Below are 122,664 nucleotides of genomic sequence, written 5' to 3'. Positions count from 1 at the left end.
AAACCACCTTGATCCTCCATTCCTGGAGATTTATGGTAGAGGAGAATCATTCTCATTAGCTGTCATCCTATATACATTTCTAATAAGCTTGTAACAACCTATTTGGTCTGTTACTCCTAACCATCATAACTGAGACCAACTCCCTCCCAAACACAGGCTCAGATTCACTGAAACTCTGGGACCAATTCTATTCTCAGATAGGGAAACATAAATAATCCCATATCTGCCCTGTCCTGGCACATTAAATGGAGATGGCCTTTCCAAACATCATCACACACAAAAAAAATATTAAAATTTTAGCTATGGGTAATAACCTCATATTTGGTATTTGCCTAGGTTGCTCTTCAATTAAACCACTAAACACACAATGTTCCAAATTCTTTTCTCCTTTGTATTTTATTCCTCTTACCTTTGGGCTGTAGTTCTTATAGGCCCCTGGTCTGATGACCTGTTTCAAGTCACTTCTCTAGCTGCCACCCTTGACTGCCCTGCTTCATTCACTTCATATCACATGATCCCTTTTAGTCTTAGTGCCACTACAAATCTGATTAAGATATGCCCAATTCTAGCCCTGAGAGACCTCCTTGCTTCCTCCCAGTCTCCTCCTGCAGGCCAGGTGTTTTGACAGTAAGTCAGCTCACTTGCTTCTGGTGCTACCCTAATCTTAATCAATGGGTTCCAGCACTGGGATTTTATTTGTTCTTTAATTCTCACCTTCTGCTCCAATCTCCAAAACTGAATGTGTCATGTTTCCTTGAACCCTATATCTTCATTTCTTTGGTCTTCTTGACCATATCATGCTCCTGAAATCAAAGTCTTCTTGATTGGATTTTGAGCTCCAGACCCCCTGGGTCCTTTCTGTCCAGATCACTATTATATGATCCTTGGTTTCCCCTAGTCACTTACCCAATTCCAGGAGAATCCACGGCCATCTTCCTTTTAGTCCTCCCCCAATTCAACTCCAGCGAGAGACAACCAAGAATTCATGAATACATATATATTTATTTAATTCATAATATAGCATTTTGGATGGGCTGGAACATTGTAGAGAGGGATGAGGCTGTGTAATCCACAGATGCTCATATTTCTGTCACTAGGAGAGACACTATTGGTCCAGAGCTCCCAATACAAACAGGCGTGGGGTAAAGCATTTGATAAAAAATAGTCCAACAATAGTCTAATAAATAGTCTAGCCAATAACAACAATACAGCATATGTCTGAAGCTGGCAGACTACACCATAAAAGGCAGTTTTATCTGACCTGATGGCAATCAGTTTGGCCAACCTGTAACACACAGCCAAATACAGCCATTGGCTCCAAGGCTGCAGTTGGCTTCAGGAGCTAGAAATAAGTGTAGGAGTGGTTCTTACCTACCTGCCTGACATTCTCCATTCCTTGGAGGAAGCAGTATCAAATATTTGAGTTTATTCAAAAGTCCATCCGTGGATTGCTCCATCTTGGTAGTCATATATAAATATGTAAACCATGGAAGTTTAGAAAATTCACCTAGAGTGTTTTAGCCAAAAAGAACAGATAAGTGATTTTGCTGCAATCTGAATTTCACTGCATCCAAAGATACACATAGAATTGTATAATAAAAACACATCCAGATGCAGTTACTCTTACTTACAAGTAGCCAGAACCTCAATGTGGCATTAAAATTTCTTTCATCCTCTCAAAACAGGTTTTACTTTATTTTGGATTATTTTTGTGCTTTCTTCAATAAGACAATATAAAAAGTGGAAACAAGCATAAATTGCAGACATAAAATAATCTTCTGGTAGAAGCAGTTGTGGAGAACAGGTTGAGTAGAGCAACAACAACAAAAGCTTATGGAGTCACCTTCTTTGAAAATGTTAAATACGGGTCCTATTCTCTTTGTCCAGCTGGGTTTAGCTGGAGGTAGCCAATTACTTCTCTTAAGGTCCATGGCATTGCCAGGATTCTATAAAAGCCAAGTTAACTGAAGTAAATATCTGGGGCCCATAGCACCCCCACTGAGTACTTTGTCACCATGTTGTATGTTAGAAGTCATTTTTCACTGTTTGGCTCAGAATTTGGGACTTCAGAGTCAAACTTCATTGCTTACTCCAAACCCAGTTCAATTCTCCACTTTACTAAGTAGGCTGAGCTCTGAGTGATTTTTGGCTATAACCAAAATGTAAATCCACCTTCAAACAACAAAGTTTGACAAGACTGAAATGTTGCTGAAAAGAATGGTGCCATATGCTCCAAAGACATTTCCCCAAGATAACTGCCAAAGAGTTTTTGAGGAGGACAACGATCATTTATTATGTAGGAGCCTTGATACCTCTGCAATATAGAATTAATACAGCTCAAATGGAGTAGTAACCAAGCTTTTCTGCCCAGGAAGTAACAAACATCACTATGAACATAAGAGTACAAGAGGGAAACTTTCATAAATCATTTTTTCATTCGTACATTCATTCAATAAACATTAGCCAAGCTAATGTTCCAGGCACTGTGCCAGGTATTAAAAATATAACAACAATAAAAGACACAGTCCTTCCTCTCAAGGTGTTCAGTCTAGTAGGGAAGATGATTATACATGAAAATTTTCTGTGCATCAGAATCATGAGGAGCTTGTCAAAAATGTAAATTCCTGCCTATGTTCTCAGATATTCTGGTTAGGTCAGGAGTGGGAACCCAAAATCAATTGTTTTAACAAACACTAAAGGTGATTCTAACATAGGCGGTGTGAGGACCACGCTTTGAAAAACACTGCTATACAATGTGATTATTGCTGAGAGGGGGATGCTTGGGGTGTCTTTGGATCTCCAAAGAGGGATGCATCATCAAGTCTAAGGAATAAAGAGTTAGTCTGGTTGAGAGAGATAGAGGTGAGGAAAGGTAGTCAAGGATAGAGTCAAAAGTAGGGTGGGGAACTTAGATCTTTGTCCCAGGGCACTAAAATCTAAAAGACACCACAATAAATGAAGAGTTTTGGAGAGCCAAGGACAAGGCAAAGGAAATTGTTCTACTGGGATGGAGGTTGCATTTTCTGTACTTACAGCATTTTCACACTATTCCTTTAATTTAAGAAAAATTTATGTTGTTTACTCTGGGCATTAAAATTGTTAATCATGTTTCTGCTGCAGGCCCAGAGAATAACTTGTGTAAATAGTTGTGTAAATAGTTAAACTTGGCTGGCTTAATCAGTGTGAGGGGGAAAGTGGCAAAACATGAAGCTGTGTAAGCAAACAGGGACATGAAAAGCCAGACTCTGTAAGGAGCTGGGACCTTCTGCTGGGTGCTAAGGGAGCCAGTGAAAAGTTTGATGAAGGGGGAAAAAATCATTTTTTTTTTGTTTAAGAATTTGGGGATACGCCCTAGGGAAGAGACAAAGGTGACTGAGAAATGAAAGACATACATTTTAAAGCACTGCTACGCTGTATTGGAGCTGGGGGTAGGGAAAGAGATTAATATTTATGGCACACTTAGGAAATGTCAAGCGCTGAGCTAGACAGTTTACATATGCTATCTTTTTTAACCTTTGAAACAGCCTTGTGAAGTAGACATTATTTTACAGAGGAGGAAACAGGCTCAGAGAAGTGAGGTACTTGTCCTAGGTCACAATGCTAATAAATGGTACAGAAACTGGGATCATTTGAATCCAAAGGTTATGAGATTTCCACTACAGCAAATTATTTACCAACACTGATGAATTTTACTGAGGTTGTTCATTTCCTTATTAGCGGTAAGTACATATGGTCTTTAAAATCAAAAAAGATGACGTTGCTGCTGGATTTATATTTTTGAGCCTTCCTTGTGTGTCTGCATCAGTCTTGCTTTCCACATTAAGTGAACAAACAATACATAACTGTTATTGGGGAGGATTATATACTTTGTTTCTTCCACAGAATAGTAAGCCATTTGGCAGCAGGTAGAGCATTTTGTTAATATGTGCACTCCCATGGCAGTAGTTTGGTACCTGGCATCTAATAGTTTATCGAATGAATTAATAAATGGGCATCCACCAAACTAGGGGAAAGGAAGAGGTGAGTTTTGACATTTCAAGTCTCCAATCTGAGGGCGTTGTTACAGCTACCACTTCGTAATTTTACAACAGTAATGTTTTCACAAATCCCAGAAGAATTCCGAAGCCAACTTAGCTCCTGGAAAGGGGAAAGCTCTGGTTCTCTGACATCCCCAATCCCTTCAATGGAAATTAAAAAAAAAATCATAGATGACAAGGCTCCATTCCCTTCAACTATACTGGTTAGGACTGGGATGAAGTTTATGTCTCCATTTGCATGGGGGGATTGGCTAAGCGAATGAATACTGTAAACAAGATTGCAAAAGGAATGATTATTTATCCTATTTAAGAAAACAAACTGTTTTCAGACATTCTTGAGCACTTCAGAAGTGTTTTATCTGAAAATGCAAGTACATTTATATGGGAATAGTTGGTGCATCAATAATACTCGATTTTTACTGATTAAGTAGGTTCCTAAAGAGCCTTCACTGTGCAACTTTTTAAAAGCCTAATTCTCATAACTGTATGTACTTGGGAATAGTAAAATTTTTTTTAATAGTCTATGACAGAATTTTTAACAATTCAGATGGCCATCCTCAAGTAGGTAGCATCACTTCTACCTGATCAATTTTCTATCCAGCAACAGCATCTCTTGCGCAATCTTGTCTGTAAATCTCTGCTAATCCAATAAAGCTCTTCCCATTATCTATGTCATGGTTGCATGTGTATGTGTGCATGACAGGAGGGAGGAGGGCAATGATGGATAGAGGGAGGAAAGAAATGTTGACTGATTTTGATGTTTCCTTTAGGGGACAAAAATGGATGGTGTAACTTATTTTCCCCTCCAGTATATTTCTCACTCAAATTAGCAAATTAAAAAGTTTTTTGTTCTAGTTTGAGTTGGTGTTTGGAAAAAAAAGTTTTTTGTGTATATGTAATATATAAAGTGAATATACATATGCATACGTCACAAGTGAATATATATAAAGTACGTATATGTTCACTTTATGTATTACATATACACATTCATGGTTTCCTAACAAACCCTTGATGATAGGTTTTCATCAAAAGTGAAATATAATATGTGATAATTTGACACTGTTCAAAATTCTATGTGGCCAAACTGGCCAGTACTAGAAAGGCTGACCACTCCCCCTTCTGGCTGGCTAGCTCCTTATTCAGGGCATCTTTCCACATTATTTAACTAGAATTACCCTAATTGCTTCCAATATAATTTATATTCTTAAATCATTGGGAATTTTTAATTCTCCAATGACAACAGAGGCATTTTCTAAATTTTTCTCCAATGGCTGGAACACAGACTACTCAGATAATTTGTTCTGAAAAACTCAATATATTAATTCAAATACAAGCTTTAATGCACAAAAATTAAATCTGCAATATCTAGTTATTTTGGATGCTTCAAACAAACTTTATTTTGTATCTCATATATTGAACGCTAACTTAGGTGTAGGAGGGGAAGAACTGCTGAACTAGAGAGCTGGTGAATTATATGCTCTCCTGAAACTTAATGACAGGTTTTCATCCCAGAAACATAAGGGGATTCTTGAGGCCTGCAGTTGCATTCCTGCCGCTCAGGGTAATCAATAAAATCTGGGGCAGGCAAGCCAGACAGGATCATTAGGGATTTGTTCCAGATTGTAAATGTTGGACAAACTGGAAGAATGAAGGTCACATCAAAAGTATGAAGATGGAGAGAGTTAGCTGGGTCATAGAAAGACAGCATATTGTTGTCATAATCCAGGAGGACACCCAGACGCTTCAGGTGTGGGGGCACATCCACCAGCATTTCCTTGTTGTTATGTCTCACCACGAAGTTACTATTGCAGCGAGAGAAGACCCATGAGGAGGCATTCTTGCCAATCCATTCATTCTTTGGAGCTGATTTGTAGGCAATGCCAATTGCATACCTGTGAGACAGTGGAGAGGAGAGAGAAATAAACATTTATGAATGATCTGAGTTGTGTAAGACACCATATATGATATATAACAAATAGGATACATGTTTATTCCTTAGTTTACACTTAGAGGCATAATGCTGATATCACTAGAGCTTTAAAAAGTTAGCAATTAGAGCGATGTGGCAGTTTCCATCTCCTAGCCCAGTATATTTTCCATTATTTTATTAAAAAGCTGGCAAATTTTTCTAGGAGTGGTTTTCATCACATACCTTTTAACCTTGATTTATTGGTATTATGGTTGTGCTATAGAATTGAATCTCCTAGGAACCTAATGACAGAGGACAGAAGAGAAAAGGAAAATGGGATCCACTCACCATGTTGAGGAACCCATGACCACCTCCCAATAGTGGCAGCCACTGTCAATGAATATATTTCCTGCTGCCCCATAGCACCCTGTGCCACTAAACCTCTCCGGGGTATGGCTCTTCTTTAGAGAGCTTTCGTCCTTCTCCATCTGCAATCCATCATTGGAGATCTTCAACTTCTTGTGAGTCATTTTGGGATCCAATTTAAAGGGTTGGCCTGAAAAATAAGTAGAAAAAAAAGAAAAAGCACTATGAAGTATCTTAAAATTCTACCTTTTCCACCAGCATCATCACTGGCAGGGTATGCTCGATATCATGATCACTCTTGGTCCAGTGCAAGTTGGCTGCTGTTTAAATTTTATTAAGAAGAAGACAGAGTTTTCAATAAAATAAGAATAAAGGTCAATCTCCCATAAAACGACCTTCATAAAGGCATTTATTTTCCCACTGTGGGAAAAAATGTGGATCTCTCCTAAAAGCAACTTGTGGGAAGTCATATTCCAAGCAAAGAGGAGCTAATAAGCTGTCCCCCGCATCATATATTATCAAAGTAAAAGGGAGTGCTCAAAGTTTCATGTTCTCAAATATGTTTTGTGCTTTGCTTAATTTCAGTGAGTTGTTTGGGATTTGGGTAGATTTTAAGGGAAAGAGTGTTATGATGTCTGAGGTGAGGGGAATTGATGAGGTAATTGCTGCTTGATGGCAGAACCAGAAAACCCTGAGAACTCAGCAACTGAACAATTATTTTTGCCCTCTTACAATTAGGATGTAAATAACATATAATTAGGCAATTTTGTTAGAGTGACTGTTGCATCATCAATGATCAGAGAAAACATTTATTGTGTAGGATCATTCACAACAGATAATTCTTCATAACCATATGACAAAAGCATTGTTACTGAGGGACCAGTTGCTGGGTATGGCAAGAGATTTATTATACAGAATGCTTCTGTGACAGACACTGTTGGCTAACACATTATCCTTTCTCAACTTTTTCGCTCTTACTCACTTTCACTATAGAGGCCGGAAAAGCTAAATACTCAATCTCCCAGCCTCCCTTACTGCTAGGGGCGGCTAAGAACATGGAAGCAGATGGAAGCAGAAGTCAGACAGAGCAGGGGAAACTTCTAGGAAAGTTTTGGTTTTCCAGATAAAAGGGATAACGATTATGTGTACCAACTCTTTCCTCTTTCCTATCTTGAGAGGAAATATGACATCTGAAAGTTGCAGTGGCCATCTTGCAGCCATGTGGCAAGAAGCCAATGCACACAGGGAGAGGGAGCCTGCATCTTTTATGACATCGCAGAGCAGTTGCATTAGCCCTGAACTGCCTACCTTCTTCCTATGTGTATGTGTGAGAGATAAAATATATACTATTCATTTAAACAATTAACAAACGCTATTTGTTAAGCTAAGTTAGTTGCACTTTTTGTTATTTGCTGTCAAAAGCATTCCTAACAGATATGACTTCTCTGTAGTAGGATTTTACTAGATTATCACAAATAATGCTCTTTTATGCAATTGTCCCCCAAATATAAGGGGTGGAGTGCAGAGAAAACTCTTCACTAACATCCTCCCAAGCTAACAGTCTTTTTGTGCATATCTCTGGGTCCACAAATATTCCATGGGCACCAACAAACTCCTTGCGCAAAGTACAAACTACAACAGTATAGCTCCTCTACCCAGTGCTACTGCTCCCCCGTGCACTGCTGTGGGTGCCTGCTCAGGCTGTGTACTCCCCTGGCATGGAGAAGAAAATTGATCTTTCCTTTTGAAATCACCACAACGTACTGTTTGTTTTTAGTCGGGTAGGTTCACTATTCCGGCTGCCGGCTTGGTTTATGGCTTTAACGATGAAGATGTAGCGAGTCCCGCTCTGGAGTCCGTGCACTGTGTAATGGTTCTGTTTAATGTTGGGCACAATCATCCAGCTGTCTACTGAATTATACAGGCCTGTAAAATGGGGAAAGACAAGGACATTAACCAGCAGGTAAGAGAGACAGAATGAAAAACACACTGAAAATTCATCATAAGCCACCCCTCAAAAGTGAATTCATTATGTTTTCTTTTGAGTCTTAGAAGATGTAATGAGATGAACCAGGGCTTATGATTCCACTATTTCATTACTCCCATAGAACTAGACTTAGGCCAGTCTCCTTGCTTGTGGCAATTGAATGGAACCACTAGCAAAAGTTAGGTTATTTCAATTTTTTTCCCAGATAACACAGGAATGGCTACTATACAGAGTCACAGAATCGTCACTTTTATGGAGTCCCTGGATATTTACTCCAAACGTCCACTCCTCTGAGAGCTGAGTCTGGTCTTGTATGGATGGAGCAATCCTGTGCATAGCAGGGAAACATAGAAACTCAGCTAAAGGGACGCATAGATACTGTATTTCCCTTATTTTACAAATGGGAAACTAGGATTGAGAGAAGAAAAGCGACTTGCCCAAGGCCACAGATAGTCAGTGATGGTGCTGAGAGTAGAACCCTGGTATTTTAAAAATAGTAGCCCAGTGTTCTCTTTACTACCTCACAGTTTATGGGGGCGAACAACAATGCTCTTTTGTCTCTGCAAGGTAGTGAGGCTCTCAGGGCGTACGATTCCACTCTCCTACTCCATCCTCACCCTTACTTCCCAAACTAGCTGGTCTCCACAGTACCATAGGGAAGCCAAAGAGATGACATGATAACCAAAGCAAGATATCATCTCCCCACTCTTACACAACACATTCTGTTATGTGATTCCCATGTTCATTTTGGGTTGAGTGGTCCAGGAGCACATTGTTATCTGGAATCTTCCTCCCTTCCAAGTAGATAAAGGGATCAGAGAACTAGGCTTCTGCTTTTGATATATTTTAGACTGCAAATATTAACTTAAACAGGGGAAGTGTAAATAATTAAAACATATATTTGGCAAGCTTTCGGTAAAAGAAAAATCAACATTCTAGTCTGCAGATTATTTAGACTTCTCTCTACTGTTATCTGCTTTTCAGTTAGTTCACCACTTTTTAGCCACAGTTCTACTAGAGGGTAGAAAGGGAAAGGGAAGGAAAATAAGCAGTGAATTCAGTCATTTCTATGCAACTCTAGTACAAAATTTAGTGAGGTTGAAAATTGAAAATAATAAGTCATGAGTGTTTTGCAAGAGATCTGATCAATGGGTTTATGATTAATCTGAGAGGAAGTTGAAGAGCCTAAATTAAAACTAGTAAAAGAAACAATGGAGGGAAAACAGATATGCTGGAGAAAGATGAGGAAGAATTGGTGGAGGTGCCCAGTGATTCTAATGAAAAGACAATATGGATTAAAAGGGTAGGGGCAATGTTTGAGGCCTTGCCTATGTTACCAATACACAGTATGAATCACAAGCTGCACATAAGATTTTAATACAAAGAGGAAAACATATAATCTCCAGATACACACCCAACAATACAAAGACAAACTTCACAATGAAGTACTATGCAGCTGTGAAAAAAAATGAGGAAAAGATCTCTATGAACTGATATAGAGTGATTTCAGGGAAATATTGTCAATTGAAAAAAGCAAATTCCAAAAGTATATATGTATTTGTAGTAATATATGCAGTACACCACTTTTTTGAGAGAAAGAAAAATAAGAAAACATGCATATATTTGCTTGGATTTACAAAGCAACAACAATAAAAACAGGAAAGATAAATAAAAAATTCATGAAGTTGGTTATCCACAAGGGGTAGGGGGTGGAGGAACAGGATTAAAAGGATGTGGGAGGAAATTACATTTCTCTGAATGTACCTTTTTGTATAGCATCCTCTTTGGGAAACACAATGTTTTACAAATTCAAAAAAATAAATCAATACAGATGGGAAAAGTGGGGACTAAAACTGAAGGCAAACTGAAACAAACCCGACTGCATTTCAGATGAACAGCATAATTACACCAATGTGGTGGGGGTGGGAGGAAAACCTCAAACAAATCCTGAAGTATTGTTAGCCAGTTTGTTTTTGTAGTGGCATGGACAAAGCAATTCAGAAACTATTTTAGATGTATTATGGGATTGAGCAAATGAGTACATGTGTTGATGTTGGGAGCCAGGGTTCATACTGTGGAAGAAGGAACATACAAATACAGAATGCAGAAAGGCAGGAAAGAACCTGCGGGATGGACTGGAATTTAAGGTATTGATGTAAACTCATGATTCCTAAAATATATATATGTTTGTGTATGTGCACATAAATATGCACATATATAAAGTATGTATGCATGTGTTATTTATATATGTGTGCATATGCTTACATATATGGATGTTTGTGTTTATATCTAGCATATCTAGCACTCAGGTCTTGGTCTCTAATATTGTTCCACTAAAAGAAACCAGGGTTCCTTGGAAAATAATGACTGATTTCAAGGCTGGCACAGAATAAGGTCAAAATGAGCCTAGAACATTTTGTTATGCCAGAAAGTAAGGAAGTGCTCAAGAAAATGATGGGGGAATATTATAAGGACCCAGAAATCACCTTGAAAGGCTCCCAATGGCTAAATCTTGACACTTTGAACACCAACACAAGTAAGGGCAGTAAATAATTATTAACAATTGAAAAAAGATAATTCATCAGCCCATACTGATATATAAACAAATGGGAGGAAATGGGGAGTGGGACTCTGGCTTATAGTAGAATGCCAAGTGCCAACTTGAAAATGTGGGAGGGAATACTCAACTGGAAAATCATCATTTTGCAATCATCATATTAATGATTGATTCAGGCAAGTATCATCAACTGATAATAAAACAAGGGTGGGGGTGAGGATGAGATGGTTTGATGAAGAAGCAGCGTATTTTTATGGTTTTAAAATATACCACACAGATTGCTTATTAGTGGCAAAAGGAAAAGTAGTAACTACAGTGAATAAATCAGACAACATCTTGAGTAGGTGATCAAAATTAGCATCATCAGTGAAGGGCAAGTGGACATCATGTGTCTCCAGATATTATACCCTAAGAAAGAACTGTACTGCTAAATATAATCATGAGAAAACTTCAGAAAAAATCAAAATAAGGGACAGTATAATGAAGTATAATAAAGACATAAAAGAACACTTTTTTAAAAATGTCAATGTTGTTCAAGACAAAGAAAGGCTGAAGAAATGTTCCGGATTAAAAGAGATATGGCAAAAGAGATATGACAATTAAATGTAATACCTGACCCTAAACTATAAAGGACAGTATTGGGTTCTTTATATATCATAAAGAATATTATTTGGTCAAATGTCAAAAATTGGAATATAAATGGTGGTTTAGATAAAAGTATTGCATCAACGTTAAATTTCTTCAAGTTGGTAACTATACTGTGGTTATGTAAGAGAATTTCCTTATTCTTAGGAAATATACGCTGAAGAATTCAGAGGTGAAAGACCATGATGTATGCAATTTGCTCTAAAATGGTTCCAAAAAAACAGGGAATGTTAGCAAATGCTAGAGGAAATGGGACAAATATTAACAGTAGGTGAATTTGGGTAAAGAATATATGGGTGTTCGTTGTGCTAGTCTTGCAAGTTTTCTGTGATTTTGAAATCATTTCTAAATTTAAAAAGGTAAATATATGATCCTTTAGGTATTACTGAGATTTAGCAAGATGGGACTTATGATTGAATTATGTCAGTGGAAGTATACCTCTTGTTCAAAAGGGAAAAATTACAATATGGAAATCCCTGAACCTGAGTGTAAATATGTGGCAGACAGTATTTGCATGAGAATGAAAAGGAAGGGAAACAGAAGTTATGTCTTTCTGGTAGTATGTTATGGTCTGCCTGGCTAAGCAGAGTTTATGGCTAATGCTTTTGTAATGCAAAACACAAAACTCAAACAGAGGAAAGATAATACAGTAATCAGAAGACAAACACACTCAAATATCTGTTGGAATTCTCATTCACCTCATAGCATAATCTGAAACATTACTGGTTGTGATCATTTCAAATCTTAGAAGAGGTGGGAAGAAAGTTAAAAATCAGGAAATAAAGTTGAAAGAAAAGGTGAAGGGGGAATAATCCTCACCAAGAAGAATGAAGTTTCTGGATAAAGAAAATGTGAAAAAACATCAAAGGAAAGTAGCTCTCAGAACGGAGGTTCAGTCAACTGTGGCAGGCCAGACTGGCAGGTAGGATTGGGATCCTGAATCTTCAAAAATACTTATTCCTAGTAAAATAGTTTCTCATTGCCATCCAAAATTTTGCTTCAGGCCTCTGCCCTTGTACTTGTTCTAACAAAATTTTCTATCAATAACCAGAGGAAGAAATAGAAGGCAGGCTGTGAGGGTGAGCAAGTATATTTGAAGGTAGAATCTGTATCCCAAAGGATTTTAGCATGCTGAAATGAAGTGGCAGAACTAACCAGATAAAATGTACTGGGGGGGGTGGAGCCAAGATAGCCAAATAGGAACAGCTCCAGTCTACAGCTCCCAGCATGAGTGATGAAGAAGACGGGTGATTTCTGCATTTCCATCTGAGGTACTGGTTTCATCTCACTAGGGAGTGCCAGACAGTGGGCGCAGGACAGTGGGTGCAGCACACCGCATGTGAGCCGAAGCAGGGTGAGGCATTGCCTCACTCAGGAAGCCTAAGGGGTCAGGGAGTTCCCTTTCCTAGTCAAAGAAAGGGGTGACAGATGGCACGTGGAAAATCGAGTCACTCCCACCCTAATACTGCGCTTTTCCGACAGGCTTAAAAAACGGCACAGCAGGAGATTATATCCCACATCTGGCTCAGAGGGTCCTACGCCCAAGGAGTCTCCCTGATTGCTAGCAGAGTAGTCTGAGATTAAACTGCAAGGCGGCAGCGAGGCTGGGGGAGGGGCACCCGCCATCGCCCAGGATTGATTAGGTAAACAAAGCAGCCAGGAAGCTGGAACTGGGTGGAGCCCACCACAGTTCAAGGAGGCCTGCCTGCCTCTGTAGGCTCCACCTATGGGGGCAGGGCACAGACAAACAAAAAGACAGCAGGAACCTCTGCAGACTTAAATGTCCCTGTCTGACAGCTATGAAGAGAGTAGTGTTTCTCCCAGCACACAGCTGGAGATCTGAGAACAGGCAGACTGCCTCCTCAAGTGGGTCCCTGACCCCCAAGCAGCCTAACTGGGAGGCACCCCCCAGTAGGGGCAGACTGACACCTCACACGGCCAGGTACTCCTCTGAGACAAAACTTCCAGAGGAACGATCAGGCAGCAGCATTCGCAGTCCACGAAAATCTGCTGTTCTGCAGCCACTGCTGCAGACATCCAGGCAAACAGGGTCTGGAGTGGACCTCTGGCAAACTCCAACAGACCTGCAGCTGAGGGTCCTGTCTGTTAGAAGGAAAACTAATGAACAGAAAGGACATCCACACCAAAAACCCATCTGTACATCACCATCATCAAAGACCAAAAGTAGATAAAACCACAAAGATGGGGAAAAAACAGAGCAGAAAAACTGGAAACTCTAAAAAGCAGAGCGCCTCTCCTCCTCCAAAGGAACGCAGTTCCTCACCAGCAATGGGACAAAGCTGGACAGAGAATGACATTGACGAGTTGAGAGAAGAAGGCTTCAGACGGTCAAACTACTCCAAGCTACAGGAGGAAATTCAAGCCAAAGGCAGAGAAGTTAAAAACTTTGAAAAAGAATTAGACGAATGTATAACTAGAATAACCAATACAGAGAAGTGCTTAAAGGAGCTGAAGGAGCTGAAAGCCAAGCCTTGAGAACTACATGAAGAATGCAGAAGCCTCAGGAGCCGATGCAATCAAATGGAAGAAAGGGTATCAGTGATGGAAGATGAAATAAATGAAATGAAGTGAGAAGGGAAGCCTAGAGAAAAAAGAATAAAAAGAAATGAACAAAGCCTCCAAGAAATATGGGTCTATGTGAAAAGACCAAATCTACGTCTGATTGGTGTACCTGAAAGTGACGGGGAGAATGGAACCAAGTTGGAAAACACTCTGCAGGATATTATCCAGGAGAACTTCCCCAATCTAGCAAGAAAGGCCAACATTCAAATTCACGAAATACAGAGAACGCCAAAAAGATACTCCTCGAGAAGAGCAACTCCAAGACACATAATTGTCAGATTCACCAAAGTTGAAATGAAGGAAAAAATGTTAAGGGCAGGCAGAGAGAAAGGTTGGGTTACCCACAAAGGGAAGCCCATCAGACTAACAGCGGATCTCTCGGCAGAAACTCTACAAGCCAGAAGAGAGTGGGGGCCAATATTCAACATTCTTAAAGAAAAGAATTTTCAACCCAGAATTTCATATCCAGCCAAACTAAGCTTCATAAGTGAAGGAGAAATAAAATCCTTTACAGACAAGCAAACACTGAGAGATTTTCTCACCACTAGGCCTGCCCTAAAAGAGCTCCTGAAGGAAGCACTAAACATGGAAAGGAACAACTCGTACCAGCCACTGCAAAATCATGCCAAATTGTAAAGACCATCGAGGCTAGGAAGAAACTGCATCAACTAACGAGCAAAATAACCAGCTAACATCATAATGAAAGGAGCAAATTCACACATAACAATATTAACTTTAAATGTAAATGGACTAAATGCTCCAATTAAAAGACACAGAATGGCAAATTGGATAAAGAGTCAAGACCCATCAGTGTGCTGTATTCAGGAAACCCATCTCACATGCGCAGACACACATAGGCTCAAAATAAAAGGATGGAGGAAGATCTTCCAAGCAAATGGAAAACAAAAAAAGGCAGGGGTTGCAATCCTAGTCTCTGATAAAACAGACTTTAAACCAACAAAGATCAAAAGAGACAAAGAAGGCCATTACATAATGGTAAAGGGATCAATTCAACAAGAAGAGCTAACTATCCTAAATATATATGCACCCAATACAGGAGCACCCAGATTCATAAAGCAAGTCCTTAGAGACGTACAAAGGGACTTAGACTCCCACACAATAGTAGTGGGAGACTTTAACACCCCACTGTCAACATAAGACAGATCAACGAGACAGAAAGTTAAAAAGGATATCCAGGAATCGAACTCAGCTCCGCACCAAGCGGACCTAATAGACATCTACAGAACCCTCCAACCCAAATCAACAGAATATACAGTTTTTTCAGCACCACACCACACCTATTCCAAAATTGACCACATAGTTGGAAGTAAAGCTCTCCTCAGCAAATGTAAAAGAACAGAAATTATAACAAACTGTCTCTCAGACAACAGTGCAATCAAACTAGAACTCAGGATTAAGAAACTCACTCAAAACTGCTCAACTACATGGAAACTGAACAACCTGCCCCTGAATGACTACTGGGTACATAACGAAATGAAGGTGGAAATAAAGATATTCTCTGAAACCAACGAGAACAAGGATACAACATACCAGAATCTCTGGGACACATTCAAAGCAGTGTGTAGAGGGAAATTTATAGCACTAAATGCCCTCAAGAGAAAACAGGAAAGATCCAAAATTGACACCCTAACATCACAATTAAAAGAATTGGAAAAGCAAGAGCAAACACATTCAAAAGCTAGCAGAAGGCTAGAAATAACTAAAATCAGAGCAGAACTGAAGGAAATAGAGACAAAAAACCCTTCAAAAAATTAATGAATCCAGGAGCTGGTTTTTTGAAAAGATCAACAAAATTGATAGACCGCTAGCAAGACTAATAAAGAAGAAAAGAGAGAAGAATCAAATAGATGCAATAAAAAATGATAAAGGGGATATCACCACCGATCCCACAGAAATACAAACTACCATCAGAGAATACTACAAACACCTCTATGCAAATAAACTAGAAAATCTAGAAGAAATTGATAAATTCCTCAACATACACCCTCCCAAGACTAAACCAGGGAGAAGTTGAATCTCTGAATAGACCAATAACAGGCTCTGAAATTGTGGCAATAATCAACAGCTTACCAACCAAAAAGAGTCCAGGACCAGATGGATTCACAGCCGAATTCTACCAGAGGTACAAGGAGGAACTGGTACCATTCCTTCTGAAACTATTCCAATCAATAGAAAAAGAGGGAATCCTCCCTAACTCATTTTATGAGGCCAGCATCATCCTGATACCAAAGCCGGGCAGAGACACAACCAAAAAAGAGAATTTTAGACCAATATCTTTGATGAACATTGATGCAAAAATCCTCAATAAAATACTGGCAAACCAAATCCAGCAGCACATCAAAAAGCTTATCCACCATGATCAAGTGGGCTTCATCCCTGGGATGCAAGGCTGGTTCAACATACTCAAATCAACAAATGTAATCCAGCAGATAAACAGAACCAAAGACAAAAACCACATGATTATCTCAATAGATGCAGAAAAGGCCTTTGACAAAATTCAACAATGCTTCATGCTAAAAACTCTCAATAAATTAGGTATTGATGGGACGTATCTCAAAATAATAAGAGCTATCTATGACAAACCCACAGCCAATATCATACTGAATGGGCAAAAACTGGAAGCATTCCCTTTGTAAACTGGCATAAGACAGGGATGCCCTCTCTCACCACTCCTATTCAACATAGTGTTGGAAGTTCTGGCCAGGGCAATTAGGCAGGAGAAGGAAATAAAGGGTATTCAATTAGGAAAAGAGGAAGTCAAATTGTCCCTGTTTGCAGATGACATGATTGTATGTCTAGAAAACCCCATTGTCTCAGCCCAAAATCTCCTTAAGCTGATTAGCAACTTCAGCAAAGTCTCAGGATACAAAATCAATGTGCAAAAATCACAAGCATTCTTATACACCAATAACAGGCAAACAGAGAGCCAAATCATGAGTGAACTCCCATTCACAATTGCTTCAAAGAGAATAAAATACCTAGGAATCCAACTTACAAGGGACGTGAAGGACCTCTTCAAGGAGAACTGCAAACTACTGCTCAATGAAATAAAAGAGGATACAAACAAATGGAAGAACATTCCATGACAAACCTGACAAAAACAAGCAATGGGGAAAGGATTCCCTATTTAATAAATGGCGCTGGGAAAACTGGCTAGCCATATGGAGAAAGCTGAAACTGGATCCCTTCCTTACACCTTATACAAAAATTAATTCAAGATGGATTAAAGACTTACATGTTAGACCTAAAACCATAAAAACCCTAGAAGAAAACCTAGGCATTACCATTCAGGACATAGGCATGGGCAAGGACTTCATGTCTAAAACACCAAAAGCAATGGCAACAAAAGCCAAAATTGACAAATGGGATCTAATTAAACTAAAGAGCTTCTGCACAGCAAAAGAAACTACCATCAGACTGAACAGGCAACCTACAAAATGGGAGAAAATCTTCACAACCTACTCATCTGACAAAGGGCTAATATCCAGAATCTACAATGAACTCAAACAAATTTACAAGAAAAAAACAAACAACCCCATCAAAAAGTGAGCGAAGGATATGAACAGACACTTCTCAAAAGAAGACATTTATGCAGCCAAAAAACACATGCAAAAATGCTCATCATCACTGGCCATCAGAGAAATGCAAATCAAAACCATGGTGAGATACCATCTCACACCAGTTAGAATGGCGATCATTAAAAAGTCAGGAAACAACAGGTGCTGGAGAGGATGTGGAGAAATAGGAACACTTTTACACTGTTGGTGGGACTGTAAACTAGTTCAACCATTGTGGAAGTCGGTGTGGCGATTCCTCAGGGATCTAGAACTAGAAATACCATTTGACCCAGCCATCCCATTACTGGGTATGTACCCAAAGGATTATAAATCATGCTGCTATAAAGACACATGCACACGTATGTTTATTGTGGCACTATTCACAATAGCAAAGACTTGGAACCAACCCAAATGTCCAACAACGATAGATTGGATTAAGAAAATGTGGCACATACACACCATGGAATACTATGCAGCCATAAAAAATGATGAGTTCATGTCCTTTGTAGGGACATGGATGAAACTGGAAATCATCATTCTCAGTAAACTAATGCAAGGACAAAAAACCAAACACCGCATGTTCTCACTCATAGGTGGGAATTGAACAATGAGAACACATGGACACAGGAAGGGGAACATCACACTCCGGGGACTGTTGTGTGGTGGGGGTAAGGGGGAGGGATAGCATTAGAAGATACACCTAATGCTAAATGACGAGTTAATGGGTGCAGCACACCAACATGGCACATGGATACATATGTAACAAACCTGCACATTGTGCACATGTACCCTAAAACTTAAAGTACAATAAAAAAAAATGTACTAGGGATAAATGCAAGGCTTTGTATTTTTGTTTTAGACATTCAATTGTATAAGAACAGGATTTGGAATACATAGCAAATTCAGTTGATCATATGCTCAGTAAACAGTTGGTAGTCAAAGTGGCTGCTGAAAAAAAAGGTACAGGGCAAGGGGGAATCAGCTAATGTACAAGAGAAATAATCCAGCTATCCTCTGCAGTGCTCAGACCACTTTTGGAGTACTACATTCACTTCATTGACAGAACATTTTATAAAGCACAGTGATAAACAGGAGCGTGTTCTTAAAAATGATACTAGGATAGCAAAAGAGCTGAAACTATGCCATATGAGGAGCAATTGAAAGAAAGGAAGATGCCTAGCCTGGAAAATAGAAAATTTAGAAGGACATAGGAACTAACTAAAATTATCTGAAGAACTGTTATGTGAAAGATGGATTAGGTTTGTTAGTGAGGCACAAAAGGTCAGAACTAGGACTAACTGGTTGCTGTGGTTTACTTCAAGGAGCATTAAACTTGAAGTCTGACAGGCTCAAGCTGCAACCTTGACTCCATCATTTCGTAGCTCTGTGACTTTGGGCAACTCACTCAACTTGAGCCCCAGTTTCTTCATCTATAAAGTAGAGTTAATAACATTTCATAAGGCTAAGTAAGCACCCATAAAGACTCAATGAGATAATGTATGTGGGAGCATTTGTAAATGGCAAAGCATAATACACATGTAAATTATTACTGTCGTTATTATTTACTACAAGGAAGAGTTAAGCCTCTTATAAGGAAGCGCTGGCCATTATTTATAGCTGCAGAATAATCAAATGGGTTGTTTTGTTAGAAGTGAGGTACCTATCACTGGAAATGTTCAAGCAGAGACAGGATGATTATCTGCTGGGTGTCTGGTAGGAGGGAAGAAGAGTAGACTAGATGACTTCTAAGGTCCATTCCAATTCTAAGATGCTATGATCCTATCACTGTTAAGAATTATCCTTTAAGCTTTTCTTTACAAAGGACTATATAACCTTGAAAATAAAGGTGACAACCTTTAGATCTTTGTCACTTCTCAGACTTCTTCTTAATTCCTGGGAGATGACTGTTTTCCCCATATCAGGAAAAAGAAGCAGAGTTGTTGGCACTAAGACTTTCCAGAGTAGGAGAGATAAATAAATCAGTGAAGCATTAGAGTTTGTGACTTCACAATCTGAAGAAACACCCAGGAACATAGCTACATGGGCCAAGTGGTTTAGGTTGGAGCTGCACGAGGCAAATGTTTTTTAAAGTTTGATCACCAAATGTCCTCTCATCTCCCCACCCCACCTTGTTACAAAACAGAATTCTGCCCCAGATTAGTCACAAAACAGGAAAAGGAAGCCTACTTGAAGGGGTTAGTTGGAAAAACTACTCTCATGTTGGCCTGTGAAGTCAGACACAAAAGCAGGAACAAAAAAGTAAAAGAAAATAGTAATTTGCAGCTATGGAGATGTTATTTTAGGTTGGGAATCTGTTCCAGTCTTGAATCCAGCTTTAATTTTGCTTTTGTTTCCATTTCCACCATCCCCCACCCCCGCCCCCACTGCACCCAGGGCATTGAGGGGAACTTTCAGCTCATCCCCTCTTGACTGGCATGAGTGAAGTTCCTATTCTGCTTCGTCTTGCTCCAATTCACCAGAAAGTGAAACCATAACATGTGAGCTAAACAACAGCTTTGTTAACCTTTTTCATTTTGTGGCCCACTGACATGTTTTCATATTTAGCATAATTCTTGGTGGAAAGGAAGAAGTAAAGGGAAGAGTGACAGAGTCAGGAGGCCTGTCACCATATTCACTGATAGGGGTAGGTTTGATAAAGGAAAAGTCTTTGAACATAATGTATTTTACCACGATAATGAAGTAGAAGAAGAGTCAAGGAGAGAGATGTTCGTACACACAGAACCAGCAATGATGGTGGCAAGGAACAAGTACCAAGCTGTACTCTCCTTGGGAAAGTGGAGTGACATGGATTAATTGAGGAAAGGCTAACGGTTACATAAATGAATGGGAATGGCCCCAGCAACTGCCCAGCAAGGAAATATACAACTTGCTTGTTACCCATCAGTAAGGTCTTTGCAATGCCCTGGGGAGCTTACACTGTCTATGAAACACTATACTAAACAACCTAACATGTCTTACAAACACTTGCCTCGTGGCGCCCCGGCCAATCTTGAGCAGCTTACTGCTTCCTTACATTTCCTTATCTCTGGCCACAGGCCCCAACTACACCATGACTTACTGATGAAGTTAGCCTGGCCAGTGAATATGGTGTACTGAAGCTCATAGGAGCTGATGCTGAACTCATCATCCGAGATCCAGTGGACTGTAATGGTGTCATGGGAGGCAGTACAGAGTTCTTCTCGGATAGATGGTGGGTTTGGGGCTGTAAGGAAAGGTGGAAAAGAAAGTAAGGAAAACATACTCTATCTTCTGGAATTTTACAATTGTTACTCTTCCTGCGTAACCCAACATCTCTTGAAGAGATTTTCTTAGTAGGGAATCTTTAGATTGCATGAACCATGCAACCTGAAGCAAAATGCTGGGATCTCAAGCTCCCTAAAACCACTTTTGCTGCAACAATAAAAATATTTTAGACAAAGATATAAGCCTAAATTTTTATGATGATTGCCCCAGCTGTCTAGTCTGCCTGCATAAACACTTATGTAGACATTAGAGTAAAGTGATTATATGGTTTTCTTAACATATGGTCTTCAACTTATTTTTTTTAATTTCAAAATGAGTATATATATATATATATATATATATATATATATATATATATATATTTAGACAGATTTTTGCTCTTGTTGCCCAGGCTGGAATGCAGTGGTGCAATCTCGGCTCACTGCAACCTCTGCCTTCTGGGTTCAAGTGATTCTCCTGCATCAGCCTCCTGAGTAGCTGGGATTACAGGCACCCACCACCAAGTCTGGCTAATTTTTGTATTTTTAGTAGAGACAGGGTTTCGCCATGTTGGTCAGGCTGGTCTCAAACTCCTGACTTCAGGTGATCCACCCACCTGGGCTTCCCGAAGTGCTGGGATTATGGGCGTGAGCCACCGTGCCCAGCCCCATTATATATTTTTAGCTGTATAGTCAAGTGCAAAATAATGAGTTCCCTCATCTATAAAATAGGGGTGATAATTAACTTATAGATTTGTTGTAAGGATTAGAGATACAAAATTAATATACAGTGTCTAGAATAAAGTAGATGTTCAATAAGGAGCAGCTATTTAATATAGTAAGAAAACAGTTGCAAAAATAGTTTGTGTATATTTTTTTCATGAAATGATCATTAAATAATCCTGAAAGTAGCCAGCATTTTTAACAGGCTGGTTGCATCCCTCATTTTCTAAAATTGTCTGAGAGCCAGATATTTCTTACATTTTCTTTCCTGATCTACTGACTCCTAATTTTCCTTAAAACCATTTTGGTCGTACTTATACCCACATAAGGCATTCTCTAATATTCCCTAATTGTCACCTGAGTTCTACTCTCATAACAAGCAACAATACATTACTGTTAGATTCATAAGGACAAATCTGTCAGCACTTTCTTGTGTTTTACTCTTAAGTACAGATGGTATACCCATTTTGACCCTAGAAATAGTTAACAAATCATAAATCATCTTTTTTTTCTGTTACATGAACTAAAATATATTCTGTCTGAAAAGATACATGCATCATTTTAAAGATTATAAAATACGTAAATCATAAATATTGTCTTTTTCAAATTATTTTTAAGTAAAAGCATACCAGAAGAAAAAAAATTAAATGGGAAGGAAAGCACAGTATTTTCACACCTGTTAAATAATCTAACCCCTCTAGCAGTTTCTTTTCTCTGGAAAAATCTAAAGCAAAGTTTTCAAAGGCATCATTAAAATTGATGTCTGGAATCAGAACTTGAGAAGATGCAGTTGCCATAGCGACCCTGAAAGAGAGAAAAGTACATCAATATACATCAAAATAGATTGCAACCTTCACCCAGTGTTTGATTTCTGGTTTAACAAGGTGAAAATAAATGACTTGTAAGTCTTGATTTATTTAGTGAAAATATCATATCTGTGCCTTTCCAATGGAAACCATTTAAATTTTAATCATCAGGAACCAATTAAGAGTTATACCATATTTATTCACACATGTTCACCCCTCAAACACACTCCCCCATGCGGTCTTAATTTTGAGAAGTAAATACAGGATTTTTTCCCCTCTGCATCATTTTCCATCTGGCAGACAGCATCAAAACTAGACCTTTAAAGGCTTAGTAAAAACAGTTTGAGAGAGATTTTTCTTTTTTGTTTATGCTAGTCAGCAAGTCAGCATGCTAGGTTAACACCTTCCCTAAATATATCCTTTGTGTGATTTTTTTTTTTTTTGAGACAGAGTCTTGCTGTGTCACCCAGGTTGCAGTGCAGTGGCGCCATCTCAGCTCACTGCAATCTCTGCTTCTCCGACCCCCTTCCAGGTTCAAGCAATTCTCATGTCTCAGCCTCCCTAGCTGGCACCCACCACCACGCCCAGCTAATTTTTGTATTTTTAGTAGAGACGGGATTTTGCCAAGTTGGCCAGGCTGGTCTCAAACTCCTGACCTCAAGTGATCCACCCGTTTTGGCCTCCCAAAGTGCTGGAATTACAGGAGCGAGCCACCGTGCCTGACCTATGCGATCTTTTATAATATTTATATTTCACTTTATTATCCTTAGATTGTATAGTGCTATGATAGTTTTTTCTTCTCAACTAATTCTAAAAGTCTTAAGAGCAGGGTTCATATTTTGTACCTCTTAATGTCTTCCATGGCCCTAACACAGCATTTGACACATAGTGAAAAAATAATTGTTGAATGAACAATTGAATGACTAACAACAAAATAACTGCTAACATTTATCAAGTGCTTAGTATACACACTGCTCTGTGCATTCACTTTACATACATTATCTAATTTACTCTTTACCATAACCCTATGTAGTAGATGTTATTTCCATTTTGCAAATGAGAAAGTTGACAACATTGAAATGCTGAGTAACTTGTCCAGGATCACACAACCAGTAAGAGTCAGAAATATAACTGAGCCCATGTCCATCTGATTCTAAATTCTATACCCTTAACCATTTAGACTGTTCTTTTCTTCAAAAAATTGAGGTATATTTTACATATTTCAGCAATTCTTAGCCATCGTTACACATCAGGATTATCTGGAGGAGCTTTTGCCAAAATATACATGTTTTAGTCCTGTGCAAGATCTTCTAAATCAGAGCCAATGAAGATCCTTGAACATGTAAATGATGGTGAGGAAAGAAAAATTCACTTGGCAACAATATGTAGGTTAGAGGAGAGAGAAAAGGCATCGAATGTAGGAAGACCAGAGAGGAAACTTTTATGGTGAACTAGCTGTAAGGGAATGAGAAACTGAAAAATACATATCCTCATGTACATATACCCTGCTATAGATCTACCAACAACATCTCTTATTGTTTCTGAAAATAAAGATGTTTCAGGGATAAACTACAGGCCAAATGAAAGACTAGCTCAGTACAATCATAAGGTCTCACATGAATAGCCAGGATTTGGTGAGTAAGGAGACAACAACTTCTTTAGGATAACAGTTAATCTAGAAAATTAGCTCATGGAATTTCTTTCTGGCCTCTCCAATCTTCTTTATTTCCTCCATCCATCTATCCAACACTTATTAAGCACAACTAATGTGCCAGGCACTGTACTGGGCACTGGAGATACACAAAGTGAACAATTTTTGTTGTGGTTCTTGCCCTCAAGAGCTCACACATCACGAAGGAGAAAGACATTACATGGGCAATAGAAGTGCTGCTACAAAGGGAGTAGAGCATACACAGGAGTTATCTGAAGAGACTTGGGAGCTAAGGGAAATCTCCCATGAGTAAGTCGATTTTAACCAATGACCTACGTAGTGAGTAAGAGTTAACTAAGCAAAGACTATGTGGATGTGTGTGTGCTCTCTCTTGTTTGAAGCCTGGAGAATGAGACAAAATCATGCAGGACTTTGTAGGCCATGTTACAAACGTTGGATTTTATCTTAACAATGATGGGAGTCACTAAGCATTTTAGGTGGGGAAATAATATGCTGAAATTCATGTTTCAGGAATAGTACTATGGCTTCAGTGGAGGGATTGGAAAGGGTCAAAATCGGAGGCAAAGAGATCATATTTTAAAGCATCTTGGAATAAGCATGAGTGTAAACAAATAAATCAAAAAGGGTTAATTCACAAAACATCAAAGAAAACAAAGTCAAAGCAAACAAATGGCCAATAAATATATTTTAAAAGTCCAACTTTATGAGAAATCAAATAAATGTAAATTAAAATGAGATAGAGTTTAAATTACAAACAAATGACAGCACAGGAGCTTTCATGCCTATAGTCAATAATGCCTACATATTTGTATTAGAATTGAAATTGATATATATTTTGAAGTCCAAATTAGCATTAAATTTCAAAATAGCTTAAAATATAAATCTTCTTTGACACCACAGTTCTATTTCATAAAATTTTTATTATGGAAATAATTGAGATGTATGCAAAGATAGAACTACAAGGGCACTCAACACACCATATGTAGCCTAATTGTCTAACAGTGGAGACTGAGTTAAGTAATGTACTATACATCAAAAGATAAAATAACATGAAGCAATTGGAAATCAGGTTTTATAATATCCAATGATATAGAGAAAAGTTTGTGATATATTGTTTCAAATGTAGAGTATAATACAGTATACATAGCATATCATGTTTGTGAAATACATCTAAATAGAAATATTAGAATACTATATTCCTAAATGTTAACGATGGACGAAAGGTTAAGAATGGGTTAAAAGTGACATGGTGGGGTGTGTGTGTGTGTGTGTGTGTATCTGACTGTCTGTGTTCTTTTATTTAAGCAAAACACAACATTAGCTATCTTGTTGCAGTCTCTCAAGGCCTTGGTCTCTATTACAAATAATATGAGGTGTCATTTGTAAGGGGATAAGGCATATCTCTCCCAGCTAAAATTTCATTTTAACTGAAGTCATGGTGCCTTAACACAATACAATGCATAATGGTGGGGGAAAATTTCAGACCCTGTGGGAGACCGGTATTGAAGGTGGGTAGATGATTCTCAAGTCATACTACATAGATAGTCATCTATTCCACCTACACCTCAGGTTATACCTGAGCCTATGAAAAGAAGATTCAGATAAAGAGTTGGGAATCATAACCATCTAGATGGTAATTGAAGCCCTAGGAACCAATGAGTTTGCAACAAGGAGAACGTGTAATGAGAGAAGAGAGTAACCTAAGACAGAATCACAAAGAACAATAGCATTAAAGGAATAGGCCAAGGAAACATTGTTCACAAAGGCAAAACAAAACAAAAACAGCAAAGTAGGAAGAAAACCAGGAGTGTTCATGGAATGTAAGGGCAAAGAAATTTCAAGTAAAAATGATCAAGAGGACAAATGCTACTGAGAGATCAAGTAAGATGAAACAAAGGGGTGTCTATTATATTTAGCAACAAGGTATTCATTTGATGACCTTGAAAAGAATACTTTCAATGGTGTGGTAGTGGGACAAAACATTTCAGAGGGTCAGAGGGTTGGAGAGTAGAGATTATTAAATACAGTGGTTTGAATATATGTTTTATTTTTGCTTTCATGAAATCTCACTGAAATAACAGTCAAAGAATGAAATGTCATAAACCCACAAAGACAAAGAGAATAGAAAAGAGATGCCAACAAGTAAAAGATTGTCAACAAATGTTTGGAAGCTAGAAAGGGATGAATGTGTGGTAACCAATAACAGACCAGAGAAAGCTAGATCAGGAAGCCAACAACATCAAGTTGATTTAGTGCCACAGAAAGTTGAAAGTTTGCATGAGGAACAACTAGATCCACAGATCCATGCACACTAAACCAGAGACTACCATTCCCTCATTCTGGCAGGATATGTGAGGTTTACTTTCTGCTGAGCTTTGACATTATACTAAAAGCAGTCTTAAAACTCTCAGCTCCTTTTCCCTCCTTGGCTCCCAGAATGCTGGCGGCCAGGCTTATACCTTCCACACCGCTGCCCCTCCAATCAAAAGCAGGAGATTGGAGGATTCCATCCAAGGGAAATTGACCCAAGAGAAAAGACCTACAGAACTGACACTTGGGAGTCCATCAATAAAAAGCTGGCATTCCGCCTTATAATCCTATAGCAAAGTTCACCAACCCATAAATTATTCCCATCCACTCAGAGTTTCCAGTCATCTTTTAGTGCTTAAACTCAAACACACAGCCAGTAGTTTGCCAGATATTTAGGAAAAGACAGCAATTTAAACTAACAGAGAAAAGGAACTGGGAGGAAACCCAGACAATGCAGGGTTTAGAAGCAAACTTTTAAAAATGATAATATTTTCAAGAAGAAAACCAAATAGTTCGTATCCACAAAGCAAAAACAGAATGCTAAAAAAGAAACAAGGATGAAGGATGGGCTCTTGTGAATAAAATTAGGAATGCTGAAATTAAAATTTCAATAGAAGGATTTAATGAAAAATTAAGGAAGTATCTTAGTAAAATAAGAAGACAAAGTAATGGAAAATGGAAAAGATAAAATTAGAGAAAAAAGTCTAGGATGTCCAACAGTTCACTAATCAAAGTCCCATAAACAAAGAAGAGAAGGAACAAAGGGAAGGAAATTATTAGCAAATAATACAGGAACATTTTCCAGAGCTAGAGGTCACCAGTCTTTAGATTAGAAAGATTCACTGAGTGCCCAGGAAAAATGAATGATAAAAAGTCCACAATGGGCCAGGCACGGTGGCTCACACCTGTAATCTCAGCACATTGGGAGGCCAAGGTGGGCAGATTACTGGACATCAGGAGTTCGAGACCAGCCTGGCCAACATGGTGAAACCTCATCTCTACTAAAAATACCAAAATTAGCCGGGCGTAGTGGCGTGAGCCTGTAGTCCCAGCTACTAGGGAGGCTGAGGCAGGAGAATCACTTGAATCTGGGAGGCGGAGATTGCAGTGAGCTGAGATCGTGCCACTGCACTCCAGCCTGGGCAACAGAACAAGAAGAAAGAAAGAAGGAGAGAGAGAGAGAGAGAGAGAATGGAAAGGAAAGGAAAGGAAAGGAAAGGAAAGGAAAGGAAAGGAAAGGAACGGAACGGAATGGAACGGAACGGAACGGAACGGAACGGAAAGGAAAGGAAAGGAAAGGAAAGGAAAATCTATAACAGAGGCAAATCTTGGTGAAATTTCAGAAAAACTGGGTTAAAGATAAGATCTTTAAAACTTCTAGATTGTAATGGCTATTATTAAAAAGAGGAAGGATAACTGCTGGTGAGGATGTAGAGAAAAGGGAACCCTTATACACTGTTGGTGGGAATATAAATCAGTACAGCCATTATAAAAAACAGTATGGAGTTCCTCAAAACACTAAAAATAGAACTACTGTAGGATCCAGCAATCCCACTAGTCAGTATATATCCAAAGAAGTTGAAATCAATATGTCAAAGAAATATCTGCATTCCCATGTTCACTGAAGCATTACTCAGAATAGCCAAGATACAGAATCTACCTAAGTTTCTATCAATGGATGAATGGATAAAGAAAATGTGGTATAGATACATAATGTAATACTATTCAGCCACTAAAGTCAGAGGAAATCCTGTTATCCTTGACAGCATCAATGAACCTGGAGGATGTATGCTAAGTAAAATAAGCCAGGCACAGAAAGACAAATACCATATGATCTCACACATAGGTGGAATCTGAAAAAATCAAACTCATAGAAATAGAGAGTAGAACGGTGGTTACCAGAGGCTGGTAGGAGGAGGAGGGAATGGGGAGTTGTTGGACAAAGGGTATAAAGTTTCAGTTAGACAGGACAAAATAAAAGAGGATACAAACAAATGGAAGAACATTCTATGCTCATGGGTAGGAAGAATCAATATCGTGAAAATGGCCATACTGCCCAAGGTAATTTATAGATTCAATGCCATCCCCATCAAGCTACCATGACTTTCTTCACAGACTTGGAAAAAACTGCTTTAAAGTTCATATGGAACCAAAAGAGAGCCCACATCGCCAAGTCAATCCTAAGCCAAAAGAACAAAGCTGGAGGCATCATGTTACCTGACTTCAAACTATACTACAAGGCTACAGTAACCAAAACAGCATGGTATTGGTATCAAAACAGAGATACAGACCAATGGAACAGAACAGAGCCCTCAAAAATAATGCTGCATGTCTACAACTATCTGATCTTTGACAAACCTGACAAAAACAAGCAATGGGGAAAGGATTCCCTATTTAATAAATGGTGCTGGGAAAACTGGCTAGCCATATGGAGAAAGCTGAAACTGGATCCCTTCCTTACACCTTATACAAAAATTAATTCAAGATGGATTGATTCAAAGACTTAAATGTTAGACCTAAAATCATAAAAACCCTAGAAGAAAACCTAGGCAATACCATTCAGGACATAGGCATGGGCAAGGACTTCATGTCTAAAACACCAAAAGCAATGGCAACAAAAGCCAAAATTGACAAATGGGATCTAATTAAACTAAAGAGCTTCTGCACAGCAAAAGAAACTACCATCAGACTGAACAGGCAACCTACAGAATGGGAGAAAATTTTTGCAACCTACTCATCTGACAAAGGGCTAATATCCAGAATCTACAATGAACTCAAACAAATTTACAAGAAAAAAACAAACAACCCCATCAAAAAGTGGGCAAAGGATATGAACAGACACTTCTCAAAAAAAGATATTTATGCAGCCAAAAAACACATGAAAAAATGCTCATCATCACTGGCCATCAGAGAAATGCAAATCAAAACCACAATGAGATACCATCTCACACCAGTTAGAATGGCCATCATTAAAAAGTCAGGAAACAACAGGTGCTGGAGAGGATGTGGAGAAATAGGAACACTTTTACACTGTTGGTGGGACTGTAAACTAGTTCAACCATTGTGGAAGTCAGTATGGCAATTCCTCAGGGATCTAGAACTAGAAATACCATTTGACCCAGCAATCCCATTACTGGGTATATACCCAAAGGATTATAAATCATGCTGCTATAAAGACACATGCACACGTATGTTTATAGTGGCACTGTTCACAATAGCAAAGACTTGGAACCAACCTAAACGTCCAACAATGATAGACTGGATGAAGAAAATGTGGTACATATATACCATGGAATACTATGCAGCCATAAAACATGATGAGTTCATGTCCTTTGTAGGGACATGGATGAAACTGGAAACCATCATTCTCAGCAAACTATTGCAAGGACAAAAAACCAAACACTGCATGTTCTCACTCATAAGTGGGAATTGAACAATGAGAACACATGGACACAGGAAGGGGAACATCACACACCGGGGACTGTTGGGGGGTGGGGGAATGGGGGAGGGATAGCATTAGGAGATATGCCTAATGCTAAATGACGAGTTAATGGGTGCAGCACACCAACATGGCACATGTAACAAACCTGCACGTTGTGCACAAGTACCCTAAAACTTAAAGTATAATAAAAATAAAATTAAAAAAAAAGACAGGAGGAATAAGTTTCTGAGATCTGTTGTGCAGCATTGTGAATATAATCAATAATAATATATTGTATGTTTCAAAATAACTAAAAGAGTAAATCTCAATGGCTGACCACAAAAAATGGTGAGGTAATGGATATGTTTATTGGCTTCAGTTAGTCATTCCACATTGTATGCATATATCAAAACATCACATTGTAACCCATTAATGTGTACAACTATGATTTGTCAATTAAAAGTAATATTAACTTTTGTTTAAGCTTCCAGATTTTTAAATATAGGTTATATTCAAAAGATCTGGATTCAAATCGGCAGTGAACTTCTCAACAGAATAATGGAAGCCAGAAGACAATGAAGTCATGCCTTCAAAATTTATTTCCAACCTATCAAGTGTGAAAATTAACTTGAAATATTTTTAGGCAAAAAGTTCTTGAAAATTTACTTCCCATGTACTCTTTCTTAATAAACTATAGGAGAGTTTGTTTGAAAAGCTTAAGGGAATCAAGTGGTACAGGAAGGGGAAATCCAGGCAGAGTCCAATGAGTTCTCTAAAATTAAGGAGACAGAACTGAGAATCCAAGTGGACGAAGTTGGCTGGAGTTCACAGGACATAGTACCAGAGAGGAAAAAGATGCAGAGAGAATTCTAGACACCTTCAGAGTTTCCCTCTAGTAGTCAACAGAATACTGATCAACAAATGCAAGCGAGGAAACTGCATAATGCTGGGGAAAGAGCCACCCAAAAAGATAAGAGGGAACAATCCCTGGTGCTCACATAGGTCTAGCAATAGTGTCTGTTCCTACCAGCTAAACTGGAAAATCTCATGACTCACAGGACACTGGATAGAGTACTCAGAAGGGTTTTGCCTCAGTAGTGGGGAAAAATTGTCTCTAGACTAAACATTGCTCTGATCTCACCTATCAAATCTGAAAACCAAGACTTGAAAGGATCAAGCTGTTTTCAAGTAACTTAATTGTGTCGCAGAACAAAGTTTAAGAATATTTATAGGAATACAAAAATATACAGCATCCCAAAAGAGAAAATTAACAAGTCTGACATCTAGTAAAAAATTACCTGGTAAGCAAAAAATCAATAAAATACAATCCATAATGAGAAGAAAAGGCAACCAACTGAAACGGACCCAGATATGACACAGGTATTAGAATTAGCAAGCAAGGACATAAAAGCAATTATTTTAACTGTATTCCATATGTTCAGAAAGCTAGAAGAAAGGCTAAATGTCTTTTTTTGTTTTCAGGACAAGACATTGTCCTGTTGCCCAGGCTGGAGTGCAGTGGCAGCATCATGACTCACTGTACCCTTGAACTCCTGGGCTCAGAAGATCCTCTTGCTTCAGCCTCCCAAGTAGCTAGGACTACAGGCACATGTCACCAGATGCAGGCTTTTTTTTTTTTTTTTTTTTGAGATGGAATCTCGCTATGTTGCCCAGGCTGTCCTCAAGTGATCTTCCCACCTCAGCCTCCCAGAGTGCTGCGATTAAAGGTGTGAGCCACCACTCCCAGCCTGAATATCTTGAGATATGGAAGACATTTTTTAAAAGACCCAAATCAAACTAGAGATGAAAGCTATAATATCTAAGATAAAAAATACACTGGAGGGGTTAACAGCAGATTAGGTATCGCAGAAGAAAAGGCTAGTGAACTTGAAGATATATCAATAGAAGCTATCCAAAATGAAACACACTTGCATGTGTTTTCACAATGGCAAAAAAATAAAAAGACTGCAAAACAAAAATAGAGCATTGGTAAGCTATAGGACAATTTCAGGCAGCCAAATATACATGTAATTGGAATCCCCAATAGAGAGGAAGGAAGTGGCATAAAAAATATTTGTAGAAGTAGTGGCAGAAAAAAAGTCCAAATTTGCAGAAGTTAATTGATACTGTCTAAAGTTGAAAAAAATTAAAACTACCAATGTAAGGATGTTATTTAGAAATGTAAGGCCATGCCGATAAAAACACCTGATAGAGCTGAAATTGCTTGGCTTTGTTGTAAAAGTGTAGACTGTGGCACTGGATTCCCTAAATTTGAATCTTGCCTGTGCCCCTTACTAGTTGGACAATTGTAAGCAAGTCATTTAACTGGTCTGAACATCATTCTCTCATTTATAAAATGGGGATAAAAGTAATATCTACCTCATAAAGTTTTTTTGAGGATTAAGTGAGTTAATACTTATGAAGGCTTAAAATAATGCCCAGTACAAAGTAAGAACTCTATTGAGAATCGTATTATCAGAGAGCAGACATTGAGAATGAGGAGATTGCTATTTCTTGCAATATGACTTATAATAATATTTTACTTTCTAACTATGCACAAGGTATTACTTGGATATAAATACATTTTAAATATTTCAGAAGAGTAAATTAGGGGTGAGGAAATGTAAAATTTTTCGCGAAGTTTGCTGTGCAGGGAAGGAGAGGGACAGGTGATAATTGGAGGGGATATGAAGTAGAGGAAAGTCATGGGTTTTTTTTGTTTGGTTGGTTTTAGGTAGGAAAGACATGAGTGGGTTAAAAATGGATGTGAAGTCAACTGTAGAGAGGGATAAATTGAAGCTATGGAAAAAAGAGTGTATTTGGCCAAAGCACAAATGAAGAGACATCTCTTCCATTTTAATCAGAAGGAAGGCAGAAGTAATGGATGTGGACCTGAGTGTGTTCAGAAGTTTGATATGAGAAGTTGAATTCATTATTTCACACTTACTGTTCTTTGTAAAATAAGAGGGCATTTACTGAGCATAAGCAGAAAAGTGGCAAAGTTGGAATTTTAAGGTAAGTACAAAAGGTTTGAGATAGTCATTATGATGACAAGTTAAAAAGAAAGCTGACCAAAGCAATGCAGAAGAATTTCAGGTTAGCACTGAAGGCCCAGGTGAGGTTTAGAAGCTATACATTTGTGATGCAGTAGTACCGACCTCTTTGGTTATGTGATTTTCTCCAGTAGGGTGCTGCAACTCAAATATAGGAATGGAATAAGTGGGACTGATTCAGGGTTAGGATTTTATCAGGTTGGTATGTTAAAAGGACAATGGGGCAAGGGGATTGAGAATATTGAAAAGAGAGTATCTGAAGTGAGAAATCACAGATACTAAATAGGCTAAAGAAAGAAGCGAAGACAGGAAATAGCTGGTAGGTCGGAAGAAAGTATAGGAGTCAGCCTTAGCAGTCTCAACAAAGTTGAAGTACATATGTATTTGAAGAAAAAAAGAATTGTTGGCCGAGGGCAGTGGCTCACGTCTGTAATCTCAACACTTCGGGAGGCTGAGGCGGGTGTATTACTTGAGGCCAGGAATTCGAGACCAGCCTGGCCAAGATGGCGAAACCCCATCTCTACTAAAAATACAAAAATTAGCCAGGCATGGTGGTGCATGCCTATAATCCCAGCTACTTGGGAGCCTAAGTCAGGAGAATCGTTTGAACCTGGGAGGCAGAGGATGCAGTGAGCCAAGATCGCACCACTGTACTCCAGCCTGGGCAACAGAGTGAGACTCTGTCTCAAACAAAATGAAACAAAAATACGAAAAAAGAGTTGTTAAGTAGAGGTTATAGTTAAGAACTGGGGTGTTTTAAGTTATGATTTCAGTGCAATTCTGAGTGATGTTGAAGTTCAGCATGTGGTCCATGAAAATGGGTGAATGAGGTGGAGCCCTGAGGTGAGAGTCACTGTTGGAGGGGATGTTAAAGAAGCTAGATGGGTAAAGCATTAGATGAGTCAGCCATGTGGTTGTTGCTGAAGTCACCCAAAATGATGGCAGAGGCAATGGGAGGAATACTGTGAGCCTGGAGCCAAGGTCTTCAATGAATGAGAAGGAGATATATGGAGGTCAAATCTGGCCTCATGAGCCTCTGCAGCCCCTTGAAGTTTTGGTGACTATACTGAACAATGTTTCACTTTAGACCCTGGATTTTTTGCCAGTGGTCTATGGATGGGCTTCTAAGGATCTGTGAGTCCTCTGAAATAGTATAGAAAATTATCTGTGTATATTTATTAAATGCATTGTTTTTCCTCTGGAAGAAGGTTCATGACTCTCATCTAATTTAGAAAGGGGTGAGTGATTAAATAAAGGCCTAAAAAATTACTGCCATAAAGGATTTATGTGCAGAATAACTAAATGAAAGCAATAGAAACTGCATGCAGACTGAGAAGAGCACACACCTATCAATATAGCTAAAAGTTTCTCTACCCTTAAACCAACACCATCATAGAAAGCTCATGTGCTGAGTGAGCAGCAGGGAGCTATGGCAGTAGCTAGGGCTAGTACTTGACTGTGCCATAAAAGAGCTGATAGACTGCAGAGACAGAGACAAGGGTCCAGAAATCCAAAGGGTAATTTACCACTGAGGCTCAATAACTACTTAACTGGTAAAATCTTCAGGTGGCAGCTGTTAGATACATGCCTGAACTTTACGTGACTTTAAACTGGCCTTTTTCACAAGAGCAGGCATTTCCAAAGAATATAAGGAACCGACCTCTCAGCAATATTTTTTGCAGACTGTAGAAACCGTGCCTGGTCATTTTCTTTCAGGATATGCTCAGCTTGGTTGATGAGGACTGTTGACCGTTCAAGACACTGGCGGCAATTAGCAACCTGCTGTGCCAACTTTCTCAGTTTCATAACCTTTAAGGAATTAGTAAAAGAAAAAAATAAGATAAAACATGCAGTGCTTAATTAAAAACAATAAAAAACAACATGAAGGAGGTATGCTGCAGTGATTCTAAAAATAAGGTTTATTAATATTCCATGGTCCCTGTACTAACCACTCACCATCTCACCCTACCCACTGTGTCTCTTGTGCCAACCCCTCCTTCTCTTGTCTACCGCTTACATACTTAGGCTGCAACAAAGTCATATACTCTCGGTTATCTACCCCCTCTGTGTATTAGTAACATTAATTTTTCTGATTATAAATCAATGCATGCCCATTATAGAAAATTCAGAAAATAAAAAGTATAAAAGAAACACTACCACCCAGAGATTATAATTGTTTACATTTTTGTTTGTTTACATTTTGTTGTCAATATATTTTCACATATATGTTTACTAAAAAGTACCATCTTTTTCTTTATGAGTAGCTACAGTTCTATGTATATATTTCTCTAAGTGTCTTTATGCATACCTGTGTGTTCACAAATCTGTATTCTTGGAAACTTTAGTTCCTGGATAAGCTATAACCACTCAGCATGGCACAAATTATTAGTGATCACTCTAGCCTCTCAAAACATCTCACATTATACACACAGCATGAACTTATAACCACTAACACTGACGAGCCAGCCAACAAGCCTAAAACCATATAGCTGTATGGAGGCTCACACTTGACCCTTATGATCATGATTCTTCAGTTCCCAGGCTAGAAACCTGAATGTCTTCACTGAGTCTTCCCTCTCTCTCATTCATCTTTTATATTTAAAAGTTCAATGTTTCCTATCATTTTCTTTCTAGCAATGCCTGTTGTGTTCTTCCCTCCCATTTGTGCTGCCACTACTCTGGTTTAGGTCTTTATCAACTCTTACAAAGCATCATTCCATAAGTCTCATAACTTGCTACCCTGACTTTGGTATCATCCCATTCTGATCTACCCTGCATACCTCTGCCATATCAATCCGTCTTTCTCCCTTCCTAAGAAACTAGAATGGCTGCCCAACACTTTTCAGTTTAAGCCCAGAGTCCTCATCCTGGAATTCGTGGTCCATGATCCTGACTCACATTTCTACCATTACTTTTTTCCTTTTCATTGAGTTATAACATACAACAGTAAAGCACCCAAATCCTAAGTGTACAGCTCAATGAACTTTTGCCTACACATACACCCACGTAAACCAGGTCAAGATATAGAACATTTCTAACACCCCAGAATGGCCATCGTTTTTACTGGATTCAGAGCAGTAGGCCAAACATCACTTCTTTGCCTCTCTCCCTATAATCTCATTTCTTCTTGATTTCATGATCAGACCGGAATCATCTGGATCAAACTTTGATATTTGTGAAGTCAACTCTTCCTTGGATTCACTGAAGTGCTGTGCTTTACCTTTGTCTCTTTGATTTTGACAGCGATCATTTGCTTCCTCTGCTGGATAATCTCTACCAACTCGTCACATTCTTCCATAAGTTTTGCCTCATGCATAGCAGTATTCACCTGCCAAGAAATTTCAGAGTATTACACAGTGATTGTTGCCTTTGTCCCCTGCTGGCTCTAAAAGGTTCGGACTGACAGCTAAGCATGCACAACTTCTTCCATACCTCCCTCATAAGATCCACTCCTAGAAGAAGGGTAGAGATGATGATATTAATGATGCAAGGGCATTGAAGCACCACAGTTAGGAAGCTCTCCAGGCCTCTGGTAGATCATGATGGTTAATGGAAGGCTGGGCAGAAGGACAGATGAGATGGGGGCATGTTATTCCCACTGAACAATTCCCTTTACTCCAGTACCCTTTCCTCCTGCTGTTCTTTTGGAAAGAGGGTAAGGAGATTTATGTATGTCAAGAAAAGAGTATCCTCCTCCACAGGCACAATATTAAGATAACATTACAACAATATATTGTGCTAACAAAAATGTTTTCAGTTTTCCTTGTTCCCTTCTAATTTTTCACATTAAATATATCATTAAACATATATTCATGTGTATATGTTTTTCACATAGTTGTGTTTTAGTGGGTATTTCTTACCTTGGGCTGTCCAGTATCTGAATACCTTTCCTATTTTGGGATACTGGCTACATCAAAACATCTTTACTGCAAAGTCAGGGTTGGAAAAAAGAAACTACCATTCTTCATTTTCTTTCCATGGATTGATTTCTCCTTCTCCTCATCTCTATTATTATTGACACTAGATGGTACAGAGCCCCCAGGAGGGGCTAAAATGACAACAGGGGATTTTGGGGCTGCCCAAGTATAACAGGAAAGGAAGGAGAAAGGAACTAACATCTTTTTAGTACTTAACTTGCCAAGCACTTCATAGGTAAATTATTTCATGTAATTATCATAACAATTTTACAATATAGGAACCATGTTTATTCCCATTTCACAGATGGGGAAACTGAGGTGTAGAGAATTTTAGTGACTTGCTCAAAAATCACACAACTAATAAGCGGTAAAACCAGAATTCAAACCGAGTTCTGTCAAGTGAAACCCCTGGGCTGGCTGGGTGGGCGGGCGAGGTTCAGTTCCATTTCAGCAGCACACAGAGCAGTCATACAGGGAAGCACAAGCATTCCAAGAGTCTATTCAAGGATCACTCGAGCAGAGCTCTAGAAGGCTGAGGAACAGACAATGGGTTACTTGAGAGCATCAAAACTCAAGGGGCTAGATGTGCTTCATTAGCAAGATAGGGTTGCATTTCCAATTCCTATCCCTCTTCAGAGGGTTCCTCCATATTCTCCAACCCGAGCAAAATACCTGTCACTGGACCCTACTACCCCCTCTCTCATACTTGAAGCTCCCTGATGGCTAATTTTCTGTTTCCTACCTAACTGAAATAAAATATGTCTGTTGCTGAGTGACAATCTTATGTTGCTTTTTTCCATTTTCTAGGGCAATGCCACAATGGGGGCTTCTGTTTACTCTGAATGGCACTCTAGCCATTCTACTTTTTTTTCTCAGACACCTCACCCTTTCCCTAAATTGGATCTACCTTTCCAAGGCAGATATCTTACCAGCTCACGAACTCCTTTATCTGAGACTAAGAGATTCATTTAGTTTTCTCTGGGTCCTTGCTTACAGTATCTAGAAACTTAGACACTTGCCATTTATAATTTCTTTTTTAGGTGGCTACTGGTGTAGTACACAATGATGTCGTACCTGGTTTCTTAAAATGTAATCCTTGGACTAGCCTTTACATAACACTATATGCCAGGCATTGCTCTAATTAGTTTACATATATTGGCTCTCTCAATCCTCAAAACAGTCCCGAGGTAGGTACCTTTATCTACATTTGACAGATGAGGAAAACTAAGCACAGAGAGATTAAGTGACTTGCTTAAGGTTACACAGTTAGTACGTAGCAGAGATGAGATTTGGGCTGAGAGAGTCCAACACTAGGGCACTAGAGACTACACGTTTAACCTTACACATATGCTGCTCTCCAGTTGAGTGTAACAACACCCTTTTCTTCAATTTCTGAAAATCGTCATCTCTTTCAAATCATCCATCTTTATTCTGTCATCTGTTTCTCATTAGTCACTTCAGACTCCTTGTTGTTCCCCTAGAATGCCACGCACTTTCATGTCCTGTGCCTTTGCCCGAGACTGTCATTTTACTTGGAAAGTCATTTCCCCATCTGTTTACTGAACACATTTCTACTTATCTTTTAAGGCCCTTCTCAAAGATCATCGCTTCTGTAATTTTTCTCACTTGCTTGGACACAAGCAATTGATCCCCTATTTATATTTTCACATACTCTATATATAGTTCAATTATACCATTTCCTATATTTTATCATATTAGTCTGTCTTCCTCACTCCATCATGAGTTCTGGAGGGCAAGAACTGTGTCTTATGTGACTATATCTATCTCCAGTATCATGATGGGCACATAGTAGATGCTCTGTAATTATTTGTTGGATTGAATTAAATGTGAAAAAAGGTATCTTTTACTCCTCATTAGACATTTCCACTTTGTTACTCAAGTTACCCTAAACTCAGTAAGTCTAAAAACAAACATCGCCTTCTCTCCAGATCTGGCTTCCACCTCTGATTTTCCTATTTTCGTGTCAATGCTACTATCATTATTGCAGTTACTCGGGTTCAGTAAACTCTGACTGCTACTTCTCCTTTGTCCCCATATAAATTCACAGCAGTCCCAAAGTCCTTCCCTCCTTTCCTTTTTAATCATGCTAAATTTCCTCGGTGGCTGGTCCAAGTGCAGTAGTGTTTACAACTAACTGATCGCAAATAGTTACAGGTTTCTTTGTTCCTTCTCCACTCCCACTGCTTCACTTGACTACCCTTAAACAAAGTTATTCATTAATATAGTCAGGATCTGAGCCAAAGAACCAATAGGTTGAAACCCTTATCACCTATTGTGATAGGACTGTTGTTGCACAAACCTCGTTAATTAATCTCCCTACCTCCAGAATATTTCCTTTGCTACCCATCCTCATAATCCTTCCTCTACTCTGAAGCCAGGAAAAATCATGTCTTCATTACCAGACATCTTATCAAGCATTTTTTCTGTGCAAAGCATTATGCTAAGGCCCTGCCCTCAAAAAATTTGCAATCTGGATGGGGAAGAGCCATATACATATAAAAGAAACCAATCAAGGTAGCATAAATTAAATACTGAATGGGTGATGTAGACTATAATCTACTGAAATTAAAAGGAAAGATTACTTTTGGTGGGTAAGTGGAGGAAAGATGCATGGATGAAATGGAACTTGAATTAAACCTTAAAGATGGAATAAGACTTAGATTAAAAAGGTGTGAAGGAGAGAAATTTCAAGCCAAACAAATGAGACTGAACTTTATTTTTAGGCAATATGGTATCTTTAAGTAGTATTTTTGAGGGGAGGAAAGGTAAGGTGGTGCGAGAAGTACCACAGTGAACTTGTTTAAGAAGATGAACAGGGACTGATTTGATGGAGGGTAATAGTAAACCTGAGGACTATTTAGGAGGCTATTGTGATATGGACAGGGCATACCCGAGGAGAATATCAGAAATAGAAAGGAAATATCAAATATAAGAAGCACTCTTTTGCTTACATATCTTCAATTAGACAGCAAGCTCCTTGAAGGAAGATTTTACACTGCTTTGTCTCTCCCATTATAACTGGTACAAAGCCTTACAACAAACATTTACTGACTGATTTAGCACAGTAAAAAAAAATCAAAATAAGAATGCCAAGCATTATAAAATATACTCCAGTGAGTGTATTTTGTAGAGAAAATATAAGGTGAAATGAGGGAGCTAGGGTGGGAATGTTTTTTGGACAGTCACATCAGGGGAGATAAAACCAGGCACAACTAATAGAATGAAAAGTTGGCTGAAGAGGCACAGTTCCAAACTAAAGGTAAAGCAATGACATTAAAATCTTTTCATGTCAAGAAGCACCCCAGAAGAGCAGGGTCCTTAAGTGTTTTCTGAACAGGAAATACTTCAGGGAAAACCGGTCTTTGTGATGTGAATAAAACAACTCAAATTGCTTGTAAGACATTTGAAAGCCCCTGGTATTTTCTTTGTTTGAAGACATAATACATTGAGGTATTTCACTTGCTTATTAACGCTTAATTGAAAATAACTGGGTTACCTTAATAAGCATACTTGGCTGGTTGGTTGGTTTGTGGAAGACCCTAGCTCTTTATTTGACATTCGCTCTTTGTATTAGGTTAGTGGTTTTGTCTAAATGGCTTTATGTCTGTGGAAAAAAATCTGTCCTCCTTGAAAATACCATTAGGTCAATCTTGGCAACCTACTTGTATAAATCCACCCACCCCAAAAAGACTTTTGGGAGGCAGTTTGTGATGTTTATGACTAAGAGTCTTAGCCTCAATCTTCCAAGTCCTAAACACTAGGCAACACAGGCTCCCTGGTAAGTCTCCAGGTCCTGTTCTCTGCTCTTTGCTCTTTTACTTTCTTCTTAAGGCAGCAAAAATTTGACTTGCATATTTCTTTCCAACTGCCCATCCTACCTTATTACCTCCCAGCCCAAAGATTGACTGTAGAGTAAGACCTAGTCTTCCCCAATTTCCACCTATTCTTAATACAAACACATAAGGCCCCTGATGGAAAGACTTTACCACTGTTCGATACAAGGAAATAAATAGGTGGGAGTTCACCAAAGCCATAAGTTGCAAAGATTTAAGAAACTGCAAAAAGTTATTTTGGCAATTGCTTCTCTTCTGTATTGAAATGTAAATGGGCTAGACCTTTTTACCCTTAGCTTCTTTCAGAGAGCTTATTTGATAGTTAGGACTTTTTTTGCGGGGGGTAGGGGGCAGGGGAGATATTCCATTGCTCATTCTACAGTTATGTTATTCCTGGGTTTAAAGTTCATCAGCCTTCCCTCCAATCCACTCCCACGATAACTTCCCCACTTCCACTTTCACCTCAGCTTTGTCACATCCATCAGTCCTATAGAGCATTGCACAGGAGTTCAGAAGGCACTGAGATTTCCTGTTCAGATGGAACAAGATATATGAAATAGATGATCCCATATACCCAGACTCAAGTGAAATGCAATAATAATAATAATTATATGGCAAGGAATTCCTCACTGGCTTCTCCATCTCAGTGCTCTCCACTCTACAAAGTAAATGCCAATCTAGTTTATTCTCTGAAATCTTCTGCCCAAATAGATCTCCCTTCCACCAGAATATTGTGAAATTTTGGCATTAAAGATCATTTGGGGAAGTTTTTATTTCAACAAACATTTATTGAGTGTCTCCCACATACCACAGTATATCCCACATGTATCCAGCATAGTGCTGGGTTTCCCTGAGTGGGATATAATGATGAAAAAGACTCAGCTTCTGCCTTCGAGGCACTTACAGTCTAGTAGAGACTATGAGTGTGAATACAACTAATTATAATTTAAGGACCAGCAAAACAAGTAATGTAATAGAATACAATTAAAGGTGTATGAGATCATAGGAAAGAGCAAATTTAGAAAAGGACAATCAGAGGATTAGATAAAGTTTCATGTAGCTGAGCTGGTCTTCAAGGATGAGCAAGACTTGGGCAGGTAGAAATGGAGTTTAAAGGGAGACAAGTTTAGGCAGAATGAATTACATGAATAGCATGAGCAAAAGCATAAGCAGAAAAATAGAAAATGTGCTTGGTTAAAGCAGATCAGCCTGACAGATGTAATGGAGGCAAATAAGGCTAGAAACAAGGGTTGGAGATGTATTATGGAGAGCTGTGCTGTCATTTTGAGTCTCTGAAAGTACTTGGATAAAAATGTCAGGATCTTAGCATTATAGTAACACCTTAAGAATTGTTAATTGACATCTTAGTTGAGAGCAAGGTGAAGAGAGAAGGCAGACACAATACATGAAGAACTGGGAGGGGGACACAACAAACTTTCCACTTCCTATTATTGCCCAGGACCACTCAGATGATCACTATCCCACCTTCTCAGACTCCATAACAGAAAAAAGAGGCTGAGTTGGGCTTTATTTAATAAGCAGTCACTTTCTGTGCAAAGAAGATGAGAAGGAAAAGTGAGAGGTAAATCGGACATCTGATGAATTATCAAGAAATTATTATGAACAGCCTTGTCACCTTACTGAGCTGCAAATAATTCATTACTTTCTTAAAATGATGCATTTAAGAAAACAATGTTTATGAAGCAGACATAGCATTTGCTGTGGCAGCATCAAAGCTAAGGTGTTAACCCAGATCACACTTTAAGGATCCTTCTCTCTCTCTCCTTCCACTCTCACACTCTCTCACACGCACACACATACACACAAAACATCACTACCACTAGCACTAACATCATGATCACCACCAGCACTATAGCCCTGTTATATCAGGAATTTTCAAATGTATAAAAGGAAGAGGAAGAAGAGACAATCTTCTTTTTTGTTTTCTAAAGGTAAACACTGCAACATTTCAAAGATGGTCCTTCCAGCTTTACGTAAATATGACTAAATGAAGCAGGGATTTTAAAAAATTGGTTATACCTATTTCTTTAGATTTGAGGGAGGGTGGTCACTTAAAGGAGCAAGAAATATATGAAATTATTAATAGAATTTTTAGTCACCTGTACTGGAGTAACTACAGTTTAGCAAGCAAAAAAAAAAATACTGAGACATAGTTAAGCAATCTACAGCTTTGGTGTGTAATTCTTTTGGCCAGGGAGGGGGTGAGGGATTAGGAGGGTAGAGGTAGCTGGGAGATTGGCTGTTAAAGTTAGAAAAGTAGTGTGGATGGGGAGGTGGCAGCCAAGCCATTTCTAGAAGTATAACTTTCGTAGTGAATTGGGCTCAGGGACTCATGCTATGTGAGGCCTTCAGATAGACATTGACTGACAGAAAAGTTTTCTATCAGCTTGTGGGAGGAGTACATAAGAGTTAATACTTTTATAGTGCTAACCACATGTTAGGCACTATTCTAATTGCTTCATGTATTTTCACTTGTTTACTTTTCCCATTAACCCCATAAGGTAGGCACTATTATTACCATTCCCATTCTACAGAAGAAGCCGAGAAAACACAGAGGTTATGTAACTTGCCCAAGGTCATATAACTAGTAAATATCAGAGCCAGGATTCGCACTCAGGCAGTCTGGCTCATGTCTATGATTTTAACCACTGTGTGTGTGCGTGCGTGTGTGTGTGTGTGTGTGAGAGAGACAGAGAGAGAGAGGCTGTGCTCAAAAATATATACTTCTTTTTCCTTTAGAGTTGCCTCTCACGACAATCACAATCTCTAGAGTTAACCATTGCAAATATTTTGTGTATTTCCTTCCTGACTTTTGAAAAAAAAGTACCTGTATAGAAATACATAATACAACATATTTTAAAAGCATAGACAGTTCACACACACATATATACACACATATATTTTGTATGTACTTTACCCTATGTCTAACTAATAAAAATAATTGAGACAGAGGGTGAGGACAATCTGCTCCATATACATGACTTAGGAATGGCATTATGCCGTGTGGCAATTCTGTGTTGATTTTGGAGTCCTTTCTCCTCAGGGAACAGACAACCAAACCTTTATAGCCTTAGGCTTAGTTACTGTCTCCCCCATAGTCTCTTCGTAAGCAAAGTAACTGTTTATTTTTTATTTTTTTAGATAGAGTCTTGCTCTGTTGTCCAGGCTGGAGTGCAGTGGCGTGATCTCGGCTCACTTCAACCTCCACCTCCCAAGTTCAAGTGATTCTCCTGCCTCAGCCCCCAACCCCCCCGCAAACCCCGCCGAGTAGCTGGGACTATAGGCGTGCGCCACCATTCCCGGCTAATTTTTGTATTTTTAGTAGAGATGGGTTTCATCATGTTGGCCAGGCTGGTCTCGAACACCTGACCTCAAACGATCCATCCACCTTCGGCCTCCTAAAGTGCTAGGATTACAGGTGTAAGCCACCACGTAACTGTTTGGAACATGGAAGAAAAAGGTGGGAGATATAACCTAGGTTTTTCATCTGGTATTTTATGTACATAGCTATAAAATTTTTTGTGAAATGAGGCAGAAACCTCCTTTGTATCTCATCAGAACCATGTAATTAGATCTTAAAAAGACTGAAGAAATGATCGATTCCTACTCCATCACTTCAGAGATAGAAATATGGGGCCTAGAGAGGGGAGAGGCTCATCCAACGTCGCATTGCTACTAAATGGCAGGGCAAGGCTTGAGCCAGATCTTCTGAGTCCTATCCAGTGTTCTTTCCAATCTACTGCTTGTTTTGTGAAGCATGGTACTTGCTTATGGATCCCTCTGAAGAAATAAAACTGTCTAGCTCTCATCCTTGTGTATTTACCCTAGAAATATGAGCATTTATGTCCACACAAAAACCTTACATGAATGGTCATAACAGCTTTGTTTCTATTAGCAAAAAACTGGAAACAACTGAAATGCTCTTCACTGTGGGCATATATAAACAAATTGTAGAATATTCACATAGTAGAATACTACTTAGTAATAAAAAATCAAAAACTATTGATGTACACAACAAATTGAATGGCTCTCAGGGGCATTATGATGATTGACATAGCAAATCACAGTATTTTACATACTATATGATTCCATTTACATAACATTCTAGAAATGAGAAAATTATAGTAATGATGAACATATCAGTGGTTGCTGGGGGACAGATGTGCCCATAAAGAAGTAGCACAAATGAGTTTTGGGGGGATGATAAAACAATACTGTCCTAATTACAGTGGTGATTACAAGAATCTATAAATGTGATAAGATTAATAGAACTATCCGCCCCCCCTCAAAAAAAGTTGAGTGCATGCAAACCTGGTGAAAATCAAATGAGGTCTATAGTTTGCTCAGTAGAATTACTGTACCAATGACAGTTTCCTAGTTCTGATAGTTGTGTGGTTATGTAAGATGCTAACATTGGAGAAGGTTAGTTAAATGTATGCGGGAACTCTCTGTATTATTTTAGCAACTTTTACATAAGATTAAACTTATTTTTAAAAAGAAAAAAGAAAGAACTCTCTAAAAGTCCCATAATGTTTTAGGCAGGCCTGGTCAACCAACATTTCTGTAGTTTTCTGAAGTTCGAATACATCTTCAGGCCTTTGCTCAAATGACGTTCTCTCTCTCTCTCTCTCTCTCTCACAGACATACACACACGCACACACACACACACTCACCCCACTCTGTAACCTAGTTTATTTTTATCCCTAATACTTATAATCCCTAATAAAAATATGTTTGTTTATTGTGTGTCTCCTCCCATTAGAATGTAAGCTCCTTAAGTTTAAGCATTTTGTTTTGTTCACCGTTCTAACACCTAGAATAGTGCTTGTCACACAGTAAATGCTCAGTAAATATTTGTTGAGTGAATGAATGTGTGTAGGCCTTGAAATAAAGGTATTATGAAAAAAGGTATTGTATACTATGTTACATTTCTTTATTACAGGAGACAAATTTCTCTTTCATTTTATTTTTGTACATTCAAAATAGTTTTCTTTTATCTGTTGTGTCATTTAAATATTGTTTTCTGAATTATGAAAGATTCGGAGAGACGTTGGAATAAAAACACCTCTAGGAGACCTAAGAGATCCTAGGAGACCACATATTCTGAAATATTTCCTTTCCCTGTGTTAAAATAAAGAAAAAGTTGCCTTTCCTAGGTGCTTTACTCACCTGGGCTTTACTTACTCCTATGATGCATAAAAGATTGTACTTACAACATCTGGCCACCAGATGGCACTGTTTATCCAAATATCCTTTCTCAGTACCTATTCGTGTATCAAGCCATGTGCTGGGTATAAAAAATAAGGATAGGACACCATACTCGGCCTGAGCGCTTAGTCCGGTGGGGAGCCAAATCGGTATATAGAAGTGCTATGACGAAAGTATGCACAGGTTACCCTGAAGACACAGAGGAGGAACACCTGAACCAGATGAGGGAGGCAGGGAGTGAGGCTTAGAGCATGGGTGGTGGCTTCTTGAAGGAGGTGAAGGCTGAACTGAGCAGTACTCCTACAGACGGAAAATCGAAGGAGTGTAGGTTCTGTGAAGACAGGTGCCACGTTCACCATTATGTTGCCAGTGCCTGGCCCAACGCAGAAATGCGCTTAAATATTTGTGGAATGAATGAACAGCATATAAAGTACAGATGGCAAAAGGGCATCACTAGATGTGCTAGTACTCTATATTATCTTCAACTTTCAGAATAACTCTTCAAACTACATACTATCATCCTATTTTTTAGATGAATAAAATGAGGTTCAGTGTATGCAGCTTATAAAACAGAGCCAGACAGACTCAAGTCTATCACTTTTCTTTCCACTTACTGTCTCCCAGTGAGCATATTACTATTAATAAGTCAACTCATATTCTGTTTAAAAGGATTTGTAAAAGTGCTTCACAATATTGACATTCCTCCAAAAACAAGATAAAATATATTTACTTAATCGTTCCTTTTTAAAACTTTTAAATTGATTTGTTTATTTTCATGTTAAAAATAGAATCAACTAAAAAGTTAAAATAATGGTATATTCTCAAATCAGCTACCCAATTTCTTTAAGTAATAATGAGACATATACATGCCTTTTGAAGACAGGTTAAAGAATCAAATAGCAGATTGTTAACCTGAGATATTAACAAAACAAAAACATTCTAGTAATATTTCAGCTAATATGCAAAATTCATAGTTTCATATTCCAGCAGTAAAAAGAAGCACTGACAAAGATCGTGTTTTTTACACGAAGTGAGAAGATCTGTGTAATACTACATTACAAGATCAAAAGGACGTTAACTGCTTTACTGCTTTATAATGTTTATGGGAGATATTTCAATAATAGCACTGCTTTTCAGAAAGCCATAAGAACGTGAAAGATTATAGACAGACATCACTCTTACCATGGAGGATACGTCCAATTCTTGAAGCAGTCAACACTCATTTATGTGGATACATTACAGGTCATTTCATATTACCATTGAACAAATTTTACTGTTATTATGTGCTAGGCATTTTAGTAAGCACTTAGCAAAACGCAAGATAGACAAGGCCTCTGCCATCATCTCGTGAATCTTATAATGAGCAGGGAAGCAGATACTGAGCAGTTACCTGTTTGAGGAGTGCTACAAAAGAGGTTTATCACGTAATAAGGAAAATCTTTGGGTGCTTATAAGATGGGGATTTAACCAACAGTTGTCAAGTGGGGAGCTTAGACGGTCAAGGAAGGCTTCCTAAGGATGTGATATTTTTAAAGAATGAATAAGAGTTAGAGGAAGGGGAGATTCACAGCAGAGAAGACGAAGACAGCAAAAAGGTCTAGAAGACCATGCTAGAGAGGTAGGTAGGGTCCAGATCATAATGGGTTTTAAAGGCAGTGGAGGAACCATTAAAGGGTTTGTGGTAGGGAGTGACATGACAGGTTTTGCATTTTACAAGTTCATTTCCACAGCAATGTGGAAAATGGATAGGAGGGGAACCGGATGAGTCAGAGAGACCAGTTAGAAACTGCAGTTTCCAAAATGATTGTGGCATGGCCATGGCTGCTACCTTCAGGAAGCTTCTAGTCCAACCAAGGAAACAGCCTGTAACCAAGAAATTCCTTCATGGAAGAGCAGGCAGTCTAATAGAGGTTTGCACAGGCTGTTCCACCCAAGTTCACATGACTAGTGGGTGACAGAGCCAGCAGCAGAACCCAGGTTTCCTGATTTCTAGTCTAGGGCTTTTTCCAAGGCCATCCTTTTCACTGCCTTCACAATTAAGGAATTATGGAAGGGGAGGAGAACAAGGCAAGCCAGTGAATGTTTCCACCTTCTTAAGTCTCAGATCACATTGTGGGAAGCATTTAGCCACTCTCTGTACTCAAGTCTGACATAAGCACTCCTCCCAAGACATTTGTTTCTGAGGGATGGATTCACCATCCTGATACTCCCTGTATATATACAGAGCAAGGAATCTCTACTGGGAGGGTCAGGAAATTTGAACTCTCATAGCTAAGGTCGAAAAGGGCATTGTTCTGAGAAAGAGGTCATTCTTTCTGAGACAGGGAACTCTGGATTACAAAAGGGAAAAAATCTGATTCCAGGCAGACAGAAAACAGTCTGATTCCAGCCCACTAGAAGAAGCAAGGGCCCAAGTGGAAGAGTGAAAATAGCTGAAGAAGAGCCTATGTTGCTTCTAAGCTGAGGGAGTAGAGAAATAAGATAGAGAAGTACCAGGAAAGAGCCTGAAAGACAAGGACCAGAGGAATTCTGTTTGTAAGCATCAGAGGGAAGGGAAGCCTCAGAATAATAACCAACACTGAACTCTGTGACTGGGCAACAAAGAGGTCTTGAGAACATATTTCCAGGGGTCTCAACTACCTTGTGAGTCAAGAAATAAACAAAGGGGTTTCTACGGGGAAAACCCCAAGGGGGTCAGAGGCCCTGAATAGGATGGGCCAGGTGCAGTGGTTCACGCCTGTAACCCCAGCACTTTGGGAGGCTAAGGCAGATCACTTGAGGTCAGTTTTAGGCTCAGCCTGACCAACATGGTAAAACCCTATCTTTATTAAAAATACAAAAAATCCCCAGGCATGGTGGTGCATGCCTGTAATCTCAGCTGCTCGGGAGTCTGAGGCAGGAGAATTACTTGAACCTGAGAGGCGGAGGTTGCAATGAGCTGAGATTGCGCCACTGCATTCCAGCCTGGGTGACAAAGTGACACTCTTTCTCAAAAAAAAAAGGTATAAAACAAACAGGAGGGTGGAGCCAAGATGGCCGAATAGGAACAGCTCCAGTCTATAGCTCCTAGCATGAGTGATGCAGAAGATAGGTGATTTCAAAATTTCCAACTGAGGTACCAGGTTCATCTCACTGGGGAGTCTCAGAAAGAGGGTGCAGGACAGTGGGTGCAGTGCACCGAGTGTGAGCTGAAGCAAGGCGAGGCATCGCCTCACCCGGGAAGCTCAAGGGGTGAGGGAATTCCCTTTCCTAGTCAAAGAAAGGGGTGACAGATGGCACCTGGAAAATTGGGTCACTCCCACCCTAATACTGTGCTTTTCCAATGGTCTTAGCAAATGGCACACCAGGAGATTATATCCTGTGCCTGGCTCAGAGGGTCCTACACCCACGGAGCCTCGCTCATTGTTAGCACAGCAGTCTAAGAACAAACTGCAAGGCGGCAGCCAGGCTGGGGGAGGGGCGACCACCATTGCCCAGGCTTGAGTAGGTAAACAAAGCGGCTGGAAAGCTTGAAATGGGTGGAGCCCACCACAGCTCAAGGAGGCCTGCCTGCCTCTGTAGACTCCATCTCTGGGGGCAGGGCATAGCCAAACAAAAGGCAGCAGAAATCTCAGCAGAAATAAATGTCCCTGTATGACAGCTTTGAAGAGAGGACTGGTTCTCCCAGCACACAGCTGGAGATCTGAGAACAGACAGACTGCCTCTTCAAGTGGATCCTTGACCCCTGAGTAGCCTAACTGGGAGGCACCCCCCAGTAGGGGCAGACTGACACCTCACATGGCTGGGCACTCCTCTGAGACAAAATTTCCAGAGGAACGATCAGACAGCAACATTTGTGATTCACCAGTATCCGCTGTTCTGCAGCCTCCACTGCTGATACCCAGGCAAACAGGGTCTGGAGTGGACCTCCAGCAAACTCCAACAGACTTGCAGCTAAGGGTCCTAACTGTTAGAAGAAAAACTAACAAACAGAAAGGACATCCACACCAAAACCCCATCTGTATGTCACCATCATCAAAGACCAAAGGTAGATAAAACCACAAAGATGGGGAAAAAACAGAGCAGAAAAGCTGGAAACTCTAAAATTCAAAGCACTTCTCCTCCTCCAAAGGAATGCAGCTCCTCACCAGCAATGGAACAAAGCTGGACAGAGAATGAATTTGATGAGTTGAGAGAAGAAGGCTTCAGATGATCAAACTACTCCGAGCTAAAGAAGGAAGTTCGAACCCATGGCAAAGAAGTTTAAAACCTTGAAAAAAAAACTACACGAATGGCTAACTAGAATAACCAATGCAGAGAAGTCCTTAAAGGACCTGATGGAGCTGAAAACCACAGCACGAGAACTACGTGATGAATGCACAAGCCTCAGTAGCTGATTGGATCAACTGGAAGAAAGGGTGTCAGTGATGGAAGATGAAATGAATGAAATGAAGTGAGAAGAGAAGTTTAGAGAAAAAAAGAATAAAAAGAAACGAACAAAGTCTCCAAGAAATATGGGACTATATGAAAAGACCAAATCTACGTCTGACTGGTGTACCTGAAAGTGACGGGGAGAATGGAACCAAGTTGGAAAACACTCTGCAGGATATTATCCAGGAGAACTTCCCCAATCTAGCAAGGCAGGCCAATATTCAAATCCATGAAATACAGAGAATGCCACAAAGATACTCCTCGAGAAGAGCAACTCCAAGACACATAATTGTCAGATTCACCAAAGTTGAAATGAAGGAAAAAATGTTAAGGTCAGCCAGAGAGAAAGGTCGGGTTACCCACAAAGGGAAGCCCATCAGACTAACAGCGGATCTCTCGGCAGAAACTCTACAAGCCAGAAGAGAGTGGGGGTCAATATTCAACATTCTTAAAGAAAACAATTTTCAACCCAGAATTTCATATCCAGCCAAACTAAGCTTCATAAGTGAAGGAGAAATAAAATCCTTTACAGACAAGCAAATGCTGAGAGATTTTGTCACCACCAGGCCTGCCCTAAAAGAGCTCCTGAAGGAAGCACTAAACATGGAAAGGAACAACCGGTACCAGCCACTGCAAAAACATGCCAAATTGTAAAGTCCATCGAGGCTAGGAAGAAACTGCATCAACTAACAAGCAAAATAACCAGCTAACATCATAATGACAGGATGAAATTCACACATAACAATATTAATCTTAAATGTAAATGGGCTAAATGCTCCAATTAAAAGACACAGACTGGCAAATTGGATAAAGAGTCAAGACCCATCAGTGTGCTGTATTCAGGAAACACATCTCATGTGCGCAGACACACATAGGCTCAAAATAAAGGGATGGAGGAAGATCTCCCAAGCAAATGGAAAACAAAAAAAGGCAGGGGTTGCAATCCTAGTCTCTGATAAAACAGACTTTAAACCAACAAAGATCAAAAGAGACAAAGGCCATTACATAATGATAAAGGGATCAATTCAACAAGAAGAGCTAACTATCCTAAATATATATGCACCCAATACAGGAGCACCCAGATTCATAAAGCAAGTCCTGAGTGACCTACAAAGAGACTTAGACTCCCACGCAATGATAGTGGGAGACTTTAACACCCCACTGTCAACATTAGACAGATCAACGAGACAGAAAGTTAACAAGGATACCCAGGAATTGAACTCAGCTCTGCACCAAGTGGACCTAACAGACATCTACAGAACCCTCCAACCCAAATCAACAGAATATACATTTTTTTCAGCACCACACCACACCTATTCCAAAATTGACCACATAGTTGGAAGTAAAGCTCTCCTCAGCAAATGTAAAAGAACAGAAATTATAACAAACTGTCTCTCAGACCACAGTGCAATCAAACTAGAACTCAGGATTAAGAAACTCACTCAAAACCACTCAACTACATGGAAACTGAACAACCTGCTCCCGAATGACTACTGGGTACATAACGAAATGAAGGCAGAAATAAAGATGTTCTTTGAAACCAACGAGAACAAAGACACAACATACCAGAATCTCTGGGACACATTCAAAGCAGTGTGTACAGGGAAATTTATAGCACTAAATGCCCACAAGAGAAAGCAGGAAAGATCTAAAATTGACACCCTAATATCACAATTAAAAGAACTAGAGAAACAAGAGCAAACACATTCAAAAGCTAGCAGAAGGCAAGAAATAACTAAGATAAGAGCAGAACTGAAGGAAATAGAGACACAAAAAACCCTTCAAAAAATCAATGAATCCAGGAGCTGGTGTTTTGAAAAGATCAACAAAATTGATAGACCACCAGCAAGACTAATAAAGAAGAAAAGACAGAAGAGTCAAATAGATGCAATAAAAAATGATAAAGGGGATATCACCACCAATCCCACAGAAATACAAACTACCATCAGAGAATACCACAAACACCTAAGCAAATAAACTAGAAAATCTAGAAGAAATGGATAAATTCCTTGACAAATACACCCTCCCAAGACTAAACAAGGGAGAAGTTGAATCTCTGAATAGACCAATAACAGGCTCTGAAATTGTGGCAATAATCAATAGCTTACCAACCAAAAAGAGTCCAGGACCAGATGGATTCACAGCCGAATTCTACCAGAGGTACAAGGAGGAACTGGTACCATTCCTTCTGAAGCTATTCCAATCAATAGAAAAAGAGGGAATCCTCCCTAACTCATTTTATGAGGCCAGCATCATCCTGATACCAAAGCCGGGCAGAGACACAACAAAAAAAGAGAATTTTAGACCAATATCTTTGATGAACATTGATGCAAAAATCCTCAATAAAATACTGGCAAACCAAATCCAGCAGCACATCAAAAAGCTTATACACCATGATCAAGTGGGCTTCATCCCTGGGATGCAAGGCTGGTTCAGCATATGCAAATCAATAAATGTAATCCAGCATACAAACAGAACCAAAGACAAAAACCACATGATTATCCCAATAGATGCAGAAAAGGCCTTTGACAAAATTCAACAATGCTTCATGCTAAAAACTCTCAATAAATTAGGTATTGATGGGACACATCTCAAAATAATAAGAGCTATCTATGACAAACCCACAGCCAATATCATACTGAATGGGCAAAAACTGGAAGCATTCCCTGTGAAAACTGGCGCAAGACAGGGATGCCCTCTCTCACCACTCCTATTCAACATAGTGTTGGAAGTTCTGACCAGGGCAATTAGGCAGGAGAAGGAAATAAAGGGTATTCAATTAGGAAAAGAGGAAGTCAAATTGTCCCTGTTTGCAGATGACATGATTGTATATCTAGAAAACCCCATTGTCTCAGCCCAAAATCTCCTTAAGCTGATAAGCAACTTCAGCAAAGTCTCAGGATACAAAATCAATGTGCAAAAATCACAAGCATTCTTATACACCAATAACAGACAAACAGAGAGCCAAATCATGAGTGAACTCCCATTCACAATTGCTTCAAAGAGAATAAAATACCTAGGAATCCAACTTACAAGGGAAGTGAAGGACCTCTTCAAGGAGAACTACAAACCACTGCTCAATGAAATAAAAGAGGATACAAACAAATGGAAGAACATTCCATGCTCATGGGTTGGAAGAATCAGTATCATGAAAATGGCCATACTGCTCAAGGTAATTTATAGATTCAATGCCATCCCCATCAAGCTACCAATGACTTTCTTCACAGAACTGGAAAAAACTACTTTAAAGATCATACGGGACCAAAAACGAGCCCGCATCGCCAAGTCAGTCCTAACCCAAAAGAACAAAGCTGGAGGCATCGTGCTACCTGACTTCAAACTATACTACAAGGCTACAGTAACCAAAACAGCATGGTACTGGTACCAAAACAGAGATCTAGATCAATGGAACAGAACAGAGCCCTCAGAAATAACACTGCATATCTACAACTGTCTGATCTTTGACAAAGCTGACAAAAAGAAGCAATGGGGAAAGGATTCCCTAGTTAATAAATGGTGCTGGGAAAACTGGCTAGCCATATATAGAAAGCTGAAACTGGATCCCTTCCTTACACCTTATACAAAAATTAATTCAAGATGGATTAAAGACTTACATGTTAGACCTAAAACCATAAAAACCCTAGAAGAAAACCTAGGCATTACCATTCAGGACATAGGCATGGGCAAGGAATTCATGTCTAAAACACCAAAAGCAATGGCAACAAAAGTTAAAATTGACAAATGGGATCTAATTAAACTAAAGAGCTCTGCACAGCAAGAGAAACTACCATCAGAGTGAACAGGCAACCTACAGAATGGGAGAAAATATTTGCAATCTACTCATCTGACAAAGGGCTAATATCCAGAATCTACAGTGATCTCAAACAAATTTACAAGAAAAAAAACAAACTACCCCATCAAAAAGTGGGCAAAGAATATGAACAGACACTTCTCAAAAGAAGACATTTATGCAGCCAAAAGACACATGCAAAAATGCTCATCATCACTGGCCATCAGAGAAATGCAAATCAAAACCACAATGAGATACCATCTCACACCAGTTAGAATGGCCATCATTAAAAAGTCAGGAAACAACAGGTGCTGGAGAGGCTGTGGAGAAATAGGAACACTTTTACAATGTTGGTGGGACTGTAAAGTAGTTCAACCATTGTGGAATACAGTGTGGCGATTCTTCAAGGATCTGGAAGTAGAAATACCATTTGTCTTAGCAATCCCATTACCCGGCAATCCCAAAGTATTATAAATCATTCTACTATAAAGACACATGCACACATATGTTTATTGTGGCACTATTCACAATAATAAAGACTTAGAAACAACCCAAATGTCCATCAATGATAGACTGGATAAAGAAAACGTGGCACATATACACCATGGAATACTATGCAGCCATAAAAAAGGATGAGTTCACGTCCTTTGCAGGGACATGGATGAAGCTGGAAACCATCATTCTCAGCAAGCTATCACAAGAACAGAAAACCAAACACTGCATGTTCTCACTCATAAGTGGGAATTGAACAATGAGAACATATGGAAACAGGGAGGGGAACATTACACACTGGGGCCTGTCAGGGGGTGGGGGGCTAGGGGAGGGTTAGCATGAGGAAAAATGCCTAATGTAAGTAATGGGTCTTTAATCCACCTTGAATTAACTTTTGTATAAGGTGTAAGGAAGGGATCCAGTTTCAGCTTTCTCCATATGGCTAGCCAGTTTTCCCAGCACCATTTGTTAAGTAGGGAATCCTTTCCCCATTTCTTGTTTTTGTCAGGTTCATCAAAGATCAGATGATTTTAGAAGTGTGGTGTTTTTTCTGAGGCCTCTGTTCTGTTCCATTGGTCTATATATCTGCTTTGGTACCAGTACCATGCTGCTTTGGTTACTGTCTGCTGAGGCATTTTAAAGCAAATCCAAAACATTATGTTATTTCACCCCTAATGCTTCAGTTTCTATCTCAAAAACAAAGGAATATCTTATTGCATAAGCACAATGAATAAAATAATTCCTTAATATCATTCATCTAATGCTTGTTCTATACTTAAATAGTCCTGATTATATAAAAAGTGTACTTTTACAGTTGATTTGTTTGAATCAGCTACTTTATGAAGAGGAATTTAATAGTGGTTTTTCAAATACCATGTATATTTCTAATGAATGATTAATGAGTGCTGTTTCCTAGTGAAGAAATAGAAGACCTCATTGGTACTATACACCCCATCCATGCTTAAAATTCTACTTTCAGGAATGTATGTCCTTTATGAAAAGGCAGATCCCTGTACAGTGGTTTCTGTTCATTCATATGTCATTGTGAATTTCAGTATCTCAGAAAACAAGTTTTGAAGGACAACCAGAGAGAAGAAAAGGTCATCACTGGGCAGAACAAAGAGAGTGAGAAATCTAGAAGATGCAGGGATGGCAGAAATTGTGGAGGAAACTACTTAAGTCGAACATGGGGACATTTAACTGCTTAATCAAAACTGCTTCTGATTTCTGTGACCTCTTTCTGTATTGAAGCAACCCAAATCTCAAAAGTTCAACAGTCTTATTTGTAACAGGGGTACTATGCCCACTGGATGACATCCATCAATTTTGTCAGACCTAACCCTAACCCAGTGGGAGCTCCTGCTCTCGACTACTGCCCAGCATCCAACAATCTTTCTCTGAGAGATGACCAAAAAGGCTAAGTGTAGGTGACTGAATTTAGTAGCACTCTAACAGTAAAGGAAAATCTGCCCCCTTGTACATTTCTGGTGGGAGTATAAATTGCCTTGGCAAATAGAGATTGTTGACAATATGTGTCAATACATTGAAACGTGGCTTTACTTTAAACTGTCAATTCCACTTCTAGGAAACAAATATCCTTAAAAATAGAAAGGGAAAAGATAGAAAAAAGATACAATTTTGAAATCGGCTTGGCAAAACTTCTAACAGTGAGAAAACGGTGTCAGTGATAGAAATTGGATCTAGCCTTTGGCCTTCAAGCTGCCCTTAACTATTCCTGGGCTTAGGCCAAGCTAATTTTAGGAGACATTTAGTTTATAGTTTAAATAATAAGAACCCTTCCCCAAAACTCGACCATCTTTGTAAAACTAATGAGAGACCACCAGGCTCAAAGGATAGAAAAGCCTGAATTCTGCTAAGGTGTAGACATAAATGATTACCTGCCATTATTCCAGAGTTCACAAAATATGCAATTTCCCCAGTTACTCCTGCAGATAACATCACTATTGTAGAACCTAAGATTGGCCTTTTGAGATACCTTTTCAGGTTTTTTTGTAGATCTGACCATGAATGGCTCCACCTGTACCTGCCAATCACTCATGTGCCCCGACCCAGAAGCGACTCAGCATGCAAGAGAACCACTTCCCAATGGCAATGACTAACCACTCCCACCCCTTCCCCCAAACTACATTTGGAAAACCCTAAGCTGGGCACAGTGACTCATTCTAGTAATCTCAGCACTTTGGGAGGCTGAAGTGGGCAGACTGCTTGAGCCCAGGAATTCGAGGCCAGCCTTGGCAACATGGTGAAATCCTGTCTCTACAAAATATTTAAAAATTAGCCAGGCATGGCAGCATGTGTCTGTAGTCCCAGCTACTTGGGAGTCTGAGGTGGGAGGCTGACCTGAGTCCAGAGAGGTCAAGGTTGCAGTGAGTTGAGATCATGTCACTGCACTCCAGCCTGGGTGACAGAGCCAGACCCTGTCTCAAAAAAAGAAAAGAAAAAAGAAAAAGAAAGAAAAACCCTAGTCCCCAAATTCTGAGAGGCATGGCCCACCTCATGTCAATTAAATTCTCTCTATTGCCAATTCCTCTGCTTGATAAGTCAGCTCTATCTGGGCAGCAGACAAGAGGAACCCACTGGACAGTTACAGTTTTAGTGTGAAACTAACGAAACAAGTTTAAAACAAAAATAAGACTATAGAAAAAAACTATCAATACATCAATATAATAGTTATATGTAAACTTTGCATCCTACAGAATAATACATTCTTCCCTTGTATTCATGGAGCATTTAAAATGGATCATGAAGAAAAAGTTTACAGTTTACCATCTCTGATCACTATCCTGTAAAATAAGAATAAAATAACAAAAAGATAAACTCACAAATCCTTAACCACCTGAAAATTAAGAAACATACTGATAGGGAGAGGAGGCAGGGAAATTCTGGGCAGAAGAGCATGGGTCTCCGGCAAGTGTCCCACCCTCAAGCCTGGAACTGTGGCCCAAAGTGAGAACATCCATTCCTGTTTTCCCTCTTGAATGCTGCCTTTTCCAAAACCACCCATGGCCCACCCTGCCCACCACCCGGTGCCCATGAAAAACCCAGGCTCCGCTAGCAGAGAGAAGAGAAGAGGAGAAGCAGCTGCACGTCAGAGACTACGGTTGGATGTTGGAGAGAATCAGCTTGACTTCAAAAGGACAGCTTGACAGCATTGCTTCGGAGAGGAGTCCGGTCGGGGATGGCTGGACTCCAGGGGAAGACTATCTTCCTGCTCCGTCCCCTTTTCACCTCCCCTTCCCGCTGAGAGCCACTTTCATTGGCAATAAAATCCCCCAAGTTTACCACCTCCAATTTGTTCATGTGACCTCATTCCTCCTGGACACCGGACAAGAACTCGGGTGTGGGTGCAAAAGGCAGTCACCCTGACCCTCCACTGAGCTTTTAACACTTAAGCCATCTGTGGATGGCAAAGCTAAAAGAGCACTGATTGTAACACTCTTTCTGGGGCTTCAGGGGTCATGGGCACCCCCCTAGATGCTGCTGCAGATCCACACGAAGTTTTGCTCCTGCCAGCACCCAAAATCACTCGCCCTGGCTCCTGCACCTGCTCACCTGCACTCCCCATCCTGTGATGGGTGGAAGACAGTGGGACCAAGCAAGTGGAGTCCATCCCTGCCAGCACTGAAGCAGCCAGCTAGTTCTAGCACCCCTGCACTCGAGTTCCTGCCTTCAAATGGGTCAGGGAAATTTCCTGCTCCTTTTTAGGGCCTTGTCTGGGATACATCAGAAGGGTGAGTAAATGCAAAAATGTGGATCTGTCTTTTCTTGTCCTCAGACTTTCCTCTGATCTATGCCACTTGCAGGGGGCAGGATGCAACCCTGCCATTTCTCTCTTTTGGGTAAAAGGCTCTGTTTCCCTTCACATGGGTCTAGCCATCATATGGGACCAGAGTAAAGTTCTGGGGCAGCTGAAGGCATCTGGCCAATGCCACTCCTCGGTGTTGCCAGAAGGCCCCTGAACTGGACCCCATCCCCAATGTAATGGGTGGTCCGCCAAGATGCTTAGATTTTTCTGTGGTATCTTTCCTTTCTTCTTCCATGGTTTGAAATGGCTCCTATTGCTTCTTTTATAATGTTAAGAGTTTTGCTGCAAACTGCAGAAATGTTATTAAGTAGAATGAACATTTGGCCCAGCAATCAGATACGCAATTCAGAACAATGTGATTTCCGTTTGTTCTTAGAGGTGCCATCCCCACCCCCACCCCAACAGCTGCAGACACGCGTGGCACACAGTGAGTTTCCTCTCCACCCCCTCCCCGCCTGGCTGCGGCACTTGGGCATGTCCAAAGCATGCATGTGCCACTTCCAACAGCCATGGAGGGCAGGAGAAAATCACAGCTGCAGCCAGGACCCCAGGGCAGTCTTGGGGCCCAGGGACCCCACAGGGGCAGCTGTCCAGCATTTCCCACTCACTGTCCCCTCCCATCACACGCCCATAGAGCCTTTACTCCTCTGGCTGAGGAGTTCAGCTCAGTCCAAAGCAGGGGAAGAATACAGTGATTAAAGGAACCCATTTGCATAGAGCAAGGGGTTCTTCCCCCTCTCTTCAGCTGTTTTTTTTTTTTTCCTTTCTTTTTCTATGTGATAGGGTTCTTTTCCTACCTCGGCACTCTGGTTACGATAGGGCAGCAATGGAGGAGTGGTCCCACTGGCTGATAACTGCAAGTTTGGCAGGACCCATCATGGACTTAATCTAAATGAATCCATGCACCCACTGATGCACCTTCTTGCCCTAAACTCAATTTTAAACTTTGGATTGGAGCCCTAGAAAGGAAAACCAGATCTGAGGAATCCCAAGTGAGGCAACAGGCACAGTATAAATGGGTAGGACCAATTCCTGCTGATTAAGCCTCTGCTTCATGGAAGGAGGCCATGCTCCATGGCATAGATAAAGCCCTGGGAACCCAAAAGTTGCCAGCAGTAAAGGGGATGAAGGCATAGGTGAGTGCAGACAATTCCTATTCTCTAGGCCCTCCTTGTTTTATGAGTGCAGGCTGCAATGGCACCTGTGGGTGGCATCCATCTAAGGTTGCCAGGTCTTGGGGATAAAATGATGGAAGAGAAAAGGAGGAGGTTCACTTTCTCTCTCCCTCATACCTAAAGTTTTCACTGAAAGAAGGAAGTGAAATGAGGGACACATATTTCCCTGTCTTTCGGAATGGGTAACCAGCTATCTTCACCACCCCAGTCTATACTCCTCTGGAGGGTATCCTGAATCACTGGAACTGCTTTGACCCTCATACTCTGGAGGTAAAATGCCTCACAGCACAAAGGTTTAGCCAAATTATGATCTGCAGGAAGGACTGTCTTGGCCTCAGGAAGGAACCATTCATTTCAATACCATCGTGTAGTTGGACCTTTTCTGTAAACATGAGGACAGATGGCCTGAGGCCATACATGCAGACTTTCTTTTCCTTGCAAGTAATCCAGACCTTTGCTGATAGTGTAGGATTGGTTCAGCCCTCCGGTTTGCCATCTCAGGGGAGGCTGCAAGCGGTAATCCCTAGGAACTAAAGAAATGAACCCCAGAGACACCTCCAGCAGGAGAGCCAGCTCCCTCCAGCCCTGCTCCTCTGGGTCCACCCCATCCTCCCCATCCAGCTTCTCTCTCTCACTTGCCCCCTCCTAGAAATCTTCACCCTGGACAAGTCCCAGTCTCACTCTTGCCTCTCCAACAGATGCCTGGTGAATTTGACCCCAGTAAGGTCCAGGTGCCCTTCTCTCTACAGGACTTAAGGCAGATTAAGGGGGATCATGGCAAGTTTTCAGATGACCCTGACGTTGTATAGAGGCTTTCCAGAATATAACCCAAGTATCTGAACTCTCCTGGAAAGACATTATGTTACTTTTGAATCAAACCCTAACACTGAGAAGCACGCCATTCTGCAGCTGACAGAGGGATTTAGGGATGAGCTTAGTATCACATATATTGTCAGGGAAGGAGTCAAACTTTATCCAATTGGAAGGGAAGCAGTACGATTGGATGACCCTAAATAGGATCCCAATATTGAGATGGGAGAGTGGAAGAGGAGACACTTTAGGTGTCCATGATGGAGGGCTTACGTAGGACCAGAACTAAGCCTCTCGGTTATACGAAGCTACCCATGACAGACCAGGGATTTGATGAGAATCCTACTGCCTTCCTGGAGAGGCTAAGAGGGGCCTTGTTAAGCATATCTCTCTATCTCCCAATTCAGTCGAGGGACAACTAATCCTAAAGGATAAATTTATTACTCAGGTAGCCCCTGATGTTAGGAGGAAACTGCAGAAACAGACCCTGGGACTAGATAGTACTTTGGTGAATCTCCTGAAAGTGGCCACCCTGATCTTTTATAATAGAGATGGGGGGTGCAGGAGAGAGAGAGAAAACACAGGAAAGAAGCAGAGGGTTTAATGGCCACCATGAAAGCCCATAAACCCCAGAATTCCTGAGGTGCACCTGTTAACTGCTACGGATATAGTATGCCAGGACATTTTAGAAAGGATTGCCAAGGCAGCATGAGGAAGCCACCTCGACCCTGTCCAATCTGCAATGGGGACCACTGGAAGGCAGACTGTCCCCAGGGAGGCTGGTCACCAGGTCCAGAGCCAATCTCCCAAATGGTCCAGCAGGACTGATGGGTCCCAGGGCTCCTCTCCATAGCTCCAGTGGTCCAGACCACCATTACCATCCAGGAGCCCCGGGTAGTTCTGAAAATCGAGGGGAGGAAAGTGGACCTCCTTTTGGACACTGGGGTTGGTCCCTTGGTTCTCCTCTCCAATCCGGGCCCCTTCTCCTCTCTTAGTACAAATGAGAGGGGTATCTCAGAAAGGCTCTTAACCCTGTATTTTTTCCAACCCTTTAGTTGTAGTTGGGGAGACCTGTTGTTCACCCATGCCTTTCTAATTATGCCTGAGAGCTCAACTCCTCTGTTGAACCAGTATACTCTGGCCAGTATGGGGACCACCACTCTGATGGCATCCGAACAAACTAGTTGTCTCCCCCTAGTGAAGACTGATATTAACACAGAAGTTTGGGCAATTCAAGGGAAAATTGGCCAAGCCACAAACGTCATACCAGTCCAGGTTCACCTTAAGGATCCCACCTCATTTCCTAATCAGAAATAATATCCCCTGAAACCAGAAGTTAGGAAAGGACTAGAAGCCATCATTGATAACAAGGTTGCAGGGCCTCCTCAAACCCTGCAACAGCCCTTGTAATACTCCGATATTGGGAGTACAAAAACCCAACTGGGAATGGAGACTAGTTCGGTACCTCCATCTCATTAATGAAGCTGTGGTTCCATTACACCCAGTGGTTTCCAATCTGTATACCCTGCTACCTCAAATACCTGAAGGAACTAAATGGTTCACAGTTCTGGACCTAAAGGATGCCTTCTTCTGCATACCATTACACTCTGACTCCCAGTATTTGTTTGCATTTGAGGATCTCTCTAACCAAACTACCCAGTTAACCTCGACAGTGTTACCTCAGATTCTGAGACAGCCCTCACTTGTTTGGGCAGGCATTGTCAAGAGACCTCTCTGAGTTTCTTTATCCTCAGGTTAAAGTTTTACAATATATAGATGACATTCTCCTCTGTGCTCCAACTGAGGAAACCTCTCAGGAGGGTAGTCAGGCTCTTCTCAATTTTCTGGCTAATAGAGGATATAAGGTTTCAAAATCTAAAGCTCGTCTCTGTCAGACTTCAGTGAAGTACCTTGGTCTGATCTTGTCAGAGGGGACCAAAGCACTGGGCAAAAAAAGGATTAAGTCCATCTCCTCCTTTCCCCTCCCCAAAACCCTCAAGCAACTGAGGGGATTCTTAGGTATTACAGGATTCTTCAGACTATGGATACCTGGGTATGGTGAAATAGTTTGTCCTTTATATCACCTAATAAAGGATACTCAGGCAGCTAAAACTCACTCTCTAATTTGGGAACCAGGGACTAGAAAAGCCTCTGACCAACTAAAACAAACCTTGCTTAAGGCAGCAGCCCTTAGTCTCCCCATAGGGAAGATGTTTAATCTTTATGTGTCAGAAGCAAAGCAAATGGCCCTGGGAGTTCTAACACAAGCCCGCATCCAGCTCAGCAGCCTGTAGGCTACCTAAGTAAGGAGCTTGATTTGGTAGCCAAAAGATGGACAGCCTGCCTCCAGGCAGATGCGGCAGTAGCCTCGCTGGTACCAGAGGCTACTAAGTTAACCATGGGGAATAACTTAACTGTTTGCACTCCACATAATGTGTCAGGACTGCTGTCTTCTAAGGGGAATCTCTGGCTAACAGACAACTGCCTCCTCGTGTATCAAGTTCTGCTATTAGAGGGATCTGAAGTCCAATTAAGAACCTGTCCCTCCCTAAATCCAGCCACCTTCCTCCCAGAGGAAGCTGGGAAGCTTGAACATGATTGTGAACAGCTAGTAGTACGGACCTATGTGACCAGAGAGGATCTCAAGGAAACCCTCTTAGAGAACCCAAACTGGATTCTCTTTACAGACAGAAGTTCTTTTGTAGAACAAGGGATACATAAAGCAAGGTATGCAATAGTTACTCTGAATGATATTGTCGAGAGCATGTCTCTCTACTCAGGGACAAGTGCTTAATTAGCCAAACTAATTGCCATCACAAGGGCACTCAAATTAAGCAAAGGAAAAACAGTTAACATTTGCACTGATTCTAAGTATGCTTTCCCAGTCCTCCGTGCCCATGCCACTATCTGGAAAGTGAGAAACTTCCTCACAGGTAATGGGAGTCCCATTAAATACCATTAGGAAATTAATAGACTATTATCCTCGGTTTTTCTCACATGTGAAGTGGCAGTAATACATTGTAAAGGCCACCAAAAAGGTATGGATGAAGTAGCCAAGCAAAATAGATTGGCAGACCAAGCAGCTAAATCAGCAGCAACAAAGCCTCAGATTTCTGATCCGCTTGAAGCCTCACTGATCTGAGAGGGCCCCTTAAGAGAAATATAATCTAAATATTCTCTTGTGGAAATAGAATGGGCAACCTCTCAGGGATACATCTTTCAGTCCCCAGGATGGCTACAATTGGAGGACAGCAAGCTTCATCTACAGGCTGCTGACCAATGGAAAGTTCTTAAAATCCTTCACCAAGCCTTCCACCTACGTAAGGATGAAACCTATCAGTTGGCCCAGAAATTGCTCTCAGGTAAAAACCTGATACAGTTAAACAGATCATTAATGCTTGCTAGACCTGCCTTTAAAATAATCCCCTTAATCGACAGCTTCTTCCCCCAGGAATCCAAAGGACAGGAGGCTATCCGGGGGAAGACTAGCAAGTGGATTTCACCTATATGCCAAAAGCAAGAGGCATCCAGTGTCTCCTAGTGTGGATAGATGCCTTCACTAACTAAGTAGAAGCAATTCCATGTCAGATGGAGAAAGTCTCCGAGGTGATAAAAGTACTAATTAATGAGATAATTCCTTGCTTTGGACTCCCTAAGTACCTCCAGAGTGATAATGGCCCCTGTTCAAGGCAGCTGTCACCCAGGGGGTCTCAAAGGCACTAAGCATACAATATCATCTTCATTGTGCTTGGAGACCACAATCCTCAGGAAAGGTAGAAAGATGAATGATATTATCAAAATGCACCTCAGGAAGCTGTCTTAGGAGACTCGTCACCCCTGAACTACCCTTCTCCCCATAGCCCTACTACATGTTAGAAACACCCCTCTAAAGCTGGGTTTGAATTCCTTTGAAATTATGTATGGATGGCCTTTTCTCACCAATGATTTCTTGCTAGACCAAAAAACCTCTGATTTGATTAAACATATAACTTCTTTGGCCCATTTCCAACAGGAACTGAAACAACTGTTGGAGGTCCAATCCCAGGAACTAGGGCCACCTCTATTCAACCCAGGGGACCTAGTACTGGTAAAGGTACTTGCTTCCCTTTCTCCCTCTATAAGCCCAGATTGGGAGGGATTATACTTCTTTCTACTCTTATGGCACTGAAAGTCACTGGAATAGATCACTGCATTCACTATACCCGAGTAAAGGCCTGGGAAGCTGACAGAGTTACCTGCATCAACCCAGAAGAGAACCCAAAGTACCAATGTGAAAAGATTGGGGAACTCAAGCTAAAAATCACAAAAGATAAGTGTTAATAACTAACCTTCCATGGATATCCTCTTTATAGTCTTGCCTAGGCTTGTTGTTTTTACCTCCATTCTGTGCTATACCATGGGGAATAATGTTGTTTTCAGAATGATTAGCATATTTCACTTCTTATTTCTGTAATCTTCGGCATTAGATTCCCTCCTTTTAACTCCTCTTTGGACATATTTTGGTCCATGCATACTTAACCCTGTAAAACTTGTTTCTTTGCACATAGAGGCCATCAAACTCCAAACAGTCAGGCAACCAGAACCTCGGACAATGGCTCCCTTTTGCTGGGGACCCTCAGGTACACCTCAGGGAGGAATCTGACTACTGTTCTTCCCATACTCACACCTCCTGTAAGCAGGAAGTAGTTAAGACCAGTCATCGTCCATATTACACCAGAGTTAGATGTGCCTCTTCAGAGGAGGGAAATGACAGGGACAGGAGGCAGGGAAATTCTGGGCAGAAGAGGGTAGGTCTCTGGTGAAGGTCTCGCCCTCAAGCCTGGAACCGTGGCCCAAAGTGAGAACATGCATTCCTATTTTATCGCTTGAAAGCTGCCTTTTCCAAAACCACCCATACCCCACCCTGCCCCCCATCCTGTGCCCATAAAAACCACAGGGTTCGCCAGCAGAGAGAAGAGGAGAAGCAGCTGGACATTGGAGACTATGGTTGGAAGTTTGAGAGAAGCAGCTTGACTTCAGAGGGACGGCTTTACAGTGTTGCTTAGAAGAGGAGTCCAGCCGGGGACAGCTAGACTCTGGGGGAAAATGATCGTCCCGCTCTGTCCCCTTTTCAGCTCCCCTTCCTGCTGAGAGCCACTTTCATTGGCAATAAAATCCCCCACATTTACCATATCCAATTTGTTCATGCGACCTCATTCCTCTTGGATGTCGAACAAGAACTCAAGTGCAAGTGCAAAAGGCTGTCACACTGACCCTCCACTGAGCTGTTAACACTTAAGCCATTCACGGACAGCAAAGCTAAAAGAGCATTGACTGTAACACTCTTTCTGGGGCTTCAGGGGATATGGGCACCCCCCTAGATGCTGCTGTGGGGAAGCACAGTTTTGCTCCTGCCAGCACCCAAAAGCACTTGCCCCAGCTCCTTCACCTGCTCATCTGCGCTCTCCCTCCTGCAAGGGGTGGAACACAGTGGGGCCAAGCAAGTGGAGTCTGCCCCTCCTGGCACTGAAGTGGCTGACTAGTTCTGGCACCCGTGCACTCCAGTTCCTGCCAGCAAAGGGGTCAGGGAAATTTTCTGCTTGAATACTCCTAAATAACCTTGTAATCAAAGAGGAAAATGAAACTAGAGTTGTTAATTTTATAGAAAATAATGAAAGAGCACACACTAAATACCAAAATATATGGGATACAGTTAAAGCTCTACTCAGGAAAATATATAAAAATGGAAAATACAGGAATTCACTCAATTTAAGAAACTGGAAAAGGAATATAAAATGAAAGTAAATAGAAGGAGGAAATTCACTTTTAAAAAGCTCAAACTAATAAAATCAAAATGAAACTAACTTACATGGGATAATTAATATCAAAAGCTGCTTCTTTGAAATTATTTATTAAGGAAAAAGGGAGAAAATAAAACAAAAATACAATACTAACAATGGAAAAGGAGATACACTTATAGATATAGACAATAGTATGCTGATAACCATTTAACAATTGGCTCTCAAAAAAAAAAAGCCACAATTTGTAGTGCTTGCTGATTTCCATGGCATGAAAACTTACACTTCAGTGGATTTTAAGCTACCAATGTATAGACACCAAACCAAAATATGGGAAGAATGCACACAATTGGAAAGTCAGCACCAGCACACCATTGGAGAGATATTAATTATAAGGGAATATCATATGCAACATTTAGCACATGATTTTAAAATCTGTTAAATGCTTTTACCCAAGAAGGAGTAACAAAACCTCAAGAATCTAATAACTTTAGACCAGATTGGAAGGGTGATTAACAATCTGTAATGTTTTTTAAGGCTCCAGACCTAGATGGTTTTAGAGCTGAGTTCCATAAACTTTGAAAGAATAAATCATTCTCATGCAACTTAAACTATTTAAGACCACAGAGGAAGACAAAAAGGTCTCAAATGCATTTACTAGATCTAGTATAATTCCACAATATCAGAAACCTAAAAATGATATCAGAAATAGTAAGGGTATAGATTGATTTCAGTTCTGAATATATAGAGAAAAATGTTTAACAAAAGCAGCAGGGCAACAAAAGAATAAAATACCATAACCAAACACTTTTTATTCCAAATATGAAAGAATGATTCAAGATTAGAAAAAAATCAACATATAGGGTTATATTAATATATTCTAAAAGGTTTTTAAACAAAATCAGTAGCCAGTCCAAGTGAAAATTCTAAATAAAACAGCGTTCAAATATAATAAATAGCAAACTTGATACTAAATGGTGAAATGCTAAGGCCCTTTCCAGTAACCTTATGAACAAGGCAAGGATGTCTGATATCACCATAGTGTTTTAAATGTTTTAGCTGAGGCAAAAGCAAGTCAGAACATGAAATAATTGGTATAAATATTGGTAAAGGAGATATAAGTGCCTCAGATAAACCCGAGACTCTAGGTTTTTTTAAAAATATAAGGTTGCCAATATGGTAAGATTATTATACACAAGAAAATATATAAAATCAAAAGCTTTTCTCCGTATGCTTTTAAAAATGGAAATAGAAAAGTAACCCATTCACAGCACAGACAAGAGTACAAAGTACTTAGGAATCAACAACAACAACAACAACAAAAATGTACTGTACCTATTTGAAGAAAACAACTAAATATTAAAGAGACGGTCCCAAAAATAAAATCTGAAAAAATGCAAAGATATACCATGATTTTGGATACGAAGACATACCATAGGAATGTCTTTCTTCCAAAAACTAATACACAACTGTAATATAGTGATAATCACAATCCAAACTGAGTATATTTTGTAACTATACAAAATTATTTTAAAGTTCATATGGAGACACAAATATGTAAAAATATGGAGAAACAAATATTTAAGAATAGTAAGGAAATATCAGATATTACCAAAAAGTCAGTATAATCAAAATAGTAAGGTATTGGTGTAAGAATGGAAAATTAAATCAATGGAACAGAATAGATTCTAGAATAGAAGCAAGTACATATGGAAATCCAATATATGGCAATGGTAGCATATCCACTCAACAGGAAAAGGACTATTCTTTTAATAAATGGGCTTAGCATAATAGTTATCTATCTGAAAGGAAACACAACTACATGCCCTAAAATACATTTCAAAATCTCATATTCTAAAACAAATTCCAGGTACATTAAAGACTTAAAATATAAAAAATAAAACCACCAAAAATATGAAAAGAAAGTTTAAGGAGGGGGAGACCTTTCACAAGCCAGAAAAACCAGAAGCCATACAGAAAATAAAGACAAAAGACAAACTGGGAGGAAAATATCACAACACGTGACAGGTAAAAGGTTAATAATATATATTATCTCTATCTAATCTATATCTATGTCCTTTTCCTCACCTAATCAACTTTTCCTGGCCAAATTCATTCACTTTCATGGTTTTAAGTGTGACCTATATGCTAATCATGGAAGCATAGATTGATCTCCCTTAAATTTGTGGTGTCCAACTTCAAGCAGGCTCTCAAAGTTTCTTATTAATTCTGTGTTTCTCTTAACAGCTCTCTCTATATCTCCACAGTAGCGATCTCTACCATCTACAAAGCTTCAACCCTACCACCTCCCTTCTCACTCACAGTAAAATCGTAGTAAATGATTTTACTTCCTTTGTCACAGAGAAAATAAAATTTATCCCAGGGAATTATTTTAAGTTCTCACAAAACAATAAGGAAACAATCATCTTTCCTTTCTCCTGTTACAAAGAAGTGATATATCTCTCTAGAAAGTTCATCAGTCCTCTCCTAGAGGCTTTGCATTCCATCCTCTTCTAGCTTCTTGGGGTCCTCATGTGATTAATCTTCTTCCCTTTCCTTCAGCCAACCTCTCTTCTGGTTCCACTCCTTCCCATTGACATTTCAAGATATTTAAGTCTTTCAAATCATTATTTAAAAGATCATCTATTCACTTATTCTGAAAATACTTTCTTCTTTCGGCTTCCATGAGACAAATTTTCCTAGTTTTCCTTCTGATCATTCCAACTCCTTTGTCTGTCCCTTAAATGTCAGTATTCTGAGAGTTCTAGCACACTGACTTAGGTGACCTCATCCATTTCTAAGGCTTCAGTTACCCTCTATGTGCCAGTACCTTGCTTAACTTTTTTAATTTTAAGAGCTTTATTGATATATAATCTACATGCCACAAAATTCACCCATTTTAAGTGGGCAACTCAATAATTTTGGTAAATTTACGGAATTTTGTAACCATTACCACAATCCAATTTTAGAACAATTCCATCACTTCAAAAAGATCCCCATTTGCCTTAATTATATTTATCTCTATCCTAAGTCTCTCTCCTGAAATTTAGACCTATATAACTAACTGCTTACTGGACATTTCATTTGCATAACTACAGGCACTACAAACTCAGTGTTTCCAAACTGAAGTCGTCTCTTTCCTACATCCTGTTCCATTAAATCTGATTCTTCTCTAATGTTCCCTAAATGAATGAACGGTATCACCAGCTCCTCAGAAACCCAGGGCTTCATTCTTAACTTCTCTTTCTTATTATCCAGTTAATCATCACATCCCCTATATTTACCTCATAAATATAATTCAAATCTATCCTTTTCTATCATCTTCCCTTATATTTCACTAAATCTGTCCACCAAAATCTCTTCCCTGAATTAATATATCCATCCAACAAATATACATTGAGTGCCTATTATGTGCCAAGCACGATGCTTATACAGTCTCCTAATTGGCCCGTCTGTCTCCAATCATTTATTTTCCCAATGTGTACTTAACCCATCAGAGGGGCAGTATAAACTTTTAAAAAAACACACTACAGGCCGGGCGCGGTGGCTCATGCCTGTAACCCCAGCACTTTGGGAGGCCGAGGTGGGCGGATCACAAGGTCAGGAGATCGAGACCATCCTGGCCAACAAGGTGAAATCCCATCTCTATTAAAAATACAAAAAAAAAAAAAATTAGCTGGGCATGGCGGCACATGCCTGTAATCCCAGCTACTTGGGAGGCTGAGGCAGGAGAATCTCTTGAACCTGGGAGGTGGAGGTTGCAGTGAGCCGAGATCTCACCACTGAACTCCAGCCTGGAGACAAATGGAGACTCCGTCTCAAAACAAAACAAAACAAAAACAAAAAACAAAAAACACTACACCCGTGCTTAAAGTGGCTTCATACTAAATTTCAATTAGCTTCCCTTTGACCTTAGAATAAATGCCAAACTTCTTAGCATGGCTTTTAATGTCCTCTGTAATCAGGTCCCTCCATGCCTCTCTAGTCTCATTTCTACACTCCCCTTGGATAAATCACTTAGCTATATGAGTTTCCTCATCTGAAAAATGGGGATAATAATAGTGCCTGTCTCAGAGGTAGCTGAGAGGATTAAATGAGATAATACATGTAAAGCACTTGGCATGACACCTGGAGCACATTAAGTGTTAATAAACAATAGATATTAATGATGGTAATGATGTTAGCCCTCTTTGATCTCCCTCTCCCCCAAACTACTACAGCACTTACAGTTATTGTCACACAGTTTAAATTATTTTATATTGATTGGCAGTGCATCATACTGTTAGCTCTGCTTTCTCAACTGGACTATAAAGTCCTTGAAGACAGGGATAGAGACTTAATACACCTGCTACTATATTCCTCTGTATTACATAACACTATGCTAAACCCACAGCGGAGCTTAATATTTTTTATAAAGGTCCACTTAGGAACACTACTTGCTTTCAACCTCTGAGCTAATGATGTGTCACTGGGTTAGCATGGGGTTTGGCAGTACTCACTGTAGGTCAGTGTTGTGTGTTTTGTTTTTTGTTTTTTTTTTCAGTTGCTTTGCTGCTGATATCCTGTTTTTGACAGAAATGGAGTACGAAAGCATGAAGGTGTTAATTTTACTCTCTGGCCTGCAGACAATATGCAATTTGCATATTCATCTGTGATATCATATTTTTACTTCTTAAATGTAAGTGTTCTCTGTGAGCTCCCAATATAATATAAATTCCATTTCATTCTAAAGCCAATGGAATCCTCCTGAAATGGTTTGAATTTCTTGACTGTTGAGTGGGTGGCAATTGGAATCCCAGAATATCCCCAGGGTTCTAGAAGATTCGAAGCTCTTCAGATGCTAGAACACACCACAAATTTGGCAGGAGTTTCATTATATGTGCACTATAGAGTAAACTGGCATCTTGTAATTGTTTCTCCTTCCTTTTCACATACCACTGTTATCCTTCCCTGCCTAGGTCGCTCACCCTCTTCTCTAATCCTCCTCATGTCCTGGGCTTTCCCCTGCACCTGAGATTTTTCTAATAAGACATCTTTGGACATTCGTAAACCTGCCATTCTATGCCAGTGCAAAACTATCCATATATAGATTGGGATGAGGGAGCTCAGGATGGAACTGTGTCATTCTACGCAACTAGCATTGGTGCTATACACTTTTAGCTAGAGTTTTTTTGGTTTAGAAATTATTCCAAAGCCAATGATTGTTTTGTGCCTTTGATGTTACTCAGGAGAAGCTGGAACAGGCTTGGGATATGGAGAAGAGGAGGAAAACCTTCTCTCAAGGAAAGAGTCAATGTTTCTCATCAGAGAAAACAAAAGGCAACATCCTCCAGTTGTGTCCCAGTTTCTCCCCTTATATGGGGAAAACATCAAAGGACTGAAAAGAACCCTTTGGGGCAGGCGGGGGGCGGAGTGGGAAACAGAGGTCAAAGCAATCCTCATGACCCAGTTTAAACACTAATTCTCTCACTGGGCATATATCCTTTTTTCCACATACATCCTCTTTACACATACAACCCCCTCCCCAGACACACATAAGAGATGAACAGCCAGGCACAGCCATCTATGAAATAGACAGATGCATAGCACGTGCAGAGGCATTATGATGCATGCTCTGGAGAGATTATCATCACAAAGAAAGGCTTGCCCAAATATTGCTCTAGTATCACACCACATCATTCCCACATGGGCACACGCTCACATAATACTGGTTTTCTGTCCTTACCCAGACCATAAGCACAATAATCAGCGACTTGCAAAACACTGCACATGGAGCCATGGGTTGTTAGTTTTGCCCCTCTTTTTTAATACAGCACAGTCATTAAGAGCAAGGACCTCAGTAAAATTAGATGCAAACTCTTAATTTGCCACCTATGATTTTATACAAATAAGTTACCCCTGTGTGCCTCAGTTACCCCATCTGTAAGATGAGAATGAGAATCATACGTACTTCATTGGGTTATTGTATGGATTAAATGAGCTAATGTATTTAAAGCCCTTAGGAATAATTAAGAGTTCTTAGGACTGGCTGAGATAGGGTAAACTTGGATTCAAGATTTGATTTAGGTGAGAGGAGAGGTAGTAGGAATAGACAGAGGCATTGGATTCTCTTTCTGTCTTGAGGTAGTAAATAGCTGATTTCCTGGCTGTATGTGTACTTCTAAGTAATCATTCCATCAAAAGACACCATTAATGGTAGCAATGCATTCACTCTTTTTTGAGGAAATCTATATATTTGCAGTCATTGTGGTATTATATTTGTTATTTATAGCCTGTTCTAAATGTGCAAACATTAATTATACTTTTGAGAGTACATCTTTACTGCCAAACTCTTAGTAACTGTTAAGAAACCCTGTGTCTCATGGAGACTACTTTTACCCTGAAACATGGTCATGTACAGCCCTAGAATGAGGACCCATCCTGGCAGTCTCAGCAAGAAAATATGGGTCCCAGCGTAAACTCTATGGCTGAGGACAGTGTTGATACCTGGAGCTGCCCACACTATTTTCACCCCCCATGGCACAAAAATAATCTGAGCAAGTAAATGTCTAATTGAGGGTATTATTGCTTCCTTCCACCAACTCTAGGCAACTCCCTCTCCTCTGTACCCCATGAAGGGCTGTCAGAATATGAAGAGCTGCTCTGGGCTATTAAATGTAGGCCAATGGCAGGAGTACATAAGAGGCTTACCACGGATTCAGGAACGCCAGGCCCCCAAACAGACCATATGCTTTTCTAGAGCTAGAGCTATTTAGTGGAGAAAAACAAAGGGTTTTCTGGAGCTGTCTCCTACCTATCTGAGCACAAATGAATCAGTGGCAAGTAAACCAACAACTTCTCCACTAGGCCGCACAGTGCAATGGAAAGAACATGGACTTTGGAGTGAGAGAAATGTAGAACTGCATCCCAGCTTACTCTGGCCTTCAAGTTCCTCACTTGCAAAATGGGAATATTAACCAGCTGTATCACAGGGTTGTCATAAACACTAAGTGAGATTAGAAATGATGTCTCTAGCACGGTGCCCAGAACAAATTATTCAAGTAAGATTCTCTTCCTCCCAATCCTTGCTTACCATACCACAGAGCTGGACTCCTCTAGACAGGCAGAGACAGTAAGGACATCTCAATGGCTGTGTGCCTATCTGCTGTGGTGATGGTTGTTTTGGTTTCAAGTCTGGGTTTTTAAAAAATTTGTTTGGTTTTGGTTGGGTTGATGGCAGGAGAGATTAGAGGTAAAAGTGGAACTGGAAACATTTCCAGGTATAGGATAAGCTTGATAGAGCCTTAGCTGAATTATTAGGATTCCATTAACTTTCCAAGAGCACACTGGAAATGGGGAATTTGGGTGGATTGTGAAAATAGGGGAGCAAACAAGAGGAGCCAAAATTAAGCAAGTGTTCTGGTCATTTAGTGAGTGACCTGGAATTTGAACACAGAAATGGGAACTAGAGGAGGGATGGGAAATGGGACTGTAAGATAAGCTTCACTGTGCCAAAGGAAAAGTGCAAAAGTGGGATGAAAGTGCATTCCTATGTGAACTGTTTCAGCTATGAAGACATGACCACACCTGAAAGCCTATCTGCCCTATAGATGTGAGGGAGGAGGGGGAGGAGAACAATATTAATCCTAACTAATTTTATCCTTAAACCCTGTCATGTGTTAACACCCTCCAAGTATTTCAACTGCAACATTTAATGTCTTCAAAAATGTTACTTTACTGACATATATGAAGAATTGTCACAAAGTATTTTTTAAAAAGGATTGAATGCATTAGGTCTCTGAAAAATTATAAAGCACTTTCTTTTCTAGTATAAAAATAGGCTATGACCACACACTGGATTGCACAGTTAACTTAGGTTTTTCATCTATATTAAATGTCAATTGTTATATTCTTAATAAGATTGAATGTAATACTCTGAATTAGTCATTACAGTAGCATAAATGAATAGACTGACTGGATCACTGCACTTATTTTCCATTTTTCATGGAAACAATTTTCTCCACCTATAATTCCACAGTGGTTTCAAACTAGGTATTTCATTTTCACAAGACACTAGTAGCTCAAATCTTTCTCAGGTGCCCTTAAGTCTGCTCCCCTTGCTCTTCCATCTCTCACAAAAATAATCACAGAACATTTTTGCTAATAAACATTTTAAATCGCAAATACAAAATTATAGAACTCTCTCTTTTTAAAATTACTAGAGATGAAAGCATGTGACCCTCCCTAAAACTTTTCTTTTGGCTTTGCTTAAAGGCAGTAATCAAGAAGAATTTGGGCAGGATAATGGGCAAATTTACTTAAGTATCAACACGAAGAATCTTTTGGATATTCTTGCAGAAGGGCAGTAAATGTTTCCTTACTAAATAAAATTTGTTTAAATTAGTAACTGCAAACTAGCAGCTTATTGAGCACAATAACACTTTTTAGTCTATCACATCTGCAGAGTTACTGGTGGGCTATGTAGAGTCACATGGCTGAGATACCCAATATTTTTGCTGCTGCAATTTCATTACCACTTCCTCTTCCCAAGAAAAGTTCTAGCTGATATATATAAAATTTGAAATTGGTTATGAGTATTTGGGAATGATTGTTCTCCCCACTCTCAGAGATAGTGATAAAAAGCTTTGGAAGTCCTGAGGTCAGGGCTAGGAATCTCTGGCAAAATGTGTAGTGCCCAAAATTACTACTACTAGTACTACTGCTACTAGCAACTGTTCCTGCGATTACACCTCCTCTTCCTCTTTCTCCTTCTTTCCCTCCTCCTCCTCCTCCTGCTACTATGACTAGTACTACCACCACCACCGTTTATTGAGCTTTGACTATATATGCCAGGCACAGTAGCATGTACTTTACATGTATTGCCTTTCTCTTCAATGTATTATTAGTCCAAATTTTATGGATGGTGAAACTGAGGCTCAGGAAAAGTATGTGTTCAAGGCTGCACAGCTAACATGACTCCTGTCTGTCCAACTCCAAAGCTGTCACAGCACACTGCCTCCCAGGATGTATATACCATTTTTAGGAGAGGCAAGTTGTAGAAACTAAGGCTACAGTGTCCTGGGTTGGAGACAAAGCTGGACACCAAGTCAGGGAGGGAAGGGAAGCATATGTGGATGAACGCAGTGGATCTAGTGATTCCTTTTTTTTTTGAGATGGAGTCTGGCTCTGTCGCCCAGGCTGGAGTGCAGTGGCGCGATCTCAGCTCACTGCAAGCTCCGCCTCCCGGGTTCACGCCATTCTCCTCCCTCAGCCTCCCGAGTAGCTGGGACCACAGGTGTCCGCCACCTCGCCCCGCTAATTTTTTGTATTTTTTTTTTTAGTAGAGACGGGGTTTCACCGTGTTAGCCAGGATGGTCTCGATCTCCTGACCTCGTGATCCACCGCCTCGGCCTCCCAAAGTGCTGGGATTACAGGCGTGAGCCACCGAGCCCGGCCGGATCTAGTGATTCCTATTGTTAACTCACCAATAGCAGAATAATACACAAACAGAGCATTTATGAGTCTGACTTTTCTGCTCTTCGAAAGGATAATAATTACCACCTTATTTCTTGCTTCACCTTCGTGATCAGACTTCTTGCAACCTGCATTTCCTTTTGTTTGTTTGTCTGTTTTGCTTCACCTTCGTGATCAAACTTCTTGCAACCTGCATTTCCTTTTGTTTGTTTGTCTGTTTTGAGACAGAGTTTCCCTCTTGTCGCCCAGGCTGGAGTGCACGATCTCGGCTCACTGCAACCTCCACCTCCTGGGTTCAAGCAATTCTCCTGCCTCAGCCTCTTGAGTAGCTGGGATTACATGTGTCTACCACCACACCTGGCAAATTTTTGTATTTTTTGTAGAGACGGGGTTTCACCATGTTGGCCAGGCTGGTCTTGAACTCCAGACCCCAGGTGATCCACCCGCCTCGGCCTCCCAAAGTGCTGGGATTACAGGCATGAGTCACTGTGCCCAGCCCTGCATTTCCTTATAACTTACTTTCTTCCTGACCTCTTTGAATTTACGTTCCATCTTCATATTTGCATAGAACCTTCTCCCTCAAAGATGACTAATGAAATCTTCTATGCCTCTGCTCCAATTGACTCATCAAATCTTCCACATTTTGAAGGCCTCTCCTTCCTCTGAGATTTTGATCCTCTGTTTTTGTTGGTTTCCCTCATCTCTTGACTGTTCTTTGTTTCTCCTTTGCTGTCCTTCAGAATTCACATCCCTATCCCATACCCCTTGCTCACTACAAGTCATCCTCATAATGGGTCCAGGAACCACCAGCGATTAACAAGAGACATTCAACTGGCGTGTACCTTGGCCTTGCAAAACAACGTGTAATGGAGTGGTCAGGGGCACAGGCTCCAGAGCTAAAGTGCCTGTATTCAAATCCCCACTCTCTTACCTACCAGTGGCATGAACTTGGCAAAACACTTAAATATTTCTTTATCTCTGTTTATCTGTAAAGTAGAGGTATTAACAGTGTCTATCTCACAGAGCTGTTGTGAGAATTAAATGAGTTAACACATATTAAGCACTCAGCTGGAACAGAGGAAATCCTCAGTGTTACTTATTATTGTAGTCTTTAAGATAATAATGTCTAAGCCTTTGATTTTTTTCCACAAATGAATAATTTACTTTTGATATTTAATTTCCAAAATGCACATCATTCTTCAGTAATCTCCGCAAAAGCACCACAGTCTTTCTATTTATTTTTGGAAAGTCAGTTTGTTATTGTATTGTGAGTGACAAACAATTGGGTTGGAGATTTGTCACAGGTCCTCTTTTCAATCTATGCATTCTCCATGGCTTTAAGTGCTACTTAGATGCTAATGACTTCCAAGTATATCCCTTTCCCAGACCTCTCTCTTGACCTCTAAATCCAGCTAGCCAGCTTTCTACTGGACATTTCCTACCTGCCTTTCTGACCCAGAGAACAATAAAGCTTGCAGGTCTGAAAAGAACTCCTTTCATATTTCTTAACCTAGTTAAAGGGCATAGACCCATTTGACCACCTAAACTAGAACCCTGTGGATCATCATAGTATTTCTTCTCCCTCACTCCTTCACCCATTAACTGATCACCAATTAATACTGATCTACCTCCTAGAAATGTTTTGAATTTATCCCTTCTTCCCTAATCCTACTGCCACTGTCTCAAGCTGGGCCTTCATCTCTCCCTGGATCAGTAAAAATCTAACTGGTCTCTTTGTCCTCACTTTTTACCCTGGACCCTTGACCTTTGCTCCATACTCCATACAACAGCCATAGCAATCCTTCTTAAATGCAGATTTTATTCAGTTATTCACCTGCTTAAAATCCTTCCATGGCTCCCCAGACTTCTCAGGTTAAAATCTACACACCTATACATGGCCTACAAAGCTCTTCATTACCTGGGCCCAAGCTACTTACTTCTCCATACTCACCTCTTGCAATCTCATGTCTTACATTCTGGCCAAGCCAAACTTCTGATAGTTCCCTGAACGTCTCCATGCTGATCACCCTTCTGTGTTCTCGCATGTGGTCCCCTTCACTCCCTTATCTCATTTTTATTGGCAAAATTCTACTCTTATTTCAAGATAACTCATTTTTTTTTCCATTCTGCAGCCTTTCCTAAGTTTCTCAGGCAGGCCTGAGTGTTTCTTCCTCCATGCCTTCTTGTCATCATGCATTTACATTCATTACAGTAATTATCACTTCACATTCTATTTGCCATTTTACCTGTCAGGTTCTCAGCCAGTCTGTGTGTTCCTTGAGGGCAGGTGCCATTTCCTATTATCTGTATGTACCCAGTGCTTAAGGCACCATTTTCCCCATAAAATGTGCTCATTTACACCTCCACTAATACCTCTGCTTTCTGTCTCTCCAGAGGGGGTAATTATTTTTCTCCTTCAACATTTGGCTAAAATGCATTTTCTCCATTAAATTTTCCAATTATACTAATTTCACTGACTACTCCTTAAAGAGGGCTCCACCAACAAATGTATTTGTGCTCTAATGGTTTAAATTCTATTCTTTCTTCCAGCTCAACCACCCTAAAATATTTAAGGATCATCTGCTGAAATCATCCACAGCAGTGTTTTTTAAATTAATTTATTATAAAATATTTATATTTTATGCTTGGAGAAGCAGCCAGATATCTATTACATAGACTCCAAGATTCTTGCTCTTCCCAAACTAAATATCCTTCCAATGGGCAATAAGAGCATAAAGAAGAGAATACCAGCCTATCTAAAGTTTGAACTCTAAAGAGAAAGACTTCTAAAAGTGAATGAAGCTAAGACCTAGTAGCAACACAGAAAGCTGAAATTCCCCAAACTAAGGGAAACCTCTCCCTCTCTTCCACCTCATCTCCTTTCTTTCTTCTTTCTCCTAATGCTAAAGAGCAGTGCCGTCCAGCTCTTTAAAAGGATTGAGAAGAGCCAGAAGGAAATCAACCCGCCCATGGAGTTTCTGGGATGGATTAAGCCGTTGTATCACAGCAGTTCTGGAAAGAAGAAAAAGGTGGCACACAAAATATACAGGAAAGTGCTTTAATTTACTCAGTGCCCTAAAAGCTAAGAACAAGACTAAATAAGTAAAATTGAAAGGGCTATACTACATTCATTTGTATTTTCTGCACTGTGTGCTGCTCTATAAATACTCTTTCTCACTATATACTGTGTTTTCCCTAACTAGACTGAAAGTTCCTGGAGGTCATCAACCACATATATTTCTTTTGTAGCCCCCAAATTGCCCACCACACTGAGTACACAGTGTATGCTCAATAAATGCTGTTGACCAACTGATTACTAAGTATTTAACTATATTTGCGCCTCGCTATGTTTTAGAATGCCTATTATTCACAGAACCACGGAGTATTGGAAGCGAAGAGGAAGTACTCATCTGTTGGTATACATTTTCCCTTGGCTATGCATTATACAGAGGTTTCCTTTGGAAATGTAAACAAAGGATGCCTGATGAGCCAGGACAAAGAACTATATATAGAGATCAAGTGGCTATCGTAGCAAGGTCAAAGCATGCCCTTCCTTAATTAGATTAAAGGGAGTCTTGGAGCTGCCTCTACCTCCTTCCCATGCTCTCCAGCCCCAACAGAAAACATTTTCCAACCACCCATCTACTGAATTCTGAAACCTCCAGCAGCAATTATAACAAGCTACATTACCATAGAAGTCGGCTAACAAATCTGTAGTGATCTTAATCTCTGTTTCTGTTATAATAGGAAGACTGCAGCTTTGTTTACTTTCTGAGGAGAATAGAAAACAGGGAGAAAGAATCACGATAGGGAGGCAGTATTTATGGCCCTTTTATGAAAAGTCAATTTGCGACAAAAACATTTGCAGACAATAAAGAAGGGGAACAGGTTTGACAGGAAAATACCCTATTCCAGTTTTCCCAGAAGCGCCTCAGCTGGTATCCTCCGCCCCCGCCCAATGTGAAATGCCTGGTATACACTGTGAATATAGTCATTCCCTATAGATGAATCTGGATTACATACAATGAAAAAATTCCAAATCACCCATCAGTGTCTGACTTTCATGACTGACAGTATTCTACTATACATTTCATTTTCTACAGTATTTATATGCATTTATGAAGTCTCAAGTCCCTTCATTAACTAGATTTCTAATCCTGAGGTTTGTCCTGAAGGCTTTTGGAGAGACAGGCTTTGTGTTTAATGAGGATAATAAGTAACCTGGATTCACCGTATTATTAAGAGGAAGTTGGCCAGGCCCGGTGGCTCACGCCTGTAATCCTAGCACTTTGGGAGGCCAAGGCGGGTGGATTACCTGAGCGCAGGAGTTCAAGACCAGCCTGGGCAACACGGTGAAACCACGTCTCTACTAAAATACAAGAAATTAGCCGGGCATGGTGGCGTGTGCCTGTAATCCCAGCTACTTGGAAGGCTGAGACGGGAGAATCGCTTGAACCTGGGAGCGGAGGTTGCAGTGAGCCAAGATTGTGCCACTGCATTCTAGCCTGGGCAACAGAGCAAGACTCCATCTCAAAAAAAAAAAAAAAAAAAAAAGAGGAAGTTAAGGGCACATCCCTAACCTTTCAGAATGGATGATGTCATAGAAGACAGAAATGGCCTTCCATAAGCCATCCTGTAGGGTCCCTGTCATCAAAGACAGAATCCTAAACCCAATAGACTATGAAGTTAAATCCAAAAATACATTCTCACTCTCAACAATATCTCACTATTCTTTCCCAGTTCTCAATTAATGTTTATATTCAATTGTCTGTATTTCTTGCACATGTGTATCCACATCAGGGTGGATTTTTGTAGCATGTAAGCCCTCAGAGGGTAGATACTGTGCCTATGCTGTTTTCTTTATACCTGGTACAATGCCAGGCATAAAAAAGGATTGGTAAAAGTAGACCTTTTGTGTATCCAGAGCAGACAGAGGCCAACATGATCGGATTTAGCAAGCATCCATAAAAGAACCCTTCTTGAATATCTACTGTACGGGCTACTCTTTCCCCTTAATCTATTTGCATGTGGCAGCGCTAGCGTCACCTCATTAAGACTCAGGCAAGAATACTAACTTCAGGACGGAACTGTTAAAACACTGCTTGTTACCTAAAAAGCCAAAGTGGGTCCTTCCCTATTAACACAATGATGGATTGTTTTATGAGACTTGTCACTTAAAAAAAGAGTAGGGCCCTGAACATAAAGGTTTGACTGGCAGGATGGGCTGGGAAAGGTTGGAACAGGCTATGTTTGGGTGAGGCTGGCCAGGGTCATAAGCTCTTCAGAGTGGGAAGATGAGTCCTTAGAGAGGTCCTAAAGTGAATGAGCTATAAAAATAAACTGCTTACTTTGCTATTTTCACTACAACTTGTTCTGTACTTAATAGTCTTTTTGATGAGAACAAGGAAGGTGATTATAATTTCTAGCCATATTTTATTCACTATTAGCTGTTACTCTATATTCAATCATGCAAATTCTAAATCAAGGGATCTCTTATCTTGTCTCCTGCTTACAATACTCCCTTGTCCCTTTGCCAGTGTGGATGTCTTATACTGTAATCTAACAGCATAATGAGAAACTTTGACAGAGTGGAACATTAGAGGGATTCTGATTAGCTGAAAGCCATTTTGAAATACTTTATATTTGTTTCTCCCCTCTTGGAAAGAATAAGCCAGGAGAGAAAAAGAATAGAATAAAGAAAGTAACCATTCACAGCATCATGACCTGTGATACCTAGAAAGAAGTCGAAGGTCATGTTGTCAGTTCAACTCCTCATTTTATAGGTAGGAACACTGAAACTGAGAAGCTAAATGACTTAGATTCATACCACCAGTTCATGGAAGAGCCAAGTCTGAACACAATTTTCCAAATCACACTCTAGTGTTCTTTCTTTTCATTCCTTATGCTTCTTCCCTAATCCCCCACTTCATTTTACAGGCTCATATCTGAGTTTAACCAGTACTCTATGGACCCTACATACAGCACCACTCTCTTCCACAAATGGAGTGCCCAGCAGGGATTAAATTTCTATGGTATGCCCATCATACAAGTACACTCTACTTGAAGAAATTCAATACTTTAAGAAATCCAAATGATTGGGAGTCAGAAGATTACTCATATAATAAGAGGATTCTTTGCCTTACAAGAAGATTCTCCACAATCTCTTAAATAGGAATCTATAGATTGGATTAAGAGATGAGATCTTAACAAAATTGAAATAAAATAAACTTGAACTGTTACATTTGTCTGTCATACAAGTAAGATTAGAACCAGTCTATCAGGTTCTAAATAGAATTAGAAACATTTTTATCCAACCACTGCCCATGAGGAATCCTATAATATTTTACCCAACCCTGTTTACACTTGAAGCCCTACCATCAACTCTTCAACAAAATCAACACAAAACCAAATGGTATGTTTCATGCTCTTGAGAAAGAGAAATAACATCTTTATTTTATTATGTCCATTTAAGAAGAGGTCAGCTCTTCTTCTAAGTTCTGCTCTAAGATTTGATGTAGATGACAACTGATTAAAACCTCACACTTTACAGCACTTTACAATTTACAACTTTAAGATAGACATGATTTGTTGATGACAAGAATAAGTGGAAAGGTAATGAGTGATGACCAGGTGGGGTGCATGGTATAGATAGGACCATGGGCAGGGGATGAAGAGGGAGAGAGGCTAGAAAGAGGAGAAACAGTCCTGATAATATTGTTACAGAAACAATATTGTGCTGAATTAACCTCACCTTACCCCAAGGACCCAGGATTCCCAACTTCCCTATGACACCCCAGTAATCTCTTTAAGGAGTGATAATGTCCAGTTTGATGATGGATGAAGCACACTTCATGTCTGATTTTCATACTGCCTGCTGTTTGGAAAGGAGAATAGGTTGCCCCTTGAACTATTATCCCCCCACCGTCCATCACCACCGTCTGTCTATTCTTTTTAAACCATAGGTTTCTGACACTTTTTTTGGAACAAGCATCCTAAAGGAATGAGACTTTCTAGAACTGCCATTCAGTCCTTCATTCCAAATAACTGGGCTACACTCTGACAAAACTGAAGTCCTCCCAAAGGGTCACCCATTTCAGGTCCTCTGAAAAATCACAAATGTTTCTGTTACATACCTCAACCTGCTGGCAGATCTGTATTAGTTTGGCCATTTGATTTTCTAGTTCGCTGTTGCGCTTAACCAGGTTGGTGAGGTTCATCTCCAGAGTTTGCTGTCATCGCAGAGAGTATGAATCCAGAGGGAAACAGAGAAGAGGGGAAAAAAGAACCATGAGCTTGAGAACCAATGTCATGTAAAAATCGGTTAGTCAGTAGACAAATGTTTCAAAGATTCATTTAGCATCTGCCATGAGCCAAGCACTAATCTAGGTACAAATTAATAATGCTGCACATTTGCTCATTTTTGGGGAAAATATGACATTCATGACTTTGTGGATGTAGGAATTTATTGACATTAAAGAAACCTTATGTTTTAGATAATATCTTTAACTTTTCAAAGTATTTCATAGGCAATATCTCATTTCGCCCTCATAGTAATCCCACAGCATATGAAGAACAGATATTATTATCTCTTTTCCAGATAAGTAGACTAAGCAAACTATTACACATGTTCCTCAACTTATGATGCATTTACGTCCCAGAGAGGGCATTTTCAACTTAAGAAATTTTCAACTTATGATGGACTTATCCAGATGTAACCCCAACATAAGTCAAGAAGCATACTGAATGCATATCACTTTCACACCACTGTCAAATTGAAAAATCGTAAGTTGAACTATGGTAAGTCAGGGACCGTCTGTAATTATTGAATGATTGCCAGACACTATGCCAGGCAATTTCATATATACTATTTAAAAACCATAACAATCCCACAAAGTAGAAGATGCTAGTATTTCACAAATGGGAGTACCAAGCTTCAAAGTGGAGTTAAAGTATTTTGCACAGTCATCTTACTAGCATGTGCAAAACTAGGACTGGAACCCATGTATCCAGCCCTCAGTCACAGTTTTGCTGCAGTATTCCATGATTTTTTTTGTTTTTGATTATAATATTTTATATTCATCAGTAGGGTCCTTCAGGAAAAAAAGAGTATTTTCAGTGTGGAATTCATCAAAATCTAGCATTGTATCTCACAACTTTCCTTCTTTGGCACCAAGGCTTCACCCACAAGAGAGGCAGGGCTTCAAAATGCAAAGCCTGACTGTATCAAGAGAGGACATCAGCCAGGCATGGTGGTTCACGCTTGTAATCCCAGCACTTTGGGAGGCTGAGGTGGGCAGATCGCTTGAGCCCAGGAGTTCCAGGCCAGCTTGGGCAGCATAACAAAACCACATCTCAACAAAAAATGCAAAATTTAGTTGGGCGTGGTGGCGTGCATCTATAGTTCCAGTGACTCAGGAGGCTGAAGTGGGAGGATCACTTGACCCCAGGAGGCAGAGGTTGCAGTGGGCCAGGATCACACCACTGCACTCTAGCCTGGGTGACAGAGCGAGACCCTATCTCAATAAATAAATATTTTAAAAAGAGAAGATATCCATTGCTTATCATCATTTACTGGTACATAGATTCTTTCAGGTACATATTAGGAGTACTTTGCAGATCTGTTGAATATAATGTTGTTACAACAGTAGCCGGAATTCTAGCATGTTTTCAGTTGAGCAAGCTACTGTTTCCCATTCCTTTTTTTTTTTTCTTTTTTTTTTGAGACGGAGTCTCGCTCTGTCGTCCAGGCTGGAGTGCAGTGGCGCGATCTCGGCTCACTGCAAGCTCCGCCTCCTGGGTTCACGCCATTCTCCTGCCTCAGCCTCCTGAGTAGCTGGGACTACAGGCGCCCGCCACCACGCCCGGCTAATTTTTTGTATTTTTAGTAGAGACGGGGTTTCACCGTGTTAGCCAGGATGGTCTCGATCTCCTGACCTCGTGATCCGCCTGCCTCTGCCTCCCAAAGTGCTGGGATTACAGGCTTGAGCCACCGCACCCGGCTGTTTCCCATTCCTTATGTGAAAAACAGAGTATCATTTCACTCTAGATTAATCATGGGCTTTTTTATTTCTCCCCACTCCCAAGTCTTTCAGCCCTGGTAGCTGTTTTTCCTCTAAGACTCACCCCAATATCTACTTCTCTCTCACCCACTATCCCAGTACCCCATAAAGTCTGTTCCAAATGTAATACCCCAACTTACTGGCCCTTATTCTGCTAGCATTCCTTCCCTCAGTCATTTTAAGTGCTACACTGCTATCTCCATTGTTCCTATGTTTTGTAGTTCAAAGTTCATGCTTTTGAAAAAGTGGATGGGGGGATGTGGGGGAGAGAGGGAACATGAAGGAAAAGAACGGATTTGTGTACTTGGCCCCTTTCCTGTCTGCTAAGTACCTGTAGCTCCTTAATATCTTTGGCACTGTTCCCATGAATAGATGGATATACTCGCATAGATACCTGTGTTTGCAGGCTGGGTAGTGTGATTTCACATTTTCTCAAACTGGATTATGAGGACCAGCTGAACCCTTGCTTCCCTTCCTGCCAGGTCTCTCTTGGCTTCCTTGGCTTTATTCCCATGGAAGTGATTTTTCACCATTTATTCTATTTTTCCTGTATTGGGGCACAATGTCTCCCCTGACCTCCTTTAATCCCACTACCATCTCAATCTGTGGTCTTCTTGGCAAAGAAAAGGGGAAGGAAGAAGAATACAGGAAGCAATCATTGATTTGGACATGATCTCTAAGCTAAATTGATGTCAGAGGAATAAAAGAAGTGGCAGTTCAGAAATTTAATAGAAAAACATATTGAGCACCTACTCTGTTCAAGGTACAGTGACTTCACAGATAAAGAGGAAGTAAAATTAAGATGGGCCTTGAAGGATAAACAGAATTTTAATAGACAGAGATGCATGGGGGCAGGATGTTCCAGGCACAAGGAATGTAATGAGCAAAAGTGCAAAGAAATAAGGCCATGAACAGTGGGTGGCTCATACCTGTAATCCCAGCACTTTGGGAGACCGAGGTGGGTGGATCACCTGAGGTCAGGAGTTCAAGACCAGCCTGGCCAACATGGTGAAACCTCGTCTCTACTAAAAATACAAAATTAGCCGGGCATGGCGGTAGACACATGTAATCTCAGCTACTCGGGAGGCTGAGGCAGGAGAATCACTTGAACCCCAGAGGCAGAAGTTGCAGTGAGCCGAGATTGCACTATTGCACTCCAGCCTGGGCAAAAAGAGAGAAACTCTGTCTCAAAAATAAATAAATAAATAAATAAATAAATAAATAAATAAAAAGTATAAAGAAATAAAATATATGGCATATTCAGGGAATAGTAGTTTCATTTGGCTAGAACAGAGGGTAGAGAGTAGTGGGGGACGCAGCTGGAAATGGAGACCAAAGTCCTGTTATAAAGGTCTTAAGTGCCTAGATAAGGAGTTTGTAGTTTGTTTGTTTGTTTTTGTTGTTGTTGTTGTTGTTTGCACTGAGGACCTACCAAAAGCTGTTGAGCAAGGTAATGGCATAATCAGGGCTGCATTTAGGAGATTAACCTAGCAGCAATATGTGGGGCAGACTGAAATAGGAAAGCCCAGGGCAGGGGGGTGGGGGAAGGACACTCGTTAGAAGAAGGCTGCAATATTCAAGGCCGTAGGGTAATGCAAGTCTGGGCCAAACTGAGGATAATTGAAAGAAATGTGTTTCAAGAAAGGATTTGTCACTGTCAAATATGCGGAGAATGCAAGAAATATGAGGACTGATAAAAGGCAGCTGGATTTGGTAATTAGAGGTCACAGATGACCTTTTGAAAAGGTGTTTCAGTAGGGTTTTAGAAGAATTTGTGAAATCCTGAGGTTAGAGTATGGTGTAGTGACAAAGTAGAGGCTGCAAGTCTAGACTCCTCTTCAAAAGTTTGGCCATAAGGTGAATATAATAACTCTGTAGTGTGATGAAAGGGTCTAGCTTGAGTTAGGCAGTGGGAATTGGTAGTGAACCCAGTTGATGATTTTCTCTAGCAGTGGCCCAAATTCCTATCAATGGAAATTCCATGTATCACAAATGAATATATTGATATATTAGGCAAATATAATGTAGATTGATGAACGCCAAGCAAATACAATATTAGAAATTTGTGTTTCCAACTGTAATGCATTTCCATTCAAACATGGGATTCCGTGAGGATAATGTTTTTAACAAGTACCTCAACCTGTTGCAACACTGGTCACAAAACTGATAGCTCATAAATAATTCACAGTACAGAGCAGGACATAGCAAAATCTCTGCTATGTGTTCCTCTTTTGTGGTCCAGAACCGAGACTCGCGGCTTCTATAAAGCCACTGAAAACAAAAATTAGGGCTGAACACACAATTTGAGGTCTGGTTAGACTATGCGCCTTGAGTTACCATCACAAAATTATGGCAAATGGTTAGTTTGCTTTGCCCCCCTAGCAATTTGCAGAATGCCAGCACATGTTAACAACACAGAGCTAGAACTGACAAGATGACTCTAATTTCAACCTTACTTCATTAATATGAAAATGCTTTGAAAAATAAATCTTTGGCTAATGAAAACACCATCTGTTGATGGCTTTTTGCCACTGTTTTCTTACAATATGAGACATAATTTGAGGAAAACACCGAACATTTACTTACTCATTTCCTATTCATTTACAAGGAATTAAAGCCTCCTCTCAAATTGGAATTTATTCTCAATAATGAACATATGCAAAGGGAAACAGAGAATTGAAACGACTATGCAGTCTAAGGAAGTCACTCTTTCCTTATCATGCCTAGCACTGACGAATCATTTAGAACAAAAAATTCTGGGCCACTCTGGGTTTGAATAATTTGATTGATTTGGCCAAGTAATTATCTTGTCTGTACTCTGGCGGAGCAAACAAAGAGGGTGTGTGTGTGTGTGTGTGTGTGCGCGTGTGTGTGTGTGTGTCTGTGTGTCTAAAATCTCTTTATATAAAAGTAAACATGTCTCTTGGTTGTTGTTCAGTTTTGAAATATTGGTGTGTTTTGCTCTGCTCCTGTGCAATGTAGTTAATGACTGGGCCAGGTTCCTTATGTTCAAGCCCAGTTAGTGCAACTTTCTCAGGACAGTTGAACCGTGACAGCAAGAGAGCCAAAGTGGCAGGGGAGATTGGAATGGAGATATCTGCTGGTAGGAAACAGGACACGAGGTTGGCAGCCAGGGGGCAGGATGAAACTCCCATTTCCTGCTGCAAGAGGTTACCTCTGGGTCTTTGTGTGCTTCCCTTTTATGGGTGTTACAGACGCCATTTTAGTTTATGAAACTGTGAGACCTTCTTCACCTCCATATGACTACATCATGCTAGCTCACACGAAATTGTACATGTGTCTAAACAGCACAAAGTAAGGGAAAGAGTTGGCTGATTTGCATAACAGATTTTAAAAGGCCTCAGTTAGCTAAATTGGCAGTCTACACTGATTCCATTTTTACTCGAGTTTTACTTCATTTGTGTTGTATAGATTAGGCCTCTGTGCTCTCTTATTCCCTTCCCAAAGAGGAAAATGTTTTGCCATCTGAGAAAGCTGGGCACAGGCTATTCTTCTTCCAGACAGCATCCCATTAACAGAAATGGCTTCTTCAACCCTCTCAAATAATTGCTGTTTTTTTTTTCACTTCTCTAGACACAGATTATTTCAGGTAACTTTCTCATTGGCTCCCTCAAGAAAACTAGCCATACATCAAGACACCACCTCTTTATTAAAGCGAGGTAGATTACCCCATTATGGCACAAACTGGACCATGATCTCCATTTGTCATACTCCATGAAGGCATATGTATTCACACATATATGAGCACTCCTACACACATCAACCTGACACAATAAGTTCTGAAGCCTAAAAGGGGGTGTAATCTGTATTAGTTATATTGAAACATATCATTTCCATTGAAACATGGCACTGTCATAGAGTGTCTGTATTCTCTCTTGCTGTCTAAAAGGTACAAGGGGAATATTATCTAAACCTAGACAAGATCCTGACTGCTTTTATGTGGGAATTGAACCTTGGGGTGAGCACAGGAAGGGGAGAAGTGAAATAGGGAAGAAAGGCCAATTCACCCCAAACCTGAGTCTTCCTGATTGACAGAAGGCAACTTCATCTTTAAAAATAATCTGAGCCAGTGGCCCCATTACTATTCTTTGACATGCTCTTTTTTGACATCCTGTCTATGCACCAACATTTTCAGCTCTTCCAAGAGCCAGAAGCCAGAATCTTCACACGCTTTTAGGGTCACAGTCTGCTTTCTTTTTTTAACTGCTTGTCTTAAAATACTTACTTTGCTTTTGCTTCAGTCTGTCACTTTATGTATCAATTACATATGGCCTCTCAACAACAGAACATGCCATCTGGTTCACAAACTGAAGCCCACACCCTTATGCCAGAATTTATTATTTCCCCAAACATTTATTTGCTGTTGTATAGACACAGGCTACGTCTCAGAATGAGATGAAGGTGATATACTGGATGTATATCACATAGGTCTACTCTACTTGAGGTTTGTTACAAAATAACCTGACCCTCAAGCCAGGTGAAAGACTTGCCATTTTTTCAAAAGGCTCTGCGATCATCCAGCTGAGACCCATACCTCCCCCACTCTCCTTATCAGAAATGCTACCCAAACCTTCCCATATTCTTTTCTTTCCCCCATCTTCAGGTGCATAGCATGATTACATCTCTAGCTCAAATGGATACATTATTATTTGGGCATTCTAAAAGTAAACCTGTACTAAAAACTTAAATCTAGTGTTTATTTTGATAGCCCTCAGACTAGTGAACCAAAGCCAACTCTACTTTCCTGGAGGACTCAGGGTTGTATTCCACTTGCGCTATTCCTCTTCACTTCCTGCCTTTCATACACATCCCCTTCTTTCTCTTTCAACTTCTATTCCTTCATGCCTAATTTCTAGACCACGAGTGTTCTGCAAGGCTCAATCCTTGGCCTTTGCTCAGCTCACTACTGCATGGCTCTACCACCACGCTGAGGACTCTCAAGTCTATTTCTCCAGACCCAATCTTTCAGCCACTGGGAAAGTCTAAATTTTAACCCCTTCTAGGACACTTGCCCTTTCAGTTCTGAGAGACCCCCATGCTCTCTGTCCTCCAGATGTTTCAACAAACTCTTTTCTCCTGGCTAGAGCACTCCCCTTCCCTGCGTCAACTCCTGTCCCCTAACAGGGCATTCAAAAACCCACCCAAATTCTATCTTGCTATCCCTCCTATGCTCCGTAACAGTCCCTGTTCTTCCGCTGTCATTGCACTTATCACACCATCTCGTAACTGTGTCCTTAATTATCTGCCTCCCTACACTAACCTGAGAGCTCCATCAGGGTTGAGGCTGTGCTTTCTTAATCACTGTAACCCTAATACCTATCCTGGTGCCTGCCACCTAATAGATGTTCAAGAAATGTTTGTTGAACGAATGATTGTTCAATGACCCACAATCACATCAGACTCAAATCTAAAGTCAAAGCATCCCCAAAAAACTGCCACCTCTTCCTAATTTCATTTTTGTCCTCCTCAATACCACGATCCTTCAAGACATCTCCACCTCAGAAGTCCTTTTTAATTCATTCTCTTCACGGTGTATAATCATCATAGTCATTCACCAAATTTCGTCAATTCTTTCCGCATGGACTCTCTCCAGTTTGGCCCTTCTTCTCCAATAAATTCACTCATGATTCTCTGTTTTTGAGCTCAATGATATCCTTTCCATGACCCCTCCACTGTGCTTCACAGCATCCTGTGCAAATCTCTGCCATGGCACTTACCATACTGAATTGGAATTTCCCACTTGTCTATCTCCCCTTCTAAGCTCAAAGTCCCTTTAGGACTGGGACTGTGCCTTATTTCCTGTGTCCCAGCTCCTAACACAGTGATCAAAGTGTTTAGTAAACAAAGTGAATGTTCATTAACTGTTTGTTAAATGAATGAATGAATCCTTAGCCTAAATCCCTGATACTACGGTTTAGGTTATTGTCAGTTCTAGCTTCATGTGAGACAAAGAATAAGGCATTACCTCATTATATCAACCTTTCATGAACATGAAGGCCATTATCACATTTTTCCCTTTAAACCTCACTTCTTTGGGTTCAGTAATTCTTGTTTCCTTAATCTTTCCTCACCTATATTGTATTTCTGTAATATGTTTCTTTGCCCAACAATAACAGACGGGATTTCTATCCACCCAAGAACAATCTCTGTGTCATCATTTTGTAAATTGTTTTCAAACAAATGATTGTTAGCTCCTTTCAAATATTGCTGAAGAGAAAACTTGAGCCAAAAGAAATAACAGAAAAACAGAAAGATAAGGGTAGAGATAATAGGAGTATCTACTTGCTAAACTTGCTCTCAAACCAAAGAAACAATGGAAAACATCTTCCAAAACAGGGTCCTGATAATAATAAATGAGTTCAGAGACAGAGAAATCAATATAAGTCTTGCAGAGAAAAGAATAGGGGTTCAAATGAGTCTTAGTGCACAGTTTGGGTAGAGATGAAATAAAATGTATTTTATCCTCATACACACATGAAACATGTACAGATTTATACATATTGTATGTGATGGGGAGCAAGTCTGGAACAGTTAAGAGACCACAGAGAAGGCAGATCTACAAGCAAGAATGATTTTATGAGCATGAGTTGAAGGCTGGTTTAGCTGAGAAACCTGTCAGATACTGTCCCCAACCCCACACACACATGTTCACCACCATCACCACCAGACCTTAGAGAGCACAAATCTGGTCTCAAATGTTTTGTTCTTATTATATTTAGCTACTGTGATTTAGTACCTGACTGAGAGTGAGAAACAACATTTTTCTTTTCCCTCACCTATGGTAACCCACCCTGGCCTCCACTGAAGATTTTTCTTATCATGCATATGTTTGATCTGGCTCATTTATTAGACTGATCCTTAGCCGCAGGATGGGTTCTGCTGAGGCTCTAACACTCCCTAGGGTGACAACAGTAAGCTTACCTTACACTCATGGCCCCCTTCTACCCAAATTATCAGAAGATTTACACTCTCACATCTTCACATACAATGATACACATTTTATAGATATACTTTCATACACATACACAGAGTCATTCTCAGCCACATATTTATGCAGGAATATACACACTCATATACAGTGATGCATACATGTGTACTCAAATATACTCTCAACCTAGTCTCTCAAATATATTTCACTTTCTTTCCCTTATATTTATACTTATACTGGTTGAGAAATGCCTATGAGAATATGACTATATGCCCATTAGTACATTAGTTGAGAGGGTATCTGTCTTGGCAGACAGTAGTGGGTGTCAAGTGGGTGAGTAGATAAATGACTGGGAGAAGGTGGTGACTGAGTGAGAATGGGTGGGTGGATGACAGAGTGACTGAGTAGGAAGAAGGACAAGTAATCAACTGTGATAAGATTCTAGAATAGTATATTTTCCAACCTTTTAACTCTCATTGTGGCGTTCCTTTGAACATCCTCCAAGTCTCATATCTCCCTTCTCTTTGTCTGGCAATCATTAGCTTTCTCTGTCCCAGTCTCGCTTCAAGAGAGAGAGAGACAGAGAGAGAAAGAGAGAGAGAGTGTGTGTGTGTGTGTGTGTGTTACTTTCCCATGATAAAAGGCTTACTCCAGTGCTGGGTAATATTTTATAACAAGATCCCTGATATGTAAATGTAACTGCATTTAAGAATTATTTGTAGTAATGAATTTGTGGAAATGTAATAAGAAAAAGAAAATGTGCTTGTTTATTCCTTTCAGGAAATTCCTCTATTCCCCCTGGTTTTCATCAGCTATATTTTTGGCAGGCTGTGGGCATGGAAACGTGAAGACATCACTCTCAAAGAGAATTATAATAATCACATCTGATTTATACAGATGTCACCATAGGGTTAGGCAGCTGGAAAATCCAGTGATCAAAATGAATAGGCACTTAAAATTAAGGACATGCCATACTTTTGCTAGCACTCTGGTTTTGAACATTGTCAGTAGTTCACAGGAGATCTTTTTTCAGACTTTCAGGGTATATATAATGGCAAGACAGATTTATATCTTCTAAGATGAGATCCAAAGCAAGCTATAGGCACCAGTATATTTCCTGCAAATCCATTACAAAAACTGAATTCATTTGGATTTCTTGAGCAAATACTATGTGTACTAGAAACTAAGGAGAATACTAAAGAAATAAAAGACATTTCTGACCTGAAGGAGATTATGACGTAGTTGTGATGTTTTGGAGTGGTCTTATGGGGTTTGAATTATGCATTAAAGAATACGTAGGATTTGTAAACAGGCCAAGAGAAGAACACTAGTGACAGTTAAGAATCAGAAAAGAGAATGGTATATTTTGCAGACAGTTAGGAGGCTCGCCGGGGTAGATGAAGGTAGCATGTTTTAGAGGAGTAGAGGGGAAAATACATGGGCAGCACAAGAAAAAAGTTGTATGGGACTTACAATATTGAGTTGAAGTCTATTAGCAATAGACAGTCACCGAAATTTGACCTCTTCTATGAAGCCAAAATTTATTAAAACGATAACAATATTTTATAAGGATGGAAACTCATGTGATAATGAAAATTCTAAAATCTGAAGCCGTTTTATAGAAATGCCCCATAGATCATGAACTAAGATATATATTAGGACTAGTGAGTGAAAAGTGAGAGGTGATGGAGAAAATAATTACTCTGATAGAACTTACTGCTCTAATAACTGTCATGAATAAAAATCTTCTTTAAAATTGAATAATTAATTGAACTACTGGTAGCCTGCTGAAAGACATGTGTCCTGCATATCAACCCTATTGGTAGACTGGACAACAAAATAAGATCATGAAACTAAACTAAGTACCCCAAGTCCTCTAATCCACTTTGAGTACATGTTAAAAAGACAGGCTAGTTTCTGGTTATTCTGACTTTTCATCTATAACATAATGGTTTGTTTATTCTTTATTGAACAAATAAATATTAGAAGCCACTAATCCTAATCAGGGAGGTTCATATATAAAAAGTAGTTACAAATGTCAACAGTGAAGTTCCAGAACCAAAAAGTAAAAATAAACACTGTATCAGATACTGGCTAGAAAGCCAACCTCCTAGAAACAGGGGAAGAATGATAGTATGGGGAAGAATGATAATATAGTATATATCTCCTACAGGACTCCTGTGCTTCTCTCAGGGCCAGGGTCAGGGGGATATAAGCAGGCAGACTCTCCCATAGCTCTTGCCAGCCAACTTTCTCCCTTTCTCCTTGGGGAAGAATCAAGCAGACTAAGGGGGTAATCCTAAATGATTTTGCAATTTAAAATTAACCCAAAGAAGTGAGTATATGTGACACTAAAAGTCAGACTTCCTCTCTGCTTAACATGGAGAATTAATATTCTTTTATACTTGGCACCAAACTAAAGTGACCCCTCCACCCCCGCAACACACACACACAAGCAGTACCTCTCTCACCCTCCCCAAAGTCCAAGATGTTTCAGACAACATAATGAACCACACGTTGGGAATGATTCATATTTTTCCACTCTCCATCCAAAAATGAGCAAAAATAGTTTCCACTTAATTTATAATCAGAATTTTCTGCACATTTCCTAAAATATTAAAGGGGAACTATTCAAAATCTGGCTTTCTCCAAAAATTACTGATTAGTCACAGACTAAAATATATTTTGGTAAAATATGTCCATGTTCCATCCATCCCTGGAGATGAGGGCTATAGCTTCATGATGCCAAATATCTAATCAATCATCATGTCTTTGGATGTTTTCAAATAGCTAGTTTTCTGTAATACAAGCTTACACTAGCCAGTCTTTTTGTTATCTCGACAGTGCATATGGACACAGATTTTTCTGTTTGGATTATTTCTCAAGGCCAATGACTTATTATAGTTCCAACACCTGCAAATATTTGGCAGAGATTGTTCTGTCCTCTTCACATCCCCCACTCTTCCTATAACCCCGCTCCTATCTTTTGCCATTATACAGCTGTAAGTTTATACAATCTGTCCCTCCCTTGATGTCATTAATCATTTATCTATGACCATGAAATGCACAGTTGCGGGAGCATAAAGTTAAGTTTCAAATCACATTTCATGGGGAAAACTTAGATCCAAAACAAAGTGGCAGCCTGCTACAGTACAAAGGATAGTTAACTCAATCTAGAGGCTGAGTTCCAGTTCTAGCTTTCCCATTACTAATCATTTCTTTGATTTTGACCAAGTCACTTAATCTATCAAGGTTTGTTTATACAACTTTAAAGTACAGCGCTTCGACTAGACCAAGTCAAAGGCCTAACATCTTATGAGTCTAAGAACTGAAGTCAACAAGATTATTCCCCTCTGCAGCCTTGATATGAATGAGAGTATCAACTTGAGTGAAATAAAAAAATTGAATTTTGTACACATTTATACATATCAGGTATAAATAATAACCAGAAGAGGCACAAACCATAGTCATTGTGACTACTCTCAATATTATTTCCAACAAATTACAGGACAAATATATCCTATTCTGAGTACTGCTACTCTCATCAACATTATACTTTTTACAGAAGTGACAATGAATCATCCACAGCATGGCAGGAGGAAAATCTCCATTCCCTTCTTGCCCTCCTTTTATCCTATCTGGGTCTTTCTTCTAGCTTGGCTTATGTACTCAGGTTCTATTTGGAGTGGTAATTTTACTATCCCTTTAAACATTTTATTTTTCTAGAATATCTGCTAAGTAGCTCCCTTCTTAAGAGAAATTATACAACATAGCAGACAAGCAATGGGAATAAAACAATTCGCTGGATCATCAGTGTAAGGTAGGAGGACTTTTTAAAATGGGCACTTAGACTTGTACATAAATATTATATGACACAACAACTTTAGAAAACTCTGTCCACTGAATACACATAAATGACTAGGAACTTGTAAGGCAGGAACTATAAACAAGTGCTTCAGTTTGTAGCCCATAATAGTGAGCACTGTCACTGTCACAAAATTTGATAGTGGATTAAATATTTATTGCCTTCAGTTTAAATTGTTAGTTCAGATATTTAATTATCCCTCCCAATTTCGTGGTATACTGAAGTTTCTTCAGCTCTTTGTTTTGTTTTGTTTTGTTTTTAAAGGCAGGCTTAGAATTAGCCTTGTGTTAAAGGCTTAATGGCAATTTGTAATGGCCAATGCCAAACTTTTGTTTCTTTAGTGTATTGAGTACACAAACACAAACATACACTAATGTCCTCCACAAAAATCTCTCACCTACTTAGATACACTCAGCCACCTCCACCCACACCTACACAGAGACACACCCTGCCTTCCCATTGCCATATACCTACTTATGCAAATTGACACATATGTTAATTGTAGTACACGTACACAAGTGCTCACATACTTAAAAGAAGAGGTGGAAAGATCATAGCAAAGATATATAATAAGCAATATGTCACTGACAGAAGAGAGAGGGTGCTGTTTCCCTGGATGAACTACTGGTGTTGCAGGTCATGAGCTGACTCCCCAAAAGTTAGCCAGAAGTGTGTGAATGCAAGCATGTTTATGCAACAGATGAGATAGGCTCCTGGAAGAGCTTGCAGGAGAGCAGGTTATTCCTCATGAGAACAACTTAAAGTTAACTCACTTGTCATATAGGAAAAGTCACTCATTTTATTAGAGAACTTGCTAACTGCATTTATGCAACAAAGTTATGTAGGGGATGTCCCCTAGATCCCTTACCTTGAGTTTCTCAAATCGATCATTCAGGGATGCGACCTGATGGTCTCGGTGACGACCCACCAGTTTGCATAAGGCACAGATCAATTGGTCATCAGATACACAGTACATGTTCACTTTCTCATTCTCATGGTCCAGGCAGGTGATCCCTCGAAGATGTGTGTCTGGCACTGGTTCCACCAGGCGGTGGCTGGTGAAAGGTTTCTTGTTGGGGTGTGTGGCCCGCAGGCAACGGTCACAGTAGGAGACCTCACAGGTGATGCATGTTTTTACTGCATCCCTTGGCGGGTCCTGCTCACAGAATTGGCAAGCAATTCGCTCACTAGACATGGCAGTGCTGGGCCTGTAAGTCCTTTCCCGGCGGCTCTCACTAGGGGAATTGGGCCCACTGACTGAAGCCTTCTGGAAGCGATCAATAATGTTCTGCAGAGTCACATTCCTCTTGAGGCCATCCAGGCCCCGGTGGTTCAGCGAGATAACATACCTGCAGGTAGGACACTGGAAAGCAGTAATGGGTTCAATGGATTCACCAGAGCTGCAGCTTGAGACCAAAATGCGATGGGCACAGCTGAAGCAGAGGCTGTGAGCACAAGGGAGCAGAAGGGGGTCTTCAAACAACTCTAGGCAGATTGGACAGGTCAATTCAGACTCCAGTGTTTCCATCTTTAGTGAAAATAATCCTCCTGAGGCATTAAGAACCACGGAGGCTGGGCTTTCATCTGCAAGGAATACAAAGCAAGAGTCACTAAGCATTTCCAAAGGAAAATGGATATAACATAATTATACACTAACCAATGGGTGCGTTTACGTGCTGGATTCCCCAGGGATGCTTAAGCAATAGAAAAGCAATTTGGGAACTAATCAGGAAGACTTTCTCCCCCTTCAAACCTTGGTTTAGACAAATGCCTATGTTTATTTTCATGCACAAATAGATAAAACCAAACGGCCACCTCTGAATCCTGACTGACTGATTAACATTACCATTCCAGCTCACAATATTTGCATGGATCATTCTCTCACATATTCTCCACTGACATCTCTTTTCCTAGACTAAGATGAGGCTGAGACCCTGCAAAATTCCCAATCTCTATTCTCCAATATTGTTCTCTATTTCACTTCAAAGTAAACTGTAGGGCTGCTTCTATGTGACATGCAGTGTGAGGAAAACAATGCCATATTTTAAAGTAACTCTCTACTTCCTGAAATGATTCCATTCTGAAAGCCTGCATAAAAAAGAGAGTGCTTTAGAAAAATGTAGCTCTTGGTGGAGGATAATAAGTTTTTCCTCAGAGTGTGAACTTGAATTACTCATTATCACACACGGAAATTTCCGTTCCATTCTATTCCTAGTAAACTGAGTTACTTGAGACAAAAGATGATAGTTTTCACTTTCATCTTCTTCCCTCACCTTCAGAAACCCCTTCATTTCATCAAGCTGAATGGGGAATGATTTCAAACTTTTCAACTTACTCAGCAATAGTTGCTGATCAATAATAAAGTCATATTGCCCTGTGGCTTCAGTTTGGTTTTATTACTAAACACCTGCTGAACTAGCACAAGCCTGCTATGAAGCTCACCTCCCATGTGTCTTTTCATGCTTTCTAAAACATAACAGGATGCAAATCAATATCTAGACAGAAATTAGCAAAGTGCCAGAAATTTTAAGATCTGGTAACCTTCAATTTAGTGAGCATCAGTGAGTAAAAGAGGTCACCCGGCCGGGCACAGTGGCTCACACCTGTAATCCCAACACTTTGGGAGGCTAAGGTGGGTGGATCACGAGGTCAGGAGGTCCAGACCTTCCTGGCCAATATGGTAAAACCCTATCTCTACTAAAAACACAAAAATTAACTGGGCGTGATGGCGCTTGCCTGTGGTCCCAGCTACTCGGGAGGCTGAAGCAGAAGAATCGCTTGAATCCGGGAGGCGGAGGTTGTAGTAAGCCGAGATCATGCCACTACACTCTAGCCTGGGTGACAGAGCGAGACTGCAAAAAAAAAAAAAAAAAAAAAAAAAAAAAAAAAAAAAAAAAAACAAAAACAAAAACAAAAAAAACAAAAAAGAAACACCCAACTGACAAGAAACCAACCTCTTGGTAAATCTATCTATTTTTCCACAGGCATTTCTGTGCTGAACATACAGGTACCTAATTCTTAATTGCCTTGAGTCTTCCATTAATTAAAATACACACACATAAATATTCTAAGTTGGCTTTAACTAGGGAAAAATATAAAACATATCTTACTGACTGAAAATGTTAATCCTATGTATAGGAAAGAAAAAGGGCATCTTTCCTGCTTTTTTTTTTTTTTTTTTTTTTTTTTTAGACAAGGTGTCCCTCTGTCATTCAGGGTGGAGTGCAGTGGTACCATCTTGGCTAACTGCAACGTACTGCAACGTACTGCAACCTCCACCTCCTGGGCTCAAGTGATCCTCCCGCTTCAGCCTCCCGGGCTCTGCCTCCTGGAACTCCAGGTGTACGCCACCAAGCCCAGCTAATTTTTATCTATATTTTTTGTAGAGACGTGGTTTTGCCATGTTGCCCAGGCTGATTTTGAACTCCTGGGCTCAAGCAATCTGCCCACCACAGCCTCCCAAAATGCTGGGATTACAGGAGTGGGCCACATCGCCGAGCCCAAGAAAAACATTGTTTGCTTTTGAGTAGCTTTTGTTCATCATCTTGTCATCATTGAAGACTCTCATCAGAGCTTGAAAATTTTGCTCTGCCTTGATATTTGTTCAGGTATTGTCACAGGATACATAAATACTGAGTACAATTATACTTTATGTCTAAGTACAATAGATGTACACCTAAAAGCTGTTTCTAAATCAAACCTTTTAAATGCACTGAACTAACTACCTATTTAATGAAAATCTATATGAAATGAGGTTATAAAAGTGAAGAATCTTTTTGTAAATCAGTCACTCTCTCGGTTTAGTAGGTTCAGATGTTTGTACAGCCACTTTTTTTAAGTGAGACATGGTATTTTTCTTTTAGAATTTACAGGTGCTTGAAAGTTGTTGGCCAGTATTTTGTAGCTTATAACATCTATCAACGTTCACCTATACAGATGAAAAAGTAAACAATTAAAATGTACATACGTCATTGAATCTTGGAATTGGAAGAGACTTTTGAGAGATGAAGATTCCAACTTCCACTGACAGCAGGAATATTGCCTTAGAGAGCTCCATTTGATATATTACTCAGATTCTCAAACTCAACATGTCTATAAATGAACTTGTTCTCCTCCTCACCTCCACAAAACAAAACAAACAAAAAACACCTGCTCCTCTTCTGATTTTCCCTGTCTGGTGAATATCACCATCCAAGCCTAGAAATCTAAGAGATCTCTCATCTACATGTTTTTATCACCTCAACCACTGGTGGCTTCCAGAACATTCTGTTTTATTTCACTTACATAGCTGTATCTCCAGCTAACTCTTCCTTCTCCTTGAGGGTATCAACTATTTTATATTTTCATTCACAGCACAAGTTTGTGCTTCACACAAACTGTATTCAATAATTGTTAATGAAGCATCACTTAAACTAGGAGTAAGAAGGGGTCTAGCATTCATTGAGCATCTCCTGTATTCTGAGTACTATGTTAAGCACTTTACACATTATTTCACTAATTCTTTCAGGAAACTTGTGAGGAAGTTACTATTACTGTATCCACCTTACAGTTAGGAAACTGGGGCTTAGCGTCATTAAATAAATCATCCAAAAACATACATACTCAGAGCACAGGTCAGTATAATGCCAATGCCTGTGCTCTTTTCCCTACACCTTTATTTCAATCATCTCACCTCCTTCACTGAGGTTTATCTGGACCACTTACAAGACGGTTTTTTTTTTTTTTTTTTTTTTTTTTTGAATTCTGGAAATCTTTACTTTGGTATATTTAACATAGTTTATAGAGTTTTTTTTTTTTAAAAAAAAAAAAACAGCATGTTTCTACTTCTATTTTTATCTCTCTCTGTCTCTCTTACTTTCTCTGAATCTGCCTATTTCATTCTGAGTCCCTTCCAGAATCATATCTCTGTCTTCTAGGCCCATCTCCACCTCACACTGCACTTCTATTACTATCTCTTCTAGAACTGTATGCCTGCATTCCTCAATGTCTGTGTTGGAAGCTACCTGGGTTGGTCAGATGTACTGCTGAAAGCCATGTCTATGTATGCTGAAAACTATATAAAAACAATTAGAGTACCACAGCTTTCCTAAGGCTTAAGAGGGTGCCATATAAATTGTCCTATACAGAGGAAAAGCTCTTAAATTTTGCTTGGAAATCTAAAATTTGTTTCCAAGTCAGTGTGATACTTGAACCTCATTATGAAATTAAGCTTGGGAAAGCATGCTATGGGTCAGGATTGCTTTGGGTAAGGTCAAAATAGGATTTATTAACCGGGGACTTCTGAACTTCCTAGAACTGTTTGCACAATGTGGTTTGTATGTCATATATGCATTTTTCCTGGGGAAAGGGTTGCTCATAGCTTTCAAAAGATTCTCAAGAGTCTTTGAAAGAAAAAAAGCCAATCATTAGTACTCTAAAATAACCTACCTTATTTCAGCTCTGTAAAGAATATTAAGGCCGGGTGTGGTGGCTCACGCTTGTAATCCCAGCACTTTGGGAGGCCGAGGCGGGCGGATCACAAGGTCAGGAGATCGAGACCACGGTGAAACCCCGTCTCTACTAAAAAATACAAAAAATTAGCCGGGCGTGGTGCCGGGCACCTGTAGTCCCAGCTACTCGGGAGGCTGAGGCAGGAGAATGGCATGAACCCAGGAGGCAGAGGTTGCAGTGAGCCGAGATTGCACCACTGCACTCCAGCCTGGGCGACAGACCGAGACTCCGTCTCAAAAAAAAAAAAAAAAAAAAGAATATTATAAGATAGTTACTGCCTCTTGCTTATTTTAGCTTTTCTATACTGTTTCAAATCTGTTTGATTTTTAACTATCATATATTAACTGTTTTAGCCAATTTTTGGGAACTGAATACTTTTATCAACTTCTTCAGACATGTTCAATCATCTCTCATTTATGAGGCTTTCTTGTTCTGGGTACTCCTAATATTTTAGAATCCTTTCAATTATCCCCCATTTTCCTTACCTTTCTGGTTATCCAAGCACCTGAACAATACCCTTTATGTGCATTGTCTCATTTACTTCTCACAACAACTCTCTAAAACGTAGGTATTATCATTATTATTTTTTTTTTTTTAAAGTAGGCTGGGTGTGGTGGCTCACGCCTATAATCCCAGAACTTTGAGAGGCCGAGATAGGCAGATCACAAGGTCAGGAGATCGAGACCATCCTGGCCAACATGGTGAAACCCCGTCTCTACTAAAATACAAAAAATTAGCAGGGGTAGTGGCGCATGCCTGTAGTCCCAGCTACTCGGGAGGCTAAGGCAGGGGAATCGCTTGAACCCAGGAGGCAGAGGTTGCTTGAGCCGAGATCGTGTCATTGCACTCCAGCCTGGCGACAGAGCAAGGCTCCGTCTCAAAAAAAAAAAAAAAAAGTAACTTGTCCAAGGTCACATTTGCTTCTAAGTGGCAAAACTAAGAGTCAAACTTAGGATAAAACTTTAGAAATGAACCTATATATATCTATGGTCAACTGATTTTCAACAAGGGTTCCAAGACCATTCAATGGAGAAAGAATACTCTTCAACAAATGGTGCTTGGACAACTGGATATCCACATGCAAGAGGATGAAGTCGGAGTTCTACCTCATATCATTTATTAAAATTAACTCACAACAGATCAATGATCTAAATGTAAGAGCTGAAACTATAAAACTCTTGGAAGGAAAGATAGGCATAAATCTTTGTGAACATAGGTTAGGCAGGCAACAGTTTCTCAGATGACACCAAAAGCATAAGCAACCAAAGAAAATATACATAAATGGCACTTTATCAAAATTTAAAATTTGAGTGCTGCAAAAAGCACCATCAATGAAGTAAAAAGACAACCCACAGACTAGGCGAAAATATTTGCAAATCATATTAATATATCTGATATAGGTCTAGTCTCTAGAAATGTACTCTTACAACTCAACAATAAAAAAGATAAGTAACTCAATTTAATAGTGGGCAAAGGATTTCAATAGATTTTTTCCAAAGAAGATATACAAATGGCCAATAATCACATGAAAAGGTGCTCAACATAATTAGCCAGTAGGAAAATGCAAATCAAAACCACATTGAGATACTACTTCACACTAAGAAGGCTATAATATAATAAAACAAAACAAACAAAAACTGGAAAACAGCACATCAGCCAGGATTTGGAGAAGTTAGAACCCTCATACATGGCAGGTAGAAATAAAAAATGGTGCAGCTGCTTTTGGGAAATAGTTCGACAGTTCCTCAAAAGGCTAAATGTAGAGTTACCATACAATTCCTCTCCTAGGTATATACCCAAAAGAATGGAAAATGTGTTCACTCAAAAATTTGTACACAAACGTTCATAGCAGCAGTCTTCATAGTAGCCAAAAGGGAAAAGCCCAAATGTCCATCAACTGATGAAAGGATAGACACAGTCGAATATTACTTGGCTATAAAAAGGAATGGAGTTCTGATACATACTTCAACATGGATGATCTTTGAAAACAGTAAGTAAAAGAAGCCAGTCATAAAAGGCTCCTTTTGCATATGATTCCTTTTTTATGAAATATCCAGAATAGGCAAACCCATAGGAACAGAAAGTAGATTAATGGTTGCCAGGGGCAGGGCAGGGGAGAATGGGGGATGAGGAGTGATTGCTAACAAATATGGAGTTACTTTTTGGGATGATGAAAAGGTTATAAAATTAGATAGTGATGATGGTTGCACAACTTTGTGAAGATACCAAAAACCACTGAACTGTATACTTTAAAATAGTGAATATTATGGCATGTGAATTACATCTCAATTTTTAAAGAAGAGATTCAATCCCAGGCCTGTCTGACTCCAGGGTGTAAACAGTAAATCACTATACTATACTAACAACTGTGTGATTATGTAGCATTTATAAACTCTATTGGATTGCTTGTTCCTTTCAATTGTTTTTCTAGGTCAATGATTCCCTGTCTAGGTTTTGCAATACCCTGGGATATCTCTAGTGATCAATGAGTGTCACAAAATTCTCAGCTCCCAATTCTTATTCACTTTAAAAAGTATATAAGTGACTCCTGAAAAATATTTGACTCCTATTATCATGAAATACTTTTAGCAGGAGGAAGTGGCATGACAAAAATTAAACAATGGCAAACTGTTGCAATTTCAGAAAGTTTGTGAATCACTAATCTATACAGAGTTAGAGAGTATGCTAAGGATGAAGACAGGATGTGAACCTGATAGGGTGCAACTCAATGACAGGTAATCTTGAAAGTTTTTACAATTTGTCATAAAAACGCATTGATGAAATACCTGAGAGGGCAGAACCAATTGCCATATTAAGAAACAAATGTCCACATCCACACACTCTGATTAGTTCCCTTCCAAACCATTTAGTTCCTGCCATATATAGTCAGATATGTATGTTTGTTTCTGTATGGCTTTTCTTTACCTTGCACCTTACTACAGGGTGAGACCTCTGAAAAAAGAAGTCGATGAGCATAAACTAGAAGAAGGTACCATCAGGCTGTGTAACTGGGTAGAAATACAAAAGGAGTTTTGATGAAGGTGACTAAGATAAAAAATAATGGGTCTGGCGTGGTGACTCACACCTGTAGTCCCAGCACTTTGGGAGGCAGAGGCAAGCAGATTGCTTGAGCCTAGGAATTCGAGACCATCCTGGGCAACATGGCAAGACCCCATATCTACAAAATATACAAAAATTAGCAGGGCGTGGTGGCATGCACCTGTGGTCCCAGCTACTTGAGAGGCTGAGGTGGGAAAATCGCTTGAGCCCAGTAGGTCGAAGCTGCAGTAAGCCGTAATTGTGCCACTGTATTCCATCCTGGGTGACAGCATGAGACTTTGTCTCAGAATAAATAAAAATAAAAAATAAATTTAAAAAATTAAAATTTTTTAAAAAGATAAAAAATAATACATCCTACACTTATGAAATAAAAGACTGATTTCAGCATTTCCTCCAAATCTAGCCTTTAGCTAACTCTGATCAAGAGAGAAGTTGTGATCTGTACTTTGCATAATTCTATTATTTCAAAGGTTACTTGAGCATAATTAAATGCCCACTTAATTAACAATTATTATTCCATCTAGTTTTTTTTCTTCCGGGTCTGCAAAGCATGGATCTGAGCTCTCACTACCTTCCTGAGGAGTTATAGTATTCCCTTCACAGAAAATCCATCAGTGTGAAACCAAGCCTGATCTCTGGGCTGTAGATTGAGAAATGAGCTGAGCTGTAAGTTTAAAAAAATAATAATATAAAATAAACATTCTTCAGGATATTAAAATTAATGTCCCATGAGTTCTTCCTTAAAGTATTAGAAACTGTCTCCCTGCCTTGGGGTAAGGAGCAAATGAGTCCTGGCCTAGTCTGATGTTTCCTCAACTGTAAAATGTTCAAGCTAAACTAGAATCACCAGATGATCTCTTTAAGATGCTTTCCAGCTCTGACATCCTATTATTATAGAGCTCTTTCTATCTGTTACCACATAAAAAGACACCTTGGATTATTGTAAACTAGCTCCTAAAAACACAACTTTTATTTATTAGTGTGACTAGGAAGGCTAACAAGTGATAGACATCATAGCCACCAGAGCAGGACATAAACAAAATGCATTACTAAGGTGCTCAAAGTACAGTGGTTTTTGTCTGTTGTATCTCAAAAAAGATATAATGGATGTTCCAGAGGACAACTAAAGGGGAGGAGAGTTCCACGGGAATATAAACTAATGAGAATATATTTGGGGACTGTAAAAGAAACCAAAATCCAAATTCCAGAACACCATGATTAGAAAAGAACCCCTTGAAGCTCAAAGCAGATCATTTTGGAACACAAAAGGCAGCCAATGCATTGAATTCACACGCTGTAGGATAAGAACTGAAAATAGAAACCTAGACAGAAGAGGCTAGGTGGTCAGTAATAATAATCAATAAAAGCCACCTTACATTTGTATATCATTTTATACTTTTCAAATTATTTCAAAGCCGTTATCTCATTTGACCCTCATAATACAGCCTGGTTGTAGTCCTGGATCTAAACCAAATTAGCTGACCAATCCTAGGTACATTTAAACTCTTTGGGCCACAGCTTTTTCATCTATCAAATGAAAAATACCTGCCCTCCTCCCATTTGTGAGGATCAGATGAGAATAAAATAAAAGTATTAGTTTACTTTACAAATACAGGTATTCTCATCATACATTCATAGATTATAGAAACAAAGCAAGTTATTAAGAAAAGCCAAAAATGTTTGGAAATTCATCCCAAACACATGGTTGACATAATGGCAGACAATCACACTCCTCCACAAGACTTCTGGAAGATCATGGGACTGATCATGGTATTTGTTATGCTCATGTCTTCCCTTTTAGACTGGGATCCCCACCCCTCTCCAAGTGAAGGGCTGTCTCTCTTCTTTTCTCTTAAACTTTCATCCTGCACAGGGAGGACTCAGAACTGGAGGCTGATTACCGACTGGCAGAGAGCACCAGAGCCAGCTCCTGTCTAATAGGTTATTAAAGCCTACTTAATACTTTACAGTACACGGAATTAATGTATGTTCTTTTCAATAATTAGTTTTTAAATCCAAACATTGATTATTTTATACAATATAGTCATCATATAAACATTAAAATGAGTATCAAAATAGCAGAACTAGAAGTCCTAAATCTGCTACAAACCCAAAAGGTTAATCCAAGTAACCAACAAACGGATTTGCCAAGGTAACACATGATAATTGACAGGAATCCTAAATACAATTCATAACACCTGTATCTTAATGCAGATTACACTGGCAGTTGCAGGGTTGAGGAACAAATGGAGAACAAGCTTAATTTACCTATGACTACTGGTACAGCTTTCCATCTCCTCTAGGATTGCTTTTCCTAACCTCTGTTACCCAACAAAATATTTGTAAGTTTTTAAATGTTCAGTGGTTCACCTGGACAGGCAGTCATCTACACAATAAAATTGGCAATATATGTATGTAGGGCACGTTATTGAATGTTAGGCTGAGAGGACCCCAAGTTCAGGTCAGAAACAAGGGACAGAGAACAGAGGCCTATTTGAAATCAAGCTTCTACTTCCCTGGGAACCACATGGATCCTAGCAACACTGAACAAAGGGCTATAGACAAAGTGATCAAGGATCTGGACCGTAAACCATTTTTCTATCTCTGTGCTGTATATATTAAGACACTTCACTGTCATGAATTAGCATTGTCTGCCATGCCCATACATTATGCTCCTATCCAGGCAAGTTGCAAATACTGGGATTTCATGTTTCAGGACGATTTCAGATTGTATGATGGGTTTATTATCAGATTGTTTGGTCTCTGTAAGACGATGATCCGGAGACTGGGGATGCTGTTCATCAACCAGCAGAGTCTGACCTATGGGAAGGAAGCTGAGACAAAGCCCAAGGTCAGGCAGCCAGAGCTCTGCAGGGAGGCCAGAACCCAAGTAGGATAACGCTTACAAACGATACTTTGCCAACCCACTTAGGCTGAACCAGCATCCTAGAGTGTATTCAGGTGAATCCCACAAAGAAAAGGAAATAATGGGATGCTGGCACATTACTCAAAATCCCTCCACCACCCACACTTTAAGCATCTTATACCATCTAGTAGTCTTAGTAATTTATAGAATTTCTAAAAGAAAACTCAGCATCTGGGAGATTCATCATCAAAACGATTATATCTGCCTATGGTCATAAAGAAGGGGAAGACAGAAAGAGAGAAACAAATAAAAACAGCCACAGACTACTTAAGCCCACAGAAAACTCTTAGCAGAGTTTTAATACATGAAAGTGGAGAAAGGAACATATTTAATATATTGATCCGTGGATGAGAAGGTAAATAAAAAGGAGATTAGCTATCTGCACAAGAAGATAATTACAGCTGGAATTTCTTGTCTCAACACCACTCATCTGGTCTTCTCACTTGCTAGCATGACCCAACACACTGGTTGAGAAACACTTTTCTAGTCTGTTCTGTACACTGCTTAGTGATGAACACAATATTTTTTGAGAGACCTGAAGTACAGATGTTAGTGCAACACCTTCTTGGTATCAAAATTTCATTCATCAAAATGTAAACAATTTTGAATTATCCAAAACTGTTGTATATCCAGTATCAACATGTTACATCTCATATTTTGATGATGCAATGTTCTAAGTCAAGACACCCAGCTTAATGAGTAAGGAGCGCTTCATGAACACAGAGCTTCATTCTTGCTTTTCTGCCAAAGAAAGGACAAAAACTTAATGCTAAATGGAAATGGAGCACCCGCTGGCCTCTACTAGCAGCCGAGCCCCATGGCCCAACAGCAAGGATATTACCAAGATACATAAAGATTGAATGGCAGACACACACAAGACCAAGCAGGTACTTCCAAGAGCAGCCATTTGAGACATATTCTGTGCCCACAGCCCTATCTTCACCCTTTTAAGGGCTCTATGTCCCTGTTTGAATAGACAGAGCTTGAGTTCTATGGGATAGAATGAGAAGACAACATTCTCTCCTCTTTACCAAGCCAATGAGGTTTGCTGAATGATGAAGACAGACATACTCCTTGTGTAGTTCCCTTGTCAATTATTGTGGTGTCAGCAGATTTTATGGGAGGAGGGATGAAGGAATGGACAGGCTCACTACTCAGAGCAATATTTGGATGCAATTGTGAGACTCCACTGGCACTACTTTAGGATCTGCGAGTTGAATCAAGTTGCTCTGCTCTTAGGGAAGGGATTAACTAAATCAATTTTATCTAAATCAATTTGCACCATTCAGATGATATGTTCATAAAGCAATCAAGTCACTCTGATTTACAGGAGTACTTCCCAGAGGTGGCCTTGCAAGGTACAACATGCCAGATGAGAATTCTAGTAGTCATGAAAACAAATAAGAGGGACACAACCACCCTTTCATGTCCCTAGCCTCTACCCACGTCCTGCACAACCCCTCTCTGACCTAATCCTGGAGTTGCAAGTATGGAGTTTGGCCTGGAACAAGCAGGAGGCCAAAATACTGGGCTAAATCTGGGGCCTCAGTCCAATCAGCAGAGGTCCTCTGCACATTATAGGTGCTTAATATTGTTGACTCTGCTACTAGGTGCTAATCAGGCTTATATAGCCATGCCCCAAATTATTTATGCCACTTTTCATTAGAAACTAACAAACTGCCCCCATATAGGCTAAAAAATGGGTGAGGTTATGTCTTCAGATTAGTTTGACTCAGATTGTTAGGTTAGAGTGCATTAGAAATGATTCAAGCCTCAACTTAAATGATCATTATTACTCTGTATGCCTAGTTGTATGTATGTTTTCGTTCAGTTGAACATGCACTGGAGAAAAAACAGATTTAGGATCTAAGTACAATGATAAGATTTGGCTCTGGGGGTGGGAGGCTAAAGGTTTTCAGTAAGCTAAGATTCCTACTACACCCAGTCAATCCACTAACTCAGTAAAAGGTAAAGGAAGTGCTTTCTTTGAAAAGTATAATGTTGGCTGGGTGTGGTGGCTCACACCTGTAATCCCAACACTCGGACTTGGCAGGTGGATCCCTTAAGCTCAGGAGTTTGAGACCAGACTGGGAAACATGGTGAATCCTGTCTCTACAAAAAATTCAAAAATTAGCCAAGTGTGATGGTGTGTGCCTATAGTCCCAGCTACTAAGGAAGCTGAGATGGGAGGACTACTTGAGCCAGAGAGGTCAAGACTGCAGCAAGCCATGATCACACCACTGCACTCCAGCCTGGGTGACAGAGCGAGACTTCGTCGCAAAGGAAAAAAAAAGCATAATGCTGAGGGTTTACAGAACCCTTTCATCTTCAAAGGACCAAGTCAAGACTAACAATACCCAGTACACAATATTATAGCTTTTACACAAGTGCACCAACCATGAAAGAAAAGTCATAGGAATGTCCTAAAGCCATAAGCCAATGTATCATCAGATTTGGGATGAACTCTGATCTTCTTGACTCCTGGACCTGTGTTTTAACCACTACCTTAGCTATTCTTGCATTGCCTTAAAGAAATACCTGAAATTGGGTAATTTATAAATAAAAGAGGTAGGCTGGGCATTGTGGCTCTCGCCTGTAATCCCAGCACTTGGCGAGGCCCTCAGATAGCTTGACCTCAGGAGTCCGAGACCAACCTGGGCAACATGGCAAAACCCCATCTCTACAAAAAATACAAAAATTAGCTGGGTGTGGTGGCATGCACCTGTGTTCCCAACTACTTGAGATGCTGAGGTAGAAGGATCGCTTAAGCCCGAGAGGTGGAGGCTGCAGTGAGCTGTGAACGTGACACTGCACTCCAGCCTGGGTAACAAAGCGAGACCCTGTCTCAAAAAAAAAAAAAAAAAAAAAAAAGAAAAAAAGAAAAGAAAAGAGGTTTAATTGGGTCATGGTTTTGCAGGCTGTACAGGAAGTGTGATGCCAGCATCTGCTTCTAGGGAGGACTCAGGAAGCTTACAATCATGGAGGGAGGCGAATGGGCAGCAGGAGATTCTCACATGGTGTCAGCAGAAGCAAGGGAGAAAGAGAGTTGGGAGGAAGTGCCACACACTTTTAAACGACCAGACCTCAGGAGAGATTACTCACTATCACAAGGACTCACAGTCAACCAAGGTGATGGTGCTAAACCATTCATGAGATATCTGCCCCCATGATGCAGTCACCTCCCATCAGGCCCCACCTCCAACACTGGGGACTACATTTGTACACAAGATTTGGGCAGGGATAAATATCCAAACTATATCAAACACATAAATCAAGTTGTGAGGAGCAATCAGGAGAAATCTAATTCACATTACATATCCATGTTAAGTTCATTGATTGGGCAGGAATATATAAAAATGGCAAAGACAGTTTCTCCCTCAGTACAGTCATGAGAGGAGACAGACGGGGGTGTGAGGGTCGGAGGTGGGCAGAGGGAAGCTAACCATCTGGGGTAGAATGAAACCACTCCCCAAACAGAAGAAAAGTAGGGGAGGAGAACTCCCTATTCAGCAACTCCCTTCTATTGGAATATTGACAGAGAACTGATTAGAGTACTGGGATGGAGCAGAATGGGGTTAAAGGCAGCCCTTCTGGCCCAACTTGAGAATCAGAGGGATCAACCCACACACGGTACTTCTCTATTTAGTTTCCAATATATTCCTTTATAAGGGCTCATCCTCAGAGACACACAACCATCACCATCTATCCACCCCACACTCAGAAATCCTCAAAAAGGCAAAGTGGTTGAGAAGTAAGATGCTGCATGGCTGGGAGGCTGGGAGTGCGCACGTTGATGGGGAAAGGCTGGGGTCCAAGGGGCTCTGCTGGGGGATTTGGGTAGGCAAGTAAGTGTTGTGACATAGGAAGGTGAGTGATCATGAAAACGGGTAGGAGACCGTGGAAGAGAGCAAGTAAAGAGTACAACGACTCCAGGATTTCAATTTCCTGCTCTGAGAAGAAACACCTCTGAAAAATAATGTGCAACACACGAAGTGCTAAGTAACCTAAACCTTATCATCACCAGTAATGTTTCTGTAAATCTAATCCGCCGTTATTTACTTAATTCTTACAAGGCAGGAATGGAAAATCCCCACTCTCCCTGGTTGCGTCGCAGTCTGTCCTGTGGACATATGTAAGTTTTCCCTCTCCCCCACAGAGCTGATTTCACAGCTAGGCCAGAAATAAGGAACCATCCAGACGGAGACTCGAGGATCGCTCCCCTGGCAGAAAAGGGATTAAGTTTCACCGGGCCTCCCCGCCGGCAGGGCGTCCGCAGCCACGCCGGCTGCTGCGACAGCACCGCCCGGTAGACGGCCGGCCAAGGGGCGACGCCTGGGCCGAGGAGGCTGCCGGCTGCGGGACCGTGGGAAGGCGGCCGTGCCCTTTCCCAGACTCGCGCCCAGGCGCCGGGGGATTCGCTTGACTGCCCGCGCCCGGCCCGGCCCGGCCCGGCCCGGCTGCGCAGAGGCCTCTGCCGCCCCCGCCCCGCACCCCGGAGTGCAAACTCCGTCCCAGGAGGGCAGTGGCAGGAACCCGGGCCCCAACAGCATGACTGAGAGCCGGAGCTGAGCTGGGGCCCCGGTCGCCGTCTCGAGCCTCGCGGGCCCCATCACCCTGCCTCGCCGAGCCGGAGAGCCCTCGGCCAACGCCGGGCCCCGGCGGCACCTGAAAAGCGGCCGGAGCCGGGGACTAGCCCTGCGAGGGCTACGACGCTCTACCTCCAGGGCCGCGGCGAGGGGGCGCGTTTTACCCATAGCGTTCCCAGGTGCCAGCCATCTCCTCCGCTCGCTCGAGGGCGCTGGGCTCTCGTCTGCCTCCGCAGCGGGTTGGCTCGGGCTCCGGCGCGAGCTCCCGGGCCCCGGTCGCCGCCGCCGCCGCCGCCACCACTCTAGGCCGCCGCCCGCCTTCGCCGCCGCTGCCGCTACCGTCGCCGACGCCGCGCAGCAGCCGGGATCCGCCAGCCTGCGCGCCCCGCAGGGGATAGCACGGCGGCCGCGATGCTACCGCAGCTGGGCCTCCCGAGCTAAACTTAAGAGTTTTCGCCCCTCAGTCCAGGGGCAGCACCATGACACCACGGCAGCACCACACTGTCATTTCCGCCGCCGCAGAGGAAAAAAAAAAGGCAATCCCTTCCAAAAGGGAGGCGGAGTGGGGGCAAACGGGGCTGGGGCTGACACCCCAAGGGAGCACTGGGAAGGGCCCAAGAAGAAGGGGCGCTTGGCCACCTTCCCAGGCTCACCTTCCGCCGCCCCCGCCACTCCCAGCTCCCCCAGCCCTTCCTCTGGAGGCACGTTTACATGTCTTCTCCCCTGGCAGGAGTGACCGGAGAAACCTGAGCAAGCAAAGGCAGCCGGTGGGTGGGGCTCGGGTTACTACTGTACCTACCAGCTGATTCCAGCAGCCTTTTCTCCAGCGCCCTGTCATCTTGAAGGAAGACACACCGAGAGGGACCCGGGCGGGTGTGCGTGTGTGTGTGTATGGTGTGTATGTGCGTGTGTGTGTGTGTGTGACAGAGCGACAGAGAGCAAAATGTGTGTGAAATGCAGAAGGAAGACTATGGCTAAACTCTTCTCCCACTCCCCACTCCCCCTGTCCCCCAGCCCCACAAACTCCCAGGTTAGAACAACGAAGAGGCCTTTGCAACCGGTAATAAGAAGAGAGCGCCGGGTCCACCGCACAGATCCTCCCTATGTAGCTGCTCTATGCAAAGTTAACTACAGAGTAAAACAAAAATAGTGGAGGAGATAGAAAAGGGCAGACAATTGAAGGAAACCCAACCTCTCTTTCTTTTTACAAAGAGAGAATGGCTGTGTTTTATTGGCCTCGGGCAGAAGTTGTGGAGGTGGATTAAAGCCATCAAAAGAAAAAAAAAGTAGGATTTTTCTTGTACCTTCAAATTGTTGACCAGTAAAACAAGAGGGTCGTTACCACATGGACAATGAGGCAGATGCAAGCTATCCAGGTATTCCAGGTCCCTAATAAGCTAATTGGTCCATTTGGAATCCAGGATCCTCCCATTGGTCTGGAGTCAGTCTGTTTGCTGACCTGTCATTGGCTCAGAGACCACCACCCCACTGAAAAGGTGGATGGGAGAGGGAAAGAGCAGGAAGCCCCATAAGAGACTCTGTTTCTAACCTGGGGCAAAAAGGGAGAAGGGGAAAGAAATGAGAAAATGGGAGGACTCACCCCAGCACACACACACACACGCCTCCCACCATTGTGCGTAGGAACAAGTCCAGAAAAATTGAGGTATCTCTTGGTATATCCCTTCAGAGAACCAACAGTAATCAGTCAACACTCCTGTTAAACAATGTGCTAGAGAGCACTGAGGTGGAAACCAAGGCAAAAATCACAACCAGGCTCTCCTGATGAAAGTCTGGCCCCTAAGAGAAGTAAAAGTAAGTCACACTTAAAGCACAGGCAACAAAAGCAAAAATAGGTAAATGGGACCATAAAACTTTCAAACATCTGCACAGGAAAGGACACAATCAACAGAGTTGAAAAGCAACCTACAAAATGATAGAAAATATTTTCAAACCATATATCGGATAATGTGCTAATATCCAGAATGTATAAAGAACTTCTATAGCTCAATTAAAAAAAAAAAACTCCTAAAACTGGACAAAAGACTGGAATAGACATTTCTCCAATGAAGATATACAAGTGGCCAACAGGCATATGCAAAGATGATCCACATCACTAATTGTTAGGGAAATGCAAATCAAACCCCAATGAAATATCACTTCACATCCATTAGGATGGTCACACACACACACACACAAAAAAAAAAAAAAAAAACAGAAAAATACGGCAAAGTGTGGTTTACACTTGTAATCCCAGCTACTCAGGAGGGGATGCTGAGGCAAGAGAGTCACTTGAGACCAGGAGTTAGAGATCAGCCTGGCTAACATGAAGAGAACATGTCTCTACAAAAAATAAAATTAGAACAGAAAATAATAAGTGTTAACAAGGTTGTGGAGAAATTGGAACCCTTGCACACCATTGTAAAATGGTACAGTCACTATGCAAGGGAATGTAAACTGGTGTAGCTGCTATGGAAAATAGTATGGAGGTTCCTCAAAAAATTAAAAATAGAACTACTATATGATTAAACAATCTCACTTCTAGATATATATCCAAGCAAATAGAAAACAGGATCTCAAAAAGATACTGGCAAACCCATGCTTACAGCAGCATCCAAGAGGCATAAGCAAATTTAATGTCCGTCAAGAGATGAATAGATAAAGAAAATATGGTATATATACACAAGGGCATATTATTCAGTTTCAAAAAAAGAAGGAAATCCTGTCACATGTTACAAAGTTGATGAACCTTGAGGACATTATGCTAAGTGAAATAAGCCAGTCACAAAAAGACAAATATTCCATGATTCTACTTATATGACTGTCTAAAATAGTCAACTCACAGAAACAGAAAGTAGAATGCTGGTTGTCAGGGACTGCGAGGAGGGAAAAGGAAAGAGTTGTTCAGTGGGTGTGGAATTTCAGTCATGCAGGATGAGGGGGATGTTCTGGGGATCTGTTGCACAACAATGTGCATGTGGTTGACAATATTGTACTGTACACTTGAAAATTGTTGGAAGGATGAAGTTTATGTTATGTGGTTTTTGGCACAAAAAATTATTTTTTTAAAAGTTAATGAGTCAGAAGTCTGCTGAACCCAGCCTGATAGAAGAGGGGATAAATAAGATATGTAGTCATTAAAATAATTATATATATGCATTTGTATGATAATACATATATATATATAAAACAATCTCAGATATTATGAAATGAAAAAAGCAAAGTGCAGAACTGTGTATGACTTCCTACTATTTGCATACAGAAGCAGGCAGGTATATGTCTATGAATGCTTGTATGAGCATAGACTCTTCTGAAAGATACCTAAGAAACTGGTTACACTGGTTGCCTGGGGGTCAAGCATAGGAGGAAGTATTTAACATTGCATATGCTCTTTTGTATTGTTTAAGTTTTTTATAATGTTCATGTATTACCTTCTCAAAAACAATTACGAGCAAGGAGCCTAGAGACAGAAAGTAAAGTGGAGGTTACCAGGAACTGAAGGGAGAGGAAATGAGGAATTATTATTTAAAGAATACAGAATTTCTGTTTGGGATGATGAAAAAATTCTGAAAATAGTGTTATGCAACACTGTGAATGTACTTAATGCCACTGAATTTTACACTCAAAAATGGTTAAAATGGTAAATCTTGGTGGGTGCAATGGCTCACGTCTGTAATCCCAGCACTTTGGGAGTCCGAGGCAGGCGGATCACGAGGTCAGGAGATCGAGACCATTCTGGCCAACATGGTAAAACCCCGTCTCTACTAAAAATACAAAAATTAGCTGGGCGTGGTGGTGTGTGCCTGAAATCCCAGCTACTAGGGAAGCTGAGGCAGGAGAATTGCTTGAACCAGGGAGGTGGATGTTGCAGTGAGCCAAGATCGCGCCGCTGCATTCCAGCCTGGTGACAGAGTGAGACTCTGTCTCACAAAAAAAAAAAAAAAAAAGGTAAACCTTATTTTATGTATATTTATCACCGTAAAACAAATAAAAAAATAAAAGTAGGTGGTCTACAGAACAAGTACAGATTATTCTATTGTGTAAGAAAACACATATAGTCCTGACACAGCGGCCCATGCCTGTAATCCTAGCATGTTGAGAAGCCAAGATGAGAGGATCACTTGAGCACAGAAGTTCAAGACCAGCCTGGGCAACATAGTGAGAATGTGGGGCTTTTTATTTTTACAAAAAACAAAAACATTAAAAAAAAGAAAACAGACATATCTATATGCTGGCAAATGCATAGGAAAGCACCCGTAAGGGCCGGGCACGGTGGCTGACTCCTGTAATCCTAGCACATTGGGAGGCTGAGAGCAGCCCAGAGCCCAGTCTGTTCCAGAAGGAAAACCACAGAAGGATAGTTTTGTTGTGTAAGAGATTCTGCAGAAGGGGACCTTCATACTGCTCTCAAAAGAAGAAGCTAGTTGTCTGAAATCCAGAGGTTGACCAAAGGCTTTTCTAACCAGAAGTTCCAGACCAGCCTGGCCAACACGGCAAAACTTTGTCTCTACTAAAAATACAAAAACTAGGAGGGCATGGTGGTGGGCGCCTGTAATCCCAGCTATTTGGGAGGCTGAGGCACGAGAAACATTTGAACCTGGGAGACGGAGGTTGCAGTGAGCTGAGATCACACCATTGCACCATTGCACTCCAGCCTGGGCAAGAGAGTGAGATTCTGCCTCAAAAAAGGAAAAGGAAAGAACCTGTAAGGAGCATCCTGTAAACAGTGTGGGCCTAGAATTGGGGTGGGTGTTTGAAAGGATGTTTCCATTTTGATTCTACTTATTTTATAACTGTTTGAATATTCTGCAATACATTTTCTTTTGTAGTTTGAAAAAAAATTTTAAGGTATGTCTCCAAAAAGAAGTTGAACCCAAAGTTGAGTCAGAAGTCAACTGATCTCTAAAAATTCTTCAATCTCACTTTGTGTGATCCCCACAGAGAGCTGGAGAGTTTTCTAAAAATATGAAGAAGTGATCTCTTTCATTATGGACATACCTGAACAAAGCAAGCTAGCTCTTAGCAAAACAGGCAGTAAAGGAGATTTGCTTTTAATGACCTTTACCGTCCATTAGAAATCATCTTAGCTTTCACTTGTTAGCAGCCTCCCTTTCACCTGAGCTGCCAATGCTTTCAAACTAGTCTCTGGCTTACCAGAGCTCTGTACTGAGCTCCTGAACCCCATCTTCCCTCTCCAAGCATCAGCCCATGTTCTGGGCATTTCCTTTCCCTTGTCAAAACTTAACTGCTTCTGGCTTCTTTTCACAAAAGACCTCACTAAATGATTAAGGAATTCAATCAACCAATTTTAGCTAACTCTTAATAGCTTCATTTGTCTCCCTATTAGTAGATAATATTTTAATTTTAACACAGGCCTTCAATGTATTAATTCAAGGGAATGACTAATAGCATATGTGGGTGGAGATGATGGGGTGGGGAGGGGAGATTTTGCTAATCACATCACATAAGCAGCTGCTTTGAAAATATCCCCACTTTCACTGGTTTTATGCAAATTGCTCACTGTAAATTTATGAAAAGTAAATGTTTTGTATCTGGCAGGAGATGCAAAATTGGCTGGGAATATGTCATGAAATTATTTGTTTATAATTATTTAATGGTTACCTTTGTATATAACATATGTTGATCCTATTAACAAAATAAATCTGGCCCATGGAAAAAAAAAAGACATTTGACAGATTCAGCTTGAGGTGTTTTAACTGAATTAATCTGAAGCAGGCTAACTGGACCACAGACCTATAGTATGAAAGGAACAGTTCATGGGCTGCTTTTTCCTGCTAAGAATGTTAGGAGGGTGTTGGAGGAATGGCTCCAGATACTTTCTACAGAGAGCAGCACAGAACCCAGTCTGTTCCAGAAGGAAAACCACAGAAGGATGGTTTTCTTGTGTAACAGATTCTGCAAAAGGGGACCTTCATACTGCTCGCAAAAGAAGAAGCTAGTTGTCTGAAATCCAAAGGTTGACCAAAGGCTTTTCTAACCAGGGGCTTTTAACAGGATGGTGAGAAGAAAAGCACTTTTGCCATGGATTCATCAATAGGACATTGTTCTAAAACTAGTTGTGAACAAGCCCTACAGGCTGCTTAAGAGAGAGTGGTTTAAAATAAATATGTCCCCATTATGAAGAAATGGCATGCCCCTGTGTATTAGGCTATTTTGGCATTGCTACAAAGAAATACCCAAGACTGGGTAATTTATAAAGAAATGAGGTTTAATTGGCTACAGTTCCACAGGCTGTACAGGAAGCATGATGCTGGCATCTGCTTGGCCTCAGAAAACTTACAATCATGGCAAAAGGCAAAAGGGAAGAGAGGCATCTCACGTGGTTGGAAGCAGGAGGAAGACAGAGTGAAGAGGGAGGTGCTGCACACTTTTAAAGCACCAGGTCTCATGAGAACTTATTATCGTGAGGGCAGTACAATGCAAGGGATGGTGATAAAGTATTCATGAAGGATCCACTCCCATAATCCAATCACCTTTTACCAGGCCCCACTGCCAACATTGGGGATTACAATTTGACACAAGATTTGAGTGGGGCACAGATTCGAACTGTATCATTCTGCCCCTGGCCCCACCTAAATCTCATGTCCTTCTCACATTACAAAATGCAATCAATTATGCCTTCCCAACAGCCCCCCAAAGTCTTAACTCATTCCAGCATTTACTCAAAAGTCCAAAGTCCAAAGTCTCATCTGGGATAAGACTAATCCCTTTCACCTATGAGCTTGTAAAATCAAAAACTAGTTAGTTACTTCCAAGATTCAATGGGGTTACAAGCATTTGGTAAATGCTCCCATTCCAAAAGGGAAAAATTCGTCAAAAGAAAGGGGTTACAGGCTCCATGCAAGTCTGAAACCCAGCAGTGTTCTCATTAAATCTTGAAGCTCCAAAATAATCACCCTGGACTCTACATCTTACATCCAGTGCACACCGATGCAAGGGGTGGGCTTCCAAGGTCTTGGGCAGCCCCACCCCTTTGGCTTTGCAGGGTTCAGTCCCCGTGACTTCTCTCAAGGTTTCGCATTGAGTGCCTGTGGCTTTTCCAGGAACAGGGTGCAAGCTGTCAGTGAATCTATGATTCTGGGGGCTGGGGGATGGTGGCCCTGTTCTCACAGCTCCCTTAGGGAGTACCCCAGTGGGGAATCTGTGTTGGAGATTCAACCCCACATTTCCACTCTACACTGCCCTAGGAGAAGTTTTCCATGAGGGCTCTGCCTCTGTATCATGCTTCTGCCTGGACATCTAGGCTTTTTCATACAGCCTCTGAAATCTAGGTAGAGGTGCCCAAGCCTCAACTCTTGCATTCTGTGCACCACAAGCTTAACATCATGTGGAAGCCACCAGGGCTTACAGCTTGCACCCTCTGAAGGAGTGACCTGAGCTGTACTTGGGCCCTTCTGAGCCACAGGTGGAGATGGAGCAGCTAAGATGCAGGGAGCAGGGTCCCAAGGCTGTGCAGGGCAGCGGGGGCGCTGGCCCAGGAAACCATTTAGTCCTCCTAGGCCTCTGGGCCTGTGATGGGAGTGACTGCTGTTAAGTTCTCTGAAATAATTTCAAGGCCTTCTTCCCGTTATCTTGGCTATGGGCAGTTGCCTTCCTTTTACTTATGCAAATTTCTGCAGCTTGCTTGAATTCTTCTCTTGGAAATGGGTTTTTCTTTTCTACCACATGGCCAGGCTGCAAATTTTCCAAACTTTTATGCTCTGCTTCCCTTTTAAATATAAGTTCCAGTTCCAGGTCATTTATTTGCTGGTTGTTAGAAGCGGCAGGGCCACATCTTGAACACTTTGCTCCTTAGAAATTTCTTCTGCCAGTTACCCTAAATCATCTCTTTCAAGTTCAAAGTTCCACAGATCCCTAAGGCAGGAGCACAATACAGCCAATTGCTTTACTGAGGCATAACAAAAGTGATCTTTGCTCTAGTTCCCAATAAGTTCCTCATCTCCATCTGAGACCTCACCAGCCTGGCCACTTCTGTCCATATCACTATCAGCATTCGGGTCACAACCGTTCAACAAGTCTCTAGGAAGTTCCAAATTTTCCCTCATCTTCCTGTCTTCTACTGAGCCCTCCACAGTCTTCCAACCTCTTCCTGTTACCCAGTTCCAAAGTCTCTTCCATATTTTCAGGTATCTTTGTTGAAATGCCCCACTCTTTGTTACCAACTTTCTGTATTAGGCCATTGTTGCATTGCTATAAAGAAATACCTAAGACTGGAGAAACAAGACATGTCATATGGTGGGAGCAGAAGGAAGAGAGAGCAAACAGGGAAGTGCCATACACTTTTAAAGGACCAGATTTCATGAGAGCTCACTATTGTGAGGACAGTACAATGGAGGAGATGGTGCTAAACTATTCATGAACGATCCACCCTCATTATCCAATCACCTCCCAACAGGCTCCACCTCCAACACTGCAGATTACATTTCAACATGAGATTTGGTGGGGCCACAGATTCAAACCATATCACCCTGCTATTTTTTAGTCTTCTTTGATCTATATTTTGCTATTGCCTTTATCTATTTTGAATGTACCTGAATTATGTTTGTTACAATAAACATGTATGTTGGATAACTATATTACATTGGTAAACATCATTTTTCTGGAGTTTTAATGTGTCTTCAACCTAAACCTTACTGCTGGCCATGCCTTCCTAACCAGCAGCACCCGGTCACTTACAATCTGGCTTTCATGATTCTACATCTTGCTGATTTTCCTCTCATCTCACTGCCTATTCCTCTGGTTCTGTTGATTCCTCCTCCTGCTCTTCTATTGTACCCGTGAAGGTTAATGTGCCTCAGGGCTTAGTCCTTGACTCTCTTCTCCATCTACACTCACTTCCTAGGTGACCTTCTCTAGTCCCATGGTTTTAAGTATAATCCATAAGCTTATGCATCCCAATTTTACCTTTTTAGCTCAGATTTCTCCATCTGGGTCCAGACTTGCATATCTACCTATTTTACATCTCCACCTGACTATCACACAGACAGTACTAACTTAATGCAACCAAAACAGAGCTCTTGGTTTCTATTCCTCCCCATTTCAGTAAGTGGCACCATCCAACTGTGTAAGCCAGATATTGGGAAGTTGTCCTTGACACCTTGCTCTCCCCAGTGTCCAACATCCAATCCATCATCAAGTCTTATTTTGGTCTCTCCACTTCCACTTCCATTCAGTAATGCAGCCAAAGTAATCTTTTCAAATGGAAATCTGATCATTTTATCCTCATGCCCTGTTTGAAACCCTTCAGTCTCTTCTCACTGCAGTTAGAGTAAAATTCAAATTATTTAATGTGGTCTATAAAACCAGGCATTAGCTGGTCATTGCCTCCCTCTCTGAACTCATCCTATTCCACTCTCACCCTTGCTCACTACAATCCAAACACTCCAGCCTTCTAACATCCCTTGAATCATGTCATGATCCTGGCTACCCCAAGAACTTCACATGTTCTTTTCCTTCTGCTAGAGTGCTCTTCCTTCTAATCTTCTCATGGCTATCTAGTGCATTCTCTCAGGTTATATACATCACCTTCTCAGAGAAGCCTTCCCTAACCACCCTATATAAAGTAACCCTTCTGCATTATTCTCTAATATAGCACACCATTCCTTTCCTACAGATCACTTATCACTAGCTAAAATTATTGTATGTGTGCCCATGCACGTGTGCACATGCACACACACACACTAAATATACATATCATGAGAGCAAGAACCTTGTCTGTCTCTATCACTGGTATATCTCCAACACCTAAAACAGTACCTGGCTCATAGTAGGTGCTGATATTTGCTGGATGAACAGCAGTAAACAGAGGGAAAAGTATGGTTCAGAGATGACTTTCACAACCCTGACATAGACTTACACCAATCTGCAATCTGCAATAAAAATATCACACTCGGAGATGTCCTTTTGGCAGAACTAGTGCATTTACAGTAGGTTCTTGCTGGGAGGCCAGGGACATTACTCAGGGCCTCAACTGCCTATATGCCAGCAATTCTCAAACTTACTCAAGAAACACTAGAGTCCCTCAAGATATTAACTGGTGTTCTGAGGGAAAAAAAAATGACTTGATCTAACATGTTTAGGGAATGCTGCAGACTGAATCTTTCTCTCGGAGACTCACAATACACATTAGCATATTAAGGCTCCAAGGAGTCCTGTCAGAAATAAAATGCATTTTAGGTTTGTTTAGCATTTCCCAAACATATTTGACCATGGAACATTTATGTTCTACTCACTTATTAATATCTCCCAGGTCAGTAGTGTCTCTTAAACTATAGTTTTGGAAACACTGCCTAGATATATAATATAAAGATGGAGATGTGTGTGTATGTATGTATGTGTGTGTGTGTGTGCATGTGTGCATGTGTGTGTGTCTATATTATGGATATTAATCAAAGTGAACTTAAGATTCGTGGCAATAAAGTCCAACTCAAAGATGTCCATGAGATGAGATGGAGGGAATTCAAGTTTATAGTAAGGCAACAGTTGGAGATAGTGCATTCAATTAATAACCTTTTAGTAGGATATTGGCTTACAGTTAGTTATGAGTATTGCTCTAAATTAATTCAAATATTCTGGCCTGAATGAATTACCCCTAGGCCACTAAGAACCTGTAAATAAGACTGATGAATCCCTGTCAGTGATTTCTGGGGAAATATACAACTGGGAGAAGTATCAGTATCAGATCCCCAAAGACTACAAATGACCAGCTTTCAAAAGGGGAAAGGTGGATTCTACAAACTAAAGACCAGTGCAGTGGGCTTAATGTTGATTTGAGACAAGATTCATGCCACTCTTCCTCTTACCCATTCCAGGGCTTCTTTCTCTTCCTTGATCCCTCTGTGCTCATCCTTGCCTAAGGATTTTGCATTTGCTGTTCTCTTTACATAGAGCAGGGATCAGCACACTTTTTCTGTAATAAGCCAATGGTAAATATTTTAGGTTTTGTGGGCCATACGATCTCTGGCCCAACTACTTAGCTCTGCTGTTGAGTGCAAAAGCAGCCATAGACAATACATAAACAATGAAACTTTATTTTCAAAAACAGGCTGTGAACCAGATTTGGCTCAAGGGCCATAGCTGTTCCATCTGG

At 40.4% G+C, this 122,664-nt stretch overlaps 1 protein-coding gene across 3 annotated transcripts; it reads right to left on the bottom strand.

The window, feature by feature from the left end:
- Window positions 1-982: 982 nt before the first annotated feature.
- On the bottom strand, window positions 983-112,433 carry MID2 (midline 2). 3 transcript variants are annotated; one of them, XM_030807291.1, is made up of 10 exons: window positions 112,357-112,433; window positions 96,364-97,079; window positions 82,756-82,851; window positions 36,110-36,217; window positions 34,550-34,698; window positions 22,304-22,431; window positions 20,742-20,885; window positions 8,077-8,238; window positions 6,295-6,502; window positions 983-5,929 (listed from the first exon to the last, which is right to left on the bottom strand). In XM_030807291.1, exons 2-10 carry the CDS (start codon window positions 97,021-97,023, stop codon window positions 5,527-5,529), a joined length of 2,058 nt encoding a protein of 685 aa, XP_030663151.1. In that variant the 5' UTR covers window positions 97,024-97,079; window positions 112,357-112,433; the 3' UTR covers window positions 983-5,526. The 3 variants fall into 3 exon arrangements, with proteins under 3 accessions (XP_030663151.1, XP_003262220.2, XP_030663152.1); XM_003262172.3 differs by lacking the exon at window positions 112,357-112,433 and adding an exon at window positions 111,722-112,291; XM_030807292.1 differs by lacking the exon at window positions 112,357-112,433 and adding an exon at window positions 111,690-111,737.
- Between the last annotated feature and the right edge of the window lie 10,231 nt (window positions 112,434-122,664).

The sequence above is a fragment of the Nomascus leucogenys genome, chromosome X, assembly GCF_006542625.1.
Source record: "Nomascus leucogenys isolate Asia chromosome X, Asia_NLE_v1, whole genome shotgun sequence".
NCBI classification, from domain to species: domain Eukaryota; kingdom Metazoa; phylum Chordata; class Mammalia; order Primates; family Hylobatidae; genus Nomascus; species Nomascus leucogenys.
Note: the sequence above shows the minus strand (reverse complement) of the source record. Positions and strands in the feature narration are given on the sequence as shown.

Excerpts from the sequence above, each read along its gene's own strand:
- MID2 (XM_003262172.3), bottom strand. Across the intron at positions 34,699-36,109 it reads TCAAAATCAAAGAGACAAAG|GTTATGAAACTGAGAAAGTT; the intron begins GTAAAGCACAGC and ends AATTCCTTAAAG. Across the intron at positions 20,886-22,303 it reads GGGGTTAGATTATTTAACAG|CCCCAAACCCACCATCTATC; the intron begins GTGTGAAAATAC and ends CTTTCCTTACAG.